The 144,179-nt window shown below is 37.8% G+C and overlaps 1 protein-coding gene and 1 long non-coding RNA gene across 7 annotated transcripts; one reads left to right on the forward strand and one right to left on the reverse strand.

The window, feature by feature from the left end:
* Positions 1-40,105: 40,105 nt before the first annotated feature.
* NCK2 (NCK adaptor protein 2) lies at positions 40,106-108,775 on the reverse strand. 6 transcript variants are annotated; one of them, XM_088136574.1, is made up of 6 exons: positions 108,627-108,775; positions 70,068-70,187; positions 65,578-65,718; positions 63,484-63,725; positions 48,143-48,864; positions 40,106-41,522 (listed from the first exon to the last, which is right to left on the reverse strand). In XM_088136574.1, the coding sequence occupies exons 4-6, from the start codon at positions 63,707-63,709 to the stop codon at positions 41,328-41,330; spliced, it is 1,143 nt and encodes a 380-aa protein (XP_087992700.1). In that variant the 5' UTR covers positions 63,710-63,725; positions 65,578-65,718; positions 70,068-70,187; positions 108,627-108,775; the 3' UTR covers positions 40,106-41,327. The 6 variants fall into 6 exon arrangements, with proteins under 6 accessions (XP_087992700.1, XP_087992695.1, XP_087992696.1 ...); XM_088136569.1 differs by lacking the exon at positions 108,627-108,775 and adding an exon at positions 107,957-108,330; XM_088136570.1 differs by lacking the exon at positions 65,578-65,718.
* Positions 108,776-109,070: 295 nt separating this feature from the next.
* LOC148216447 (uncharacterized) lies at positions 109,071-114,768 on the forward strand. The gene is made up of 3 exons (XR_015795409.1): positions 109,071-109,411; positions 113,288-113,437; positions 114,097-114,768. It is a non-coding gene; the product is annotated as an uncharacterized LOC148216447 (long non-coding RNA).
* The last annotated feature ends 29,411 nt before the right edge of the window (positions 114,769-144,179 follow it).

Here is a 144,179-nt window from a genome sequence, read left to right on the forward strand (position 1 = left end):
ATTGTCTGGAAAATGATAGCTTTCTACACAACAGCACTTCCAATCTCAGCACTGTCCTGACTAGTGTCCTAATACAGATGCAGAAATGAATGCCGGGCGAAAGACCGGCTTATAACTAGGCATTTTATCTCAACAGATAAAGAATCAGCATTAAGAATGGTACCACAGTGATGTGAATAGAAGTGCCAAGGGAAGATTAATTCCCTTGTTGAATTGGGCCAGACTCTTTTCCTGAACAATGAATGCTTCCATAGAAGTATTTTCTGCTGCTGATTAGCACATATGTTCATGTCAAGGGTGTGATAGCCTGTGTGATGTGCAGTATAATTTGGTGTGGGTAATCACGGTAAATTAGAAGCACTAGAATGGTGGCCTCCAGGGCCTTTTTTGGAGTCAAGAGAGAAGCCAAAGTGCTCATCTTCTTGTGAGCAGCCCTTTAATGGGGTTCCAATCTGGACTGACTTTACACAGATAGAGTTTATGATGGTCACAGAGTTCAAAATAAAACACGTTAAAAATTAAAAAAGCATAAAAATACAAAACAGTATTATTGGCAGATTCATCCATGAGCAATCAGAGTGTGACTAACTTTACCGGCAGTATAACAGAATTTGGTCTCAAGCAAGGAAACTAAATCATACTGATCCAATTTACATATTACTTACTGAAAAGAATATTTTTTTTAAAAAAGAAAAGCCTTTAAAATATTCCCATTCATTTGAACTCAGACAATTGTTAGGAGATTTTGTAAAAGATTTTTTTTTTATTACAGGTACCATATTTTCTCCAGCTTTAATTAATTGTATAGTGGATAAGAGTAACCCTACGTTTATGTAAAGTATGGGTAACCCTACGTTTATGTAAAGTAAAACAACAGTCACCACAATAAAAAAAAAATCAGTCTAACAGTATGAAAGGTTCCCCTAGAAGGTCAGTAGAGGGTTTTTATGAGTCACTTGCTTTCTCAGTGGTGCTCATTTTCATTTTTTTTCAACCCCAATAGGGATTTTCCCTGGCAAACTAGGCTGTGACTGTAAACCTGTGGTGCTCACTTGCTTTTCTGATCCCCTTCCAAGATTCTAGAACTGCCTTTGATACAGAAAATATTTGTCCAGTGCACAATAAGGTAAGAGTGGGGACTGAAAAGGAGCCCATTATCAATTGCATCTCTTTGTCTTAGGACTTCAGGGTGGCTCCAGACATCAGCAGACAGAAAAACCTTGTGGCAAATGGGAGAATAATGTAGCTTTTCTCTTGGCCAAAATTAGCATAACTCCGGGGAGCTTGCTTCTCCCTTCCCTGCTAGAAAAACCAGCCTGCTCCAGTTGAAGGTCTCAGACCACCCAGACCTCTTGTGCTGAAAGTATCTACCATCAGCAAGAGGACAAATGGCCATTCTGAAGTTCTCCCCATCTTAGGAAAAAGATCACAGAAAGAGGAGATTGATGGTCCTATGTGTTGGCTGAGAAGGCAAAGCTATAGGAAGTTTGACATTCTTCTTCCATGATAATCATGTTTGTAATGCGTTTTTTAGGTTGCAAGGCAGAGGCCAGGGGCTGTCTTTGGAAGTTGGTCTGGGGGTGCTTTTCAGGTAGAGCAGATAACAATGGAGACAAGAGGAGTGTGGCCAACTCCATCCCAGGGCCACATAATCACGATGCCTGCATACTGAAGTACACAAACGTTGGCCTTCACATAATTTAATTCTATGCACTGTAAAATGAAGTGGTACATAATAGAGCTTCTTCTCAAGCCAGAATAATTGACACTCTAATGAGAGCTGATTTAAAATGCATAATTGCACTTTTTTCCTTTTAAATTGGCTGCCAGCATGGATTTAACCTCTTCTACTGAAAGTGAATCTGGAGAAGAATTCCATCCAGGGTGTTTGATTCTTTTAGGGATAGAACCCACCAATGGACCCACAGGAGATTCACATTTGCTTTTAGGGTTGCATGTAAAAATGTCCTAACGTTGGAGCAGGAGAAGCTTTAATGTGCATTTATGCACTAATATGATATTTTCTTTCTTTTTTTCTTGAATGACCAAGTCCATCAAAAAGCAACAAACTTGTTTTCATATATCTTAGCTCCTGAATCTGTATTTTGTGTGTGAGATATATTTGTCTGTATCAAGAGAGCTTCTTTTACCACTGGCTTTTTAGATTTGGAAGAGAGGAAGGTAGAGGCATGATCTTATTCTCTTTAATGATGGATGAAATATTGTGAAGAAGGATGGGCACGCCCCTGCTCTTTTTTAGCTGCCCATTGAAGCCTATCTCTGGGTGTAGAGCATGTCCCCTTACTAAGAAGGAACGAAAGTAAGCAGTTATTATTCATAACTCGTTGAATAGTGTTACAATTTGCTACTTGGCTAATAATAATGTGTTGTTCTCCTTATCTGTTCTAAGAATGGGAGGAGGGCAGGGCTAGCTATTGAAAGACAAAGAGGAAAATCAGTAATTAAAAGCTGCTTTGGCTTTTCTGAAATCTTTTTTGCATGGAAGCCCTAAAGGCCTGTCAAAGTTCGTTGACTTTTGTCACAGAGGTACAACTGATTCCAAACTTCACTTTTTGGCACCCGGTTGAAAGTTTGTTTGTTTACACACACACACACACACACACACACACACACACAGAGTACATGCTCTGGGTCCTGTCCGTTATGGAATGTCATCTGGTGGGACCCAGGAAGAGAGCCTTTTCTGTCATGGTGCCCACTTTTGGAACATCATTTGCCCTGAGGTTAGACTGGCCCCGACCCTCCTGGCCTTTGGCAAAGCTCAAAAACATGGTTCTGCCAGCAGGTTTGGGAACCGGATGTTTGGTAGAGCCTGTGTAGGGGTTATGTTGATTCTTGATGGTTTTTGTACCTCGGCTGCTGATTGTGGGGTTTTTAGATCTTTTTAAAATATTGTTTTTATATTGTTTTCTATTCTTTTATATACTGTATCTATTTTAATTGTTGTGAGCCTCCTAGAGTCATGAATTTGAGATGGGAAGCCATATAAATTGTGTGTTTGTATGTATTTCTGTATCTATATCAGAATCACTTTTACCTCTCTGGCAGAAGTCAATAAACTTTCACCCCACTAGGGAAAGAGAGAAAGAGGGAGGGTAGGATGGATGGGTGCATACACACACATACACATGTGAGAGATGGATAAAATATGTTATTATTGAAAAAGAAATAGTAGCTTGAGCATGCTAAGAGTGCAGCTGTGTGTGAGAGAAGGAAGTAGTGTTAAGTGTTATGGTTATCAAATAGTGGCAGATGGAGAGGAAGTTGTCTCCTTGTGTGGGACAATGTAAATAAAAACTAATTTAACCTGGGGCAGTCTTTATCAGTATAATGCAATTAGCTGAAACCTTGAGCAATTACCATAGATGAGATGGGACGGACCAGGAAGAAATCCTAGAGCGGCCGGAAAGACTGTACACCCTGAGTACCTTAGCCAATGGGGAAAAGGGGAGGGACTTGCGATCGGGAAGGTATATAATTAGGCCGGAGTGTGTATGTGGGCGTGGCTTCTTATTTGCAATGAAGCCCGCCAGCCTTTGCAAACGCTTCCAATAAAACTTTACTTCTGACTAACTCAGAGAGAGATTTGTGGTGCTTGTTTCGCACACACACATGCATACACACACATATGCACACATAGTGGTGGTAGTGGTCTCTTTGTGTGTATGCCCATTCCCACCACCATCTCTCCATATATGGTACATAGTCAGGACCCAGGTAGTTCTGATAAAATAAATTTATAAATAAATGCACACACACATACACACACAAAATACACAGCACATGGTGACTGGAAACCCGTTATGGACTTTTTGCATAAAAAAGAAAAAAATGAACTTATGATTTATGGTTTTGATGATTAGGCAGGATAGATTGTAGAAAGAAGAGAGTCATGATGTAACTTTAGAGAGAGAGGTTAAACTGTAATTGTACTTATAACTGCTGTAAAGAAGATCGGAAGCCACTTCTTTATATCTTTCTTTATATCTTTTTTTCTTTTTTTCTACTTTTCCTCTACTTTTTTCTCTTTGCACTTTTAGCTTTTGCTTTTATTTCTTCCTTTCTCTTTCTCCCTTCCTCTTTCTTCTCTTTCATTCTATTTTAGTTTGTATTAGTTCTTACTGTTCTTAGAATTTTCAAATTGAGACCCAATTTTCCACATACTGTAACTGAAGCCATGGAGGGACAGGGAAGATTCAGGACAGTGAATATGAAAGTCACCGTTGTTCCCTTAGGATTGCTTTAATCTAAATATTAATTTATCTCACCCATTCTCTTCCTTGTGGTAGGTCATCTTGGAGGAATATGACCCTTAGAATTTAGATGGCGTAAGAAGAAATTTCTCAAGAACAAAAATTCTTAATAAAACATTATTTCCCCCACACTCCTCCTGTCACCCATTTGCTGTATAAGATGACAATTCTGGTGAATGATTTAATTCCATTTTATACTCATCCATTTTTTTATACACTGTCAGCGTAAAAAAGCACATTTATTAGTCTCATTTTATATAAAACGAAGTAAACAGACTAGAGACCTGATCTCAGATGGAATCAGAAATCACTTGGATTTTTCAGATTCAAGTCTGCTGACCTCTTGGCTGAAAATCATTCTTTGGAGGTTCTTCACTGTTAAATGTAGCAAAATAGAATATCAGATTTGGCACTTACTAACACACTACTACAACTAAGTCAAATCAGTTGCTTTATTAATTTTTACATAATTTGAAGTATACTGTTTGTTGTGCTAAACTCCTTAATGAATGATGATTTCAAGCCATAATCAACTTGTTTAAGGTGCTGTCTGCTTACTATCTATTGCTTTCCTTCACTATTGTTAAAATTAAAGTGATTGCTTTAAAATAATTTGCAGTAAAGTAACTGCGAAACAGTAAAGCCACAGATAAAAGGTTAAAAAATAAAAACAGTACTTAAAATCACTTCAGAGGAGAGCAACGTTTCTAAGTGAAATATGACACTTTTTTTTAGAAGCAACAAATAAACATGATTAATGTTTTGGCAATAAAGGGTTTTTTTTAACGATAAAACAGTATCTATTGTTAAATATAAGGGAATTGCTACAGTGCTTCTGAACTACTGTTCCAAATGACATATAAACAGTATATCCAGAACATGTGTGAAAGATTTATTGAAGTTAATGGCTTGCACAAGAGCATTATGTGATCTTGCATAACAACCATTGAAAAGTGTGTACATTCACACACCCCATCGCACTTGGTGACAAGAGCTCTTTGACTGCCCATTAATCTTTTGCTTAATCAAACACAGGGGAATGAATCCTGCTAGACTGCATCTAACAATAGTAGCACAAAAAGTGATATTAGAAATACCAGAAGAAACATGGTTACCTCATTATATGGTGCTCCAAATTTAAATAACACAGCAATGAAGGATTTTGCTTCTTTAAAAAGTCTTTCAGCTAATTAATATGATTAATTTTTGCTCCTTAAGACTCTCAAAAAATAAACTCTACTGTGTTCAGCAGGGCTTAGTCCCTGGTAACCACATAATGAGAACACAGCCTAAGTTACATTTAATATTACAAGCAGGAAGAAGATTACACCCAGCCCCAACTATTAATAAAACAGAAGAAACATTTCACAAGCTGTATTTCCCTATGCAAACCAAAGGATATAATATATTATATTTAAATGCCATGGGGGTTAAATCACAATCCTTATAACCAGCTTGCATTTAACTTTTCAGTGTAATAGTATGAAACTATCAAGAGTTTCTTCTTTCTATATAAATTAAATTGCTGACTTTTTTAAAAAAAAGTTTCCATTCCTATTTAAATGCATAATTTATTTAATAAAGTACCTTTCAAGCAATCTGCTTCCTGTCTTCACACTTAGCTGGGAGAATACACTTTTTCTACTACAGGAACAAGTTGGTTTTCATTTTAAGCATACCTAGACTCCTGAAAAGGATACAAGAAGTAACTGAGCAACAAACAAAAATTTATCACATTTTTCTTAAAACCATGAGGGCTAATGTTTGAAGGACGCACTGATTCCATACTGCAGAAAGCCAACTCTTTTCAGAAAAAAAAATGTTCCATGAAGAATTTCACAGCTGAATTGGGAAGAAGAATCATATTTCTGCTCAGACCGTAGAGCAACATTTCTAAAAGGAACTATAGATGATTGCAAGCAGATGTACCAGTGTTCTCATCTTAAAGGAATTTTTCTGTATGTGTATATGTAGAATATCGGCAACAGATTGCACAGTATATTTTAACCTTTTAAATTATTTGCAAGTAAGGGGGGGGGAACCTATTCTGTCTAGCTCACATTTGATAGGACATATGCTAGATTTATGTGTGTTTGGCCTGATGAAAAATAAGAATTTTCATTTGTTGAGGAAGCTAGTGGAACGGGATAGAAATTGCACTGAGTCCAACCAGTGAGTCCAGCTAGGTCAATAGGTTCTTCTGCTTCTGACCTCTCCCTGGAGTTTCAAAAGTGGAACATTTCCTACCCTCATCTGGAAGCACTGGAACTGCTTGTTTGCAAAATGCATGCTTCACCACGGAGCCATGGTCCTTCCACCACATGGATCCCTTTAGCTTTTTTTTAAGTGGCCTTCTACAATTAGCTTTATTGGAAGGTTGTAGAACAAGCTGGAATATGTTGGTGTATAGAGTGTTTGTGGTGCTTATGGTTGGAGCCAAAGTGTCTCAGGGCAGAAATGCTTGTAATGTCAATGGCAAATAGTAATCTAGCCCCAAGACTGAGAAGCATAAGGCAAAATATCTGTTCAACATGGGAAAAGTGAGAAAGAAAATTATCCTAATTAACTGCCACAGTTACAGTAGGAGAAGGGTCCACCTCATTTTGGCAGAAGGCAAACAACTATTTCAAGTTACTTCATCCTAGAAATGCAATAGAGATTCTTATCTCTAGGCATGTTTCATCAAGTATCTGAGAAGCTTCTTCTAAGTTCTAGTTCAGGACGTCTGATAGCAGCTCCTGAATATATATTCTAATCATCATTACCAACAATAAAAGCAGAATGTATGACTTTGCATTGTGGATTTTTCTATTTATTAACTGACAGAATCTGGATTTATTGCTTGATTCAGGTAACACAATCCATTTGTTATTGTCTAGGCCAATTAACAGTTAGCCCATCTATCTCTATCCCAGGCCATACAGGAGAGGCTGTCAATATCTGGCTAAAACTGAACCCAAGCAACATGCAGTTTTCTGATGTCTCCGTGTTGTCTCTTCATGGGATGACGCTGCCTCTGAAGAAGCAGGGATATGATTTGGGGGCCCTCCTGGCTCAGTAGGTGGAGGTCATGGCCAGGGAGCCTTTTTCTAGTTTTGGCTGGTGTATCAATTATAGCCTACCTGGAGTATAAGGATCTTGCAACAGTAACTCATGTTCCTATCACCACCTGTTTGGCTTACTACAGTGTGCTCTGTTTGGGCTGCCTTTAAAGATCATGTGAAAGTTTCAATTGTCCAGAAAGTAGCATCCCAGGTGCTGCCTGGTACATGCCAGTGAGAACACATGATGGGCCCTGCACTAACTCCTGATTTACTTTCAAGTGCAATTCAAAGCACTGATTTGAACCTTTGAAGCTCTGCATGGCAAGGCACTAACATACTTGCAGGATCCCTTCCTCCAACTGGTCTCAACCTGCCTAACACATATATCTCAGGAGGATCTGCTAGTGGTCTTCCATGGAGGCTCTCAAAGACTGCTCTTTGGTTGGTGTGCCTCCACTCTGGAACAACGTCCCCCCGGGAATTTAATCTGCCCCTGTATAATCAGCTTTCTGTAAAGTATTAGAAACAGGGGGGTTTGGGGGAAAGCCTTTGACATACAAGTTGACAACATTAAGAGTAGGGCTGAGGGTACATTTTGCTGCTTTGTACTGATGGATGTTTTAAACCAAAAGTCTCTTTGGGTGCAGCAGGAATAAATCTAATGAAATAAATAAATAAGTCTCCTGAGAGTCCAGCTCAACTCCTGTGCAACTCATGGACATATCCTTATAGTTTTCTTGGGAACAGTACATAAGTAGCTTATCATTGCCTTCTTCTGCTGATGGTTCAGGAGCAGATCTACAAGATTCTGGTCTCTTGCCTTGCTAAGCAACTAGACAGCATATATTACACAAGTTGCAACTCTAGGACATTTTTCAAGAGCAGCCCTATCAAGACAGGAACATGAATATGCTGCCAAATTTGAATAGGCACAGGTGGTACACACAGGTGTGTCTGCACTGGTGCATACAATATCATTTTTTAAAATGTGATTGAAATTGGCGAGGATTTTCCTTTCCTCTGATGAAACCCAAGAATCATAATACAATGGACCAAACTTAGTCTTACAAGGTTTCCTTTATTACTATTGGTAATATTGTCAATATAATATTGTTGTCAGTTTTACTCTGTCTTTATTTTAAAGAACAATAACAACTATCCTTCATTTATGAAGGTACTTCATATCAAACATAATCAACACAGAAACAATAGTCATATTATTTAGTGCTAGTATATATTTAAGAAAAACAAATACTTCATTATCAGCTGAATCCTCCCATTCTCTTTCCTACAGGCTTAACTCAAAACAAATCCCATTAAACTCTGCTCAGAATGAACAAGCTGCATCTTTTCTCTCACAAGAAAGCAAGCTGGAAAAGGCTTTTTTCATATGCTCTGTTTTCCTAGCTATGGGCTTTTCCACACTTTCATGTAACCATTGTATAAACATGCAAAGCCTCCTATTGGAGCCAGGGTCAAGGCTAAGCAAGTGATGAAACATGCATTTTTATTTATTTATTAATGAACCCAATTTATATGGCCACCCATCTATCCAAGGAAACTCTGGGTGGTGGACAAAGCAAAAATAAAACATTCCGTTAAATTTAGATGAAAACAAAACAACTTGAGGCCCCAAAAAATCTCCATAATCACCAATCACATATACCCTTGTCAGAGCTCCCATAACTAACACCCTGGCCCCAATGCCTGGGGGAAGAGTCAGGTCTTCATGGCCTTCCAAAAGGCCAATAGAGTTGGGAGGGAGGCTGTTGCGGAGGGCAGGCTCCATGACACAGAAGACATACTTCCTAGGTTCCAGCAGGTGACATTGCTTCACCAATGGGACCCAGAGCATGCCCTCTCCACCAGAAACCACCGGGGAAAGGCAGCTCTCAAGTAACCTGGTTGTGCTCCTCCAGTCACCGCCTGACTGCATCAGCTAGGCAACTGCCTGGCTGCATTTTCTTTACCTATAATCCAGTAGGTAGTGGGCAGTTTACCCAACAATGCCTGCAAATGAAACTCATGGTAAAGCGGTTATGAAATACACCGCACTAGGCATCACCCCAAAGAATTCTAAAACAAGCAGGGTGGGAAAGAAAGTAATTTTAAGAGAAAATAGAACCAGGATAGTGGGGTGGAGCGTGTGCTGCATGTTCCAAGACTGAGACAATGCAGAGCGATGGGATATAATACAACATAGATGCAAGAGATTACAAACACAATTGCAGGCACGCTATGACATGGCGGCTTAACTTAACAATAGAAGTGAATATGTGTAGCTCAGGGTTGAGCTGTGGCATCCTTGGGGTTCTCTGAGCTTGGCTGTTTTGTTGCAAACATTTTGTTACCCAGCTAGGTGACATCTTCAGTGCTAGAATGGGATGGGGTTTGCTCTCTGTTTATATACTGTGGCTTGCCCTGCCAGTGTTGGTGGGGGTTTTGTTTTATTTTATTTTTTCCCTCTGGTAGTTCCTTCAGTAGGGTATTGTTTATTGCTTGATTGTGTGCCTGGTGGCAATAATTTTATTATCCATGTGTTGTGAGATTAAGGAGTTTTCATCATGTCTTCTGACTGCTAGTTGGTGTTCATAGATGCACTCTGCAAGCCTTCTGCCTGTCTGTCCTACACAGTGGTTGTTATAGTCCTTACACTGTATGTGGTGGATGACTCCTGTTTTTTCTTCTTGTGCTACTGGGTCTTTTGGTTTAATTAAGATATTTTGGAGGGCTTTAGTTGGCTTGTGTGCTACAGAGATGCCATGCGGTTGTAACAGCCTATTGGTGGTTTCTGAGACATTTCTGATGTATGGCAGTGTGATCCTTTTCATAGCATGTGTTGGTTGTGATGTAGTAGGTTGAGTGGTCAGGCACTTTTTGATAAAGTTGTGTGGATATCCACTTTGTCAGAAGATGTAAAGGTGGTCTGTTTCCTTTTTCTGCTGTTCTGGGTTGCTGCAATGCATTTGTGCTTGTTTGAATAATGTCTTACACAGCCCCTCTTGTGGGAGGTTGGCTTGCTACTTTGGTAATGGAGTACTTGATTCATGTGGGTTGTCATCCGATAGACTTGAGTTTCTAATTTGCTGTTGTTTCCTCTGCTGATGAGGATATCCAGGAAGGGTAGGGTGCTGTTGTTTTCTTCCTCTTTGGTGAATTTTATTCCTTTGAAAATGTTGTTGATAGTTTCATGTGTCTTCTCTAGTTGTTCCTTTTTTATTATAACAAATGTGTCATCTACATACCAGATCCATATTTTAGGTTGTATGTGTGGAAGTGCTATAGTTTCTAGGCATTGCATTACAATCTCTGCTATGAGTCCTGACAGTGGTGATCCCATGGGTGTGCCCCTGATTTGTTGGTATATTTGTCCATGGACAGAATTAACCATAGTTTCAACTGGAAAACTGTTAGCATCTTAGACCAAGCCAAATGCAAAAATGCGAGGGAATTCTTGGAAGCTTGGTATTCAGACAAGGCAGCCATCAACAGGCACATAGAGATAAACAACGTCTACACACTATTCAAAAGAGACAATAGAAAGGGAAACAAAAGACCAGAACATCTCCTCACCAGCAATCATCACCCAGATAAGCAGAGATTTACACCAAGATTACCACCAGACATTCAAGCAGTAAGCAATACCTTAATCAAGGAACTATCAAAGGGAAAAAATAAAACAAAACAAAACCTCCACCAACACTGGCAGGGCAAGCCACAGTATATAAACAGAGAGCAAACCCCATCCCACTCTAGCACTGAAGATGTTACCTAGCCGGGTAATGAAATGTTTGCAAGAAAACAACCAAGCTCAGAGAACCCCAAGGACTCCACAGTCCTGTACTCCCTTCAAGCTTCTCCTCCACAATTCCTACTGTGGCTTCCCAAAACTCTGGTGGAGTTTCGTAAATACGGCCATTAGCCACCATTCCCTAGAGAAATTGTCTATGGTGCTGAATTAATCCAGAAGAGATAAACAGGAACATCTTTACCTGCTTTTCTTCCTTTTGTGGTTTAGCTGAGTTGGAAGAAAAGTGTGCTAAGGTTAAATTCTTTTCAGAATAAGAGTCTCTGATTCAATTCAGGTCTTTATTATATATATATCAAGGTTAAAGAACTAACATTCTTAACATAACTAACATGGAGTTGAAAGAACAAAAGGAGAAAGAGAAAAAAGGAGAATAACAATGACTCCTAAAGGGGCATCTCGGCTGCTGCTCCTTCATCCAGGAATTTGTATACACACCTGTGCATGTGTGAACACACACACACACACAGAGACATAGAACAAAATTATCACAGCACAAATCATTTTCCCTAGGAAAAAACAACATTCTAATCCACAAATAGGCTCCATTGCTCGCTCTATCTATTTATCTATCTATCTATCTATCTATCTATCTATCTATCTATCTATCTATCTATCTATCTATCTATATCTATCATCATATTTAGATAGCTGCCCATCTCACACGGCTATATTTTTCTTGGACCATCAACCAGTCTCTTATTAGAGCTCTGCTTTGAGCCAGACTTTCTTTGTCTCTGTCCCTTACCTAGACTGAGAGACGTAGGGTTCCTTTAATAGTTTCCTGTCTGAACGTCTTGGGGTGAGATTTCTCCACCATTCACTATGGTAAAACCAGATTTAGTTTTGGGGAAAATGTACAGTCACCTTTGAAGCAAGACATTAGATTGTGACTCCCTCCCTCCCCCAAAATCACCTCTTTCTGTCCTTTTAGAAGGCTGAAGGTTGACTTCTTTGACATTACCTTTTCTTTGAATAATTTATATTTTGAACACATACATTTTGTTTAAAAGAGAAGCAGAAAATAAATTATGCCATCAAATGGAAATGTGAGAATATGACTAATAGTGCAAAAGCCCACAACCCACTAAATCCCACACACTGAGCTATTTCATCTGACATTATATGCAGCTATTTACCCCAATATTTTCTTACAGCCCAAAGTAAATGTTATTTTACATGCTGTAACTTCTTTATTTACATCGTGTCTTGTTCACTATGCACAAAAGATATATTTATTGCACTTTTTTGGGGGGGGGATAATTAGCTAACCCAGAAAGGAATAATCACCCTGTTTTCTTAGATTCTCTGTCGGCATCGGCTATGCTCCTTGCCTTTTTTGCATTCCATTTAATACAAGAGTTCTTCACGGCTCCTGCATTAGTGATTTAAAACTAAGAGACATTTGTTTGACTCTTCACTTACACAAGCCCACTGAAATGAAAAATGTCTACTTTGTGTGGGTGGAGGGAAAGTTGTGAGTTACAGCGGTCAAGCTGGAGTCTGATGTTCGTTTTGCAGAGAATTTCATAGGTGATGTGGTAGGTGGAACATATTTACACCACACCCATGCTAAATGGGTATGTGGCCTACATATTCATGCAGCTAGAACTTCTGGTAAATCAGCTTTGAAGATGGTACAAGAAGCTGCCTATTCAAATACTGAAAGTGGAATAGCTTATGAACAGCCTTTATCCAGCGCTAGTTGTAAAAGCAATTTGAGCAAATCAGAACTATTTGGTGTAAGAACTCAAGCTGGAGTTCAGCTACCATTTTACACTGATCTGAACGTGAAGCTATAGAAAGTTATAGAAAATGGTGGCTGCAAAACTAAGCGATGCATACTTTCAGATAGAGAATTTGTAGTACTTTAAAGACACTGCAGCATGAGAATGTAAGAAGAGCTCTACTGGACCAGCCCTGGGCCCCTCTAGTCAGCCTCCTGTCTCATGGGGCAACCCATTAGATTTTGAATTCCAATTTAAACAAAAATGCAAACTGTTTCTTGCCTGATTCTGAATGACAAAGTGCATGAAGCAAGTGGTGAGAAAAGATCTAGCAATGTTGCTTTGCCTGCTTTTTAAAGAAATGTAAATATCTCAGTGAGTGATAGACATATATGCCTTATTTATTATTTTCATTTAAACTGTTAATGTTTGCACCTAAAATTTTATGTTCAGAAATGTTTAAATATTCTCTTAAAACACATACATTACACGTTTTTAACTCAGAATTATAGCATGACAACATTTTTTATAGCACACACCACTGCTGAGAATCCATTTAATATATGAAAACTTAGCAGAATTATTCCCTAAATTTTGTTAAATGACAGCTATCAAAGATGTAGAGTTCCTTACTCAACTAGGGAATATGGCATGGCTTTAAAAAGATTTCACTGGACCAGCACCACCTCAGTCAGGGGTGTCCGCAAGATATGGTGAAAAATCAAGATGCCACACGCATAAAAAATGGGCAGAGCTTCTGACTGCACCGTTGTGGCCATCATCTTCACTTTTTTTACCATACCCTGTGGAGACCCCTCATCTCATCCGTAATAATTATCCTAGGTCCTTCATTTTCTTGCAGCTATGTTGCATTAGGGTTAGGAGTAGCCCCTAGCATTCTGCTTCCTTTTCTTGTCTGCTTTTGATTTCAACAAGCAAAAGCTTTTTAAAATGGGAGATGGTCTCCTGTGACCTTAAAATAATGACTACTTCATATGAGGGAGAGAGAATTGCGTTGGCCATGGAAAATGTGTGTCTGTCTTCCGAGATAATCCACTCAAGAAGCACACCCCACTCTATCTTTATTGTAAGGTTACATTAACAGATTATCTAGCAAGTTTGATTATCTAATTATCTTGCAAGCCTGAAAGTACATCTCTCCCCCTCACCTTTACAGTCCAGGAAACTAGGGATAGTCCCTTCTGAACCACTTGCCACGCCTCCATTCCTCCTGCGGGCTCAGCTGCCTCTTATCAGACCATTATCTAGGCTGCAGCTCTTCCTCCTATCTCCCAGGGTCATTCCCACAGACCATTACAATCTCAGATGTAACTATCTCTATATGTGTCTCCGCCCATCCTACAGACAGCATCACACAGTAGTTTCATCATGAGGATAAAAGGGTATATGTGTGCATGCATGAACGTGTATGTGCAGGATCAATCTGAGAAATAGGGCGGAGGGTTAGCCAGTGCAACATTAGGTTTGGAGCAACACACACACACACACACACACACACACACAGAGCTAACCTGACAGATGGACTCCGGCAAAATGAGGTGGAAGAGGAGGAGGTAATGTGCTTTAGGAGGAGTAAACTTTTGCCTTGAGCAAATGATCTGGGAACAAACAAGCACTGTTCCAATAATAATAATAATAATAATAACAACAACAACAACAATAACAACAACAATGACCCCAGTGGGCTGATTGCCCCATTGGCTAACCTGCAGCTGTGTTATCCTGTGGGTGGATCTGTATTCCGTCCCTGCAACTTACCTCCCGACCCCATCTCCCCGTTAGCTAACAAAAAACCGTGTCAGCTAGCGGGGAGAGTGGCCAGCTCCAAACTCCAAACATGCTGGCTGGGGAATTCTGGGAGTTGAAGTCCACCCATCTTAAAGTTGCCGAGGTTGAGGATCCCTGCTGTACAGGCTCAACCCTGGCTCAACCTGGCTCAACCCTGTCCATCCTCAAAGATGATGTGACTGGGCAGATATTGGTGGTTTAGCCACAATTTAGCCACAAGGGTCACTGGGATTTGAGGACAGACTTCCTCTGTTCCCTTCCACTGTGGTTTTTTGGTTAGACTACAAAAGGGGATGAGGGGTTTGCCTGTTGTGGCTACTTGTTGGCCCCTCTTGCAGCAGGCTGGCCTGGAATTCTGGATAAAGAGCAGGGGAGGGGAGCACCAGGTTGGGTCAAAAAAGTCAACTGTGTAATAGAACTCTGTCCCTTTTTTACACGAGGCACATGTGGACCCACGTATAAAAGTAGTGGGGTTGCAATTGCACAGCTGCCTTTCTGACTTTTTTGATGCTTCCCTGCAGACCCCAGGACAGCAGTCTTGAAGAGATCTAGAACATCCTTTAGAAGCATTGCACAACCCTAATAATCAGTCAAGAGCTATTCCTTAAAAAAAACCCATTAATGTTGATCTTTTTTTGTGCCTTGAACACCTGAGAAATCTAATATGTGTGTGTGTGTGTGTGAGTGTGTGTATGCGTGTATATGTATTTTTGTGTGTGTGTGTGTATGATTACAAAACTGCATATATTTCTTGCAATGTGGCTTAGATGATCGCTAAAATATTACCTGTTCTGGAGCTGAATTAACGGTGACAGATCTGAATATGTCATTGTCACCATACTATTAATTTCTGCACATAGCAGCCTGAGTATAGGTTACTCCTCAGATCTCACATTTATCTTCATCTGTTCCATATTTTAAGCTCTTGTCATAATGCCAGCAACCATTTTCAAGCACTGCAAACATTTGTTATTCATCTAGCCTTGCCAGTTCCACATCCTTTATATCATAACTGTTTTTTTTCAGATCATGGTTGTAGTGTTGTCGTTAGTTTTTATTTCTGGTTGTAGAGTTACTAAATCATGTATCCTGAAACTTGCATTAAATATATCTAATAGTGTTCTTTTTTGTCCTCCTTCAAGATTAAGACTTCACAGGGAGAAAACCACTTGAATGTTAAATCTTTCACTAAATACTCTCAGGATTTCTGAATTTGTTCACTCTTTATACTATTAAAAACATTACATTAATCTTATGGAAGTTTACCTAGACCTATGGTATGTAGGCTAGGGAATTCTGGGAGATGAAGTCCACACATCTTCAAGTTGGCTAGTTTGAAAAACACTGGTGTAAAATAACAGTGGTGTAAAGTAATAGCTTTTGGTATTACCTTCACGTTTCATATATATTTACCATGTATCACCTGAGCCTCCTCATTGAAATGGCTGTGCCAGAACAGTAGCTAATAATAATTAAGCTCCTAATAGTTTATGTTTGAAATAAACAACTCCTATAATGAACCCATAAAAGTAGTCTGAATATTCAAGTTTTTTAAAATTTCAAGTTATAAAAATCTACACCTATCCACCTAGTTCAGCGTTTTTCAAACTTGGCAACTTTAAGATGTGTGGACTTCAACTCCCAGAATTCCCCAGCCAGCATGGGAATTCTGGGAGTTGAAGTCCACACATCTTAAAAGTTGCCATGTTTGAAAAACACTGGCCTAAAAGAGTAGATTTTGGTGTTAAGAGACAGCTCGATAATAACTTGCTATACCTTTTCACATTGCATCAATAAAACCCAACTCAGGTCTTCAGAAGCAGCAAAGTATTTATTAACGTTTTTGCAAAAACAGGTGCACACACATTAGCAGTGAGGTGGACTCAGATCTTAGCAATTGGTCTTCCTTATATTCCCTATCACAGATGTGAAAAGCCCTCCTCCGGTTCCCCATTGGTCAGGTACTAGGGTTCTATCCAATACGCCTAATATAATTTCCGGAAGTCCCGCCTTAGTTTACATCTCCCATTACTCTACTCCAAAGCCCCCTTACCCTATTGACAATTGTCCATATTTGGTACTTCTACTTACGTGTCATCTTAAAGGCTACTGTGTCCCTGTAAATACCTGCAGTTTGTGGTTAAGCTAGCTGCATCCTACTGCAGCCATTTACCTTCTTCCCTTTTTCTGTTTTTCCCAATTTTTCTTGAATGTACGATTAGGTTTCTTTGTTTCTGCTTGGCCAAAGCTGTAACTATTATGCCATAAACAATTCTCCATATTCATTTTTCTTTTAAGCTACTGTAAAAACAACAAACCTACCTATGTCCTATTTCTTACAACATTGGCAAGTATCATTGGAATTTTACGATCTTCCTCACTGGTTTTTTAAATTATGAATTCTTCTGTATGCAGATTTAATCTTCAGCATGTGAATTACCTTGTCTCCACGTCTGTAGATCTAAATACTCCCATTGTAGACTACTACTCACCCGGCCAAGATGGTCAACATGTCTGGCAGATGCTAAGCATTCTACCTTATGATAATATGACAGGAATATTTTAGCTAGGCCTTTCTTTGTTTTTAAACTGTACTTCCCTATGCAATTGTACAACTGGCCTTTTGTGTGGCAAGGGTTATTCTCTCTTGAGGTAATTGGTAGGTATATTCAAAAATAGTTCAGTTTGTTTGAAAAGGTAATTTTGCTATGACAAGCCAGCTTCTAGAGTTTTTTAAAACCTTCCAACAACCTCTAAATATTTGACTTTCATCCCACACAATGTAATTTATCTCAGTTGTGTATTTGTATTATCTCTCTTTTCATAGATTCCTTGTGCTCATAACTGCTTCTCATTATGTTTGAATGAATAGTTACTATCCTGGAGACAATTTTTGATGTATTAGTTTTAAAATTTGGGGAGGAGAATAAGCAGCAGGAAAACGTAAATTCAATAGAAAAAAGTATCTTGGGTTTATGCAAATATTTCAGTAACCAAAAGCTAAAGGGAGAAGTATATAAATTTTTGCGCTTACCAGAACAGATAATTTAAGCTAAAAGAAATAAATGAGAAAATGCTCTCAAAATTTAACATGGCTTTCTTTATTCTTACAAGTTGCTTTTGACTTTCTGCCACTCGAAAAGGATGCTGTACACATTTGTTTAATATTAGTGTGGTGAACAAGAGCCCAAGAACTGATAATTTGTGTTTTGTTCAACAGGGGCACCTACAGTGTGTGTGTATGTCAAAAAAGTCATGATGGGGCCTGTGTAATTTAACACTCTTTTTTACATGTGTGTTATTGCTTTTCATTGTTATTTTATGGGATTGTCTCATTGTATGCTGTTTTATAATTGCAGTTGTCCTCAAATATTTTATTGTCATAATTGAAACTGTTGAATGTGGCAGGCAAAAAAAACAAAAACATAAAACATAAAAAGTGAATGAATGGATGGGTGAATGGATGAATCAAATATATTGGTGTGATTGACATGAAGCCAGCATATTTGACAGTGTCTTGAGCAGGAACAAAGGATTGGACTAAATGATATGTACCATGGCTAAGGGCCACTCTTCAGAAGCAGTGGGAATAAGATTTTATACAGCTGAATATTTGAACAAGATATGTTCCTCCATTCCTCATTCGTTTATATATGGGATCTTGTTATGGGAATAGAATGTTTGTGGTTCCCAAATGAAGCATCATACTAAATCCGATGCTGAGTTATTTCATAGATGTTCCTCCTTGTTTGTAATTGTTACCTGATGAATGGCAATTCAGATTAGATCCAATGCTAAGTAGCGAACTGTTCAGTATTGTATATCTCTCAGGTCCATTCATCTATTAAAATATTTCTATTCTGCTTTCTATTCTGTCCTAAGTGGTTCATAAAACAGTCATAACAACACCACAGTAAAACTAAATATAAAGTTTAAAATGCATTTACTAACAACCAAAGCATTAAAAAAATAACCTCTGCAGCATAGGAGTTATTAAGTCATCCAACAACTAATTAAAGCAGAACTGGGGGTCATAAAATTGAAGAAACAGTAAAACGCATGCAGAAAAAAAAGATCAGTTTCATAAATGCCAGCAATGGAGGTATCAAACAGACCTCCAACAAAACATGCTTCTAGAAACAAAAAACTAGCACCACCTTTGCTTCTAGACTATTTGTTAACTTACTTATTCTCAGTTATTTCACTGCCACCTCTAGAAATCTGTCCTGCATGTTGATTACTCTAACTAGTTCTGAAAAAGAGGAGAAACAATATTGAGTACTGTAGATTGATTATTCCAGATCTCTAGTTAAACTATAGCTATATATATCCTGCCTTTATTTGTTTAATTCAAAGTGATGTACATAATGCTCCTGCTTTCTGTGTTCCCCAGAGCAATGAGATTAAACAGTTTGGGGTGCAGAGCATAACCTTAGAATGAAAACCTGTGGCGCTTGCGAAAAAGCTCAAAAAAGATTTGAAATCTACACATCTTAAAGTTGTCAAGGCTGAGAAACCCCGGTCCAAGTCATGTTGGTCAAGACACAGCCAGTATCTGTAAGTGGATTGCAAGCATCTGCAGTGTGTTGTACTCCTAAGCCTGTACCTTGACCTCTGAGATCATAGACAGAACAAGATTGCTTGTTGTTCACACCTCTACTTCCTGCGTGCTGAGATTTACCTGCAGAGGTATTGCCTGAACAGGACTAAAATCCATTATCCTGCATAAAGCAAGATACGTAAAGTTTGAGCACTAATAGTAATTACACTTGCAATGGGAGAATGGGGGAGAATGAAGTCTTGAATCTAAAGTTACCTTCCCCAACTAGGCATTATGCAGATATGTTGGACTATAAATTAGTATTTAGGGTTTTTGGAAGGCGAGAATATGAACTTATATGTAAGTGTAAGACCTGTTTTCCCCCATAACAACAGCCCCATTAGAAGAGTTGGGCTAAGAGAGAGTCAGTAGCCAAAAGTCATTCAATGAGTTTCCATGACTGTTGCTGGACTACATTCCAGGCCTCCCTATTCCTAGTCCACCTTAAAGGCTACACTACACTGGCTCTCAACATGACCTTGAAGTGACCACTGGTGTAGAAAATAGGTGTTGAATCATTAAATAAAATAGCTAAATGGGACAGCATAACAGCAGTTCTGAAAGCACTGTACTGAGTGCCTGGGAGATACCAGACCAATTCAAGCTGATACTGATATTAATCTATAAAACGTAAATGATTTGGATTCAAGGACTGAAAAGATCATCAAAAAAGCCACAAACTAAGGTCAGCAGAAGTTTGGCTCACAGAAGTAGGCAGTGTCCCAATGGTAGAACTCTCCTGAGGGACATTCAGCTAATTCCCATGCTATCTTCTTGACTCATCAATTGTATGTCTGTCAGAACTCAACAGAACAAATCCAAATTTGGTATGGTGGGAGAAGCTGGCAAAGGAAAGGCCGAATTCAAAAATGGGTTGGATCTGGCTTGGGGCCGTGGAGAAAAACATTCCAGAGAAAGTCCTTCAATATATCCCTATACATATAATCCCCATCATCCATTAAAAGAACACTTGGGAGAGCATCAGGATAAGGACATTTGATCTAAAAGACATCACAACTTCCACTTGTCTTACAGATAGGATGTCTGGGGTGGCGTGTTAAAAAAGTCAAGATAGCACACACAATCACACCTCTTTTTTAAACATGTACTGTGAAAAGAGTTTCAGATGTATGTCTCTCAGCTGCAAGTCTTTTCCACAACTCTCTTGAAAAAAAGGGAATGTGAAGAAAACAGCTGCTGTGTGGGGTTTTGATGTGCCATGCAGAAAAAAAGATCAGCTGAAATTTCTCAAATTCTGGGTACACTAAAGAGCACTTTTGGGATCCTCCCAATCCTGTTATAATTAAAAGCTCTCCTATCGTAAAAGGATGGCATTATATGGAATGACCCTGCAGGGAAATCTTTTGTTTTAGCTAAAATGTTTGGCCAGACAAAAGCACAAAATATAAGTCCAATGGTTTCTATAGGACCATTTTCCTTCCCTCAATGGCCTCTGAAAAAAACCCTTACAAAACAGATGCCTTTCAGAAAATCTGACATTTGAGCTCTTTCCTCCCTTGTCTGCACACACATTATTTTCAGCGTTCCTTTTTCAAGTAAATTTGCAATCCCTCAAAAATCATTGAACAAACCTATAAAGGTGGGTGGGGACTGAATGAGTATGTGTACTTTACTGAACATAATTTTTTTCAAGGACTGGTGGTTTTCTGACAGCCTCTCCCACTGACTCTGTACTTGAAAGAGATGTCTGCATCTTCCTAAAGATGCCAGCTCCTGAAACACTTAAATGCAATCCCCAGGTACTGTTCTTCATTCCTGAGACTTCTCTGTCAGCAAAAAATATTGCTGCTTTTGTACTTTTGTTTCTTCTTTGCTCAGTGTTTTGCCCCCCCCAAAAAAAAATCAGGCCTCTTTTTTGCTCAATAAAATAAAATCACCTACAATCTCCTTTTAGCCATGAGTTGTGGATCTCCCCAGCAAAGTGTCCTCCCGGGCTAAAAGCTTGCTTTGATATCATGGATGGTTCAGTAATAACTAATGAGAAAGAATGTCAAAAGAACATTTTAAAATGGTAGAGGCAAACGCTATGACTATAGGGTAATTCCTTTTTCTCACTATTTTTAAATCAATAATTTGCTAGTAGTTGGAGGCAATTAGCTGAAATTACTTCAATGGGAGATTGTGGTTAGGATTTTTTCCTCTAACTTCTTAGAGGCAATTTAACACCATTTGTTAAAAGAGAAGCAGTCTGAATTTGAAAACTGAAGTGTCTTCAAATTACATTGCAATACTATGGGGATTGGATACAATCATGGGAAGTTGTGAGGTCCCCATTGTTAGTATATGAAAAATTGCTGTTAGACTAGTAATTTTGCTATTTGCTAGTTTGCCTCCAGTATGCTCCGCTTGTGTATCTCTGAACAAGCTTTTCCTTGTTTTTTATCCCAGATAAACTAAATTCTGTAGCAACATCAAAAAACTTCCACAAGTAGGGAAGTAGAACCAAGTATCTGGCTATACTTCAGAGAAACTCCACAGAAGTATTTATGATCAGCAATAGCAATAGCAAAACTCTGCAGTATAAGCAAAGATTGACCAAACATGGATGCATGCATGAATGTAGTCCACAAGCCACTTCTTTGTGGTCTCTCAAGGTATTGTAGCTTGGAAGAGGGTAAGATGAAGGATACAGTAGGCAAGGAGCTGTTGTATAGTGAATGCTCTGGATTCTAGCTGTTGAGGGTTGCAGATGAATTGAAATCCATGTAGGTGAGAAAGCACTGGAATGATACACTAAGAAGTAAAGACCAGAGACCATGTATCAGACTGACACAATCTAACACTGATGACAACTGAGTGGATTCAAAGCAAGGTCTTATGCTTCTGGGTTACACCTTCACATTTCATATATATTTACTGTATATCACCTGAGCCTCCTCGGTGAAATTACTGTGCCAGAACAGTAGCTAATAGTACTTAAGCTCCTGATAGTTTACATCTGAAATAAACAATAACTATCATGACCCCATAAAAGTAGTCTGAATACTTAAGTTCTTTTAAAAATTCAAGTTATAAAAATCTACACCTATTCATCTATTTCAGTTTTCTCAACCTCAGCAGCTTTTAGAAGTGTGAACTTCAACTCCCAGAATTCCCCAGCTAGCAAGCTGGCAGGGAATTCTGGAAGTTGAAGTTCACACCTCTTAAAGTTGCCAAGTTTGAAAAATACTGATTTGTTTTAATCTTGGTTTCACTCTTGCTTTTATACAGCATTCCATATAGCCAATACTTTACTTAACTTTATTGGCTGTGTGGAATGCCATACAAAAGCAAGGTCAGATTCGTTTCACCAGTTCATATCAAAGCTGGCTGAATTTCAGGAAAATTTATGTTGACCTTTGTAAACACATTTAAGCCTCCTTTCCCAGTCCCTCTTGCTCTCCCCACTGGCAATATACTTCAGTACATCTAAATAAAGATATTAAACAATATTCCTTTGTACAGTGATTTCTAAGCCTTAATGTTACTTAGACAGATTTTCCTTGCTGTGATCAGTGCAGTGGAAATAAATGTTCAGAACCTTTTTAAAAATAGTTGTTTCATCAACTTTGTGAAGGAATAGAGATAATTTGTACAAGGACAGGATATTTTCTGGAGCAGCCAGAAGGGCATTTATATTTGCCGAGCATCTATCATTTTAGCAGGAATATAGTTGGCATGGCTGACCTGCAGTTTGTCTGAATTTGATGATACTGATATTTATAGGACATAATACTCACTCAGTGCAAAGTTTGACCTCTAAGTGTGTGTAATGATTTACATCAACTGATCAAAGGCTTGAACTTCATCCAAGATTGATGCACAACATTAGGACTGCTCTTCAGAAATCCAGGATGCAAACCAGTTCAACCTCTGACTCTAGAAACAATGGGTGGCATGGTGCTAAGAGCTGGAGAACCATCTCCTGTTCTCCTTGGATTTATGATGGCCCCCAAATGTCTTGTTAGAAGTGAAGATAGGCATTTTCTAATGCTCTACATCTGCAATTAACTTGTAAGGAAAACTTCAAGTGTTGGACAAGTTGTATGACAGCAACATTGCTGCTGGTTGGTGGTTGTGACAACCACCAATAGTTGTACAATTCCTATGGAAAAAAAATGAAGCATAGACATATATATTATGCTGTTATTGGTTTTAACTGTTTTTAAGATTGCCAGGGTCAAATAGGTTGAATTGTGACCTAGTTCCCCATATCCTGTTTTTCCCATAAACTATCTTAAGTTTAGCAAGCATGAATTAACTGCAAGGGTTCGCAAAAACAGAACCCTCACAGCTGACAAGGGGTTTTCTGTATAGCTTTTTATTCTGATTTATCACAACTTTTTAATAATCCAACTGCTGACTGTGATCTGAACCCAAGTCCTTCCAGCCAGTTTAGGCCAAGGCCCTCTAATGGTTATGTCATACCACATTTAGCACCTAAATTACTAGTTGAAATCATGAGTGGAATAATTAGTTGAAATAACAGTGAAATTACTAGATTCAACAATCATTAGTAAAAAAAATAAAAAAATCTTGGGAATGTAAAAAAATATTTGAGTGCCTACAAGCGTAGATATATGAAAATATTAATTTCATTTAAATGTAGCAATATAGGTAAATGAAACAAATACACAATTTGAGGAATATATTTTGGATTAAAGAAATGTGAGTTACTAGGCCCCCAACATACATCCTCTTAGCATCATAAAGATCCCCAAGCTTACTGTAACAAGAAACTACCAGTAAGTCAGACTATTATAAAAGGGTATCATGATACGATCAGTTTGGTTACGAAGTTTTGCTTACAAAAAATGTTAAATGTAAAATCCTAATAACTCAGTGGGAAAATATTACTTATAGTGTTTTTTTTTCCCCCTCCCCTATTTCTAGTGGTTAATTTTTTTTTCTTTTTCCCCTCACTGACTTTTGTTTTGTTCTCTAGTCTAAGGTTCTGTAGTATAATATTTCTCTTTTTTTCTGTTCACCATATAGTTTTTTTATGCAATAACAGGTGTTTTTTTTAAACAATGTTGGTTTTTAAAAATTATTGGTTTTCCCTGGTTTTTGTCATCTGTTCCTTTTTAATTACAAAAAAAAAAAAGCTATTTTATTTTCATAAACTTCACGCATGTGTGCCTTTGAGTTGTTTTTGACTGTTGGTGACTGCCTGGGCAAGTCCTTGTAGTTTTCTTGGCAATGTTTTTCAGAAGTGGTGTGCCCCGGCCTCCTTCTGAGGGCTGAGAGAGAGGGACTGGACCAAAGTCATCAGCTGGCTTCGTGCCTAAGGCAGCTGGAACTCGGTCTCCTGGTTTCTAGTCTGATACTGCTACACTAAACTGGCTCTCTAAAAACATTACATTTAAGATTTATTTTAAAAATACCCTTAGTCGTCTGTGGAAAACCAGTCATAATTCAAAATAGAAGATGCTGCAAATGCACTTAGTTGGAGTTGATTGTGTTCAGAGAAGAATGCCATGTTTTGACCTGAGTCATACTTCATATTTACTGTATTTCTGCTAAAATGGTTCACAACCCAGCTGAGACCAGTAGCATTTTTTACATGATTTTATTTTCAATAAAGTCTTGTTACACCTTAGGCAAACTTACATAAAAGTAAAGGCCTTTGCAGATTAAAATCGACTTCCTCCCCAAAACGTATGCCAACTTAAATGGGTTTGCTTAGTTGCAGATCAGCACAACGAAGAATTGAGAATTCTCTGAGAATTCAGTTGGTGAGGTAAAAGTGGTGAGGTTTGTTTGAATTCAGTCCTATCTGAGAACCATGTGGGCTTTTTTTGTTTTTAACTGAGGCTGGGCAAAGCTTCCAAGGAGTGCTAAATTTTTACAGTACTTCAAGCAAAGCAACATCACCTCCCAATTTCTAAAGATCGACGCGGACATATTCCTTTGTTTCCCATCCACATCTCAGTGAGCAAAAAGTGCTTCATCAAGATGAAATGTGGTTGCTTCACATAGCTTTTTAGCTTATAAGACTGAAGTAGTCAAAATTCTGGCCATTAACAGGTGGAACTATGTCTCTGATGTTCAGGTACTTTATTGGAAGTTACCGATGACTGTAGTCATGCAAAGCTAATATTGACCATAGCAACTATATTGCGTTTTTTTCCTCTTTTGCCCTTGGTTCTCACTCTGACAGCCAGCAATCAAGCTTATTTGCAGTGATGGGATGTCTAACAGGCCCTGGAAACATGGAGCAGGGAACAGGACTGTTACAGAAAAGATTCCTTAGTCCAGGAGAGGGAGAAAACATGAGAAATGTATTCTGCCTTAAGGACACTAAGTTTAACTTGATCTGCAGAATTGCTCTGGCAGGCTTTCAAGATTCTGTTACATTTTCCTACTAGAAATAAAGGTTGCTCCAGAATTGAAGTAATTTTTGTTCCCTAAGTTTGCCAGCCTCAAAGACCTTGACGCTTGCTTTGACTAAGGTACAGGTAGTCCCCAGTGTAAGAACGAGTTCCATTCCCAAGGTCTGTCCTTAAGCTGAATTTGAATGTAAGTCAGAACAGTATTATTGTATAATACCATATAAGTAATATTGTGTAATTAACTTGAACCATTGCGCATTTAACTCAATTTTTGCTTCAATAGGCTCCGTTCTTAACTATGGGTCATCCGTAAACCGGGCGTTCTTAACCCAGGGACTACCTGTATCTCCTTTTTGTCTATTACGTAATATGGAAATCTCTCTATTCAATATCATAGTGCAGGAGATCAATTTTGTATTTCATCATTATTGTAATTCTTCAGCATATGATGTCAGCTGTCTGACCTTATAATCAGTGCCTAGTTTATTAGACAGTGTTATTAGATAGTTGTTTAAAAGTATATTTGTACTGGATTACAGAATGAAAGCCATAACTATCATGCATATCTTGATGCATCACAATGGAAACTAAGAACTAAGAACTTAGTTGCTGGAACTCCAGATTAGAAAAAAAGTTGATGTAGCATCTGCTATGGAATTTTTGATACTGTCAAGAAATTGAAGAATGTTCTTGTTCTAACTGGTTCGTGGAGATCAGGGAGATAAAAAAGTCAAGATGGCAGTTGAGACTGTACTACTAAAATCCTACCCTTTTACGGGTAACACATATAAAAAAGGGACAGGACTTCAATCACACAGTTGCCATTGCCACTTTGATTTTTTTGACCTTCCTGACCCATAGATCCCTCTGGTCCAGAGTGTATTTTTTTATCATACATACGCTTTAACTGAGCTCTTTGCAATCCAAGGAGCTGTGTTCAGCATATGAATGCATTTTGCTAGCCTTAGTAGGTAGACCAGACCAGAAAATCAGCTCCACAGGAAGACCAGAACTATATTTTATTGAGATTCATTATGAGAACAGAATCTTGCAAATCTAATTGTGCTGGACCTCCCCTCCTTCTTGTACCCCAGTAAATCAGGGAGAAGCCTTCACGGGTAACTTCCAAATACTATTTTGCTTCCCAGGACTTAAAGAATGTTTCAACCCTCTTTGCCTAGGTCATGGTTCTTGCATATGTTGGTCAAGGTCATCTCCCACTGCATGACTAGTGGGATTTGAAGCTCTCCTAATGCTTTTGGACCTTAGTACAAATCTGTCTCAATTAAGTCACAATTGCTTTTGAAATGTCACCAGGGTTACTAAATGACATACTCACATAGATTAATAATACTATTATCTTTTCTTACCAGTTTATATGCTGATGTTGGATAGTTTATTCATGAATTTGCTTTGTTTACAATAGTTTTGCAAGCTTTAGGAGTGTGTTCAAACAAAGGCTATGATCAAACTACTGATTTTTAGAATGCTAATTTTATATCTCATTGCTTTTTACCATCATTATTATACAAATGTTACGGAAGCGCAATGCTTATGCTATTGCTATCTCTGCAACAAATAAAACATGCCAATGTAATATAATGACAAAACTCAGAAATCTGGAATATTTTCATTTTAAAAAATTACTATTTAAGGATATTTAGGCCACGTAAATTTAGTGCACAGGACCATTTACCACAATTGCGATGTATGGACAATTTGCCTCCCCACGAATCGTGGTAATTACATTGAATTATGAGCATTGGAGAAGGGGGAGTCCATGTTGACTAAGGAAGCATGTGTTTTTTTCTTCATATAGACCTGCTAAGTCTCCTGGGATCAGAGATTGAGTGACATCCAAGTGACAATCATTATCAGAATTAATTACTGTGAAACTGTAATGTAAAATTAGTTGTCTTGTCCATGAAATATTACTGAAAAAGAGTCTGTGGTTTATTTATTTGAGCTTTAGCAATACACTGTGAGTCTAATCCGATTAATAAGAGAAGACAAAGCTGTATCATTAACAATAAGCTCATTAAAAAAGGGAAGCTTATTTGCGTGTAAGACAGTTGTAAATATAAGCTGCAGGATAGCCTGACTTTCACTGCTGTTTGCTCAGCACATTTAAGTTTTGATACAAAGCCAGAATTCCCAAAGTCCAGCTGAATAAAGCAGACGAAGTCATTCATTCTGAACAGTCTGTGTAAAAAGGGAGAGAAGATTCAGTATTCTAATAAAAATACACACTTTTCCATCATCGACAACTCCGTACACTTAACAGGAAAATGTTTAGGGCCTCACTTGGAAAATAGCCTCCAACAATTCAGTGTGCTAAGTCTGATTAGAGTCAGACATTCTTAATGCACAGGTAGGGAATCTTGTGGGCCTTTTTGACCACTGGCTGTCCCATTGGATGGAGCGCCATATGAAGGGCCACAGCCAGGGTGAGCCCAAAATATGTTGATAGCTGTAATTAAACAGCAAAGAGCAGCCTCTCCCAGCCAGTACACAGAATGTGCAGGATGCAAATCTGGGCAAGCTAAACCCCTGAAGTCCCACCTTACCTTAAATCACTGCCATGGAGATATGTAGGATCCTTTCTAAGCAAAGAATTTCTTGTAAAGTGGATTCCATAAAGCAACATCAGAGATGCTTTGTTCAAACAAGGGCGCATCTCATTGCTGGTGCATGGGATCTAGCATATTCACTGATTTCCCACAGTAGTAGTACAACCTGGACTCCCTGTTCAAATCTGCTTTGGAATAAAAGCCAAGAACTGATTTTAAAATGGTAGCCAGGTCTATAAATGGAGGCCTTATTGCCATGCAGGGGACATCCTTGGGGAGGACACTGCTGGGGAAAGACATGCTCACTCTCAAAATTAAGTCAGGATCAAAAAAGTCAAGATGAGCTGGCCTTTGATTACATGGACACAGCCACTCCCTTGACATTTTTGACTCTGTTCTTGCAGATGGCTTGCATCCATTGCTGTAAGATCCAATTTTCTGTTTAACTGCCTGAGTCCATGCATGACAAAAGTTTGTGAGAGAGACAAGAAGTGTGGAGAAAGCAAACTGGGGACTAACTCCCAATTAATTCTCCACCTCTGGTATATATCAGTGATGGTAACTAGCATTCACACACCATTTGTGTTGAGTTGTCATGTTTAAGTTTTGTAATAAGAACAGTGGATTTGGAGATTTCCGCAAATCCTCACTTTTCAGCCTTCTGCACTCTGATGCTTTCCAGATGCCTTGGATTGCAACTTCCATCATCCCCAGTCATCAGCCTATGCATCTGGAATACATTAAGCTGTGGAAAGCTGTACAAGTAATAGAAGGAGTTGGATGTATACACATCCAACATATATGTGCCTGGAAATACATATTTCCAGGCATATTTGTGGAGAAGTGGAAAAGTAAGTTATTAATCTCCCCCTCCAAATGTCCCTTGGTTGTTGGGATGATACATCCTTTCTGCATATTTATTGCATGGTTCTAGGGCACTATCTCTGATCTGAGAGTCTGAAACCTTTATAACCCAATTGTAGAGGAAGAATCCTGCTCTGAACCGGATCCTCTCCAGCATTCTTGCTTGCTGCCAGGAATTCTTTCCAAATCATCTCAACGTTCCTCCCCAACATCCAGTAGCAGCTCTGGCTCTCCTTGCCTCAACTAGCTGCTAACGTTGTGTCTCAAACATTTTATGGGGCTCACCCTTCCCTTCCCTCATGCTCAGAAAATTGTGCTTCTCAAGCACAAAGTGCTCCAAATGAGAAAACGGGTGCAGTCTCACACAGGGCAGTGATATCATTGAAGGTATGAAGCTCTCATACCAACGAGTGGCAGGAGGGGCCCCCAAGCCACTCTGAAAGCTGGATGGCTTTGGCTGGAAAGGCCAAGATAGCTGATGAGGAATGCACTTAATGAGGGTGACCTTAATTTCAAGAATACTTTGGAAGCACCCCAGTCTTATTCACTTAGTCTGGTGAAACTTACCTGATTCAAACCACTTGTGTACTTTCTTTCTTTCTTCGGCCTCAGCCAGAGTTGTAACCAACCTCACTTTAAACCAATCTTCTAAATTTTCTTCAGTTTGTATTTATTTTTAGTGCAGTCTTAACTGCTGCAGCAAAGCTGTTACAAAATTATTTTCCCAGGACCACATTCTTAATATGGCTTCACACATCATGCTAAAACATATAAAGGTATGGTTTATTGAACATTTACAATTAGAGGGTTCCCACAACATGCTAAGGGTGATTCACACAACATGCTTAAATATCATTAGTTGTGCCTCTTATTTGGCAAAGATGTCATTTTTTTCTTGCACAGATGCTTAACTCACCTGATTTCATGGCTCTGATGTTTTGTCGATACTGTTGTTGTGATCTGCTTTTACTAAGGCAGCAAACTCCTTCAAGTTTCAGTGCAATTTGATTTCTTTAACTATGCAACAACTCTGAACCTGTTATGGTTATCTTTTTCATCCATTTCTAGAGACCCATCATTGGTTTAATAATTCCACTAGTCTCATTTCCTATTCAACACTGGTCTTTCCAGTTCAATCTCTAAAATTCTGTGATATCCAAGCAGAATGTTAAATATCTGAATTTCTACCACCTATAAGAATTCTCTTTCTACATCCTTAGAAGTTGTAAATATTTGCAATCCATGGGATAATTTGGGTTTTATTTTGCACTTGCTAAAACAGTCCTCTCAGTATGCCGTAGGTACCTCCTAACTGGTGGATGCTGGCTTGTAACATTTAGTCTAAATTAGAGACAAAATAAATTGCAAAATGTATGGGTCTGCTTGATGTAAAGTTGCGGTTTTGGTTGTGCTTGTGACATGGTGGGCAAAATGTGTCAAAACTGACTGGCACTGTGTCCCTACAGCTAGCAGGAAATGCTGCATACAATATGGGGACAACAAATTCTGGTAACGTAGTCTTCATTTTATCTTACTAAAAAGTTACATAAAAGCCTTGGTTATCAAAGGCACGATGGACAGTGAAAGTCAACAATCACGGGTCCCTCTGTTAATGACCACAGCACAGGAAGACCATGACTCAGAATGTAAGAGGAACATATGTAAAGAGTATGAATAAATGAATGAAATGAGGGAAAGAAAGGAAGTTTTGTAAAAAGTATTTTCTTGACTGGTTCTGGACCAGTTTTTGGATTAATGTTTGCTTTTAATTTTATGCATGCCCAAAATGGGGAATGGACTTGTACATGAGCAAAGCATGGCCATCTGTACAAAAACTGAACACTATTGAGCAAAACTCTCAGAACAATTTAATTAGAACTGTGTAAATTGGTAGCCACACAATACTAAATGGGAAGACGTGGAAAATTCGATGGGGAACAAAATGAAGTACCAGTGAGGACATCAATGAAAGACTTAAAATGTTATAATATCATTAACAACAAAGACAATATAAAAGCAGTGACCCGACAAAGAAATAAATAGACCATTTTATGGCAGCTGATTTTCATTTTCACCAATTCAGCATTTCAAATTTTCAATTAGCGTTTTTCCCTAACTAGACCAAGTAGCAGAGAATGCCAAATATATTTCAGCTACTGCATAATATGATTGGGTCTTTTGGTTGAAAATATACGTACAGTATTTGCAAATATCCCAGGGGTTTAGATATCTTCATTGTTGTTATATTTTAGTTTTTATACTTTTATAAACAGAAAGTCAAAATATAAAAATAAATATACTTTCTGGATAATTACCACATCTGGTGCAGGCATTGGATAAGATGAAATGAGCTAAAGCAAAAATCCTCAATATGCCAGCTGGTTTCTGCAGGATTTGCTACATCTGCTTCTTCACGTTTTGCACTCCCAAAGTGCACGTGGCAATTGCTGAGTTTCTGAACACATGTATCAAACCACTGTATTAACAATAATCTCTGTGAATTACATGTGTGCCATTTACAACTCAGCTGCTTCTAAACTACTTCTAACCCAGCACAATGCCCACTTTCTTTGTCAGGTTAATGTTTCATCGCCTAAGTACAAGCCAAAAACCTGGGTACTCTCTCAAAAATGGTAAATCACAACTAGAGCAGAATGCAAAAAGCATGTTATTTTATTCACAATAAGCCATTTCATTTGTCATTTAAATAAAGGAAAGAAGGGGGGAAAAAGGTCCATAAATGGCTTTTGGATAAAATTGCTGTGGGCTCCCAGGACTGACAGGATAGTCAGTAGTCAGTGTTCTCATTAATATGAACTGTTCAGAACTCCCCTTAATGCATCCAAAGAGATCATCCATGAAAGCTTATCTTATAATAGTTTTAAAGGGTATTCTCCCTTGAACTACAGTTCTATAGACATTAATTACCGTAAACTGTGTATTGCAATTTCAGTAGCAGCAAAGTTTTGTTAGAATGAATAGCTGCAAATTTAAATGAACTAAAAAGGAAGGTTATTTGGAGACTAGAAAGAGTGAAATAAAATATATGATTCCTTGTACAAAGAATTCTTGTATATATTGCATGCTTTTTGCTAGAACACTGGTAATTAAAACCTGCAAATTACTATAGTTCTGCCTATTATATTAAGTTCAAAATGTGGAAATAATGTAAGCTCCTCCTGCCCCAACCCTGTTAAATACACATGGAGCTTCATATTCTAGAGAGCTCAGCTCTGTTCTCTACTGTTCTCAAGACAAGGCCATACTATTTTTCCTTTCCTTTTTTAGCTGCTTCCCTTTGATGAAAATCATATTGTTCAATCAGAAAAAAAAAAAAGTCAGATTTTGACAACATTCAGGACTTTGCACTTGATCTTAGCCAAATAGCATTTGGGAAAGTTTTTTTTAAAATTAAGCTTTCATTTAACATCTTCTCACTAGATTTCCTTAATTATTAAGGGTTGCCTTTATTAGTTTGCATGGCTGTCCTAACAACCCCCCACCATGTGATTTCACTGACATAGGAAATCTATGTCTGGATTTACCATCTGTCATTCTGAGAAATCGCTGCATGCAGAAGAGTTCTGCAAAGATTCTAAAAATTGCCTTCTATTTGCCTGGAAACTGATGTTTTTTGGAGAATTACAAACTCATGCAAGGTTTCCTACAGTTGATCAATTATGTTATGAATATAGTCATTTAGCAAGACCACACAGAGAAAGAATATTTTGTACTACTTAAAGTGGGGGCACATTCCCTCTAACTATAAAGTTACTCAATTTTCAGCTTTGTTAGTTAAAAAAAAAACAAATTCCCCTTCCTTTTCTGCTTTTTTACTGATCAAGAAATTTGACAATTAAGGAACATCTGGACTTGGACTGCTTCTTCATCTCAGTGGAATGAGGGAAGTCCTGTGAGCCCATCACAGCCCCAGAATCTATTTGACTGCAATCTCCTCTCACATTCCCAGAGATAAGATTTGTGACTGAAGACAGATTCGTGTCTTCCTTGTCTGACCCTTAGTTTACTATCATATCTGATGAAGCGTTTTTTGACTGTTTGAAATATTACTGAGGATTTGATAAATGCTACTCCTGGTTTTAAAATGGATTTTGGAACTAATTCTACTAGGCTAACACTCAAGAATCTTCATTTTTAGTCAGAACAAATGAACAGTTTTCATTTGGAAAGCAGTTCTACCACTTCATGTCTTTTTGTGCGGTAGAAACCAGCACTCAGCTCAGCGACATTGAATTATATTATATTTTTTAATCTTTGTGATTCGTATTTCTAAGAAATTTAGCACTATAAACAGAAGCCAATGCTAACTAAATTACAAAAGATGTTTTCCTTCTGCTGATTTTCAAAATGCACTTAGTACAAACCAGTAGATTACTAAATAACAAAATCTTGTGGGTCTTTCTGTTTACAGCACCACAAGATGGATACAAATCACGAGTAGAACAATCTCAGACATATAGGCTCAGAAGTCCCTTGGAGTTCAATGTGTTTACATCCAGATAAATCCAGATTTAGGATTGTAGTCCTAATCACTCTACAACAGTACCATTAACCCCCAAATACATAACTAGAAATCCTAAATGGGTATACCAAGGAAACAATTGAAGTAACTATGATGTTCTTCTCAGATCCTGACAAGTTAATCCATTTTAGCTGAATGTCTCCATCATTTTGACAACTTTCACAATAATAGAAATCAATTTAAGTATAATCAAAGCTTCTTATTTATGCAATTGGAATAACACAATAATCAGACAGATGCTCAAATGGAGGATAAGGACAAATATAATTTAAGAATAAACAGAGGGTAATGAGAACTAAATTACAAAAGATGGGCATCTAATTATCTGGCTATCTAATCTTTACAAAACAAAAATGCAGTATTACCTTCAGTTTGTTTGCTGTGCACAAAATTCAAAATATATTCTCAGAATTGGCAATAAGCCATGCTTTAGGATATGCAATACATATAAAATTCAACTTTTAAGAATGGTAATTTTGTTTCACAGAGTAGAATATATAGATGTATGTGATTTAACTATGTAAATCATATAGAAGACTTAATTCATATTCTAATGGAAAGTGTGTGTTTATGAACTTTATTGAATGTATATATCTAGGTTCCTTCTTTCTTTACTTGTAGCTAAATCAACATTTCTCCATATCCTTCAATGGCCAAGAAAAAGAGAGGGGGCCACTCTGCTCTCCTTCCTACCAGTAACTCAAGCACTTTTTTCTTAGAAAAAAGCCACACAGAGCCCATGTGATATAGTAGTGAAGATCTTAAATTAGGACTGAGAAGACTTGGGTTCAATCCCACCCTCAACCATAAAAGCTCACTGGGTGGCTTGGGGCTACTCTCTCTTGCAGCCCAACCTGCTCACAGGGCAGGTTGGGGGAAGAATTGGAAGAGAAATTGCTGTATTTGCTGCCTTGAACTCCTGCAGGAAAAGCAGGATAAGGCATAATGCAAGCCTGTTCACTGTATAATTAAAAAATAATAATTCAAAGGCACAATGGTACTTAGATCGTTGCCACTGGCAAAATATTAATGTTAAATAAATGAGCAAAAGGATTTAAAAAAAAACAAACCTTAAAGTACGGCAAAATAAACCCATATAGATTAGATCAGACCTTAAATACGACATAGGAGAGATGAGTCTGCCTTGCCAATTAATCTGAAAGCTGGAAGGGAAGGACCCCCTCTCTGAACCAACACTAGCCAGTAAAAGATTACAGCCATCTTAATGAACCAAGCTACTAGTAACTGCTTGGCATTACTGCCTAGTAATTATGTGCTGCAGAACAGGAAAACATAAAAAGCTGGGAAAAAATCAAAGACCTGACTTAAACTTCAGAAGCTGTAAGAGAGTCGCCACCACCATTTTCATGCAGGGAGCTTGCTTGTTTGACAATGTCCCATCATGAAAAGCACATCTAACACAAGAACTCAGTGCTGCAGGAAGAAAAAAAAAATAATTCAGACATACAGTTCAACAACCGAGAAGGAGCTACGTTACTTCAAAGAGTGAAGCTTTGATCTGGCATAGCAACATCTTACCTAGAAGCAGCTTTTAAACCCTTTGGTTTGTATATGACAAAAAACATTTGAAACTCATAGAAAGCTGATTTTTTTTTCTTAGATAAACTCACCTAAAATAAGGAATTCCAGAAAGATTGGGCACATTTGAAATTCTACTTTTATGACATAATCAAGATAGTACCCATTGGAAGGGATTACTCAACCCATTTCTTTTGCATCTGAAGTAAATTAAAACTATCAATCATCCAAGAAAAAAAAATAATTCTCACTTTTAAGATTTTAATCAGCACATTTTAGCAAAAGCAAAAAAGGAAAATAATATTTGGTTGTACTGAAATAAACACAGGATTCCTTAAAAGTATTGAGCACAATTAATCAGGAACCACAAAACTACACTAAAATGAAGCTCAATGGTCAAAACAAAACAGCAATCAAACAAAAATGAACCTGGTGGGTCATGCAATTTATTCATAAACATTAGTAGAGCTTCTATTCAAAAATCAATTTTGAATGGCACTCTGAAAAGAATTTTAGATGCTTCGGATTATCTCCCACAGCCAAAATACAATAAAAACATACAAGTGTAATGGCAATGGCATTCAAAACATGAGGTTCTTTTTTAAAGGCCACAGCGAACGGCCTTCAGCTGAAGACTGGTCACCATATGAAAGGCAAGAACTAAGCAAGATGAAAAAGTATTAGTACCTTCAGTGATGAGACAATCCAGTTAGATTAGATGAGCTGAACTCATTGTAAATAAAATGTCTACGCGTTGAATTTAAGGTACACATTAACTGGCGGAGATTGAAAAGAAACTTGCCTCTGAACAAAAGTTTAACTTTTGCCAACAGATTCTTGAGTGTCTGCCGCCAGCTTCTGTTAAGACAGGATATTAGAATAATGGAATCACTTCCTTAGCTGGCTTTAAAATATCTTAGTTCCAGACTATTGGCAATTGGAACACGTTAATAGCTGTGGCACATAAACTAAAGAGAGTGTACAGACTTGGATTTAAAGTTATTTAACACTATTGAAGCCAAAGACTGCAAAAGTGAGCACCATTTAACTACAGAATAGTTCTATTAGTATCAGTGCAAGTGATTCAGGATTATTTTGCTTTAATGTGCTTAAAGACAACGTAAAGGAGAGTTATTACGATTGTGTGACTCCAGAGAACTGTACCATAGGAATGTAAAGCTAACTCTGCTAAATCATTCAAAAGTTCATCCAATCTAGCATCTTATCTACTAAATGGCCAATCAAATGTCTCTAGAAAATCCACCATGGGGTGGGCCGGTTCTTGAAGATTACAACATCCCCGGTACATGGTATTCAAAGGTTCCATCTCTAAAAAAAAGGATTTTCTTTACCTAATACGTTAATGGCCATGGATACTCATCCATCCTTTTAAGCCACCACACAAGGATTTTTAATAGTCTTGAGAAAGTATCTTCCCCATTGTCCTGCTGTATCCACTGTGTACAGGTCAATACAAACATGACTTTAAAAATGCAAAACCTGCCATAGTGATAATCCTTTCAGTATTCGATCTAGCCATAATGGCTGTCAAAGTTCCAGCAACAGCATGGAATTAAATTTCAAATGCTAAAAACCAAGTCACTAGTCAAACACTGAAAAAAACATATGCCTATTTATGCTCCAAACAAAAATAAATCTGCATTTTTCAATGGGCTTGTGAGAAAGTTAATGGAGCTGTCATATGAAAATTGGTGCCTAATGGAAAGATGGAATGGAACAGTTTGTCCACAGCAAGATAGAACGTCAGCAAGAGAGTAAAATGATGCAAACCATCAAAAATATTCTTCAAAATGATGGATAATCTTGAATTGATTGATACATGGAGACAGTTGCCCTTTAGTGAGATGGGCGGGGACCAAATTTGAAATAGATATAAATAAATAAATAAAAGTGGCAATTCTAAAGAATTTACTTATTTTTCAGAAAGACATAGATCTTTTTCCAGAACAGACATGTTTTGGATTTCCAAAAGTTTGTCCACTTGTGTTAACAAAATTGAAATATTGCCAAATACCTTCTGACTATAATCCAGCGACTTTAATATACAAGAAGGAAGCTAGAATTTATGAAGATAGATGAAGATTAAATGAAATATTACTACAATGTGAATAGTGGAAGAATGTAAAAAGAATCTTGAAGATTTTTTTAGAATAATCTCAATCAGGGTACTGATATAAAAAAAAAGGATGGGGTGCCAGTAAAGCATTCATGCGAGGACAATTTATACAGTAGACCAAACTGAACAAAAAAAGACAAGAAAATATGCAAAAGAGTCAAAGGGATAGAAAGATAAAAGAGGATGAAGTAATGAGATCTCCAGGGAAAGAAAATATCTCATAGCAAATTAAACTTCTACAGCCTCAACTTTCTCTGTTAATTTTGAGAGAGATGGAAATAAAATTGAATTTTGTTAAATTTTGAGTCAGCAAATAAGCCAGGGAAATGGCTGGCTTATAGACCGAGAAAGGAGAAGAAAAAGAAAATATTAAAATTACAAAACGAGAAAACTATGGTGAATGATCATGTAAGTATTCAAAGAAAACAGTACTATACAATGCTATATGAGAGAGAAAAAATTTCACTGGCAAGGGCAGAGGAATATTTAAAGAAACAAAACCTCCCAAATTTAACAGATGCCCAAAGACGAATGATGAATGGCCCAATAAAAGGGACATTTGTGATGCTATAGAGATGATGAATAAAGATACAGCTCCTGGTCCAGATGGATTACAGCTTCCTATTATAAATATTTGAATAAAAGAGCTTTTATTACCTTTGAAAAAAAAATATTAACTCTATTTTAGATAATGGACAGATACCGGATAGATACCAGATAGACAGACAAGGGCACATATAGCACTGATTCCTAAAGGAGGACAGGATTTGACTTTGGCAAAAAATGACAGGCCAATATCACTACTGAATAATGACTGTAAGATATTCATGACAATTTCAGCTGAAAGGCTGAAAAATGTTTTACAAGATTTTATCCATGAAGACCAATGTGGTTTTTTACCTAAGAGACACTTAAGAGGCAATATTAGAAATGTTCTTAATGTATTAGAGTACCTGGAGCAACACAATGAAAAACAAGCTGCCTTAATATTTCTTGACACAGAGAAAGCTTTTGACAATTTAAAATGGACTTTTCTGTTTAAAATTTTGGAAGATACAGATTTTGGAAAGAACTTTATTCCATGGGTGAAATCAATATATACTTCATAAAAGGCACAAATGATTGTGAATGGGGAATTGACCAAGCCCTATAAAATACAGAAAGGAAGGAGGCAGGGATGGCCACTTGCTCTGTTGTTATTCATTCGGGCTCTTGAAGTTTTGAATAGAGACATAAAACAAGATGAGAAAATTGCTGGAGTTAAAAAAGTTAAAAAACAAAGTTTATAAACTAAGGGCATAGGCCAATGATTTGGTTTTAATTTTGGAGAAGCCTTTAGGAGGGATAGATGTTTTAGAGGAAAAACTAAGAGAATTTGGTGCATTGGCTGAATTTAAAATTAGTAAGGAAAAAACAAAGATGCTGACAAAGAACATGAAGATGGAAGACCAGAAAGGGTTTTCTGTGAAAACCGGTTTTCAGATTGAGAAAAAAGTTAAATATTTGGGTATCATTATAACTAACATGAATTGTATGTTATTTCAAGTATGGAATGAAATTAAGAAGGATTTATTAAGATGGGGAAAATTACAATTGTCATTGCTGGGAAGAATTTCTGTGGTAAAAATGAATGTGTTGCCTAAAATGCTGTTTTTATTTCAGACAATATCTGTTTTGAGAACTGATGCACTATTTAAACAGTGGCAAAAAGACATATCCAGATATATATGGCAGGGGAAAAAAACCAAGGGTTAAATACAAGGTTCTCCATACCAGGAAGAGAATGTGATAAAATGGAATTTGAAAAGGAATTATGTACAAATGATGCATTTGTGATTGCTAAAATGTATAAACTGTTGTTGAGATTTTAAACAAAGGAATAGCAAGTTAAAGAATGTATGGTAAAATAGGCCAAGACTTTTGGTTATAATATTCAAATGGATCAATTGGAGAGAATGTGGTTAAAAGGTCTGAAATTCACATTGCCTTACTATTTAAAAGAAAACTTTTTAAAAATGATGTAGTGTTGGTATATGACACCAGAGAAATTGTCTAAAATGTATAAAGGTACTTCTAATCACTATTGGAAATGTGAAAAACATGAAGGGACATCTTTTCATGCATGGTGGACTTTTGAAAAAGCGAAAAGATATTGGACACAAATACATATAGTGATGCAGAGAGTTTTAAAAATTAAACCAGATGAAACTGGAACTTTTCTTATCAGGACTTATGCACAGTCAACTGGAAGAGGCTCATGGACAATTTGTTTTATATATGGTAACCGCAGCGAGGCTATTATGTGCACAAAGATGGAAGACTACAGAAACACCAATAATGGAGGAATGGATTGTGAAGATGGCTGAGTTTGCAGAAGTGGCTAAATTCACTTGTTTGATTAAGGAGGGAACTACAACTACTTTTAGTAAACACTTTTATAGACCTTTTGGTGAAAATGGATAAAAATGAACTACTGATTTTGGGATTGATTAAAAAGGTTTGTTTATAGGAAGAAGGAGAAGGTAATTGCTATGTTTGTAACTGCTGCAAAGAAGACCAAAAGTAGTTTCTTTAGATATTTTACTTTTTCTTGCTTTTTTGCTATTCACTTTTTCTTTTACCCTATTATAATCTTTTTCTTTTCCTATTTCTTCTTCTATGTTTCTGTAGTTTTTAGAATCTTTGTAAATTTTCTTTTAATAAAAATTATTCATTAAAAAAATGCCTCTTAATGAAATCCATGCTACCTACACAAAGGAAAACTATGAAATATTTGCTCAGACTTATATAAAGGGTAAATATTATCATGCTAAACCAATCTCAATGCCATTACCAAAGGATAAATTCAGTACTCCATCTTCACATGATACCTTTTTTTATTACAATATCAAAAAAAAAAAAAGTGGGATGGGGGAGGTATGCAAGTTTCCAGGATCAACAAGGTCCTTTTTTTTTCTTTTAATATTTTCAGGAATGTGCCATCAATACTATATTTAAAACCATAAGAAGGTTAAAAGAAACACAAAAAACAAATGCATTTTCTTCATATAACATTCTGTGTGTCTTACTACCAATCACACCACCTTCTGTAAACCCTGATTTTTTTTCTGTAATGCAAATATATATATAAGTATGTATGTATGTACGTATGTATGTATGTGCTGGAAGCCCCACCCACCCATAATTAGCTATGTTTATTAAACTTCTGTATTAGTGTCAATCGGCTACACATACATATTACTTTAAGAATTAAATACATAACTGTTTAATTCAAACAAGCAGAAGGGCAAGAAGAGAAAGCATTATGTGGATGGCACATTTGGTTGTAGATACCAAAACATTCAACCATTACAATTCAATGATTCTCTAAGTAATCAACTTTCAATGAAACATCTCGGTTGAAATTACATGTCAAAATACGCTAGATAGTTTTCTTTACTACAATCTTACCGTAGTAGTTTAAGAAGAACTATTACAAAATGCTTTAGTTAGTGTACTCTTCACAAAGAGTCAAAGAAGCAATGTAATAGTTGAAGTAGGGTGTGGGAAGAGTGCTTCTAGAAACTAGGAATTTCAGAAATATACTACTTGGTAAGCAAAATAGCTACAGAACTCACAGCCACAACTGTTATGTCTACTATTATTTCACTTAGTTAGCTGCAGGTTCAGTGCATTAAACTGTGCCCAGTCTCTCAATGATGATTTCTGCCATCAGGAGCCATCTGATAACACTGTTTTAACTTGAGAGCACCCCTCCTTTATCTCGATTAACTCTGTAAACGTACATAAAAGAGTTAAGAACCCAGGAAATAAAACGAGAGCTTACAATGGCCACCTAAGTGAAATTTTCAACCTGAGGGGATTCAAAACAACTTAATTTTTAAAAAGACTAATAGGCAAAAATGGGGAAAGAGAAAAGCTAGGAGAAAAAGAGAATATAACCAACAGAGCAAATACTCAGAAAGAGACCATTCACTGACATTTGTGTCTGGTGTGGAGTGCTCTGCTCTATAAAAGTGATTGAGGACCTAAGGCTTTTAAGTTACAAAAGGCCCCAGCAGGCCTAGTCCGTCTTCAACGTCACTGAAGTGCTTTGACGAGATATAACTTCTCCCCGTGCTCGCTGGTGAAGATAGGAGCCTTTTTGTAGTGTTCCACCAACTCATCCATAGTATTAAATCGACGCTGCCCGATGCAATAGACATTGTCCACCAGCTGCACCTTGAAATGTTTGTTCTTCCCTGAAGCCTTTAGAGATACTGAAAAGTCACTGGGCTGCGGAGAGAAAGGAAAGACAAATGTTTAGAGGGTACACAGTGTGGGATTTAAAGTCTGTTACAAGAGAAATTATCTGTACTCCTTCCCCATGTATACTGTGGGTTAAGTATTTTTAAATGCGCATTACTGTCATCAACGGGAGAGTGACTAATCTAGTGAAAGTATCTTAATAACATCATGTACTAATATAAATCAAGCAACTTGTCCTGAATGTTACTGATTTAAACCAGAGATCTCCAACTATCTAGAGAAAAACTTCAGTGCAGAAATATTCAAATGCAGAAATAATGTCACTATGCTAGCATTACATTTAATTCCATGGCCACAAGAGGGCCTTTCTTATTTTGGGTTTTTAAAAAAGGGTGCCTAAGACAACTTTTAAGAATTCAACATTTAACATGGCCCAAGGGAAACATGTGCAACATCACATTACTGGTTCAAAAATATATTTAAAAATCTGCTACTCTTACTTCATTATGCAGGAATTAAGTCTTCAAACACCTAACTTATTTTTGCTATTTGTGAAGAAGAAAGAAAAACCAGCAAAGATTCGTGAGCACTCAGACTTTCCTTCCCCTCGTTTCATTTAACCTATGACTGCAATGATTTTGCTAACCACGATGGATCTTTCTGTTTCACTTTGAAATGGCTTGCTTCACAAGTATTCCTTTCATGTCCAATTTTGTGTAGCAACATGAATCTCCTTTTGGCTATTTACCTAGATCAATGCATGAGCTACGACTGCATGACTAAATAACAAAACTAGTACAAATGATCGATTTGTAAGTTAGATATAGGTTGCCGATAACTCCTTTGTTAAAGAACTAGGTAAGTAATATACAAGCTCTCCCACAGCTATCTTTGAAGAGTGTACAGAAGCTATAACCGGTACAAAATGGGGCAGCTTTTTTTTTTTTTAACACTCCTGTGAACCCTTTTTGCTTATACCAAAAGGACAATACTGTACTGATACCAGGGACTTTCAGAGCTGAAGTATGTTTTCCTATTTTGAAATTTTAAAGAGCTTAGAATGATCTGAGGGATGACCAATCTTGTTATGATCTAACCCAGAGGCAGTATCTGCAGAAGAAGTTCCTATTTCCTGAACTCCTTGTTTGTTTTTACTCTGAATTAACTCTATTCTTTTTCTCCATGCTTATTCAGAGGTACAAAGCTATATACGGCTCTCAGCTGAAAAAACAAAGCAAAAAAAAAGACATAAAAGTTATTAGAAGTTATTTTGAATAAAGTTCCTTTCCAGGGTTGAGTTTTCCATTATGCTATTCAGACAATCTGGTTATTCCAATACTTTGGGTTATATGACTGTAGAAGACACATTTACTTCTAAAACTAATTTATTTGCCCAACTTTCCTATCAACAACACACTTATGGCTCATTCACCACATTATACAGAAGCTATTGCCAAGAAAAATTATGGAAACAAGAATTGTAATACCAAACTCTATTTGCTATAAAGTACAAGGCACTAGAAGGATACAAAAAATGCCAATTCAGAACAGAATCCCTAAGACAAATTGTCAAGAACGTTCAAGGACTGTTTCATTGAATAAAAACTAAATGTCTTACATTTAAGTTTTGCTAATGTCTACAAAGAGCTGGGAGATGAAAAGTGAATCTTAAGTATGAAAACTTGCCTCATTGGGTATTGGAACATTATTCTGATATATCTATAACGTTAACTATTGTTGAAATAAAGGTGCCATTGGTAAGGAGAGAATGTGGGAGGTAAACTAAATTTTCTGGTGTTGATGGAGGATTAAATCCGTTATTTCTTTTGTGCAATGCTCTAACCTTGCCAATTCAAACTATGATTGCAGTCACTTCAAATTTTAAAGTAGAATTCATTCTTGATGGACAAGGTGAGCAAAGCTAGAAGCCAGAGAGGTCTAAGATATGCATTATATCATACATGTTTTCAGCATTATGACAGCCATGGAAAACAAGGTATAGTGGTAAGATTGATTTCTATGCCAGTGACAGCTTAAAAGGAGCAGGAAAAATCAAAGCAATGTGCTGAACAAGGCCTGCGCAACACTCTCAGACTCATTAGTTGCAAAGTAGACCTTGAAAATGTTTCTGTCAAGGATATTTCTACTGAAAAATGAATATTAAAAACTACTTTCCAAATCCAACTCTCAGATTTACATATCAAATGCAACTGCCTATTACTTTTCCTTCCACCAAATAACGAAGACCTTGTTTTTGTGGTATTATATTTAAAAAATGTGGAAGGGGATGAGGGGAAAATCTTTAGTTCTTTTGAGAGAAACAATATCAAACAGAAGGCTCTGGCAATCTTGCGTCTGCAGAAAGGAAAGGAAAGGTAAGGTCTAGGCTCCCATCTTCCTCCCCACAATGGGCATATATTTTAAGTAACAACAGGAAACTGAAAAAACGCATCTGACACTGAACATATTCTTCTTGACTTCTTCCCACTGCAAATATTTAATTAATAAAACCTCAACTCTTTTTGAAAAACCCTCACCCTATGTGGAGGTTGAATTCAGTTCCAAACTATTCCCTGCTGTCTTCCCTTGAACTTGTTTCAAGAGTGTTTATTTTTATATTTTGTGTCTGTTTGCCTTTTTGGTTTTCAGCTCTTGGCGGATATTTCTGCTTCTTTTCCCACTGGACATGGTTGCTGCAGCTGGGTGGTTTGCAAGCAATCTTTCCCATGCTTAGACTCCTGGAATTGCATGCAAACCTGACGGCCACTTTAAGGGCACATCTGAACTAGTTACTTGCTGCGGGTCAAGCTCTGTAACTGGCACCTTGAAGGCTTTCTCCACAGTATAATGCATAGCTGATCAGTGTCCGTCACCAGGACAAATACAAAACCCACCTGTGTAAAGGTTCAACAATTAAAAAAAAAATCTGGAAAAAATTGGTTTTGTACTAAATAGCTACATCTCAAAATGCATTTTCCAAGTTTTCATATTTTGGGATCTTTGCTGGAAACATGACTGTTTGAATCAGGCAGGCATGGAAACAATTGTGCCTATTCACCCTTAGCAGTCAGGCAGTGAGGATAAAAATTATGATCATGAACACGTTAATTTACAACTCAGTGTAGCATTTTACACCACCAAGAAGTATATAATTTGGGGAAAAGCTGAGGTGGCACTGAATTAGGAAATGTCCACTCCACTCTTCCTTTTACTCTACCTCCTATACTGCCTTTCAGTCCTAAACAAATCCTCTGCCTTCTTTGCCCAGTTGTTTCATCACATACAGATAGTTAATCAAAATTAACACATTAACTGGATTGCCTCAGGTCTGCCAGCCTAGAACACCCTGTTTAATATCCATTATTGCAACATCTTGTGATACACAAAACCTACTTTCCTCACAAGGCCTAACAAACCCAGCCTTCTATCTTCTAATCAACACACTATAATAACAACTGCTTAGTGACATAGTATTTCATTTCCCCTCCCCCATTCCCAATATCTAGTATCTTTCAATTTCTAATTTTCTCAAAATAAGCACAGGTCTATCTACAGGTTAATTTTAGATATGTATAACACATATTTTGGAGTATCGTAGCCAATGAGGCTTGTCCGAGAGCCGATCATTGCTAATTTGAAACTATAACGCATCTTTTGGACATATTAGAAAAGATGTGTTATAGTTATATAACACATCTTTTCTAATATATATAATTCTATATAATTTATATAATTCTATATCAACAGAATAAAAATCTTAGTAAAATCAAGAAAAGGGAAAAGAGGAAAATATCACCAATATAATTTTAGACAGAACTCATGCAAAACTGTATTTTGGAAGGGATTAAATACTGGGAATGAACTGTAACATTCACTTCCAGCTATCAAACCCACTTGTGTCTATAACATTCATATATGTAGGAAAAGGCATGCCAGCATTAAATTTCACAAAGGATTCTGTAGAAAATATAACCCATTCTGTCCTCCATCTTCTACATCTGTACGCTACAGCAATGTAGAAACAAAATTTCAGTCAATTATTCTGCTATCTGCTTTGCACATAGCTGTCATCTTTTTTTTTAATTATAAATTTTATTATGTTTTCAAAAAAAGTTAAAATATAGAAAAATCAAGAAAAAGGAAGGGAAAAAAAGGGGGGACATAAGAAAGAAAGAGTACATAGCTGTCATCTTCATAGCTTTTCCCAAATAACAGCCTCAATAATTTCCTCTGTTTGTACATAATGCATACCACCAAATTAGAATGCTGGCCAAGAATTCTGGGAACTTGAAGCTCAATCAATGTGAAGGACACCAGGTTCAGGAAAGCTTTCTGATTTAATCCACTCAGTAAAGATGCAATTAAATTCACCAATCAATGCTTTATTCCCCTCAAGAAATAATTTGAATATCTATATACAACAGAGAAATAGTAGTCTGAGAATAACACACCTTGGTTTTTTCATTTTCTTTGATGAAGATAATAGTTGTACTTTCTATTTGTTCTGGCCCATGGAGCATATTATATCTTGAATTCTATAATTCATAAATTGAGCTTATAAATGTTGGACTTGATTTTATATTTAGGGTAATCCACAAAATGCTTTTCCAACACAGAAAGGTATCTTTTAAAAAGTGCATATGCTACTTGCCCAAAGGCATTAGAGTCCTGAATTGTCCTAAACTTATTCAAAAAGATCACAAGGGAAAACTTGGGCTGCTCTTCAGCTAAAAAGTACAAAGAACATTATGAGTCAGCAAAGGCAACTGAAAAGTCATGATGAGTATATAAGATTTTGCATGCTATTTCTGAAACTCAAAAGTTCTTGTAAAGCAGGTGCTGGAATCACAGTTGGCCTTCGGTGTTCAAATTTAGGAGAAAGATGAAATGGTTTCAGAACTAATTATCAGTTCTATGGAGGTGCCAAGGAGAAACTGAGGAGGCTGGAGTTCTCTACCCATTTCAATAAGCAATTCTCATTCCACATTCAAAGAACAAAGTAGCCAAAGAGAACTATTCATAAAAAGTCAAGGAATTGATCTAGGGCTAAGATACAAACCTAATATAACACTACAAACATATTCTCCAACATTTGTTATTGGATGTACAAATTGTGCCCCTCTGCTTACTGGAGCTTATGAGATGGCTTTAAGCCAGAGTTCACTTACCACCCTTATGATACAAAAAAAGGAATAATGATATTGTCCATCTCACAGGAGTGAACATTTTTTTTATCCCAATCTAGTACAGCACCATCATTTCCAAACATTTTTCCTCACCACCAGCTGGTGTGGCACTAACTATCCATTGGAATTGTCTTTTAAAATACAGGTAGTCCTTGTTTAGCGACTGACTCATTTAGTAACCATTCGCAGTTACAATGGTGATGAAAAAGTAACTTTACGACCAATCCTTGCAGTTATGACCTTCACAGGTATGAAAAGCTGAAGTAAGCTGAAGTAAGATCATAAGCACAGTTGCAGTTTCACTTAGTGGCTGCTTCGCTTAGTGACCGAGTTGCCAGTCCCAATTGTGGTCACTAAATGAGAACTACCTATAATGCACAAACAGGATTCACAGAATGCAAACTGATTTATGATGAAGTTGCTCCTATCAAACAACCATGATTTGTAAATCAAAGCCAACAAAAGATAAACACTTTGTATACACTTCATAAACCAACTCTTTCCCTCTATCACATATAATCGAGAAATCAATTTATAACAAGGAAAGTATACAATATAAGAAGCATTTAAAAATAATGAAAAAAGAAAATATGTACAGATTTAAACATGATCCAAAGCCTTAATTTTTCAGTATTACTTAAGTCCATCTTGAGGTGGAAGCTGTAGAAAGCCATAGCGTGAAACCCACAGGAAGCGGCAAGAGAGAAAGCCCATCTAAGAAGATCTGAAAGTTATTCAGCTGTATCCAATGACATCTGCTACTGCAATAAATTAACTCAATCTTTAAAGCAGTATAGGACTCTTTGGCTGCAAAGCAATGCAGTTAGATTTCAGGAATATTGCTCTCAAATATATACAGATTTCAAATCTTTTGTTACAAGGGACCAACATGGCTCTTCTTTGGAACTTGTTGAAATTTCCATATACCAAAAAGTCAGAAGCAGGAAAAGCAACTATTTTACTGGATGCAAAAAAAACAGGTTAGCTATATTTCGCTGAGGTTGAGCCTGCACAGAATCTGAATGTAACCTTTTGGAAGTTCATCTGTGCAGGATTAATAGAGAATTCAAGTAAAAAAACCCACACACCTTGAAAATTCAATGCATAAAACAAATTTAACCTTTCCTACTAACACTTGCTTATGCATTAATATAATATTTTAAATTTGCTAAGAGAAAGTCCCAGTTGTTTTCAAAGGATATATCTGAAAAATAAATTTAAAATTGTAGCACAAAAATGGCATACCATACTTATATTCTGTTTTTCTCTATATAAATAATTGATTATTCAATTAATGAAAGGAGATCTGTATTACCCCACACAGAATATTCACTTGAAAGAACTCGACTTGATTCATATAGCGAGGCAAATCTTTATTCTCTCTAATTCCATATATTCTGCATGATACATCACAAAATCAAAATCTACAACATTCTGAATTCTGAAATGGTAGCTACTTACCGAAGATTCACTGTCTCTGACAAGGAAGTCACCTTCCACTCCCCTTTCATTCAACGCACATTCTGCCTGATGTCGAGTAACGTTTCCATAATACCATTCTTTTCCTGCAAACCGTCCTGTAGAAGAGGGCCCTGTGTAGCTTATCTGAGGAGGGTGGGAAGTATTAATGGTAGGACCATCACTTAAGATTACTACATAGTTTTTGGGAACAAGACCAATTTGCCCTCGAGAATTTTTACATTTCCACCATTCTGGGTCATTTTCAGGTTTCTCTATCACTTCCATAGTTTCACCTTTTTCAAAATTGAGCTCTTCTTCAGTGACAGAACTGAATGGATACAAAGTCTGAACAATGTGAAGTATTTTCATGGCCTGGCCATTACTCATGGACGCCCCTTTTCTCAAACTTAGAAAACTTGGTGAATCGGCAGTTGCCTCCTCAACTTCTTCAACTACATAGTTTGAAGGAAACCAGCCAATATGTCCATTGTAGCTCCCTCTCCACCAGCCATCACTGCATTTTTCCATAACAATCACTCGAGATCCTTTAACGAGAGATAGTTCATCCTCCCTCTCTGCCACATAGGCAAATTTAACGTACGCAGGGATGTTCAGATCATAGATCCTGTCAGCACTGCTACCATTGGATGGGTATTCTGCATCAGTACTCGGAGTTGGCGAGGCATCTCTAGCGCTGGTCTTTCGCTTTGTCTTACCCAAACCTGTCAAAAATAAAATAAAAACATTTCAAACAAATAGTCAGTAAGAATAAGTTCATCTGATTCAAAATGGGAAAATATCTGAGAATAAAGGAAAAGAGCCAAGACGCTGAGGAATGAAGTATGCCACCTGAAAAGCTATCAGAAAACCAGCTCAACATCTTTACTTTTTAAGAAAGGCCTTTTTATCTCAGAAAAGTAACTGCTAAGTGAAGCTTTAATGTGCCTTTTCAGAGCATTTCTAAAGCCACTAGAGATTTAATAGACACAAAGTATTGCAGGCAAATAAAAAAGGAAATACTATTTTTATAACTAGCTATGCTTTAGGCTGCATTGTGGGAACAAAACCTCTTAAAACGTAATCAGCCAATCTTCCTTTACTTTTAGTTGTAGCAAATGTAAAAACAGGAGCAACTAATTAGCCAAATATAAGCCTAATGGTATGCAAATTCCACCCGGCCTCTTTTTGCCATTCAATCCACTATAACATAACCAAAAAAACCCCCCACACAAATCTTTTGGTGTGCACACATAGTACAATTATTCTTTGCATATCTGATTGTGAATTTTTATTATAAAACTATACTTGCGCAGGCACAGATCCATAGATCCTTTTCACATAAGACCCATTTTGACAAAAATAATGAACCTGTTCAGTCTGACAATGTGTAAACAAGCTGTGAGAACTACGGAACAGTATAATCACCAGGCAGGAATGGGCAACTTTTTTTTAATGATTATCACTATCACCATGTGATCTGGTGCCTCAGCAGGAATACAGTTTCCATCATTTATGTCAATAGCGCTCCATTTAAATGTTACTGTGATAAAGCTTAATATAATTATTTAGCACCATCAGCAAAAATAATAATAATAATAAATCCTTACATTGAGACTGGAATTTCTATTGCTGAACAATGCAGTTGAAAAGTGAGACTTCACGTGACCACAACGCTTAGCGACAGCAATCCTGGTACTCTCCACTGCCGTTGTTAAGCGAATTCCACTGGTCGTTAGCCAAGGACCCACCCCAATCAAAGCCATTCCAGGCTTGGTCTCTTCCAGCCTCAAGCCTCAGTAAGGTAAGGGACTGCCTCCACCTGCCTATCTCCCCCCCATCTCTGCCCTTTTGGCTGTCCTGCACCCCGCCTTGCGGCTCTGGGACTGCTTGTCATGCTGCAGCTCAGGGGCTTCTTAGCCCTCCTCCCCCCTTTGCTTGCTCGCACACACTATGCCCTCATTCCCTCCTTTACTTGCTTACACGCACGCAGCAGTGCCTTCCTTCCCTTCATTTGCTCACATGCACACACTGCACCCTCCTTCCCTCGCACGCACCAGCCCCCTCTTTTCCCTTCACTTGCTCACATGCACCACATTCTCCTTCCCTCTTCACTTGCATGCACACACAGTACCCTTCTTCCCTTGCTTGAGGACTCTCCAGGGGCACTTCCAGCACTGAAGGAGCGCTCCAAGGGCACTTTCAGCGCGCATTCTGCAGCTCACATTGGAAGCTGCTGACCCTTTGTGAGGCATTCTCCTTCCTCCTGCAAAGTCCCAGTGGTGCAGCACAGTGTGAAGGGAGCGCAGTGCGAATGAGAGAAGGGGGAAGGAGGGCGCTGGTGCATGCGAGCAAGCGAAGGAGGGTGGTGTGTGTGTGTGTGAGGGCACGGTGTGTGCCAGCAAGCAAAGGGGAAGGAGGGCACTGGTGCTTGTAAATGAAGGGGGAAGGAGGGTGCGGTGCACCCAAGTGAAGAAAGGCTGGGATGGGTGGGGAGACTTACCTGAGAGATTTGTGACCTCCCCTGCAGGCTTCCCCATTGACTTTGCTTGTGGGAAGTCAACAGGGAAGATTGCAAATGGTGATCATGTGATCGCAGGGTGCTTGGCAACTGGCTGTAAGTGTAAATGGGTTGCCAAGTGCTCACATCGTGACCGAGTGACCATGGGGGCACTGCAACGACCATAACTTCAGGGATCAGTCGTTTTTTTCAGCACCATCGTAACTTTGAACAGTCGCTGAACAAATAGTCGTAATTCAAGGACTACTTGTACTTCTCAGTCCTACAGCACTGCCCATTTCAAGGTCAAAACCAGGCATTTCAATCATTTCAGATGTGTTTCAACCTCTGACAACTTGGAATAAGGAAATCCAAACTTTTGTAACTGTGAGCAATTAGTATTAGCAATTAGCAGGAGTATTAGGTATGTTTGCTGCCTTATACGTACATACATACACAGCGGGACAAGATGTATAGATATAGACATAGGGATTAAATATAAGAACAACAATAATAATGTGCCATCTCCCTGAAATCCACACATGCTGTTTTAACTAAATGAACAACTGCATGAATCTTAACTTCTTCTATTTTTACCTTTGACTATAAGGCAACACATAGGATAAAATGTCTACCACAAAAGAAGTAAATAATTTCTCTATGCAAGGCAACTCACAAAATGTTCATGAAAAATACATACATGTATACATTTATGACTACAATACTGATGTATTTTAAAGAAATAAACCCTTCTCTAAACAGTGTTCCTCACATATCAATTTTGTTCACCTAGGTTATTTCTTAATTACTCATCAAAATGTCAAACTTAAAGTGCTCATTTACACTGCATAAAAAGTACAGGTGGTCCTTGCTTAATGACCACTCGTTCAGTGACCGTTCAAACTTAAGATGGTTCTAAATGAGTGGTACTTACAATCAGCCCTCATACTTATGTCAGTCACAGCATCCCCACAATAATGTGACTGCCATTTGCAATCTTTTTTGCTGGCTTCCTACAAGCCAAGTCAATGGGGAAACCAGCAGGAGGTTGCAAATGGCAACCATGTGATGTCCTCACTTAATGACCCGCAGTGATCTGCTTAACAACAGCAACTGGAAGTGCCAGAATTTCTGTTGCTAAGTGGCACAGTCACGTGATGTTGTGCTTTATGACTGCATCGCTTAGTGATGGAAATTCCAGTCCCAATTACTGTTGTTAAGTGAGGACTACTTGTACTGACATCATTTTCCTAAATTTCACAAGTCTGTGGGACAAAATGGAAGGAAAACTATAATTGTACAGGTCAAAATTCAGGATCCCCATTAATGAGGAAAAATTCAATTATTCTTTCTTAACAATTTCTACTCTGACATATTCCAAATTTTCCTGTTTTCTGTACTTAACTAAATAATTACAACTGAATTTTTTCCGAGCTTAGTTATTATATTCTGTGATACAATTACAGAAAAACAGTACTTCTACTCTTTCTAAAATAGAAGGCTCCAGTACAAGTTGACCATGGCTGGGCCATCATGAAAAGTACCCGTCTCTGTCAAGAAACAACGGCTGTGCATCAATGTATTGAACACAATACAGAAACTAGAGATGTTAACTCTACATATTTTACTATGAGATACTGCAAAAAACACAAGTCTGAGGTTCAGAACATGTTAGTTCCTCATTCTACTGGAATGATTAAGTCATTTTCCATCTAGGTGGAAGTTAAGATTTCCAAATACTTAGAAAACACTTGTCTAGAATAATCTAGCGCAATTAAAACTAGAAGTAAATCTTAAATAGCAGCCAAGCCACAGATAAAAGATCTATGCAAAACATGGGCTACATTTCTTGATATATTTATCACTTACAACACTAAGATTCAAAAAGAACAGAAGTATTTAACCAGATTAGAAACAGATAAATCCAGCAAGTCCAAGTTAACTGAAACTGGCCAAAATCAAGAATTAGATGCCCTGCTTAATCCCTGCAACTTCCTCTACCACAAATCCCCTCTGAGTGGATGACTGAGCCAAACATAGAAATGCAATCCACGCAGAACACTAGAGTGAATCTACATTTTTCATTCATTGTATTTTGGCAATAGCTAAAGTTATCTGTTGCTGTGACTTATGTGCTCTTTTCTAATTGCTAAGTGTGTAGCAGAAGCATATTAACAGGTAAGAAGCCTGACTTCAGTAAGCTTTCACACGTGTTCGCACATCTGCAGATACTGCTAAGTCACCTCATTACAGCATTTAAAATGCTCTAAGCTCTTCAGGTGAAAAAGCAGAAACATTAACAGTAGCAGCCTTCCTATTAATCTATGCTCTGTGCTATTTTACTAATTGTGTGTGTATGTGTCACAGAGACTGACTGGCATATTTATTATTAAGTCTAAACAAGATCATATCTCCCCATACAAATGGTTGAGACATGTTTTAAAAAACAATTTAACAAATGTGGTTATTAGAAAGGACAAGCTTTCCTAAATGCAGTTATTAAAAAAAAAACACCACCACCAATTGAAGCAAATCTTGCTTCACTCCTACTTTTGGCATCAACTGACAAAGTTGGATCACAGAGTAGCCAAAGTTAGAAACTTGACCTTCAAATTAACATCGTGTTTTCTTTTTCTTTAAAGCCTTTAAAAATTTGGAAGTATGATACTGAAATGTTGCCTTCCCCCACATACACCTGCTCAAAGCTTGATATCTTTTGAAAAAACTTTGTAACCTAGAGGTAACCCAAAGAAGTAAAATGAAGCAAAAGATAGCAGGAGAGGCATTTTCAGTGGTAAGACTAACCGTAGACACTCTAACCAAAAAGGCTTGCCTAACACCTTCTTTTTTATAACGTCAATTTATTTATATGTACCAACTTTCTTAAGTTTGTATACTGCTCAGTTCCAAATGGTTCTGAGTAACTAAGCAAGAGAAACATTAAAACAAAATCATGCCATCAAGCTCTCTGGATGCTCAATGAGGAGGAAGCAGTCCAGATATCATGGGCCAGTTGTTCCACAGGAGGGTGGTTGGCATCACTGAGAAGGCTTGACAACTGAGTCCCTGTAACTGCTAGTCCTTGGTAGAAGGGTCCTTAACAGGCCAGAGCAGGTGGTCTCAAAGATATTCATGTGTAGAGAGTAATGGAGGTGACACTGGCAAAATATGCAGCAACTGTTACCTAGGTAAAGAGGACTAAACATTCCTGAAGTCCTGGGAAGCAAGATATTTGGAAGAGGCTCAGGCAAATGCCTCCCTGATTCACTCGGGTATGAGGAGGAGGAGAGGTAAAGCACAGTCAGACTTGTCAGATTCTGTTATTATAGCTAATCTCAATAAAGTGTAGTTCTAGTTTTCCTGTGGAGTTGATTTTCTAGTCTGTCTAGTGCGACTGACATCATGTGACAATCTACACTTTTAATGGTACCCGGAAACAGATTGTCAGCCAGTTAAGCTCCCATAGTGGTGATTTACATGGGCAAATCTAGGCATACCCATAATGTGCTGCGCCAACTGGGCGATCTTCAAGGAGAAGCTCCAGGTAAAGCAAATTACAGCAGTCCAGCCATGAGGTGACATGAGTGTACAGTGCCACAGCTGGCAATTTGATATAACTGCAAAGGCGTTTCAGGGAACACAACCTTGTCCATACTTAATTTTTTTTTAAATTTGAATCCACAGCCACTTTGTCTTGCTAGCATTCAGTATGAACTTATTTTTCCTCATTAATTTTCAGACACTGGGCACCACACCTCCTATTTAGCCAGCAGCAGAACTGTATTGCTGGGTGTCATCTGCATACTGATGCCCTTACATCCTGCCTGCAGGTGGTATCACCCAGTGGTTTTGTGAGGATATTAAACAGCAGGCGAAAAAGACAGTGCTAAGGCTTAACTACTCCCTCCTACCACAACTGAACAAAACCATACTCGGAAAGAGGAGAAGCATCACATCACTGTGCCCTGCTCCCAACTGTCCAGATGGATACCATGGTATTGAAGGCTGGCAAGAGATGCAGCAGGACCAGGAGCGTGACGCCCTCCATCCGAGTCTTGCCAAAGATTGTCCAGCATAGCAATCAATGTGGTTTCTACCCATACCTGAATCTTGATTGATAGGGATCCAGATACTCTGTTTCACTCAGATTTCCTGCAGCTGTATGCTGATCACATTCTCAACAGGATTATAGTTTTCTAAAACAGCCAGGCTCAGTGACAACTACTTGAGGACCGCCTCTTTCAAAGAGGCTGGTACAATGACAGATGTAATTACTCCCCTCAGTTTTTAAAAATGTATGGTGTATTGTTTTCCACTCTGTTAAACTGGTTCTCTATTGTGCTGATAGTTTTAATGCTACAATTTAATTTTTCATTTTACTAATGTGTACATGTGAGACAGCTAAAAAACAAAATTATAAAATTCTATATAGAAATGTTATGAATATCTAGATACAAACAACGTGGGAGTAGAATTGAAAATTAGAGTCAGAAAGCTCTGCCTTTTACATTACAATGTATAAAGTCTGGGTTGACTCTCTTTATTTGGAGATTAAGACCATGCTTCTATACACACATAATGAATGAGGCTTATTCTGTATAAGCATACAAAGGACTACAAGGGCATGTAGTTGCTAAACGGAACAGGAGTTTTGCACCTTAAGGAAAAAAATTAATGTTCCTGTTATTTGGTTGAAATCTGTCAGTGGAGAAGAATGCTTGAAAACCACAAATGCTTCTAACCAGCACTGCCCTACAGCACGAATACACAGTCTGAAACCCAGGATGGCATGTGGTTCAAAGAAGCTTTAAATGAAGCCCCCAGACATCTCCACAAGTTGATGCCAAATAGTAATTTTCAACATGATAGAAGGGAGAAATTATTAAATAACATGCCTGGAAAGTAAACATATTAACTGTTTAATTTTAAATTTAATTTAAATACATGGCATCCGTTTTTGTCCTGGGACCTTTCACTACATTTTAGAAGGTGGCCTCCAATCAAAAATCTTGTACCCTTTGCTTAGCCTGACCCAGTGGGAACAACTTTGATCAAAGATGCCAATTTACTTTTAAGCATTCATAATGCAATATGCTGCTGAAAGGGCAATTAGTTGAAATCCACTATCCAAACGTTTATAGATAGTACCAGTCAACTTTAGCCGCTGCGTTTTGTATTTTAGGGAAGAAAAAGAGACTGGGGATGTTTTCAGTTTGGAATAAGGGTGTCCTTGAGGACAGCACCATGGTTGTAATGATGAGATTTGTTGAAATCTAAGGACACTATAAAAACACCCCCTGCCCCACGTACACAAATACACACATCCAGAGTTTGTATATTAGTTTCAGCAAATAAAATTAAACAGGTAATGAAATGATGCTGTTTAAGAGAAAAGAAGTTGTCATACCACTATTCTCAGCTGGCGAGAAGAGAGGGGAGAGAGGGAATAAATCAGGTAATTTCATGGGGAAAGTCAACAGCTGCTTAGAAAGTCTTCAAAGCTATGATGGTGTATGGTGTATATAATGGTTTATTATCTTGCTCCCAAAAATAGAATTGTTTTAGATCAGGCATATACCTTCCAAAAATGTCAGTGTTCTAAAAGATAGAAAGACTGATTTAATTATTGCTGTATTTTCTGCAAGGTTTTTATTACATAAAGTCCAGCGGAAGAGAATAAAAGAGTAAAAGCAGAAACCTGAGTAATGTTGCTATTTCTATAAATCACGTTATTTTATGATGAAATAATATTTTCACTGACATTTTATTTGTTTATAAATTTCTACACCAAGTCAAAAGGCTCTGGGTTTCATACAAGAGTACCTATATGACATCTACAATGTTGTGCCTGAGCAAAAAAACAGCTGGGTGTCTTTGAGTCAGTTACTCTCTCAACCCTAGAAAGAAGGAACTAGCAAACTACTTCCAAAAATGTTGCCAAGAAAATTATATGAACTTGTCTAGAAAGTCACCAGGATTCAAGAATGATTCAAAGGCCTCCCCCCCCCCGCCGGCAAAATAAATAAATAAATAATGAAAAAATAAACAAAAAAACTAGATACCACAGTCAGGCCTCTGAGAGATCCAGAAGCATGAATAAAGTTGTATTCCTCTCTTCTCTCACTGATTTATTTGATTTTACTCTTACCATTTGTAGAATGTCATACACTATGCTGTTTTGGGATGAAGTGTGGTATATATTGTTTCATAAAAATAAAACCTATTTGAATATTTAAAGTTTCCAAAAACTTTGAGATACACTATATGATAGCGACCATAGGTTTGCAGAGATGTCATTACTCATTTTAATTGAACGTTAAAAATGTTATCATTCATATATATATATATATATATATATACACACACACAGACACACACACAGACACACACACACACTTACACACTGTATGTGTGTGTGTATAATTACATGTGTTAGAAATAATTTTTAAAATGCATACTTACTCAAGCAATCTTAAATCTGAATAAAAATGTACATTTATTTTAAAAATTTATGTGTCACTTTTCCAAATGTGGCATCCAACACTGCCTCAATCAAAAATAACCCATTAAAAATAGCACCCAACCTGATTCCCTCTAGACAGTTTAGATCCCATTTACCGTAATTCCTTACAACTTGCCATGCTGACTGTGGCTGATGGAGATTACAGTTCAAAACCTGTTGAAAGCAGCATGTGGCTTTAGCAAATCATAAGAATCTGATACAATTCAAATCCCGCAAAGAGCTGACCAAATTTTAAAAAGGGGGAGAGTACAGGGGACCAAAAAGGCAACGATTGTAGGCCTACGGGCAAATAGACCCAAGATGACATCAGAACCAAAGTGTGGCCAAAGGGAAGTCTCAGTAAGCACCCAAAGGCTCCTACGTTTCTGATTAACGCAGAATATGGGTATTAGCATACAGCTTGGTATCAACCATGTCAATATTATGAGCACTCAATCCAGAATATTGATCCTAACTGAAGAGATGCTCTAAAACTTGCTATACGAAGATAGGCTCACTCTTATTCCCTTAATAGCTTCCAGGAGGATAAATGTGGGAGGGAGGGAAGGCTGAAATGTGTGTGTGTGCACGTGCACATGCGCACACGCACGCCTTCAAGTCATTCTTGATTCCAGGAGACTGCCAGGACAAGTCCCTGCAGCCTTCTTGGCAAGGTTTTTCAGAAGTGGTTTACCACTGCTTCTTTTTCCTAGGGCTGAGAGAGGGGGACTGGCCCAAGGTCACCCAGCTGGCTTCGTGCCAAAGGTGGGACTAGAACTCACAGTCTCCCAGCTTCTAGCCCAATGTCTTAACCACTACACCAAACTGGCATATTAATTACTGCTTAATATAGTACTAAATGCTAATATTGTTATTATATGAATAGTGCTAAATAAAAACATACTCAAAAGATAGAAAAAAATAGATATTTCCCTAATTCTTTGATCAATAGATTCAGAGTTAATATAACTCAGCCCAACAAAATATCTTCTGCTTCTCCTCCTCATTTGGTACAGGACTGGATACTTAATTTCTGTCATTTTGTGGTCCCAACTAGAGCATTTCCACTTCCCAACAATGGCCCATTTTGTTTTTGTTGTCTATTAAATTATTTTAGTCTGGGCTGTCTGTTGGATTCAATGTTTTTAGCTGTTTTTATGTTTTCCCTAGCTTTGTATGCCTCCCCAAGTCCACTGGAGTTTGGGCGGCCAATAAATTTAAATACATAAATAAATAATAGTGATTTTTGTTTTTATTATATTAAATTCATTTCTAGAAATGTGGTAACCGTCAGTGGGACAGGACACATTTGACATTTGCACCTGCACGTTACTACTACAGGTAGCCTCGACTTATGACCATTTGTTTAAAGGCTGTTCAAAGTTACAATGGCACTGAAAAAAGTGACTTATAACCAGTCCTCACACATTAATTGCAGCATCATATCATGTGATCAAAATTCAGGCACTTGACAACCAGCATATATTTACGATAGTTGCAGCGTCTTGAGATCACATGATCTCCATTTGCGACCTGCCCAGGGGGCTCCTGACAAGCAAAATCAATGGGGGAAGCTGGATTTGCTTAACTGTGGCAAAAAAGGTTGCAAAATCAGACGTGACTTATTTAATGACATTGCTTAGTGATGGAAGTTCCAGTCCCAGTTGTGGTCATAAGTTGAGGACTACCTGTATCATTTTTAAATATTTGGAGGACTAAAATTTCAAGTGAAGCAATTGTGCTACAGTGACATGCAAAAGTTTTGTTCCAATGTAATTTCACTTTCAAAACGGTTTGATATGCAGTTGTTGCTAGGCTTTTCTGGGGTTTTTTTTGGGCGGAAGTAGTAAACAACATAAGAACCTATTCATACAGGTACATATTTATTTATTTATCATAACTGTATAGCTGCCCATCTTACACAAGGTGACTATATGCCTATGAATGCCAGCTTAATGTATGAATGTCCACTAAAAGATACTGTACTTGAGTCATGTCAAAGGACAAGCACTTTCAGTTTCCTTTAGCTACCTAGAGAGTGCAGTTATATGTTTTAGAAATAAAATTTTATCTGCAAATCATTACTGGATATAACAATGATTGGTACAGTTTGCACATAATGCTAATAAACTATAATTTGGGTTTTATTTATGGCTGTGCATGATGTGCACACCCATCCTAAGAAAGAAACTATGATTAATTTTGGCAAGAAATGACACTATAACTGAAACTGCAATTTGGTGTTGGTTTACAAATCTTGCTTTGTTTTAAACTATATTATCATCATGTCTGAATCTAGAATCTTAGCCTTACTGCTGATTTTGTTTGTGCCCTGTCAATTTTTCTGAATTCCAAAGAAACAGAAAAGTCAAGAATCTGCTGAATAAGTCTGATTACTTGGTTGACGGCAAGACTGACCCCGATTAGATCAAATTATAGCTCAAAGCTATAATGTTATATAAGTCAGCCATTGAGTTCAACATCAATATCCAGTGATGACTTACACCTGCAAGACAGCTGAGTGAAAAGAGAATTCTAAATAATTTCCAGTTCCAATACCAGATATTTGAATAGGAATCAAGGAGTGTAACTGAAACTGATGTGAAAAATCTTGACACTTAGGGGTACAACAAAATCCCTCAAGTGAGACTAGAACCTCCTTCTTCAACTTGGAGAAGGTCCAGATGTAACGGAGTGCAACTTCCTGACTGCATGGTCAAAGGATGAGAATTCTGGAAACTACAATCCCTATATATATATATATATATATATATATATTTATATATTTAATTGTCTGATAGGAAAGACTGTTTTAACTATTATAATTTGCAACAGTCATATTAATTCTAGATACAAATATATGTAAACCAATGCCTTCAGGAAAAGAGGAAGGTAATAAAGAATATTAAAGCAAGAGTCTCAGTTAAATAACAAAATTAAGGTGCATAGACAAAGCCAATGTCTTAAGAAACGTTTCATTTCCTTTTGGTGGTAAAATAGGGAGGGGTAAAATGTAAAGCATTGATACAGCTAACAAGCTGTATTGCCTCAGAAAAGGAAATAGCTGACAGTTTCTAGCAAGCTTTTAAAATAAACAGGAAGTTAAATGGAAAAGGAAAAAACAAGCCACACTGAATAGTCATATAATGTCTTTCACTTCAAACAAATGGAAATCTGCAAGACGAGAACAAGACCATTTGCGCTACTGACATCAGCAATATCAGGCATTAAAATAATTATTGAACTATAATAGTTCAAATATACAAAAAGGGCTATTCTTTTTTTTTTTTTTTTAAGCACAGGTTTTATAGCAACTTTTAGTAACAAAATCTGATAATAAAAAATCTGTTTCCAAGCTTTAATTCTTTTATGGATTTATGTCTCTCCTTTGGCAAAACCTACTGTTAGTCAAGATAATTCCTGATTGTCAGAAAAGACTTGACCACATTTACCAACACTTTCTGGAGAAAAAGGGATTTCTTTTCTTTGCAATTTACAGAAGCAACTGTCTTTTTGCCCCGTGATCTCAAGATAAGCATTGTACTTAACAGCTGTTAACTGAAAGCTGAAGATAGAGAGAATTGGTAGTCTCCTAACTGAAGTACACGCACAAACACACACACACAAAAATACTGGCCATTCTAAGAATACACTGACTTTGTCTAGTTTTGTTACAATTCAGAGGGTCCAAAAACTAATGCTTTTTAAAGCAGATTCTAATCTGGTATCTCAAGTATCAAGGAGAATTCTAGCCCTCAAATTATACAAAAATAAATTTTTTGTTTAAAGTTATGAGCACCAGTCTGTGGCAACCCTCATCCCATAATGAAACTATGGTTTATAGTTTGTACTTATGCATTTACATTATATTTTTTAATGATAAATCAATCTGAGTTCAGCATGATGTGAATATCCTTTGTATGGTTTACAATTCTCAGGATACAGAAAGGCAAGGAAATTGCATTCCTGTAACATGATAATCCATGTGTTCTGTTTGGCAAAGGCTTAATATTACTGATTAGTTAGTAAAATAATCAGGAAAAAGAGGGGCTTAATGTTCGTGTTACATCTACACTTAAATTTTCATCAAGTCCTAATAACTGGCTGATAAGCATTTTGAAACAGTCAAGAATCTAATCCCATGATTAGGTCATTATTACAGACAAAACTAAACTGATTCATTGATGTAAGTGACAGAGTTAAAAGAGGGAATTATATCAGTTACTATGAATCTTTTGCTTTGCATTACAAAATATGGATATCCACCTTTGTCTTCACAGATTCATTACAAACTGTTACCACAGAACAGTATTAACAGAAGGCCACTGAATCTACAGAACTTATTGGAAAAAGAGGAGACAAATCACCAGAGATGGTTGAACATTGGGCTTTAAATGGCCACAATCATTACTGATTATAAGTCTACATAATAATAATTATAAGACTAAAAATGTCCCAGTTACTTCTGCTCAACCCATCAGAACTAACTGGATGGGCACACTCCAGGTCCTCTCTATTCCACAATGTCATTTTATGGGACCCAGGAGTTGTGCCTTCTCTGCTGCTGTGGTGACCCTGTGGAACAACATCCCCCCTGCCCGAGATCTGGATGGCCCCAAATATAGTGGTCTTTTGCAAGGTCTTAAACACATGGTTGTTCCACAGGCCATTTGGGCTAGGATATTAAGCAAGCCCCACTGATTGTTTTGTTTGGTTGTTTTTACTGATTGTGAACACAAAATGTTTGTAGACCTCAGGGATGTGTTCTATTGATAGTCTTGGTTGTTTATTTTAAACAACTGGGTTGTTTTTTGGTTTTAATTCTCTGACACCAGGGATGACCTGCCATATAGATTATTTAAAGAAACAGACACAGGTTTAGTGTAAATCAGGTCTTTAGGGTTGATACTTATCATCCCAAATTAGTGGATCTATGGGATCCCTATTTAGGCCAAATTGACATTTTTCTCTCCAACTAGATATGGCCCTATGATGCACAACCAGCCTGCTATGTAAGCTCCAGAACCAAATTTGAGCATTAAGGCTGGCTGAGAGCTAATCAGTTATGCCCTGTATAGTAGACTAGGTAGGTCTTTAGTAAAATGTGGCCCTGGAAAGTCAGAAACCAATCCTTGTTGAGTTTCTACTCTGTGGTATGACTTAATTATTCTTAAAACAATTACCCTTGTCATTCCTCTATCTGTTACTTCATTCTATCAATAAGAGCCAATTATGTGAAGTGGGAGACATGAAAACAAAAGAGAAATGATGTCAGAAAATAGCATGATTTATGCTAGATGGAGGGAATAATGTTTTATTAACAGTACAGTATTATTTAGAGAATTTAAGTTATGTCATAAGATTATGCCAGTTTTTTTTTTCAACTATTATAATAATATATAGGCTTTGTAAAGTATGCCGCTATAAAGCACTACTGGTCTCAATTGCCATTCCTATTTGTTTCCTACAGAACACATGACTAGGGCCCAATTATAGCCTTTTCTAGGCCAAGAGAGTCTGGCAAGTTACTCATGCATCTGGCTCAAAATGGAACTGCCTGTTTGCTGACTAGTCAGTACCAATACAGCAGAACAATACTGTATTGCAAGAGCAGCACTGGTTTCCAGTTGGGTTCCAGATCCAATTCATGATAGTGCTAAAGCCCTTTATGGCTTGATCCTTTATTACCTTCAGGACCATCTGATGCAGGTAGAATCTAACTTCTCACTTTATCCTGGCTGAGAATCCTTCCACTCAAGATGTTAAGTGGGAGGAGCCTGGGAATGAGCCTTCTCCATGGCAGCCCCCTTATTCAGGAATAGCCTGTTTCCCCAAGTTTAGGATATCCCCCTCCCCAGTGGACATTTTGAGACTGCATTTCAACAAGCCATTGGGACAGAAGGTGCCACTGAGCTGGCACCTACTCAGAGGGATAAAGGTTAGGTGACTGCCTTGTGTTTCAAATGTAAGCCATCTAGAATCCATGGAGTAGGCAAATTACAATGTCAAGGTAAATAGATAAATAAAATAAAACACCTAAAACACAGATATCTTCATAACAGAGAACTTTAGAATACATTCAAAAACAAATGCCTCAATTTCTGATCTTCTTTCAATAAGGCAATAATCACTTCCCATTACGGAAGACTAAAAAAGGTCTCCATTTCCTCTTTAGAAAAAAAAAAAGCTATCTGCAAACTGAAATCATCTTCTATCTGTATTCTGAATTAACAGAAACTATATCTATATTCCTTTAAAAACAAATCCCTAATATGACACTCTAGCATAGACATTTGTGTAAAACATTTATGAAATTAACTCAGGTTTTAGCTAAGGACTTACCCAATGTATCTTTTAGATTTTTAACCAAGGAGCCTTTCTTCAAGCTGTTCTTTCTTTCCACATAATTTGATGGCACATATCCTGTTTTGTTGGCTGCATTTCTTACCCTCCACCATGTCTTGGAATCATCCAGCAGCCAGAGGCGTTCATTCTTTTTTATGTCAAGTTCTTGGTCCTGTTGGGCAGTATAATCCCACTTCGCTATAACAATAACTTCTTCTGTCATCTTTCATGGAGTCTCTCTGTCATAAAACAAATAGATGCATTGAAACACTGCACACGTTCCTCCACCATTCATTCAAACTTTAAGGCCTGAAAAATGCAAGAACGTATTTTTTAAATAAATACCATTCAGTGATCATAGTCATTACAATATTAAAAATACAAATTCACAGAAATGTAATCTCTACATCGATCATTAGTGAAAACTACAGGAAAAATTGATAGCCTTAAAAGCACAACAGAGTGGTCTGATTTTTTTATTCAGCTTCATGACACACTGGTTCATACTATATCCTCATCTTAGCACAATATGCTACCAATAATTTTAAGGGAATAGAATACAGTCCTCACAGTCCATGATCTTTGTAATTCCAATGATTGACTTGTGTGTTTTTCTACATGAACATCTGTCCATTAAACAGAAACACAGTTTCCTCCAATAGCATACAGGTTAAAGTCTTTGGACTATATATTTTCCTAAGCATCTTCATTATCTCTGCTTCTTTTATCTGACATTCTTCCCCCCTCCCACTGCACTGACTTGACCACAAAACACGAGCACTACTAATTTCACATAAAATTTACCCAATTCACACTTTCTGAAAACTAGCTAATTCATAACCTAGATGCAGATATGGAAATGCAATTAATAGATCAAATCAATGGATAAGTTATTAGCTTCTTGACTTAAAGCCAATTAAGCAAAACAACACTGTGAAATCTTTTTGGAATACAAATGGAAATGTGTATAAATTCCAAATATATTAATCAACATTTTTAAAAACTTATTCTTAACTATATGGCAGTAATTCTTTATCAAAAACCAAGAGATCCTTCCCCTTTTAAAGTGGGTATACCACATTTATCACAGGACCAATTTATTAATTTTGCTCTACTTCTTTTGCTCCAAAAATTGTTTCTACAATTAAATCTATGAAATTGAGGATGTCTCCTTCTCCCAATGGCTTCCCAGTGGATTGGTTTAAAGAGTATACTGGGGGGGTTTCTAATCCTATTTTACTAGAACTATAGGGTGAAACATTTTCAAATAAATCCTTTCCTTTCAGTTTTAATTAAGTTAATATGACAGATATTCTTACGCTGGGCAAAGATTCCACTATACGATCTAATTATGAATCAGTTTGCTTGATAAAGTGGATATTAAGATTTTTCATGACTACTTTAATTACAGAGTACTTTTCCCACTGTAGTGGAAAATGCATGGTTGCAGAACTGATTGTGATTCATGTGCCCATAAATACTTATACTATGGGATAATCCCAACATAAAAATAGCATCTAAATCTGGTGGTGGGGTTTTCTGTTTGGGCAAACTGGATATCTCATGATTACTTCACTCCAAGGAAGCCATTTTTAAAACTTTCAGAATTAAAAAAGGAGTGATTTACCTCAATGTATTTTTTCAGTAATTACTTGAGCATTGTTTTATTTGATGCAGAGGCTAGTGATGCTTCTGAAGCCTTTAAAGGTTTTTGAAAAATTAACTGCTTCCTGAGCTGTTGACTCTTTTTTATAAGAAGCTGAGGAAAGCTGATATTAGTTATTTATACCACCTCTGGAATAATGAACTGGAATGTCCTATCATGATAAACTGAGAGAAAGTCAATTTTTAACCAACATGAAATTAGTTTCCTTGATATTAGAACTGTATCTTAGGAGTTAGAAAGAACTCCTGTTCATACAGTTTGGTTTAGTCTTATTAGTGTCATATTTTGGGCTGGCATCAGTAGTATTATCAATCGCTGTATGTCTAATGTCCTTCTTGACTATATCCCATATATCTAGAATCTAGTAAAATATAAAAAACTGTGGATTTTCTGGACATGGTGGTTGGATAAAAAATTAACTACACCTGATTTGCAGCAATGATTGTTGATAAATATGTTGTTTGTCAACATTTTAATTACATTTTTTCCCAACAAAGGAGCTATGAAGGAGTTTTTGAAAATGTTCTGTCTGTCACATAATCTGATAAGCTACCCATTTTTCCTTTCTGTAAAAAAAAAAAAAATTATGATTATTAACCTTTAAGTTAAATTATTTCTCACAATTTTTGTTAATCAGTTTAGCACAACAGAATTGATTGAAAATAGTTTAACATCAAAGGGGGGGAGGGGGAGGAACAGAGAACAAAAAAGTAAGCCGGGTGAAGATTAGACCCAATACAGTAAGATACAAAATGAAAGGAAATTCAGTAAGAATGCCAAAAACAGCCACTATAGTGACATGTGAGTTTTAGCAAATTTCTGTAATACTAGCCATGAACGTAAGTGAAATATATGTAATAAAATTCCTTTGTATTCTTTTTCAGAATTCTGTGCTGTGTGTGACACTTTCATCGCTGCCCAAATCAACTTCTCTGTCAGAGGTTCAGTTATTACATGATGCGTATTACTCTTTTAAAACAATACACACTTTTAAAAAAGAGCACACCTGATCAAGAAACTCAGGGTAAGACTTTTGCCAACATCTTCTGAAGAGAACATATAACTGCACTGAAACATGTGGCTCTCCCCATTTTTTATGACAATGAATTAACCTATTCAGCCTTAAAGTATATCCACCATAAAATGAGTAGTTTGCTATGATTTTTTTTTTAAATTAACCATCTAGTCAGCTTTCACCTTCTAGTGGCCATTTCAAAGCAGAATTTTGAAACATGCAGGAGCTTGTCAATATTCCAATTTTTAAAAGACAGAAGTTCTCCGTTATACAGTTTTTTAGTATAACATAATATTCACAAGGAGAAAAGGCTTATTTCTCAGAATAACTCCACTCCTTTGAAATATTTTATTGAGAAAGCACTGCAAAATATTTTGGTACCACAAACTATTCATTCCTTTTGGGATTTTAATGACAGACTATGACTCAGAATTGTGATTTACAGGAAAACAATCCCATATAGAAGAATGCTAACAGAAAAGAAGAAAAAATGGTGTCAAGGGATAACACTTTATCACTATTAGCCAAAACAAATCACGTCAAGAAACAAGATGCATAGAAAATAGGGCTGTGACTGCTCCAAAGCGATTTGAAACAAGTGATTTAGATTGCAAGCAAGCATCTTTTTGCTATCCATTACTGTAGACTGACTTTCTTCATGTTTCTGCATGAGCCTAACAAAAAGAGCTGCTGCTTTAAATGTCAGTTTAACTTTAAAGAATAGATTCCTTAAAGTACTGGTGCTGCATTTGCATAGTTCCAAACTTCTGAAACATGTGTAACCCTAATGTAAGTAAGATGAGAAATAAGAATGTGAGCAAGCTTTCTAATTCATCTAAACTCTTCTGTCAAGGGCATTCTGCTGGTGGAGGGACCGATAAGCTTTCTACCTGCTAGATTACCACACTTAATATGATTCTATTCACTATATAGCAAGCCCTTATCTAAAACTAATGTATTATTTTGCTATTGTAAGAACTGTCATGTTTTTTTCTATACTTTTACTGTCTACTTTGTAGTGAGTCATTATTTTACACATAAAATAAGAATTAAATAACTTCCAAACACCGTAATTTCAAAACAGAGTAGTCATGTTTCTCTACACAAAAAAATTAATACAATCCCATTATTATTTCTCTCCAAAATTGACCTATTTCTCTATAAATACCTAATTTTACTACATCATAATCTATTATGAATTATAGAGTTGAAGGTCCCATTCTGGTTCACAACATTTGCACCAATCCTATACACGCTGATCGGTTTTATCTGATAAAGAGTTATGATTAACTTATATTTTTGTATTTTTTTTATTAGACTGAAAAACATATTTGTTTTTGGATAAGCACACTTTTCATGATACTCTATCTAAACCAACTTTTTTCCAATTTTTAGAATTTTTTTTCCATTTGAGATATGCAAGGCCAGCTTTCAGAACAAAGTTGATAGACGACAGTTACAAAACAAATATTATGTTCTAAACATAGGAAGACTCTACCTGTGGATTACTTTATCATTTTATTTAGATTAAATGATATTAGATTTATTTTGCATGATTGGAAAGTATGGCCGCAGCATGAAGAGCTGCCAGGCCATCATCAGTAAGTGTATCCAAAACTATAGTCTGGGCAACACTTATTAAATAAAGCACTGTTAGTTCAAAAAGCAAGTAACTTGCAGTATGCATATTAAAAATTGACTCTTTAAAATGAGTTCCAACACAGCAAAAACTCTCAGCTGAAAGCCACCAATACTGATTATAGTAGGCAGTCAAAATCGATTACTTATATGGCCATCCATCTCACAAGTGACCATGGGTGGTGTACAATAATTAAGCAAAACAATAAATATATATAACACAGCAATTATTAAAAATATAAAACAGTCATTATTAAAATATAAAAACCACAAGGCACAGGAGAGAGTGAATATTAACCACAATGATGGAGCCATCTTAGAATGTTATTGGTCCTCTGGGAGCTCCAAGCCTATTGACATAGCCAGGTCTTGAGGGACTTCTGGAACAACAACAGGGATGGAGCTAACCTCACTTTGGTGGAGAGAATGTTCCATAAGGTGGGCACCGTGGCACAGAAGGCCCGCCTCCTGGGACCTATCAAATGTAAGTCCATAGCAGACAGGACCCGCAGCATGCCTTCTCTGCCAGATCTGAAATCAGTGTGCAAGATATTCTATGCATTACCCTAGACAAAAGTCATGCCATTGGTGGCATACAGTATAAACAATCATACAATACAATAAAAGATCAACCGTCTCTTACCACACCTACTGATGTACCAATGAGTATAATGCAGAAGCACAAAGGCTGTTCTATACTGATGTGATCTACGTATATTGTTGCTTACGAAGTTGCTTACAAACAGATACTCAAATGTTTCCAGTGTCATATTTATTTTCAGAAAAGCATGCAGGAGAAGGAGAAGGAGAAGGAGAAGGAGAAGGAGAAGGAGAAGGAGGAGAAGGAGAAGGAGAAGGAGGAGAAGGAGAAGGAGAAGGAGAAGGAGAAGGAGAAGGAGAAGGAGAAGGAGAAGGAGAAGGAGAAGGAGAAGGAGAAGGAGAAGGAGAAGGAGAAGGAGAAGGAGAAGGAGAAGGAGAAGCTGCTGCTGCTTGGACAGGTAGCGAAATGTCTCCAACCAAAAAAGAAAAGAACTCCAGTTGCCATGACTCAACCTCCAGACATGCATACGATTGTTTAATCACTGTAAACAGAGACTCTCCTACTATGACACTGTGAGGCCAAACCAATCTGAAGTTCCTAGAAGCTGACCTCAAGTCAGACTCTTCCTCATTTTGATTAGCCAGGGTATCCGGCCTGTTATCAGCTGCGTTTACAGGTATTTAGTTATTACCAAAGTGCCTCTAAGACAGCAATCTGATTGGAACAAAATAAATCACAGAAATACATCAAGAATCTGAGTCTTTTCCTGGACTTACACAGAAGTGACTATACAACCCCAGGAACAGACACATATGATTTAAGGGGATGCCAATAGTAATGGCGTGCATTTCCATATCGTCTCTGAATCCCCTTTTTTCCCTTAAATCTGAACTGCTACTGAAAATGCGTAAGAAAAGAATGCATTTCCAATTACATCAGATAAAACTTAGAGCTGTGCTATATCTTCTCTTCTTTACTTTTATTTTAGAAATGCTTAAGACCACCCAACTCTACAAAGACTCTAGATGGCATAAGTATAAACAATCATACAATACAATCAAAGAAAAAGGGATGAGAAAAACCACCTGAACACCAGAAGAAAGGCAATCATTAAAAGACAATCAAACGTGCAGGGCTCACCTCCTACTCTAACCCAACTCTTTGGGGGAAAGTCTTTATTATCTTTATTAATCATAATTTAATGTTAACATTCTCAACAAATAGATAAACTATTTTACAATAATGGAGTTAGATAAACCATGCCAAATAGCCTACCTTGCTTGCATTGCTTTTCTGAAAATGCAGACACTAGGCACTATTTTCAGTTTTTTTAATGCTAACACCTGCTCTTCTGCCTACAACATATCTGATGAAAAGTACAACCCACAGTCACTCCAAACATACAAGTCCTTTGCTACACAGGCCCGCTTACAGGAAACCTCAAGTTAGCTTACTTCTGAGGCAACAATAACAATATAGTTCCCTTGCAAAAGGAAAGCCTGCTGCATGCCCGATTAGTTACACAGTATTTGTGCACCTATTATTTTATGCACATCACCCAAACATCCTTAATTATATTATAAAATTATTACTTGCAGTTTCTACCTTAAACTGTGATCATAAGAAAAATACATTTACAGTATAACAAAGGTAAGTTGAGAATCTTACATGATTCCAACTGAAAGGACAACCAACCTTTAAAATGTTTAGCACAGACTTACAATTGGCATAAGCCAGCAGTCCTTTCCTTGGCTCCAATGTGTGGTTTCAGTCCATGAGATGCAGGCCAGCAGTGAGTCATGCAAGTTAATAAGCACTCTTGAAGGCAGGTATGCTGGAGGCTGGAGAGAGGGCAAGATACATCCCATCAGGAAGTCAAAAATATTTTAAAACAAACAAAGCCCTCTCTTTAAAAAACAAACAAAATTCTCCTATGCAACTTAAGCCAACTGCTTCTTCCTTGATAATGCAGTATTCTTGTGCTCCATTCACCATACCGATATACGCCTGACACCAGCCAAATTTAAACTGCAGTCTATGCTTCAGTTAACATTTCTAATGTGCTATAGTATTGCACCAAGCTGGCTGCCTGCCCTTGGTCAATATTCATTTCCAAAAGAGCAGTGATAAAAAAATTTTTTTAAAAAAGTATGTCTGCTTTTCACTGATTTTCAGGGGGAAAATAACCTGCCTCGTTAAAGTAACCTTGCCTTTTCCAAGGATTGCAAAGCTCCTGTAGTGGCTTCCATTTCAGCCTCGTGATCCCAGAAACAAATGCAGCTGCTTTAATGAGATGCAGTATTTGCAGCATTTGTGCTCCTGCACATTCTGAAGCACCTCTTTCCAATACAATTGGAAATACTGCATGGATCTATCACATATTTTCCAAAGAGCAATGAAATTCCATTAGCACACTCAGAAGAAAGGCAAATGAAAATTAAAATTAGAAAAAATAAGCTTACTGAGACCTACCTGCTCTTGAATTTAAAATGCTATGAAGATATGGAAAAGATCACCGTTATTTTAACTCATGACAAGAATTCAGTCCCCTTTTGCTGACAATTTGCCATTTCATGTTATTTTTAAAATCTTTTTTAAAGGTTCTTTTGCCAAAAGCTGCATCCTGGGATATGGCAAGTTGGCTTTATTCTTGAAATGTACTTGAGGTCAGTTCCCTGAGAGCTAATGCCTACACAGCCCATAGATATAAGAATAAGATGGCACAATAAACTTGGTTTCCATATCAAAGAATACTATTCTACTAAAACTTTTGTGTTAACAGCAACTTATTAGATTGCCACACAGGTTTTCATTACAAAACAACCAGGCTTTGATCTTAGGGTGCCAATAGCATAAAGTGGTTTTCCTCTTTGTCCACCAAATCCATGCTTACTTTTAGTATTAAAAGTAACCTTATTTATGCTCAAGGGTTAGTATTTGTTGGATATTATTTAAATAATGCTATATCCAGACACGCCTTTATAGGCATTCCAAAAAAGAGTACCTGGAAGAAAAACTGGGACGTGTACTCCTACCAGAGGGAAAAAATGCAGTTGAAATCCTATTAAGAATCACGAAGGCTGCTGTTAGGGTACTCAGTTACAGTGACACTTGTAATTGCATTCATCCAAATACATACTTTCCCCATCAACAAGAGACTGAAGTGCTGTGAGCGGTGCAGACAGTAGGACCAGAGCAAGTGTCCTGCTCCACTACTCCACTGTTTTGGAGTGCCTGAGAAATGTTGAAAATGGAACAAATTAATTGAAAACACTGCTGAACAGAAGACATTACTTACTCATAAGTATCGCGATTTTCAGCTCAAGCCACTGATAATCACACACCGCTATGTTTTCATTCAATTTATTTCATGTTTAGCCCTTCTCAGGCATTCCAAAAATAGAGTGCACTGGAGGAGAGATGGAGGCAGTTCCAAAAGACTGAGATGATTGTTTTCTTTTTGGAAAACTTGCCTAATGTTTATGTTTTTCAGAGTTAAATTTGAACATATATACATAGACCTACTGACTTGGTTATGACTGTGAGGTTAGTCTTTTATTTTTATTTTTTTGGTGCCTACAAGTCATTCTTGACTCAGGCGATTGTCTGGACAGGTCTCTGCACTTTTCTTGGCAACAACTAGGAGTTGTTCAAGTCTTGCCTTAGGCATGAAGCCAACTGGGTAACTTTGGGCCAGTCCCTCAGCCCTAGGAAGAAGGCAATGGCAAACCACTTCCAATTTGCCAAGAAAATTGCATGGGCAGTTGCCAGGAGTCAAGAATGACTTGAAGACACTATATATATATGGTGCAAACAGATGAAGTGATTGATTTGTTTCAATCTCAAGTCTGTTAGTTTATATATATATATTTGTACATCTTGCAGCAAACACATATATTTAATTATCTTTATACTTTGGTAGTTCTAAAAACCTGAGGCTTCAGACCCTGTTTTATTCTACATGAGTGTTGTACAACAAATGTCTTCTGACCTTTACCTAAATCAGCCTTTATAGTCAAAACATTTCTGATCTTCTACTGCCTGGAAAAATTTATGGTAACTGAAAAAAACAGTTCAATTATCGATCATGAGTGTCCATGGGAGGGCAAGAAACACTGAAACATGCATTACGACACAAAAGAAGTAACGTTTGCATGGGTACCACAGTGTCACACACAAGTACTTTAAGTGGCAGGGCTTTCATTGCAACATTGTGATGAAACCTGAGCTTGCTAGGGGCACTGGTTCTTGATGTACAGTAATTTGTGACATGAATTAAAATTTCGGGGAAAGTATAGAAGAAACACCTAATTAATTCTAAAATCTACATCTATATTTAAATGGCAAGAAGCTTTATGCTTTAAAAGGAAAAATGAACTGTTGGATTATGCTGCAGCGAGGAAAGCCTTCTACAAGCAGCACAGAAATCTGCTTTGCTCCTGTACAAAAATAACCTAACCTGACCTGATCTTTAAGAGTAAAAAAAAACCCAAACAAACAAACCAACCTCTAAACTTGCTGTTCAATATAAAGAGGGATGGCATGGTACTCAACCAGTCTGGAAATGTCAGCTAAAAAAAGGCCGTATCTGAAAGCTGAGCTACCACTATTAGGAGCTATCAGGGAACCCCAGGCAAGAGGAGACAAGCCGAACATTGGACACGATTGCCCTAAGTGGCCAGTCCCATTTGGTGCCACTGTTCACAGAGGTGTTTAGCGAAAAGCACCAGAAACAATTTCTGGAGTCCTGGTGGAGGAAAACAGAAGAGAATCAGACTGAGCATGCAGACATGCTCGGGCTGGGGCTGATACCATGTTGATAAGGGAGGTGAAACATTCTTACTTGTCCTCCCTTATTGTGACAGTGGCTTGTTGTCCAATTGTCTTGCTTATAGTTACAGTAAGATTCCTCTCTTTAGGGAGGAATCAGTATTGTGATCTCCCACCTGGCTGACATAACCAAACTGCACCTGGTTCAGGGAGATATGTTATCAAAATGGAGGCTTTGTCTCAGTGTCTGGAGGCTGTTGGGGTCTAGATGGGGAACAAACTTCAAGACCAAGTGGCTCTGGGGACTTTCTAACTTTAGTTCTGGATGGGGTTGTCTACCCCAGATGGAACTTGTGCACAATTACAAAGAGCAAATGGCAGCCATGGCTAGGAGAGCCTTTACATCACCTTTGCATCGCTATCAATTGCGCCCGTTCCTTAGTGACTGTGAGGAGAAAGCCTCCCAGTCTTGGTCACCTCCCAACTGGATTACTGCAATGCATTTTACATGAGGCTGGCCTTAAAGAGCATCCAGAAGCTTCAACTGGTATAACATGCAGTAGCGTGGGCAGTTATAGGTGCTTTTCATTCAGTGCATGTAATACTTCTGCTCCACAAGCTGCACTGGTTGCCAGTACGCTTCCAGGTTCAATTCACAATGTGGGTAGTTACCTATAAGGCCCTTCATGGCTTGGTGTGGGTTACTTGCAGAACTCTCTCTCCTCGATTTTATCTATCCGTCCTGTTAGATCTGGCAGGAGAGGCATGCTTCGAGTCCCATCCAGTACGGAGTTAGATTCAGCAGGACCCAGGAAGAGAGCCTTTTCTGTCATGGCACTGCCTTCTCGAACATCATTCCTCTGGAGATTAAACTTGCCCTGACTCTGCTGGCCTTTCATAAGGCCTCAAAGACCGGGTTTTGTTACTGAGCCTGGGACCCCAGGTGTGTAGTTAAGCCTGCATCATGGTTAATTGTCAGCTGGGTTTTTAACAACCTCAGCTACTGTGTATATTACGTTACTTTGTTATAATTGTTTTTATCTTTTTTTTAATCATTGTTAGCCACCCAGAGTCATATATTTGTCATGGGTGGCTGTATAAATTAAATAAACAAACAAACTTCTAGATAAAGCCACTGGGCGAGGTTTTCTGATAGTTTGGGGTGAGGTATTATCAGTACACTGGTGGTACCCAGCTTTACTTTGGCATTCCAGGCCATGAAGGGGGTGCTGTCAACGTCTTGTCCCAGTGTTTATAAGTTGTAAGGACTGTGTGGGAGATTGAAGCTGAACCCAGCAAGACAGAATTGCTGTTCATTCATCACAATTCTCTATCAAAGCCAGTGTTCTCTCTCAATGGGTTGACTGAGATTGACAACTTGGGGGTTCTTCTGAACTCACAGCTCCTGCTCAAGCAACAGATGGAAGCCACAGCTAGGCCTGCCCACTTCCGCTGGTACCCCGCTTGTGGCCTTACCTGGTGCAACAGGACCTGGCTACAGGAACTCATGCCCTGATTACCACTTGGTTGGACCACTGCAATGAGCTCTGTCTGCAGCTGCCTTTAAAAATTACTCAGAAACTATAGCCGATCCAAGAATGCAGTGGCCCATGATGTGTTAACCTGTACCTGACATTGGGAACATATATCACCAATTCTGCAGGTTCTGCACTGGTTGCTGGTTGGTTTCTGGGTACAATTTAAAATCCTAGCTTTAGTCTATAAAGCCCTTATGTTGGCACCTGAATACCTGAACGACTACCTTCTGCAACCTGAATCTATCCAACCTACTAGATCATCTAGGGAGAGGTTCTTGGGATCCCACACTTCCAGGAGGTGAAGGGAGCTAAAGCCAAGAGGCACTGCTTTTCAGTGGCAGCACCAGTGCTTTGGAATAGTCTCTCAACAGAATCAGACTAGCCCACTCCCTCATGACTTTTAAATGGGTATTAAAAACTGACATCTTTCAGAGAGTGTTCCGGTTAAGCGCATGAGTATGCCCTCCTTCGTTTCATGTTTTATCTAGATATATGTTTTATCGAGTTATGATTTTATGATATAGATTGCTCTCCCACTTGCTCTCAAAGGCGGGAACAAATTTTAGTTCTGTTCTAATAAATGAACACTAACTCTGGAATTACCATAACCCAATCTAAGGAAAGGCAAAGCCCCAAAAAAGAAAAACAAAACCCACAATTCTTCATAACAAATCTACCACATCTGAGGAAGAGCTATCTGTGGTCCTCTCATTATGAAAAGTGGTCAGTAACTCATCTTCCCAACACTTTAGGAGAACGTGCTCTTCTAGGATGTATAAAAACAGTCCACTGAAAAGGAAATACCTGTTGGAAGCAAATTAGGAAGGATTTATTAATTCACTACCCACTGAAGGATTTGCTACTGAAAGTGTCTTTGACAGACAAGAAAGCAGGCAACCTCGAATAATGACCAAGCAGATCCAATGACCAAATGGCTGCTTTACAAATATTACTCTAGTGGGTAGGAGTTGTGGAAAAAGCTGCTGAGGCTCCTGGACTCCCAAAGGAATGAGTCATGATCCCTTCAAAGCAGCCACCAAATAAGATTCTTAAGCCAAAGCAATCAAGCCTCTCATCAATTTGGAGATTCTACCAAAAAACTTTGTGTAGTGATGGCAAAAAGGTTACAAATGGATGATATAATGGATATAATTCTTCTATTCTAGCAAATTATTTTTTTAGTGCATGTTACGCAACTAGCCTATTTTATAGCAGTCTCTAAGGAGACTGTAATTTGGAGCAGAAGGGCAACCAATTTTAACGCTTAGTTTTGTGGAAATGAAGAGTTGACCTTAGGGGAAAAAAGGATGAGATCAGTCCATATCACAACTGAATACAGAGGAAATATGCACTGCTATTTTTCTTTGCTAATATGATGGAAACCAAGGAAGTCAACTTCCAGGTTAAAAGCTTTAAAGGAATCTACCTACAAGTTCAAATAGAGTTTTTGCTAGGGCATTAAGACTTTGAGGGAAGTCTGAGCTGTCTGTGGTGAAGAAAAAGTCCCCCTAAAGAACCTTTAGATATGTGGGTGTGATAACAATAAAGTATATTATTTGGATAAAATTACTGAGGTTGGAGTGTAAACCTGTCTATGAAGTGAATTTGAGTGTAGTTGTTCCCTTATATATAACCGAAGAAAAGCTGCGACCAGTGTAATAAAAACAGAAAAAAGTCTGGTAAACTTTGCACCAGCAGCAAAAAAATTCTCGATGCCACCTAAAGGAAAATTATAGTTCTTTACAGAAGAGATATGATAAGCTAAAATGGTAAAAGTATTTCCACCTCATAATCTAGAATCTGAAGTTGCTGCTGTTCAGTCTTGACGCACAAAGGTGTATCAGTTGTGATCTGGATAAAGAAACAGTCTGTGGGGCATAAAGTCTAGACCAGTGTTTGTCAACCTTGGCAACTTTAAGACGTGTGGACTTCAACTCTGGGAGTTGAAGCCATCCATGGCATGTCAAATTATTCAATAATGAGGTAGAAAATCAAGTAAAGACTCCATTCTGCTGGATTCAAATACACATAATTCAACAATCTGTGGCTGCTCTATAGACACGGGGAAAAGATGGTATTCTACTCATGAGAAGGGTTTGGTTACTCCCTTATGAGTATAAAACCTTGAAATTCCTTACCTCATCAGAATGCTCTCATAGTCTGAGATGATGATATTTCTGGTAGACTCTCATATTCTAATCTGTTATTATTAGCATACAAGCAATATTCCACATTTACTGAGAGCTAACCAACCTGGATGAATTGGTACACAGAAGTGAGCTCACAAGTTCAGGGATCCATTATAATTGATTAATATTTTTGTGTGGAACTTGGGGCAGTGAACCAATTAATTCCCTTCAGACCTTCTTTTTCAACCCTAGAAGGAATAGTGAATTAACCTGAAATATTGTAGATAGTACTGATTCTACAGCTCCTATATTGAAAAAATATGTTAGCACTATGGAATGTTTCTGGTTCTGGGAAAAAATGAAATTTTTATTGAATTTGAAAAAAGTCTATCATAACCCCCTTTAAATGATATTTAGAATCCACACATCTGCTGTTAACTTCCACAAAAACTAGTAAAGAACTGCAATAATTTTATCATAGTTGCTATTACTTTCTGTTGTTGTTATTCAGTCGTTAAGTGGTGTCCGACTCTTCATGACCCCATGAACCATATTGCGCCAGGCCTTCCTGTCCTTCACTGCCTCCCTGTGTTTGCTCAGTTTCATGCTCATTGCTTCAGTGATGCTATCTAACCATCTCATCCTCTGCCGTCCTCTTCTCCTTTTGCCTTCAATCTTTCCCAGCATCACGGTCTTCTCCAAAGAGTCCTCTCTTCGCATTAGGTGACCAAAGTATCTGAGCTTGAGCTTCATTATCAATCCTTCCAATGAGCAGTCAGGGTTGATTTCCTTTAAGATTGACTGGTTTGACCTCCTGGCAGTCCAGGGGACTCTTAAGAGTCTTCTCCAGCACCACAGTTCAAAGGCATCAATTCTTCGGCGCTCAGCCTTCTTTATGGTCCAGCTCTCACAGCCATACATTACTACTGGAAAAACCATAGCTTTGACTATGGGGATCTTTGTCGGCAAGGTGACGTCTCTGCTTTTTAATATGCTATCTAGGTTTGCCATAGCTTTCCTCTCAAGGAGCAAGCGTCTTTTCATTTCATGGCTGCAGTCTCCGTCTGTGGTGATCTTGGAGCCCAAGTCTGTTCATTACTTTCTGTAGTGAAGCATAATGATCCTTGACATAATCTAAATCTGATGTATTTACAATGAGGTCTAGACCCACCTCAAAAGTATATGTTGCCAAGACCATGAGATCTAGAACAGATGAAAAGAATATAAGTCCCAAGGTCTTTATATTCCTCCCTTTTGGAAGATATATGAGGCCTTATTCTTGTACTCAATTAAAACTTTCCTAAGTCCTTTTGAATGGCCTGGATTTAAAACCTATATTCTAATTTTGGGAATTGCTTCTGTACAGTGTGACTTTGAGAGCCAGTTTGGTGTAGTGATTAAGGTATCAGGCTAGAAACTGGGAGACAGTGAGTTCTAGTTTAACCTTAGGTACAAAGCCAGCTGGGTGACCTTGGGCCAGTTATTTTCTCTCAGCCCTATGAAGGAGGCAATGGCAAACCACTTCTGAAAAACCTTGCCAAGAAAACTGCAGGGATTTGTTCAGGCAGTCTCTGAGAATCAGACATGATTGAACAGATTTTAAAAAAAGTGACTTTATAGGCCATGGCTCAAATTAACAACTGAATACTATTGAGACTAATATCCACAGAATATGCTGCAGAAGTACATTTTGCTAACTTATTGATTTCCTGTCAATCAAATGCTCTGGGATTAATTGTAGACACTGCTTTGACTAAAAAATGAAGCTTCTCATAAACACAGATATGAGTGAACCTGCCCTGACAGTAAAAGCAGATGCCATGTAGGCTCTGGATAGCAAGATCTTGCTGCATCTGTTCTCTAGATTACTCAAGAGTATCACCTCCATCCATGTTAATACCTCTGAAACTAAGACAAGCTACAGAAGCATTCACAAAGGAACCACTTGGCAAGGGGTATCCCCTCTGGCCATCCTTGAAGAAATCCATTCACACTATAACATCTTGAAGAATATCTGGTATCCAAAGTATCAGACAAACACCCATGACTCTATGGTTTATTTGTGGATTGACTGGTATTGGGTTTCAGGGTCTTTCAGTTCCACAGAAGTTACTATTTTTGAGAGCTTCACATAAAATGTAAGGCCGCTGAAAGTCTGATTGTGTCTGGTGTGGATGAAGGCAGCACTGTTTCATCAGTCAAAAATTCACCCCCACCCACCCGTTTCTGAGGGCAGCAGAGAAGCAGTGGGTTCTGATAAGACAAGACCGGAGGCTGCCTGAGATGGCAGTTTGCAGCCCTAGCCATGACTTAATATCTTATTTGGTTTCTCAAGCATCAAGGCTTGGGAAAGGAAGACAAAGGGCATCTCTTGTGTTCCAGATGCTTGCAAGAGGACTGGTCTATCAGTTATCCTCTCTGCAATGAGACAGAAATCACAGAAATAATTACAAGTGCTCTTATTCATGTCATGCCTCCAGCACCAGAGAGCAACAAAAGTGAATGGAAGTTCTTACATCTGTATTTGAAAAATTAGACCTTATCAGAACAAGTGGGAGAAGCAAGATAGCTAAGAATATTCTCTTCCGATGTGGAAAAATTACTGTTGACATGTGACTTTCTGAAAATGGTAGCAGAAAAGACATCTGCTTTTGCTATGTATCTTATGGTTGGTGACAGAATTTAGCATGACCATTTCAAAATTAACCATTAAACGCATTAATTATTTAGATCCATCCATTCTTTGGATTGCATATATATTTAGCCTAACAGATGCACATCAAAAGTATGAGCTTAGGAGACAAGCTTTGCTGGACAAGAGAAGAAAACAGAGGGAGAGTATCCATTTTTAAAATATACCAGTGGAATGAAGGCAGAGAAAATCTAAGCAAACAGAGTTACAGCCTCTTTACAGAGTTGCCACTGCGATGATCATGGGCCCTGATATACTCATGGACAACTCCTTAGTGGCTGTCAGGTTTGATTTCTTGAATTTAATTTCAAGTTATGAAATTGTTAACAATAATTTCCATTAAAAAAAGCTAATATACTGCAAAGCAAAATCCTGGGTTCTAGCATTTTGTGTGTGTGTGTGTGTGTGCGCACACACATGCATAAGAATGTTTCCAGGTTTCATGCAGGCCTCATGAATATTCTTACAAAAAAAAATGGGGGGTGGGGAGAGAAAGAGATGGCTCTAGCTTAGTCTTCCAGTTATAAGTGTATCCATTTGTCAGAAAAAAAGAAAAAAGGTAGTATGACAGAAGTAGAAAGATTTTCTGTTAATGTTTGCAACTACCAATTGTATGAATGTTGCAAGCTCTCCATTTTGTGAGGATGTCTATACCATGCTTGTAAAGCTCAAAATGTGCCCATTAGCCTAAAAAGTGTAAGGAACAGAAAAATAAAACTGTAAAGTGAAGAGAACATATCATGGCGAAATATTCAGGGAAGATAAGCACGATGATTATTTAATTATTAGATTGGAAATTTTATTTTCCAGCTCTCAAGTTCCAATGTGAGCTTATATTTATGTATTTTAACAGTAGAAATCACCTTTTTAATATTAGATTAAAACAATCAATCCTAAGCTGATTCCTACTCATACCTCTTTTTTGCAAGTACTGCATTATAGCAACCCTTTTCTTCTTTTTCTGAACACTGAAAGATGTCATGCTTCAAAGCCACAAATAAAAATGCCTGTACCTAAAGTCTTGAAACAGTTCAGAGCACATACTCCAGAGTGCGCAACTGGAGAAGAACATAATCCACCTTTGCTATACTTCTTCAAGATTGAGAAACAAACCTACATTAGCTCTGATTTTAGAAGAATGGAACATGAGATCATTTCTGAAATGATCTCATTGCAATCTCACCTTTACTGAGATACAAAAATGTTCACAACATACTTCATACAGAAGGGAATCCCACATCCAGTCTTCCTTCTTTGTAATGACATAACCGTTCTATAAATCAAGGATTTTCAATGTAAGACAGTGATGCTCTTAAGAGACAGTTTCATCAGGTTGAGAATGCCAAAGCCTTATTTTTCCATAATAGTTGGTTCCACCATCTCTTTGCCCCAACTAAGAAAGGCATCCCTGAAAGTGGTGCCATTAAATCCCTTATTAACTAAAAAATAAAGGATTAAGAACAACATATGAGGCAAACTACAAGATATAGACATGGACATACTTTAATCTTTCTAATAAGGAAATAAAAAATCCTAATGAAGCTTGTGACATAATTTGGTTCCAGTCAATTGCCTCTTAGCCAGTTTTATGATTCAAGAATATGTTTCACCCATGCTGTAGAATGTGGACTTTTTTTAATAAGCTGCATGCTATTACAGAAAGATGATAAATTTCTTCCTGAGCTTGAGAAACTATGGCAATTTTATCCAAGCCCTTTTCAATCTTTATCTTTTAAAAACACTGAATTCTGAATATATGAATCTATCTTAAATAAATTCAAAACAAGAAGAATCCTTCTACTTTGTCTATTGTTATTATATTTTACAGGAATAAATCCCTTAATATGGTGTTTAAGAAACTCTAAGAAAACTGAACTACAGTGAATATGTACTGAAATACGATATTCACAGAATAAATTACTCCTGGCTCATTTTAAGTCATAGAAGCTGAAATGTTCAAGAATCAATTGATGTGGTAAAAACAATGCATGTTATAATTCAAAGCATATTATCCCTCCACGAAAAAAGAATTATCCAAAGAACAGTTTGCTATTAGTTGCTCAAGATTAGTATAACTATAATGACTAACTTGCAAATACTGATATTTTTAAGGTGGACATAGAATGATTTAATAGGATTACTATGCTTTGTTTTCAAGTCCAACGTATACCAAGAATCCTCTGTAACACCATTAATTTTGTCATGTTCTTTCAAATATAATTACACATTCACTACCACATTACCCACCTACCTATTTATCTATCTTTGGTTTTCCACTCATCATAAAGTAGCAGATTGTTTCCCTACATGCAAACATACCAGTTCCAATTATATGGGACATCAGAGATTATCTGATTAAAAGCAGCAATATTTTCAGGGTAGGCAGAGATCCGCAGGCAAATAACTTCAGCATTTCATTGTCCATGAGAGGAAACAAATACATATAATGAATTCTATCTCTCAAAGATTGCATCATTTCTACATTTTACAGTCAACTGCATCTAGAAATATTACTTCTCAATTATATCTCACTTTGAATTTCTTGTTCATGTTTTTGAATCTGGTCTTAAAATCCATTAATGGGATGCTGAATAAGTAGGCCAAAATGTGGAGAAAAGACCTTATCATAGTACACAAATATAGACTGGCCTTACAAGGTGAACTAACCCATTTTTGTAGAGGTTACTTTCAATCTCAAGATTACTTAGCACTTCAATGGAAAAACCCTCTTTCCTTTGGTCATGTTAGAATAACTTCAATATATAATACTGTTTATATGAAAACAGCATATATTTTCTAACCCAACATTAACTGCATGCCCAGAAAGACTGTGCTGATTAACAGAACTATGACTCTTGAAGTGGTCATCTGTGCATTTACACATATGGATTTTGCTTTGGCCACTTCTTTTTGAGGGAAGAGACAGCAACTTTCTGATATAGACTAGGCAGCCGGTGGCATCCAGCTTCTATCCCTTTTTATCAAATATAAGTAGGTCCTCTGTGTTGACACTAGGCAGTGGAGATGCTGTTTGCCAGGCATCCTCAGCAGCTTTCAATAATGGCAGTAATGTGGGTACAACCACTGGTATATATGCTTCCAAGTGAACTACTAGGAAGAAGATGCCATTAATCAGATCAGATCCATCAGCAGACCTGAAGCACTAACTAGAAATAGTAATTATCCTGGTCATCTTATTTTTAGGTAGTGTTGCACTGTTGTTAGGAGGATCCTTTCTCTTGGTTGTCGTTTTTGTCTATGGCAAGAAACGTGGCCTCCAGCAGCCTAGAGTTGGTGAACAAGTAATTTCTTTCTTTTTTAAAAAATTTTTTATTACACAAATAAAATAAACAATTACATAAAGCAATGCAAGACATAAAAATCAGACAGACATCTAAAAGCCTTTTACAAAAGACATACCTTACGCAAAACAAAACAAACAAAAAAGAAAAAGAAAAGAAAAAATAATGAAAAAAAAACCAAATAAGCAAACAAAGGACTTTCTACTTTCGTTTTGAGGAAGTTATTTCTAATAATATAAACATTTTCTGTATTTGTTATTAACTATACTGCTTCTATATCTATATTTCGTTCTATTATTTCAATATTATAAGTGAACAAGTAATTTCTAATCACTGTATGTCAGAGGAACAGAAAGGTATATAGTGGGTATCACCTGATAAAGGAATGGGGCATACTATTCTGGCAATGGTTGGAATCATTTTTGAGCAAAGAGATACAGGTGCTCAGTATCTTATCCAAGGTTTCCACGCTGAGCCTGAACGATCAGTTCCCGTGTGCCTTACTGAACTACCAGCAGTATATAATTATTTCAGTGATAGAACCCTCTTCCAGAAAAGGCAAAATGGTTTCCTGTCTATGAAGAATAAACTACTTGCATGCATAGAACATTTGTAAAATGAGTCCTTAGATATCATAGGCCACATTCTTTCCATAGAAAGCTAGTACCACAACCCTTGCAGATTATACATTTTTTGAAGAATTAGGAAAATCTTCAAACAGTATTACCTAGAATTTATTCCATCAACAAATAATGGCCAGGAAAACTTACATTCTATAACTAATTACATTTTTTAAACATTTATGATGGAAAAAAAAAAGAAAAAAAGGGCAAACAAAAGACGCAGCTACTGTTGACATAGTAGTCAAAACAGAACTGAGAATAAAGCAGGAGCTTCCACTTAAAATCTCAACTATAAAAATTTCTGATGGGGCTTCTGTGCAGACACAAAACTCGTATGTGTGATGCATAGAGATTACAATGAAACATAAATTCCCCACACATGCAAAATATAGAAATCTATAACATAATAAGGCCAATGGTATTTTAACTAAACTATAGCTTTATTATGTTTTATATAATTATTCATTCAATATTATGCCTCAAGGAGCCCCAAGCCATTAAATGAAAGAAAAAGTAATATCCATTTACATACTACATACAAGCATTTAATCACAGCAATCTGTTTTCAATTCCTCATGCCAATCTTTAAAAAAAAATGCACTTTAAACAAAATATTTTACATTTCTCTCTAAGATTAGTCTCATTGAGTTCAATAAAACAGCTTTCCAATTAAGTTTGTTTTAGGACTATACCCAATGTTTTCTTTCTCTTAAAAAAAAAAGCTAAAATATAAAGTTTAATAAAACTCACTAAAATATATAGATGTAAAATGTCCACAAAGAACAAACATTGCTGAACTTTAATATTACTGAATATGCTGATTCTTAGCAGAGTTTACAAAAAATAAACTGTCATAGTACTTCCTGAAGTTAAGTAGAAGGCAAACCAAAACAATAGGTTTTCCCATCTATTTCACCACTGCAAAATATCCGCTGCAATAGGATAGAACATTTGATGGTTTCCAGAAATCTTACCTTTAAAGCAATATATTTTCATTAAGTGCTCTATCAGATATTATTATCAAACATTGTAAAGCGCTTATCAAAATCAGTAATGGATCTAATAATAATTTATAATCAGTATTTTCATCTAAAGCTGTCTGCTAAAATCAGTTAATCAATTAGCATTCCTTATAGGATACTTAAAATCAGTATTGGTAAGGGTAAATATCCTTAAAATACAAGATAATAGTTTTATCCTTCGCCTTATATAAAGAGTTAAAATTATATTCCACCATTCTTATACCTAGATATTGAGTGCATTTTGGCACAAAACGGGCATCAAACTCAGATTGGGCACTCCTTTGTTTTATAATTGAATCAGATTATTTTAACAAGTCAGTGGTTAGGGGGGAGGGTTTGAGATTTCATGGCTGCTATCTGCACCTCTTTTATAAAAGCAAAATGCTGACTCTTCCGGTTTGAATGTCTTGGCACCAAATCCTCTGCTTAAATTTGGCCAGTGGTATCAAGGCTGAGGATGGACATTGCTAGAAGAAAAAAAGCCACAGTATGCCATATCATGACTGGCTGGTCCAGCAGGTAGAAGACAAAAAGAAACCCCTCAGTGCTAAAAGATTTTAACTTGCTCAGTAAGTCTTCCGCTGATCTTCCAACTAATTGGAGTTCTATGTACTTTCTTGAGAATATTAAAACCTTCTCTGTTAGAGTGCAATTTCCCCCTTTTGCTGGACTATCATTAGATATTTTTTTCAATATATTAGATGCCCCACACAGGGAGCAATTCTCCCTAGCTCAAATTATGTGCTACCCATTAGGGTTTCAACAGATTGATATACCAGTCTCCCTTATAAAAACTGCACTTGAATATGTTCTGATACGGAGATGGAATCTGTATCACATGCGTTGTTAAAGTGTCCGCTGTACACTCAATGGCAATTAGATCTTATAATACCAACTGTCAATAAATGTAATTGTTCTTAGGTTCAAGAGATATTGATTTTTATCAATACCTATGGCTTACAGAAGTTGTTCAATGCCCTTATCACATTACTGGCTGTTGCAGACTCCTTTCATATCTCTTAATTTTTATATTTGTGGTATTTGATATTTTTTATACAGTGGTCTTAGACTATTAATAAATCTATCTCTTTATAAAAGGAACAGTAAGTCATAAGGTGTATATCCCAATATGCACATCAACAAGGAAAATCTGTTAGCAATTATAAGAAGCACCAATGTGTCTAGCCTTTTCCCTTCTAGATGTATCATTTTACTACTGACACAGGTACTGGTGTAATCATTACAATCATGCTGTAATAGCTTCTTGGCATCAATCAATGCACTAGGCTACTTTATGATTGTATACATAATTGTAGAAGGAATACACAAACTGGAGTGCATGTTAACATTCTGTTGGTGTTTGGGAACTGCTCTACAATATGTACATATGCTAAAATACTACCCAATTTTCCAAAAGAATTAAATTGGGGGGGGGGGAACCTTTAGTGTGATAAAAGTTAATTTAAAATTACAGGTTCCCATTCAGCAGTTACTTTTATTTTACTATCATTCTAGACACATTCTCCACGCAAGAAAATGTTCCAAATATTTCAAGGCATATTCAAGGGGAGAAGGGGGCATGGAAGATACAAAGAAACCTACAGACTGTCATCTTTCACCCCATTATACCGATACAAACCTCCACCGCATGAAACAAGATTTCACAGCAGAATGACACCAACTGGGTATTCAAGTGACAAGTCTTTTAGCATGTTTCAGACAAAAGGGAGTACATGAATTGTACACACAAAATGGTGATCATTCTAATGAGGGGTTGGAGATTCTCTGAGACAATTTTGGAAACATGATATATTCTTGATAAATGTTGAGTTTATTAGTATTATGATCATAGATCAGTTAGTATGCAGAAACACAAACATAAAACTATCCAGCATTACATATACGCACATATGTCAAGAGACTTCTTAAAAATCACTTTAGCTATTTGGCTCAAAATAACAGCAACTGCAGAAAACCTGGCTATGTTGTGAGAAATAGTAAGGTACTGATCTGACAAAAGAAAAGTAAGTAAAATACTCTGGCAGGCATGTTCATCAAAATAAATTTAATGTGGGTGAGACAGATGTCTCTGTACAGTAGTAGGAACAGTACAGGAATACATGATCTATTCTCTGTTTCATCTGCTAATCTTGTTATCATACACAGCTTCTATTGCGATACTGCAGATTCTTTAAAAAAATACATTTCCACCTATAATGATGTATGTTTGGGCGGAGATGAAAAGGCTTACAGTTTAGCTTCGCAAACATGAGAAATATTAGAAAAATGAGCTACCATGAACAGTATTAAGCAAGTCAAATAACATGGTCCATTATGCAAATACAGTCAACAATATCCTACCACTTATTTCATCCTAAAAATAAACTAAGCAGAATACAACCAAAAATTCATAAGCAATATGGTATGTGAATTGATTAAAAAGCCAGTTTTCCTCTCTCACATCATTTCCAAATTCCAATTCTATTCAAAGTGTAACTAATATTGTATTTTGCAACTTTTATTTTATGAAACTTATGCCAAAGGGATGGCAGAACACTATAACTCCCTGAGCAATACTTCAGCTTAGAGTCACTGCATCTGCCTCATCTGTCAATCAAAAGACACATTCAAAGCTCTCTGAATACAAATTGAGCCCAAATCTAATCATGTCATTTTGTTTTAAAATTTGAAAGGAGGGTCCTGCAGGATTAGATGTGGAAATCATACTAAGGTATGGATTAATTTCATAAGCAGATCTAAATGACACTAGAACACAAATTCTCAGATACATTCTAGTCTTATCTCGCCACAGAAGGTACAGAATACATCTGGGAATACATTCAACAAAAACAAGCCAATTGTATATATTTATTTATTTGATCTTTATGCCACTTCAGTCCAAAAGGACTCTAACTGGTGTACGCTAAAATAAAAATAAGAATCAAACAATTCCATAATAATATAAAAATCATAACCAAAATGAAACTATTTTCTCACATTCACATATTCTGGCAGTTCCAAATCTTAGCTATCTGAGATAAAATATGTACTTTTTATTTGGTAATTGATTTTCATTTTAATTTGAATATGTGTATCAAGTAAAATAAAAATCTAAATATACATTAATGATTAAAACAAAAGTTACTATCAGCTACTTACAAGGCAGAATGCAAAATATGGGACAGGATCCATATTTAGTGAGAGTCCGCTGACTGAAATCAATTGGACTTAAATTATTCTAACTAAAGCCCTACTGATTTTAATGATCCTACTGTGCATAATCAAATACAGATCCATTCAAGATTAATGCAATGGACTCAAGAGTTTTCAGAACATTCAATGTGATTCCTATCCTTCTTCATTCATTTGCATCCATTCAAAGATCCATGGAGAAGGGGAATTAGAATAGTCAGTCCAAAACCACTACTCAAGAAAATATATACAAAACCACTACTCAAGAAAAATATTATCTTGGTATATTCTACCAAATGTTAAATTTTCATTCTTTTCTTTGTTCCTGTTTATTTAATTTATGAGAGTATGAGAAATACAGTATCACATTACCATTTTCTTGCACATTAAATATCAAGCAGATGTTCCTTGTATGTTGAAAACCATTTTATCTGTATTTATTATATAATCTTTTGTATTTAATACTCAAGAGGAGCCAAAGTCTACAAAAATAATAAAGATATGTCAGCTAATTATATTTTTCTTTTACATCTTCTCATAAATTTTACTTGTGTTGCCTCTTGATAGTCCCAGAGTCACTTATTTTCAAATGAATCCTGAAGTACAGCACCACACTGAGTTTCCTTTACATACACAGAATGCTTTACATCGCACTGCAAGACTTTAATATGGAAGATCATGAGTCAAAAATTAGCACTTAACCATTAGGATTTGAACTGAGACAATATTCACAAAATTTCTATGTATTTCATAGTCATGTTTGCTTTACAGTTCATCATTTTTTAGCAAACACATTTCTCAAAAATGTAAGGTTTAACACTTTCTGCAAACTAGGTTATATGAGCCTCCCTTGAATTATAGACATTAGGAATAAAGTACATTTAATAAATATATCAGCAATATCAAAAATATCAACAATAAAGAAATGGATACCAATATCTTAAAGAATAAAGTAATTACTCAAGTTATTTTATTCTTAGTTTATATAACAGTATTACAGTATGAGGAATTACAAGAATCGAAAGATAGAAATCCACAAATCTAGCACAACGTATGCCTATTAATGAATTGTTTTACACAGGAATATATTATTAAATTGCAAAATATACAAAAGAGTTCATCCCACAAACCTATCCAGCTTTAATATGTACTCCAAAAATCTTTTTCCATTTGCTCCTGCCTTCAGGAGGATGTTTAGATTTTTTTTTCAATGATGACATAATACTCATGGAATATATTTTCAAGTCAAATTTAGCAGTTACCATTGTAATCTAATCCATCAATAAATTACAACTATTTTATTCTCCAAGAGTTTTAGAAGTGATTTTGCCTGCTCCGATTTCAAATTATTCACTATTGCTGCTGATCAGTGTTTTAACAGAGAAATTGTATACATATATTTTAAGCACAAATATTATGAAAAAGTATTGTTATGAGATCAACACAAACCTCAGAGTACCCTTTTCTATTGCCAATAGTTTTTAATTCTAATCTAGAAAAGTTGCCACATTTTTTAGATTAATTTCCCACTATTGTTTAAAAACGATAAAAATTTAATAAAGCCTGACTTTGCAGACAGTATGTGCGCTAGGTATTTCTTCTTCTAGCATTTTGTTTTTCTTTAAAGAATTTTGGTATTTTGTGATACCAAACTATCAACATCTTGGCAAATAAAATAACAGATTTTAGGAGGACTGACTTTACATTCTTTTTTGCTTTAAAACAAACAATTCTGTATCTTTAACCCCTTTTCAACAAAGGGTCACATCCCACCACCAGTTATCATAAACAAAGCTAAGAAAATGTGTGCTCGCAAATAAATTAACAAGTTTCTGTTGTATTTGTAGAGGGAAAATTTCATGCTCCCCCCCCCTTCTCAGTCTAGACTACAGCCTGCTATATTACAGACATCTCCATCTAAGTATTACCAGCCTGATCTTGAATAGCTTCCAAGGCCAGACAAGGTTGGCCAGATGTTATCATTTGCTGTACTGTACTGTACTGACCAACACAGTACAGCCATCTTGATCTCCCTGCCTAGAGAAGCTTATTAAATATCATGTATGGTATTTGTTATGCTTGCTCATAAAAGAGGTTTTTTTTCCAGATGGAGTACGCAGAACTGTTAAATGCTACAAACATAATGCAAGCAATATAATCATGAAACAGTTTTTACTACCCAGAACACTATATTAAAAAAGTTCCAGCTTAAAGAGCCAAAGAGATGAAATTTAAATATGAAAGAGAACAATCTGAAGAGTTAAAAGCAAACCTGATCCATTAATAGTTAATGATATAATAGCAAAGAGTTTTCTGAAAATAGATTATTCCTACCTCACAGTAAGAGGGAAGGAGAGAAAAGGGGAATGAAAACAGACCAGATAAAGGCAATGAAAAATAGTTACTATCACATATTATTGAAAGTAAATTAGGTTATTTTAAACTGCTACTGAATGAGGGTACAATATCCTTCATTTTCTTATATTTGGGAGCAACATGTGCAATACTTTAGGGAGGCCATAAAGCATTCTATCTTTAGAAGCCTTTTTGAAAACAGAAAAAATAGCTCAAGTAACTGAAGTATTTTGTTGAATATCTATTACACATTTTTATAAGATTAATAATGTAGCATTTAAATTGCTCTGCATGAATATATTAAATAACTATAAAACGATAGCAAGGGTTCATTTTGGACTTATGAGTGGTTAAGGTGCTGGACCAGGAGGAGGCGGCCAGGTTCTCATCCACGGAAGCTCACTGGGTGACTTTCCACCCATCGCTCTATCTCAGACCAACCTATCTCACAGGGTTGTTGTGTTGGTGAAAAATAGGGAGAGAGAGCAGTTTATATGCCTCCTTGACTCCTGGATGAAAGGAAAAATGTAAATCCTATAAACAAACAGTATATTCACTTCTCACATGCAAATAATAGTATATAGGTGATCTAAAACCAACTTCAGTTGAGAATCTCTAAATAAATAATATAAACACAGTAACATAGTTTAAAAATATACTAAGGAGGTAACATACTAACACATACAGTTCATCTGTTATATCTGCTGTATTATCTGTTACTATTTCCTTACCACAGTTTGGATATTTTATGCAATTACATATTATTTAAATTATAGACCTATTCAAAGTGATTTAATAAATAAAATACATAGAAATAAATGTTTATCAAGTGGAGAAATCTCTGTGCCTGAGATACAACTGGCCAAGAAATCTTTTTATCCTCAGTTATTTCAACTTCTAATTTGCAAAACAGAAAAGGATTCCTTGATGAAATCATCTACATGACAAAAATCCGTAAATGGCAATCAAACTACATATGATTAGGCTATAAGGCTTCCAAATGGAAATTCTTTCTACTGAAGATTGTTTTCAAAGAAAATAGTCACCATTAATGCATACATTTGACAGTATTTAAATAAAAGGAAACGGGATTATAAAGAGATCTACTACAGGCAGTCCTTGCTTAACCGCGGTAACTGGGACCAGCAACCCTATCGCTAAGCAACATGGTTGTAAAGCACAATGTCACATGACCAAGGTGACTTACGACAGCAGTTGCAACAGTTCTAGTTGCTATTCTTAGGTGAATCCCGCATGCTCACAATGTCCCAGCCATGTGATCGTCATTTGCAACCTGGTGCCAGCTTCCCCATTAACTTTGCTTATTGAAAGCAGGCAAAGGGCAATCATGCAGTTGCGGGGACACTGCAATGGCTGCAACTACAAAGAAAGGTCAAAAGTCCCCCCTCATTCAGCATTGTCATAACTTCAAAAGGCCACTGAACAATCGGTTGTTCAATGAGGACTACCTATATGCAATCTTTACAGGTCTGACATTCATATTTGTGTGTCACATTGATCAGCAAAGTATCTTCATATAACAAGGCCAGAAATTATTAAAAAGAAAAAAATTAGATTATGTTGGTTCTCAGATTTATTCAGTCCAGGTGATACATAATTTTTAGTATTTTACATAACCTTAGGGTTGAAGCAATTGCTTCAGACTGTATAACTGCATAAATATATATTAGGTATACTACTACTATTGTGAGACATGCTGTTAAAAACAGAAGTGATATATTCCCTTTTACAGAGTAGAAACAGTGAATTATTTCAAACACCTTTCTAGTAAATGGTGTAAAGATAACTTAAGTAGAATGATTTTTTTTAATTGCTGCTGTTACACAAAACATCTATTTCAATCCATATGGTACGATGGAGAGATTTGCCCTACAAAGGTGTTTTTGCTGATCATCACTGGATTTTGTTATAGTATTAACATAAATAATTTTAATTCCTAAGAAAATGTAATTGTCTAGGACAATTTCAAGCATGATTTTTATATGCAGAATCTAATTTCTAGATTTAACTAAGAACTATTTATATGTAACCTAGTTCCACAAGAGATCAAAATCAGAAGTTCATTTTGGTTAGTGCTAAAGAAAAGAAGTTAACTATATTAAGTATATTAGGAGAACAGAATTATATCTGCTTACAGAAGTGCAATAAGATTTTATACTTGAACACACACACTTAAATTTAAAAAATCAAAACAAAACAAAACAAAACAAAAGCTTTTATTTTGGTGAAATTACAGTCCTTGGTTGACTACCCAAAAATGGAAAAGGCAGGAAAATTGTAACAGCTTCCATCTATTTGAACCAGAACTCCTGTCATTCTCAAACAGCACAGATACTGAGGATAAGAGCTGCCATCCTAAAATTATGGAGGCCATCAGGTTGGGATAATTATAATAATTTACTAACTAAACAGCAGGAAGTATAGAGACATCACACCCACTCTTCTCTCCAGACTTCATGTAATATGGCAGTTCTTCCTTCTTAAAAATGATCTAATAGCATATGACATTTATCAATAAACTCCAATATGACACAAACTTCTGCATGTTCAATAGGATTACCCATCCTGTATTCCCTCTGGCTGCCCTCAGCTTCTCTTTTCTCTAGAAGATACACCAATGTTGAGAACCTACAGGAAGTAGCAAGATAAATCACCTCCTTCCCTCCTGTTTCTGAGAAGTTCAGAAAATTCCTATCCTCAAATAACATGTGTTACTTTATGAACTATTACTTCTGAAAAGCTTCAATCTGCAATAATGGAAATTCCCACAATATAGCAGTCCTATGCCATCACTGCAGGAGTTTAAGTAAACTCAGTGCCTGTACTCAATAAACTTTATTATGGCCATTGATCAATTCAAATAGAAAATGACAAATTCAGCAAATAAAAACTGTAATAAAACTAAATCATCATAAAATTTATACGGTCAAAATACAATGTATTTTGCAAATAGTAAAGCAAAACTTAGCCACATTCAGGGAAATAAAATCACACCGGTTGGTTCTAGTTACATTAGATAAAATGAAGCTGGGTGGCTTGGAAACCTGACGAGTTGGGGAGTTTATTTTTATTGATCGATTTGATTTGATTTAAGGCCATTCAACTCCAAGAAGATTCTGGGTGGCTTACAGTATGTCCAATACATGACTGCCTGGACTAAAACAACACTCCCCAACATACAAGAAAGACTGAACAGGAGCTCCATAAACACCCTAATCCCAGGACTGGGAACAGGATTAAGAGTCTTTTGGAACCCTAGGAGAGTGGGAGCCATATGTATCTCCAGGGGGATGCTGTTCCAGAGGGTAGAGACTGCAACAAAGAAGGCATGCTCCCTCAGTCCTGTAAGATGACAACATTTACCTGATGGGACCTGGAGCATTCCCACTCTGCCTGAATGCACTGGATAGGCAGGAGCAACTGGAGACATGCAGTCCCTTAGAGTTATTTGCTCTAACTGGGCATCTTTGTAATAAGGGCAATATAACAAAACATGAGTTAATGTTTCAATAACCCCTTCACCACAAATGTAAATTTTTTGTTTGAATGACATCCAAATGCTTCCCTTCAAAAACAGTTGTTGGAAGGGTATTAAATTTTGCCAGAGTTAGGGCTCTTTTGACTTTGGGAACTGTAATTTGGTTTAAATGTCCTGCTGGCTTCAAAAAAGGGGGAGCAACTACGCAGGTAGGGCAGCCAGATCTCACTGGCTTCCCAGAACCATGGCACACTGATTAAGGGCTGCCATGCACCTCATCTCCCATCATCGTAAATGCATCAAGTGAAAAATATCCTATTCCAAGATTAAACAAAATCATCAGTTAAAATAAGACGAGCCAAATTCATGGGGGAAAATGGTAGCTTTAGCCAATATGAGAGGATGCACATCCAAATGAGAATCTCAGTTTTAGTCACACTGGCCTCGTGGCCCCAAAACACATAAGGAACATATCACAGAACTTTCCAAAGGGGTGAAGGAGCTATATGGTCCCATTGGGGTCAAAACAAAAAGTAGATCCTGGATTCCAGCCAAAAATATTTTTAGTGCAAAGGTATGAATTGCACTCTAGAATAATATAAAGATTGCAGGGCTGTTAAAACTAAATACCTGAATAAGTATTTATAATCTTTAGTATGATTTAGTCCTATTCATTAACAGCTATCTCATTATACATTTCAACATTCTTTTTTCAGTTCACCTTCAAAGCTAATTATATAGGTTAGATATCAAGATGTTTTGATTACTTCCTTTATGGATAAAGTTCAATACTATTAAAACTGGAAAAACACAGCAACTTCCTTTTAAGAGCTACTATTTCCAACACTAAGAAGCTAGTACTCCTAACTGACCTTGTATCTAGACATCTCCCACAGTAGTGTTAGACCAAAGCAATGAGAAATATTTCATAGTTAGCTTATGGGAGAAATATTATTTTAGTCAGTTATTTCTGCAACTCAATCTTGTGGCTAAAATTATTGTTAACAGCTCAACCACATACTAAAAAGTGCAAGTGAAACTTTTTGGAACTATATAGAAGACAGGTTTGTAGAGTGACCATTATCTGCAATCTGAAAAACATGAAATATTTTAGAAGGATATCGTGTACTTAAGAGAGAGAGATGCATAAACGTTGGAACAGTTACCATGACCTGGCCCTAAAAGTCTTTTTACAGAGGAAAATCCTTCCCTTGCGTTTCCAAAATGCACATACAAATGTAACACTTACATAGTCCAAGCCTGTGTTTATTAAGAATGAACGCCTTTTCCCATTTTATTAAAACTATTTAGGAATGAAGCTAAACTATAGCTGCATAATGTTAAGCCTTGCATGTAATGTGGTTCATTCAACAACAGCTTTGCTTTATGAGTTTGCCCATTACAATAAGCCAAAGAAGTTACCTTGTGTTCATGTGCGGAGCAGGCCAAGATGCCATAATCTGAATGAAATAAATAATGTAGGCTTTACACTCGTGAAAAGAGCTGGGCACCTATTTTTGCCACTCATCCATAAAATCTTGAAAAGACTCCTATTAGATCAAGCCAACAGACCATCTAGTCTAGCACTTTATGTGACCCACCTGTCAAGCAGGGGCATTCAGGAAGCTCCCCAACATCTGGTATTTAAAGTTTGCGGCTTACTACTAAGACCCTTACCTGCCAATGAATTTGACAAGTCCCCTTTTAAAGTAAAATACCCTTGAGCTGAGGTCAGCTTCTGATGTCCATGTAGTTTCTTGGCAGAAGTAGACAGAAGTACCATTGCTTTTGAGATTTTTTGTTTGTTTGCTTCCCAGTCGAGACTATATCTTTGGAACATACCAGTAGTCTCACATCCATATATTACCCATAAAAAATCCTGTTAAGCTTCTCAGCACAGACAAGTTGGCTAGATGCTACCTCTTGCTGAGACCACACGCTTTTAAAGTCACTTAAACTGAAAGTCAATACCATATCAGATGAAAGTAATGGAATAATAATAATAATAATAATAATAGCAGCAGCTATATTAACACCTGGGCAATTCCAGTCATTAGATACACAGCTGGAATAGTGGACTAGACTCAAGCAGAACTAGAAGCCCTGGATAGGAAGGCCAGAAAAATAGACAATGAATCATGCCCTTCATCCACATAGCAATGTTGAAAGACTTTACTTACCAAGGAGCGGGGGGGGGGGGGGGCGTGAAATGTTGCAAGTATACCAGACAGTTGAAGAAAAAAGGGAATTAGAAAAGTATCTGAAGGACAGTGAAGAAGATGCACTGAAGCTAGTACACCATGAAGGCCTACTGAATACTGAAGAGACCAACTGGCTTACTAGAAAGACCAAATGAAGAACAGAAAAGAGACACGGCAAGGCAAAGTATTGCATGGCCAGCACTCAAAAAAAAAAAAAAAACTAGCAGGCAAAGCAGATAACAACAAAACCTGGCAATGGCTAAGAGCAGGAAAGTTGAAGAAAGAGACAAAGGAGCTAATTCTGGCTGCACAAGACCAAGCCCTAAGAACAAATGTAAACAAAGCCAGAATTGAGAAGACAGCAACAGACAGCAAATGCCACCTCTTCAAAGAAGTTGAAGAAAAAGTGGGCCACCTAGTTAGCTGCTGCAAGAAGATTGCACAGAGAGACTACAAACAATGGCATGACAAGTAGCAACAATGGTGCATTGGACTCTGCAATAAATACCATTTGCCTGCAAGCAAGTACTGGTGGGACCACAAAACAGACAGAGTAATAGAAAATGAAGAAGCTAAAGTGCTCTGGGACTTTAGAATTCAAACAGACAAGCACATGCCACATAACACCCCAGACTTAACAATTGTTGGTAAGAAAGATAAAAAAAATCTGGATAGTGGACATTGCAATGCCTGGAGATAGCAGAATAGAAGGGAAAGAATTGGAGAAGAATACAAAATACAAAGACCTGCAAATAGAAATAGAACAACTGTGGCATCTGGGCTCAAGTACCACCACCATCCAGGGCCTGAGACCTGCCACGACAGCCCCTTATCAGTCTCATGTTGGCCCTGCAGCCCTCTGTGTCTTCCACAGCCACCAGATCTCGCTTTGGCTTCCCAGCTCCTCTTCTTTCCTTCTCTCTCTACAGCCTCCAGCAGCCTCTCAGGCCTCCAGGGCTTCACGATGGACTAGAGAGCCAGTAAGTACCATACTGGCCCATACTGGTTCCCCCAGTTCCCTCTTCAATGTCAGAGGTTTCTCCCACCAGCTGAGTGATTGCAGGGGCCAGCCACACAGAAAGAAAAGGGAAGGGAAGGGAAGGGAAGGGAAGGGAAGGGAAGGGAAGGGAAGGGAAGGGAAGGGAAGGGAAGGGAAGGGAAGGGAAGGGAAGGGAAGGGAAGGGAAGGGAAGGGAAGGGAAGGGAGGAGGGAGGAGAAAAGGCAGACAGATCCATACAGAAATGAAAAGATAGTATCCACACCAACCCCTCCTTAGCACACAATCCATCCAGTCTCCATCTTGGGGAAATATACAATTTTGCTAACAGGGCTACCCTTGTATAGCATTCAGAAGCTTCAGTTAGTCCAAAATGCAGCAGCATGTGCAGTAATTGGTGCACTAGAATACACCCACATAACACCACCACCATGTTAACTATACTGAGTCCCAATTGGCTTCTGGGTACAATTTATGGTGTGGGTTGTCACCTTTAAAGTCCTATATGGCATACTGCCAGGTTACATGTGTGTAGAGAGCAAGAAGGATGACCTTGACAGAGACAGGCCAAATCGATTACCAGAAGAACAAGGAGAAAAACATGGCTTAAGCCCAAAACAAGCAAAAAATATTAAGACTCAGACACCTCACTAATACACACGGGTATAAGAATGGGAAGAAGCACAGCATAATCAGACTTGCAAGATTCTGTTATTATAGCCAATCTCTTTCTTGTGGAGTTGACTCTTGGTCCGGATTACCTAGTAAGGCTGACACGTGTGGGACTGTCTATCCCTGACGACTTCTGCCCATCCCACTGGATGCGTCAGAGTGTGCATGCTCCAGGGCCATCAGTGAAGCAGTGTCACCTACTACAAAGTGTGCCTTCTCTGACACAGCATATATCTTGTGGAACAGCCCCTCCCTGCCCCTGCCAAGATATAGACAGCCTTTTTCCTGTTGGCCTTCCAGAAGGCTATGAACAGCTGGCTGTTCCCCCAGGCACTGGAGCCTGGATGTTGATGGAGTTCTGTTGTGGGTCTGGTTTGTTCCACAAGCTGATAATGTGATGTTTAAGCTCTTTGATTCATTTTCTTTTTAATGGATCTATATAGTTGGTTTGTTTTTATTTCTTTTTGCCACCAAGAGTTCCTTGTGTGGATGGGTCGCTATATAAATTAAATAGATAAATCTCACTGCTTATCCCTAACTGCAGGTCTTTCTCAAAAATGTCTAAAAAGGCTTGTTCTCATATCCAACATCTTTCCAAATTTCAAGTTGTCCATTTATTGTTATTTTGCTTCCTCTTTCTTAAGCAGTTTCCACTTAACCTGTTATGATTGCTGACTTGGCCTTCTATGATATTTCAAATCATTCCAGAGCCCCAACCCTTAGAAGCAGGTTTTCAGTGCAAGGCTTAGTAAGTTTAGGGAAATTAGTGAACCAGTGAAAGCAAGAGCCCTGCTGGACACAACCCATTGTATTTTACCTGTTAATTAAATAAGAATTTGAGCAGGAACATACTTTGCATACCTTTTAATCCATTTCAACTCTGTCATTAAGACTTCCTTAATTATTTAGAACAGAGGCATATGGATTGATTATACTGTATCTGATGTCTGTTGGCTGTATAATTTATTTCTGTCACCCTTCAAAATGAATTAAGTGTAGGTGGCAAAGAGAACAAAATGTATTACTGTGTTCAGCTGCCTGCTGGAACATTGACAGTCCTAATTCTGGGTCATTTCCTGCCTAACTTCCCATTAATCAGAAATGAAAATTATTTTTCATTAACATATTGTAAGTTATCAACTGTAAAAACACTGTAAGTTAAACTACTAAGGTTACATGACACATTTTCATGCATTATGACACTGGCATTGAAAGCATCCATTTCATTTATACTTAATAAACGGTACTTTTTAATATATAAAAGCAGTGTTACAGTTAGATACAAATGCTGCGTAAAATATTTGAAAGGCCCATTCACAACATTTGGGAGGATGTCCATAACATCTCTTTTCAAGTTAAAGCAGCCACGTCTTTGACAAAGTTTAGGCAGCTGCTTTGGAAGGTATGCCCAGCTGTCTCTGCAATAATGTAGTAGGCACATTTCTTTTTGGCTGGGAAGAAACCGACAGCAGGCAGACTAGGGCATTTATTACACAGTGAAACCTGGATTTCACTTTACAGTAGACTCTCTATGCAATGGACCAAATTTCCAGAATAACTGATGTCAATCTGCATGAATTATGTCATTTTCCATAGATTTATATAATTTGAGTAATAACTGCATTATGCAAATAGTCTAAATGGATTCAAATAAGTAATCTGATGCAAAATGATACAAGTGACATAATTTGTGTAATCTATGTAATTATGATAAAATTTTTGTTTTTAACAGACATTTGCAAATAACTGATGACCGCTTCCTCTCTACTGGCAGTGCACTATGCAACAAAAAAACCTTTAGGGAACCGATTCACTGAACATGGAGGTTTAACTAGTACATTAAGATATCTACAATTTACCCTGAAAAAAAGCTAAAGCTGGGAATACTTTCTTCAAAATTATTGTGAAACAAAAATATAAGAAACATGACTACAGCATTGAAATAAAAACAATACTCTTCATTTCAATAAATAATTGTTGAGTTTACCATGCATTGTCAGCTATAAGTATATGCTTAAGTAAGGCTTAAAATCTCAAATATTTTCTTTCATGGCACTTATAAGTATGTTTTTTATGTTCATTACTGTCTTCTAAAACACAATTGTGACTTCTACAATCTGAAATATTTCCAGTCCTGACGTTAATGTTGTATTCTTTTAATTTTCTAATAGAAAATAAAAATTATTTTGACAGTTCTTGGTAACTTCCGTAAGATTGCAAGATTATAACTATACAATAAACAATGGACTTCACTCAAAGAAGAAAAAAATGACATGTTTCAAGTGTATAATGAAACACTACAGAGTAATATATGAGAAGATGACTAAATATAACTAATTACAAGAGAAATCTGGAACAGTAGATTATATATAAAATGGATGCTCACTGAAGTTGAAGGTAATCTAAATTCTTTTGTCTTTAAATGTTCTTGTAAGAGCTTTTGATTCTACACTGAAAAACTAGGATGATTCATAAGTTATAACAATATTTTTAATCATTACAATCACTAAACTATTCATGAGATATATACAGGCAGTCCTTGCTTAACGACCATTTGTTCAGCGACTGTTTGAAGTTACGGCAGTGCTGAACAAATGGTACTTACATACTTGCAGCGCCTCCACAGTCACGTGATCAAAATTCAGGTGCTTGGCAGCCTGCTCCAGAAGTAGAGGCCTGGGGATGGCAGCATCTGGCTGAGACTGCTGAAGGCCCCAGGCCACTACTTCAGCTCCAGCCCCACTGAGGAGTGCTGCTGTGCAGGGCAGCCAAAAGAGCAGAGATGGAGGGGAACGGTGGGGGAGCTGAAGAGGAGGCAGCCCTTTACTTTAGGCTCGGGGCTGGGAGGGACCAAACCAGGAATGGTTTGGATCGGGGTGGGTCCTCCCCTAACCACCAATGGGATTCAGTTAATGATGGCAACAGGGACTCCCAGGATTGCTGTCGCTAAGCGATGCGGTCACGTGATATCATGCTTTACAACCACATTCCTTAGTGACAGAAATTCCAGTCCCAGTTACCATGGCAAATTGAGGACCACCTGTACTTTATTTAACTTAAGGATATTTGAAAATAAAACATAAAAAATATTGTGTAGTGCTTTTATCTTTATGTATATCTAGATAAATTGTGCAAAATCACAGAGCATTTTGACTCCTACTCAGATACTTCACCTCCTACACAATACCTTGATTAACTGTATGGATGTTATAATCATTAAGATAAGTAGAAGCTGAATGCTAGAGTTCTATTATACTTATATGAATGGGTTTACATCTTATTTATCTCTGGCTTGCACCAACATGCCCAATTAAATTCTGTTCAGGGCTTCTCAGAAGTTCTATTTGTCCATCAAAACTATTGCTGGAAATATTTAAATTACTGTGATTTAGAACTTGATCTGTCTATATCCACTAATAAATAAATATGTACTTGCAAAAAAATAAAACAAGGGTTCATATACCTCACACTTTTCTTGTGCAAGATTATAACTATACAATAAACAATGGGCTTCACTCAAAGAAGAAAAAAATGACATGTTTCAAGTATATAATGCAACACTACAGAATAATATATGAGAAGATGACTAAACGTAACTAATTACAAGAGAAATCTGGAACAGTAGATTATATATAAAATGGATCCTCACTGAATCTCACAACACCTGGACAGACTTAACCATAGTTTCAAATGGGAAACTATCAGCATCTTAGACCAAGCTAAATCCAAAAACACAAGAGAATTCCTGGAAGCTTGGTATTCAGGCAAGTCAGCCATCAACAGGCACATAGAGATAAACAACATCTACACGTTATTCAAAAGAGACAATAAAAAGGAAACAAAAAAACCAGAACATCTCACCAGCAATCAACAACCAGATAAGCAGAGATTAACACCAGACAAACAATCAAGCAGCAAATGATACCCTAATCAAGGAACTACCAACTCAGACAAACAATCAAGCAGTAAACAACAGCCTAATCAAAGAACTACCAAGGAGAAAACCATACCCCCACCAAAAATGACAGGGCAAACTACTGTATATAAACAGAGAGCAAACCCCACTCCCTTCTAGCACTGAAAATGTTACATCGCCAGGTAACAAAACGTTTGCAAGAAAACAACCAAGCTCAGAGAACCCCAAGGACGCCACAATCATTAGCCAATACTCCTAGAGTGCTACTGAAGAAAAAGAATGAACCTGTCCAACGTGACAAAATATAACTATTTTTCCACGGTCATTGCATCCACAGATAGCCAGCTGGCAGCCTTGTTCAGGGCCCTTTCAGATTGGTTTCAGACCTGGATATAGTACTGAGGTAGCAATAATCAATCACACTTATTATTTCTACTAGAACAAGTGAGGGTGGTGCATCCCTCCTGGCTCTCCTTTGATGCCACTGATATCCTTCTGGTCTGTCTCAGGTTAGGAATGGGAGGCAGAGTTTTGCAGTGTTTCTCCTCCTGACTCCGGGGCCAGTTCTAGTTGGTGATGGGGGGAGTGGTCTAGCCCTCAGAGCTCTACTTTTCCCCACTCCTATTTAACATATGCATGAAGTCACTGAGTGAGGTCCTCTATCTGCATGGGGTTGAGTATCATCTGCACGTGACATCTCTATCGCTGCAACCAAGTAATGATGTCAAGGTTCTTTCCCAGTGTCTGGAGGCTGTGGGGATCTGGATGGGGAAAAACAGACTTTGGTTTAACCTTAGCAAGATTAAATGACTCTGGGTCTTAGAGCCCCGAGATCCGAGAATCTTCCATCATTAATTCTAGATGGAGTTGCATTCCCCCAGGCAAAACTGGTACACAACCTGAGTGTCCTCTTGGATTGTCAGCTCCTGCTCAAAGAGCAAGTGGCAGCCATAGCCAAGAGGACTTTGGACAAATCCATCATCCTGTGTACCAACTGTACCCAGTTGGCCCTGCTCATGGTCATTCATGTGTTGATCATCCTGCCATTTAGATTACTGCAACATGCTCTATATGGAGCTATTCTCAAAGACAACTCAGAAGCTACAACTGATCCTGAATGCAATGGCATAAGTAGTTATGGATGCATCACAGTATGTCCATGTAACGCCATTGCTTTGAGAACTGCACTGGCTCCCAATAGGCTTCCAGGTGCAGTTCAAGGTGCTGGTTACCATTTATAGAGCGTTTCATGGCCCAGGATAGGTTAACTGCAGGACCGCATATCTCTAATTATCTCTGCCCATTCCTCAAGATACAATAGGGTGGGCATGCTTCAGCTCCCTTCATAAAACAATGCCACCTGATGGGACCTAGAAGTGACTCAGAACAATACACACACCGAGATTTGAATGGCCCCCAATCTTGCTGATCTTTTGCGTTTCAACACATTAATTTAGCTATATAAATTTACTAAATAAATAAATAAATATAGATACAACAGCATTGTCCAGTACAGCACTGTAAAAGATTATCTATATTTAAATAACTACAGAAAGTATATGTAGGTGATATTGCTTCTACTGACCATAAGCAATCATTACATTTTAGGAAGGTGGTTAAGACCAAGTTCTTCTATTAAGCCTTTGGGAGTCAGAGTCATATAAATGGCTGCTGTCTGTTTTATATTGGTATAGTTATTTAATTGTATTGAATATTTATGATTACTATACAGTGGTACCTCTACTTACGAACACCCCTACTTACAAAATTTTCAAGATACGACCAGCTCTGGCCCCAAAAAATTTGCCTCTACTTACGAACTTGCCTCTACTTACGAACCGGATCTGCGGCCATTTTCCCTGTTGCCACGCGGTCGCGGCTTCCTGTGGGCGAGATTGCAGTAGCAAGGAGACGTTCGGTGAGGCTTGTGGTGTGTTTTGTGGTGTTTGGAAGGTTTTTGAGGTTTAAAAATAAAATGCATATGTTTCAGAACTGTTAGCCGTATTTACATTGAACCTTATGGGAAATTTGCCTTATGGTACAACCAAATTCGGAGGGCGGAACGGATTAACCGTATTTACATTGAACCTTATGGGAAACTTTACCTCAACTTGAGACCAACTTGAGTTGCAACCAGAGTCACGGAATGGAGTAAGTTCGTAACTAGAGGTACCACTGTATTTGGATGTTGGTTTTTATGTATGTGGAAATCACCCAGAGTTTTTGATTGAGACAGAATATAAATATTTAAAATAAATAAATAAACGCTAAACATCACCAGTAAATCACAGGAATAATACAGGATCCAGTTAGAAAGAACTATGAAATTACTTATTTGACATCCATATAAAGTACACAATGAAGCATCTGTTCAGAAGTCAATGTAGTTATTACGAAATAGATGATACGAGCATTTTCTAGTTATTGGTGAAGCCTAAACCCTAACATATGCACCAATACAATAGACCTAAACAATATGACTTAACAAATCTGGCCTGCTAAATGTACAGTTATGCCCTATCCTAAGTAAATATTCCGAATTCCAAATGTATCCTTAAACATTCAGATAAAATATCTAACTGAATTGTCATTTATACATGATGCAGCTAGTGAAATTAAATAAAGCTATTTAATAGGATATAATTTGTGTTCCTGTCATACTAAAACAGTTTTATTTAATTTCAATCTAAGGATCCATCAAGTCAGAAGAAACTACAGAAAAATTCCTAAACCTACAATATTATATCCTCATTCACCATACTTGCTTCTGAAGCAGAGAACCTGTGCTGAATTCACTTTCTACAATAAAACTATCAATAAACATTCATCACTAAACAAGCAGGTGATGTATGAAGAAGTTGATGGGTAAGCCATGTAAAAGATGCCAAAGAACACTGCTAAACTCATACAGGACTTTAGGGAATACCAACCAAGAACACCAGAAGGACAGGCTAAAGCTTATTCTCTGATCCTGATTATTTCAGTTATTAAGCATCAAGTCAGGGCAGACCTATCTGTTGCACGATTTACCTTCTGAATACAATAAACAGACCAACACATACTGATGCAATTCACAGTGTTAAAACAATTATGCACAAGTTCTTTTACCAAGAATAAAAAAAGTCAACACAAACTTTACTGTTAGGTTCCCTAAAGAGCATCAAAGCCCTTTTCACATAAAGAAAAGTAAACAGACATACTGTGTGAGATGTTTAAATGTAAGGCATACTTGGCTATGCACAACCTATGGGCACTTGCCTGCCCCCTCTACCCCTGATCTCGCCATGTTCAGCTGGATGGTTTGAAATAGATTTATTAACTTATGATCTCTCACTGCAAAGTTTTATTTGAAATGAAGAGTCATAAAACCTTGTCCCTCAACGTGGCAATGTCAGGAAGTAAGGAAGAGGCCAGCATCTGCAACCACTTGCCCTTCACACACATTTAAATATCCTGTTTAGGCAGAATGCCTGACTACAGCTAGAAACATATTTAATGCTATACTGCTTACACATTAATTACCATACAAAAGGATAATGGCTTGTGAAGTCATAGGAATATATCCTCAACTTCCTTGTTTTCTAGAAAAGAAGCAAACATATTTTATTATCCCAGAAGAACTGTTATTATAGGGCTGACTTTTACAAAAGCTGACTTGCACTAAAAGCTATTTCTGAAACAACTATTGGTGTAACCAGTGATTGAAAGGCAAATATCACATGTCTAAAGCAGTAGCACTACCCTTTAAAAAATATATTTACAAATGAAATCAACAATTTTCTACTTACACCTCTCAAACAATGCCTCAAAAGGTGCCATGACTGAAGACTTCTGGTATACACCAAATAAAGTATTAATTGCAAATGCATCAAATTTCCACATCCAATAGATATACTTAATAGGGTGCATTATTATATTATAAAACAGCTAATTAAGACAAATGCAGATTGGCAGACACCAAGATAGTACACTCAGTGATTGCAGGAATGGCCATTTTATGTTTTAAAAAGGAGCCAGAGATGATCCTGGCAATTACAGACCAATATATTTGCTGAGTATTATACAGTACCCAAGCTTTTTGCAAGACATTTACATTGGAAAATCCTGCACTGGATGGAAAATGAATGTACCCTACATGAAAAACAAGCTGAGTTTAGAGCAGGGTAACCCACAAAGGATCAAGGAATCATTGTTTCCTTGATCCAGCTAAACAGTACTCAGTGGGATCAAAATCTACACATACATAGAGTAACTGTTGTAGATTTCAAGAATGCTTCTGATTCAGCAATCATTTTGAATATTTTTATACTCTAGTGAGCTGATGCCTGCTCTTCATTTATTTCAGGTAAAATCATTAATATAGCTTTTACATGGGGTGTAATTAGGTCCCTATCCTAACTACACAGTGCTTGAAATGATATGAACTAAAATCCTAACAGCAATATTACGGCTTCCTAGATGTGCCCAAAACCCAACCATACAGCTGGAGGGTAGGCTGGAAAAGGTGTAACCAAGTGTATGGTTAACAATAACCAATTATTGGTTGAAGAATATTATTTTCCTAGCAAGCTTACCTTCATATATATTTCATGATAATTTTCAATGCAGGTGGAAACAGCCTTGTGTTTCCTTGTTTCTTCCCCTAAATTTTTATTCTTCTTGGGTTATGAGCAAGCTAAAGTGGCAATAAGGCAGCAAAGTAAGGATACAGATGATCAACAATTGAACTTTCAAAGGGAAGAAAAAATAGATATATCCATCTCAGAAAACCTGCCAGATATCTTTTTTTACTTCCTCACCCCAAATACAGGACAGCATTCACAAAACCAAGATCTGATGTGCATCTATCCACAGTATTAGAGAGCAGATTTAGTAGTATCCCAAATATGGAGCATATCTGTTCTTCTGGATTAAGACTGTTGTATGTGATTATACTGTATCTTCTACAGAGAGATCCACATTAAATTCCATACTATTACCACTTCTTTTATTATAATTTCCAGGCCATTTGGAGCACTTACACCTTTTCACTTCTGCAGGAACAGAACAATTCTATCACACATAATTGGCATAATTTTGTGTGACTGCATGAGTTGGATAGCAGACAGTAACTAGATTAGCTTTTATGTTGGCTGGTGACTGACAACTGACTAAAATTTAATTCTTATCCTGTTTGTATAGTGTACCCTATAATGAGTGATGCAAGAATTTACTAATTTTACACTATTGTTGTAAAAGTTTATTTGGCTGGGTTTGGGCTGTATTATTAAAATATTGTATTTTATAGTATAATATAAATTGTATATACTTGTATTAAGCAGTCTGCAGATCCTGTCTTACTACCATTTAATATTATAGAGTGCCTATATCATATCATAGATATATTTCATAATTTTGTGATTAACTTTGTACTGTTCTGTACTCTATACTAATCAAAGTTTGGAAAAAGTTGAGTGATAGTATTTGGGCTTGCTTCTGCATATAAATCTCAATTGGCTATATAACTAAAAACAAAAATCCCAACTTTTTAAAAAGATGCACAGTCAATCTAAGAAAAAAAGAGGTCAAAATTATCCTAATCTTATACCCTTATACGACAAACCTGATTTACTACAAAAAATATGCATGGGATTAAAAAGGCAGCAAGCAACTATCTCCATTAATGAAAACAGTAGTGTACAGAAGTGTAGAGGGTTCTCAGGACAACTATCCTGAAAGGTAGGCCATATTTATAACTGTGCAAATGAAGAGGAAGCTCCTTAATCACAATCCAGTTTAAGAACCGACTCCATGCAAGGATGTCTCCATTCCCACCCCATACAAAACAGCAGCTGACAAAAACTCAGAGCGCAGGAGCCACAGCTACTCCATCTTAACTTCCAAAGGGCAGGGCTAGAGAAACACTCCCGGCCCTCACTCCAGCTTACCCACCGCCTCATCCCTACCTCCCTAGAGCATTACTCCGGGGCCCATCGTCCCCGTCTTCCTATTTCAACACCCCCACCCACCCACACCCACACCCCCTTCCCACGCTGCAGGAGAGCCAAGGCGGGGGACTCTTCCCGAGCTGCAAATCCTCCAGGAGGGAAGGGGGGTGGGGTCCTACCTACCTACCTACCTACTTGCCACTCCGCGGCGTCTCCCCCGATCCACCTGGTTCCCCCTCACAGAGCTTCGCCATTCCCACCCACTCAAAGCGCCTCTTCTCTCCCACCCAGTTTTTTTTTCTGCCAAAAAACCCACCCCTTTCCTCTCACATCCCCACCCGAAACTCCTCCCTTCGGGGGGAAGCAACACTCTCTGCACCCCCTCTCCCTCTCCAGCCCCCCGGCCAAAACTACGAGTTCTCCTCTGCCCCCCCCCCCCGCCAATCCCTCAGTTTTAGGCGCTTCAACCCTCCTGCCAATGTCCCCCCCGCCGTGCCCGTCCCACCCCCAGATCCTTCCCCCCGCCGAGCCGAAGGCGAAGGGCGGGGAAGCCCGAGCCCCGGGGTCTCCTCCCACCCGGCGCGCTGGCTAGGCCCAGCGGCGGCGGCGGGACGGGGCGGGAGGCGCCGGCGGCGGGCTCCGCCGGGCCAGAGTCGGAAGGCGCTTCCCGCAACTCCTCGGACGCCCCCCGAGGCGGCAGCTGCTGCAAGTTTATGGCGGCTCTTCCCTGCCTGCCTCCCTCCCTCCCTCGGCGCCTGCCCTCTTTCCTCCCTACCTGCCCGCCTGCCGGTCTCTCTCTCGGGGCTCGGGCCCAGCGGGGGACGCGAAGGGCAGGAGGAAGAGGCGGCGGCGGCGGCAAGGAGCGGGGCAAGACGCGGGCTGCCTGCGCCGGCGGGCTTCGCTCTTTGTCTCGGCGGCGGCCGAGCGCTGGGCTCGTGGCTCTCCCCTCGCCTTCCTGCCTCCTCGCCCAGCGGCGGGCCGCGCTCCGGGAGAGCCGCCGGCCTCGCCCCGCTGCCTTTTCGGGCTTCCCTTCCCCGCCCGTTCCCGGTCCGACGTGTCCAAGGCCCCGCGCTGCCGCTCAGCTCAGCTCAGCTCAGCCTCAGCAACCCGGCGGCGGCAAGAGCTCCCGCCCCTCCCCTTCGCATAGATAGGAGGCAGGCAGGCAGGCAGCTCCCTCCTCCTCCTCCTCCTCTCCTCCTCCGCCGCCTGCCCCTTCCCTTCCTTCCCTTCCTGCCGCCGGGATCGCGCAGGGGAGAGGCGGGGATGGGAAGCCCACGAGCCCGCCCACCCATCCCCCGCTCCTTCTCCCTTCTCCCGGGGAGGAGGAGGAGGAGGAGGAGGATCTCTTGCCCCAGCCGCCTTCTTTTCGCTTCCAAGTCCTGCTTTCCTCCATCCGGTCGGGCAGGAAACGCCGAGGGGAGGTGGGGGGGGGGACACGCACATACACACACGGCAATTGGGGGCGCGGAAATAGTCGAGTCTGGATTTTTGCGTGTTCGCTTCTCCCCCTTCCCGTCGGCAGAACCGGAGAAGTTTGCGTGTCCTCAGCCCGCGGTTCTGCTCCCCGCCCCCGGCACGCGCGGGGCCGGGCGGCGAGGGCCGGGCGGGCGCGGGATGCCGGCCCCGAGGCATGGCTCGCGCCTGTGCCGCGCCAGAGGCGCCCTGGCCGGGCGGTGGGTCGTTCGGGCAGGCGGCGCCTCTCCAGGCGCCCGGGCTCTGCGGCCGGGGGGCTGCGGTCTCCTCTTAGCTGCGCCCCGCCTTGCGCTATTTTCAAGGTGTGAAGGGGGGGGGGGAGGCGCTCGGATCGGAGCTGGACGGACTCCAACCTGCGATTTGCCAAACTAGCTCTTCCGTTTCGCCGGTGTGAGCACGCACGACAAAATGCTCTCGAATCCGTGCCATATTTTAATCTAAAGAAGCCCAAAGCCGCGCCTCCGGCAAGGCATAATTAGAAATCCTGCTTCCCCGCTCCTGCTTCCGCTGCCTCAAATGATGCTCGATTCGGAAAAGAGGCGGGAGCAACGTGTTCTCCTGTTGGCTTGTTGGGCACGGGAGACCGGTTTTCCTATTTTCCCGGAGGACCTGGATGGATTGAGACGATTCCAAGTTTTCTGCCGATAGACGGCCGCCTAAAAAGAGGAAGCGGCCGACCTTGTGCCATGAACGGCCACCTTAGAGAAAAGGACTTTCAAGAATAATCTCAGAGTCTCCGAACAGGCTGATCAGGCAGGTTGTGATGCCGCCCTGAAATCACTTCCTTCCCGAGGATATTCAGAAGAGAAAAATCATTTATCTCCAGCTGTGGGTGTGTTTTCAGAAGAAAAAAAAGGGGGGTTGGATGGGCTGGGCGGATGTCTAAACAATTAAGCCAAATAGCAGCGGTAATAGTTAGCAGTGGGCAGAATTACTAAAAAAAAAGATACACAGATCCATAAATATTACATATTTAGTTCATTCCCTATCAAGTTAGGTTAAAAAAAAAACAATATAAACAAAACCTACAGACAGTCCTACTGCAAGCAAAATGCTGTACAAAGATATAAAATCAGAGTCAGCAATGCAGTGTAGTAATAGAATTATATAAAGTAGCTATATAAAAGTACTAAAACTGTAGAACACTGAATAGCCCAAAGTACTTCACCAAGAAATAAGTTCTAAATTGTTCTGTGGGGCTTTCTTCCAGGTTAGCATGGATAAGTATAGATAGATTTTTTTCAGTGTTGTGGACTTGTCTAACCAGATTCCCTGAGTTCCTCTGGGAACATTCTTAATTTACAAGAAATGGTATATATTTCAGTTCTGCCAGAGTTAACAAAACTATTTTGTGTTAATATTGAAAGTACTCTCCCTTCTTTTCGTCTTCAAAGCGTACAGAGTTTGTAAGAATATAGTTGGGAAAAGTTCAGTTAAAAATATACTGTTCTCAAAACACAAATGCCTTTTCCTGTTATGTATGTTATGTTTCCAATGAGATCTATGGAAGTTATGCAAGAGAACAAAGGCTGAGTGTCCATTGTTCTCTTAGTTGAAAAAATAAATGAAAGAACTGTGCTAGGAGCTAATTTAACAATTAAAAGTTATGCTATCAATCAGCTGATCACTGGCTTGGGGAGAAAATTAAGTATAAATACCAATGGGCCATATTCTTTGTGCCCTTGTTTCCTAATTAGCATTTCTTAGTAAAAAAAATTTGTCCAACTTTGCAGAGGATCTCTGATATGCTTCTTGAAATCATTTAGAATTAAACATGCTTGTAGTCATAAAGTGATAATCCTAAAACACAGGTTCCCCAAAAGCAGACTTTGATGTATAGCCTGTGAGAAGGGGTACTACAGGCAGCCCTGAACTCCTTTCTATAGCTTGAAAGCGAGATAGTAAGACTGCACTACCAGAATTTGGCAACAGTTTGTCCAAAATCAGCCATGGCCATTTGCTGCAGCTAGTTTCTAGCATGAAATTAAAGAAATAAGTTACTCGTAAATTTTCGTAAATTTACTCTTGTCAAAACAGTGAAAATCACTTGCATGATGTCAAGACACCAGTGCCCCATCCAGCGATGTTCTTGCCCACGCTCAGAAAATGGACCTGGCTGGAAAAAGTTACCTGCCTCAAACAGAAAACTTTAATGGCAGATTTAAACCAAGTTCAATCTTATGCAGTTGAACCAAAAGGAAGGGCTATTTTGGCACAAAATCAAGCAGTAAATATATATCACTGCAATAAATAGAACTTAAAAGGCTCTAAACCTTTGATACTTGTATCTGTGGAAAGCACACATATAATTGACATTATTGCTACAAAATAAAGTAGTAAAATAAAAAGAAATTAAGAATCTTGGACATGATTTCCACTCTGAGGGGAGACCATATCTAAAATATGTAATCAGTTACCACTGAATCAGTATGATTTTGGTTGAAGCTGACAATAACATAGCTGCTTTTCTCACTTTACTGCCTGACTGCTGCGTTGTCAGTGAAATTTACTAACAGGGTGAGAGAGGGGATAATTTCAGAATGGAAAACATTTTCCCACATCCATGCATATGTTCTTAAAAGACTCATCTTTATATTTCCAATATACATTGGGGAAACATTTAGATGCTGTTGCAATACGTATTTTTTGGTATTATAAACAATACTTCATGTTTATATAGCAGTGATCCCAGGGAAAAGCGTGTGACTACAGATTGGGTCTATCTGAGGGCTAGCATACATGGAAAGGGAAAAAAAACCCCTCTTTGGGAACAGCAAACCCTTTGTAATAGCATCAACTTAAAATGTTCCAAAATGAACTGGGACTGCAGTGCCCAGTGCTTTCGGGTTGCATGGCATTTGTCTTTGTACAAACCTGATTGGAGAACAGGGGTATAATTCTCCACTGTTACGTTTGCTGTTGTAAGAATTTTACTCTCGCTCTTTTTTCCCTAATTGTGGGACCATGATGAACATTGCCAAATCAGTCGGGTAAGCCCTGCCCATGAATCGTTTGCCACATGTTAAGAGTCAGCACCGAGGAGACTTGATAGCTCCCTCTCTAGGAAAGCTGAGGTTGCCCTCTGACCCAATGAACTTCGTGGGTCCTTCTCCTAAGACGACTCACTGGGCTCATGCATTGTGCTAAATCTCAGTTTGTTTAAGTGTGGATTACTGAGTAAACAATAGGCTAGGTACCACAGTGTACTGGACGCTAAATGGAGCTAAATCAAAATGGGTATGTTGACATAACACTCTAAGCCCAAAGCAAAGAAACTCTTCTGCTAGTTGGCTGCGCTGCGGGGACAAATGGGAAGGACGATGGGTGCAACTGTTCCTGGGTTATGGGCAATACCTGGTATTTGAATGGCATGGTAGGAATGACACTCCAGAAAGGGTGGGTGGGCCAGACAAAAAACTAAATGTAATATAATTTTAATTTAATTAGCATCAAGTCTAATTAACGTATGTCACTCAGATAATGCATTTACCTTTATATCACAATCTAATTCAGTAACATTTTGAGATCTCTGGGGCCTAACCCAAATTTTTCAGGCCCCATGCAATCAAATCCCTTCCCTTTTTTACGTGTGTTGTATGTAATAGGCTATGATTGCATGAGTGCAACTGACATCTTGACTTTTTTGACCCCACTCCCGCAGACACCCCTGTATGTAGCTCTGTGGCTTAGTGCAATGTCTAAACTCAGTATACCCAGGACCATGCAGATCAGCCCTGAAATGTTTTTAGTGAGTTTTAAGGAAGGACAGTATTTAGTTTTTCTTTTTCAAACAGATTCTTTATTTATATGAATATAAAGAAACCTTTCTTCCTCACAATAGTTTAACATCTCTTTTATCATATTCTAGAAAATTCCATGCTGTATCACACCATTTTGTTGGACTTTGGGACATGCTTTGTTACGGATATAGAAGTGGGATAGTAATAAGAAGTAATCACCCAGAGTCACTTCTAGGGAGATAGGCGATGACAATTGTGAAATATAAAAATACACACATACATACATGCAGAGAGAGAAAGAGAGATTATATAGAATTGAACTAAAATCAGTGCACCCGATGCTGTGCAATCCCCAAATTCTTCAATTCCTTGAGCCTATTTTAAAACTGATTTGTCTTTCTGGAGAGATTTATATAAATGTCAGTTGTTTATCACAAATAGATAAGCAGAGAATTTACGTTTGTGTGTCATGGTAATCTAAAATGGGTGCAATAGCTGTCTTCTTGTTAATGAGCAGCATAGTTGTGCATGCTTGACTGGCCATTGCTATTTCACTTTTCCAGCATGCGAGAGTGCCTGCCAGTGGGTGTGCCAACAAGCCAAATGTCATCCCTGTTTTTTAAAGTCTCCTAACAAGCTAAAAATTGAAGGTATCTGGTTTGTTTGAGGGTGACAAGCAAAAGTTCCAGTAATGCTGAACAAATCAGCACTGGAGGTTGCCTAATTTGTTTAGCTATACAGCAGTTCTGCTTTATTGTATATCAACTAGCCAGTGAAATATGCAATGTCGTTCTTTTTAACAAAAATAACAGAGCCACAATTCATCAATCTAGATTCCTGTCTCACAGTCCATCCGACTGCTGACGAAATTAAAAATCGCTTTTTAATTTCAGACACACATATTGTTAGGAGGAAATTATGATTAAAACCATGGCTGCTTCTTCAACTAATTCAAGCTTCATGGGAAGCTAGGAACAGCATCACTGAAATCTGTGAAGAGAAACCCTCTTGAAATTAATGAAACTTAAATTAATCATGACCAGGTATGGATCCAATCAACTATTTTTTTCAAGGGTGGGACTGAGCAGACTCAAGGTTATGGGATCAAGTCATCTTATAATTAACCAGTATTGTACTAAGAAGCTGCAGCTTCTACCCTATAGGTAGCAATAACTACAAATATTTAAAATTAAATGTATGATAACTACATGATTCCAAAGTGTGTTTTATTTTTAACTAGTTTATTTATTTAAATGTTGCTTCTTCATGACAAAAAAAGCAGAATTAAAAATAGCGACAACTACATTCATGGAAACAACCTATCTTATCATAGGTACAATAAACATGATTTCTTAAGACCACAGTAACACTTATGAACCTAGCTCATTTTATGAATTAATCCAGAGCTTTGAATTGGTATCCAATTCAATAGATTTCATTTTTTCAAAACACCATGTAAATGTTTCATTCGGGTGGATTTGAAGAATTGAAAATTAGATTATGCTTATAGCATTTCTACTACTCTTCATCTTTCAGTTAGCATGTAATGCTGGATTCGTGTGCCACGTGAAAACACGATCAAAATTTTTAAAGAATCCCTGCAGAGTTTTATGCTAAAGATACAAATGGGCTTTTATTCTCCAGAATTCACTTGGAAGCTTTTTATATTTTCTATTCTTGAAACACTCCATTTATATTTCAGATTGCAAAAGTGGTTTGAAATGAGCAGAGGTTCACTGCCACGTGTCCCGTTCCCCCTGCAAAAAAAAGTTTTCAGTGTGATCAAAATAAATAAGAGGCAAAGTCCTGGAAGGCTTGTTTCCCTCCTTCTGTCATCTGGCACTGTAAAACTACAGAAAATCATCAGAACAAAACAAAATCTGCAGTGAGCCCGTAAGGAGTCATATTGAATCCAAAGCCTTCCTCTGTTGCTGCTCTTCGTTTCCCTAAGCTGAACAAATGTCCTGCTAGTGTCTTCCTTACAAAGATAAATGTAGTGGGGTTTATGGGATTTGGGGATTTTTAAAATAATAATAAAATTATTATTATTTAATAAAATAAATAAATGGTTCTTATTTGCAGATGTACATCTTGAGCATGTTGATGTCCAGCATCTTTAAAGTGCATCTCTTTCTGTAAGCCAGTTGTCAAAAAACTGGAAATTTTTTATTACTGAAGTTTAGGTCCTCTTCATTCTATGCCTCACAAGCTGACAGCCATCAAATGCCACTAAGACTCACTAAAGTAAGCATTTTTTTAGATACCAGTGTTCTTTGAAAAACAAATCCCATTATAACGGTACAAAGTTCAGCTAAAAAGTCATCTCACACAACAGCTACAGTAATATATATTATTATACTAGCTTTACTGATTTTTTGGATAATATGTTTGTAACAGAGATAATTATACCTAAGCCTTACTGATGTAAATTATGTGTTGTTATCTAATAAAATAACCATTTTTGAAAATATATAATGAAAGTGCAGAGTTTTAGATCAGTGGTTTCTTGTCAGTCTGTTGGAGAACTTTGATCAATTATGGAAGAAGAAAGAAACATCCATAAAGATCTATAAATCCACTGAATTCCTCAATACAGTACCCAATAGACAAATATACTTCTGATTCTTGACAATTGTCTAATACACAAATACAACAGTTAGGAAAGGGGGAGATAAGACTTCAGACCCCCCATAGAATGTTCTGCTTCTTCCCTAAGTTGCCATCTGTTGAAAGGGAGTGTGGTATCATGGTTAAGGTATAGAATGGGAACCAAAGAGAGTAAGTTCAAATTCATAGCAACCAGTGTCTCACACTGGTCTGGGTCATTTATGTTGCTATTGTGAGGTTGAACAGTGATTCCAATGCAAATAGTCTTCCATGGCAGCAAACAAGTAAGACACTCCTATGGTCTGAGTCATTTGGTGGATCTGTATACTATTGATTGATTGATGATGTGCCATCAACTCAGTGTTGACTCTTAGCGACCATATAGATGAATTTTCTCAATGATATGTTCCCAACCTGATACTTCAGGTCTTCCAAGGATGGACCTATTGCCGCTATAATTGAGTCCACTCACCTTCCTGCAGGTCATCCTCTTTTTCCTTCCACCTTTCCTTCACCTATTTATAGACTTCTGAAGAGAGCTAGTTCTTCATATAATTGATGGCTTGTTCTATGACCCATTTGTTTTCCTGACTAACCATGATATTCTTGGGAGTCTTCTGCAACATCGGTACTCTTTCTATCCTGCTTCTTCAAAATCCAACTTTTGTTTCCACAGAGTGTCGCAGAGAAAATCTTTGCCTGCACGATTCTGATGTTTGTAGGTATAGACACATCACAGCTTCTGAATATCTTTTCCAAGGCCTTCATTGCTACTCTACCAAGTCCTAGTCTGCACCATATTTTTTGACTACTAGTTTACTATTGATAGTTGATCCTAAAAAGCAGAAAGTATCCACCATTTCAATATTTTCATTTTCAATTTTAAGGATGGTTGCTGTACCTGTTGCTGTTAGCTTGGTGGTCTATATATTTAATCTTAGTCCCATTTTTTCATTGTGCTCCTTGACTTTCATTACTAGAACTTGCAGATCATTTGCATTTTCAGGTATCAGAGTAGTGTTATCACTAAAGCCCAGGTTATTGATGTTTCTTTTTCTAGTTTTAAAACCACACTCATCATTTTCCAGTCCAGCTTCTCTCAACATATATTCACCAAGTAAGTTGAATAAATAAGGGGAAAGCATACAGCCTTGTGTCATTCCTTTGCCGAGCTTGACCCAGAATGTTTCACTGTGTTCTATCTGGATCATGGCTTCCTGATGTATGTGCAGGCTTCACATGAGGACAATGAGATGTTCTTGGATTCCCATCTTCCTAAGCACATTCCATAGCTTGACATGGTCAACATAATCAAAGGTCTTTCTATAATTAATGAAGCACATATTGACCTTTTTTTGGTATTCTTTTGGCTTTCTCGGTTTTCTAGCATGTGTCAGCAATAATGTATGTTGTTCACCTTTTCTAAAGCCAGCATGAACATCTGGCATCTCATTTTCCATGTAGAGTTCTAATCTGCATTGGATGCTCTTAATCATTGTGTTGCATGTGTATGAAATTAAGGATATTGTTTGGTACTTTGCACACTGTTAAGTCTCCTTTCTTTGGTAATGGTAGGAAGACTGACCTTTTCCAATTTGTTGGCCCATGTGTCATTCTCCAGATTTGCTGGCTTAGTTAGTTAGAACTCTTATAGATTCTTTTTCTGTTCCATGCCATATTTTGCAGCTATTCTATCAATTCCTGAAGCCTTCTGACTTGATGAAGACTAGAGAGTGGATATAACTAGAGGTTCTTGTAAGTAAGGAATATCTTCTAAGGTATCTTGGATGTTGACATCTCTACTATACAGAGTTTCAGTATACTCCTTCCATATTTGTTTGATCTTTGAATCAGTTATGTACTATCTGTCCATTGGCATACCAATTCAAGGTTGGAAACACCTTCTGAATTTGGAGATCTTTTGGAAGACTTCCTTGTTTTTTCCAGATTTGTTCCATCTTTGATAACTTTACAGATGTCGTAATACTGTTCCTTGTCTCTTCTTAACAGCTGTCTGAATTTTTGTTAAGTTCCTTCTTCAGATCTTTGAGTTTCTTGGCTTTAGCTTCTCTTCTCTTCTTGGCAATTTCCACCATTTGTTCCAACATGCCCTTTGCTTTCTTCTGTTTCTTTGGCTTAGCATATTCATCCAGAACAACTTCTTTGATTACATGACACAGTTCCTCTGGTTTCTAATCCACAAGATTCAGGATTTCAAATAAATTCTGATGTTCTCCTTGAATACATATTCAAGCTAATACTATGGAAATTGATTGGCTTTGTTATTATTTTTAGATCTTATTATACCTATTGTGTATGTATGTATGCATGTATGTATTACACATTGCTTCTATTATTAGATATTTTGATTGTATCTGGCTTTAGGGCTGTAATAAAATTGATTGATTTATTGCTTTAGCTTGACTTGGAACTTGCACACGAGCAGTTTGTGATCTGTTCCACAGTTAGCCACTGGCCATGTTTTTGCTGTTAGAACTCAGTTCCTTCATCTCCTTGTACCAATAATGTAGTCAATTTGATTTCTGTGTGCTGCCTCTGATGTCTATGTATATAGACATTGTTTTGATTGTTGGAAGACCGAGTTTGCAAACAAGAAATAATTGAATTGGCAGAAATTGATGCGTCATTCTTCTGCTTTATTTTGGTTACCTAGGCCATTATGTACAATGCACACCTCAAAAGCTTATCAAGTCCTTTCAACCCAAAGTTGAAAGTGAAAGCAAAATATAGGCCAAGCCAGTTGATATTAGAATGATTTGTCTTTCAAAGCTCTGAATGGAATAGGACCAGGTTAATGGAAAGTGTGCCTTCTTCCACACGTACTGTCAGCCTTTCAAGGGAGTCCAGACAAGAAGCACAAACCATGAGTACTAACACTACCTTTATTATAAGTTACAATAACAGAATCTTGCAAGTCTGAAAACACTTCTCCCCTCCTTTACTTTTAATTTCCAGAAAACCTGAGAGGGTCCCTTTTGAGATGATTCTCATGCTCCTTTTCCTTCTATGGGCTGAGATACCTTTTGCACGATGGTTGTCTAGGCTGTGACTCTTCCTCCTAACTCCCAAGGCCATTCCCACATACCATTATACTGTACCTACCTACTTGGGCTTGTTATATTGCATCTTTTGAAACAGGTGACTTCTTAGAATAAGCCATTCTAAGAAGTGGGTCCCCAGCTGTTTTAAAGATTCAACTATCCTTTTTACTTCCTTGGGCCTATATATTTTGTTAGTCATCCAGCCTTTTAATCAGTTAAATTAATCAGTTAAGTATTTTCTAACAGCAGAAACAAACAACTTGATTCTCAGAGCTTGAGTTATGCTTCTTTTATAAAGTCACTGAACTGTTAATTGCTTTTATTTTTCTTCTGCTCGGAAATGCCATTTTTAACACTGTGTTTCTGTTGTTGTTACTTTTGCTTTTTTTTAATTACTGTACTTGGAATTTTAATATTATATTTTATTTTGGATTCTGTGAGCCATCAAGAGTGCATATGCTGATGGGCAGTTATGCAAACTCAGAAAATGAAGATATAATTACTAAAATAAATACTCTTGTGCTATTTTTCTCTGCTAGCATACTTAATGAACAACCTTGGTATGTGGCTGCAATTGAGCGGTTTCTCAGTACAATCAATTGTTACTGTAATTAATTAGTAGTGGAATTAACTAGAAAACATAGTCTAAAGAAATAATAGCGAAGAACTAAAATTGATATTGCCTTCTAACGCCATTGATTTCAATTTAAATAGCTAATCTAATCCATTAAAAGGTAGGAATGTATCACACTAACAAGAGAATTATGGAAAGTATTGGGCCAACTGTAAAGGGTTTCAGAAGTGTAACTGAAATCAAGTGCTGTTAGTTTGCAAAAGAAAGCGCTGGTACATAAAAACACAAATAGGCTTCTTATGATTTCACTATAAATCATGACAAAAATTACACTTTTACACACATACACATCTTGTACATTATATGTGATTGTTTCCTTAGATAAAGCCAGCGCCCTTCAGAACCAGGGTAAATTCCACTATATGCACATATCACATCCCTACTATCCCGAATTCTCCACCTTTCTTTAAACATAGCCCTCTCACAATAAGTCTCAAAGGTTAATAGAAACAAAAAGGACCAAAGGACTTTTTTTTAATGTGCATTTAAAGTAAATATTGTAAGCTGAAACTGTGGATAATACTCAATGATAAAACTGATCATTCTCAAGGTCTTCAAAAAAAAAAAAAAAAGCATCCTATTAAGGGAGAATGTGTTAGCCTAAGTAGGCTTGAAAAAAATAGTCAACCACCTGCTAAAGCTGGGCCACAAATGACCAGATGTAATTGTTCGTTCTGGAGCTGGATCACCCAAGAATGTGGATCCTGGCTGGCTTTAAGTTTGCCAAGCAGCTCCATGACTCCTAGGGGCGGAAATTGTTAAGCTTACATCAGAAATAATCTCGCCTTCCATCCTAGCCTCCTTACTGCATTGCCTATAACTCTATTCATTGTTGGAGATGAAATTAAACCCAACATCTGGAGGGTCAAATTTTCCTATCCCTGACTTAAAGTTATTTCTCATTACTTTGGGCTATGTTGATAAGGAAACTGCAATGTACTCAAGATGCTTTGAGTGTGCTGGAAAAATTAATGGCTTTAGCACTCATTTCTATGAACCCTTTGCTGTTTATACTGGCTGTGAATAACATTACTCTGGATGCAAACCTTTTTAACAATTACAGCATTATCATAACGTTATCTGCATACATTCAAACCCAAATTAATCCTCTTGGAAATGATGATTTCGCACAACTTCCCCTAATGTAGTGCTTTCCTGGTTTAATGGATGCCTGAGAATAATGAAAGAAGTGGTCCAACACATCTGGACAACACCTGGTTGGGGAAGTCTGGCTTAAGCTGGGGAAGATCAAGCCCAGAGTGCTATTAAAGTATAACTCCCATAGGAATTCTTGAAGGGTATTACAGCTGCTGGATTGCTTTCTATCTTTGCATAGCATGCCTTGAATAGTCTATCTAGAAATAAACACAATAGATCATTGGCTGACCAAAGTCAAATGTATTGAGGATAGTTAATTAAAAAGCACTACAGTGAGTTTTTGGAGAATATGATTAGCCACCACATCTTTGGCAATTCAATGAGCAAAGTTAAGAATGCGACAAAAAAAGTTGGCAAATCTAACATGGGTTGTCTTATGGCATGGAAAGCCCTGCAAATGCTTGAAAATATCTGCTGCCAGGTCCATAAGCAAGGACCTGGCTTCGATAGGGATACTTCAGCACATGGCATTCAATCTATACAGCAGCTCTAATCCAGACAATGGATTATGGAACGTGGCATTAACATATCTCCACTTGAACAGAGTGGTTTATGAAAAAGAATTGGTTTCATGTGCTTTTTCCTATTAATATGAAGGTGGAAAGTTGGAATTAACTTGGCATTGTTGCCTCACCCAGTCCAATCAAGTTTTCGCAACTGAATGAATAGATATATAAACACATAACACTAATGGTGGTTGTACTTTTTTTCCTTCTTTTATAATTGTTACCTTTCCTTGCTGTAAACAAGATAGCCGTGCCAATTTTCCATGGAGTGGAAACTTTCTGTATGCCTCTGCAAGAATACAGTAAATAGTGCACATAATGGAAATGCTCTTCTGTGCCAGCAAATTGAGAAAGTGAGTGTTAACTCTTAGTGGAGAGTTCAAACATGATATTCTTGTTATTAAGGAAAAGATGGGGGGGGGGCAATTACAAGGCCACTTGGAGACTGCAAGCTGAATCTGGTTATTGTTTGGCCCAGCATGAGGCGAACTTCTGAATGTTTCCTCTGGTTTCCTATTCATAGCAAATGGCTCATATAGCCATTAGTTTACCTTGCATATTACTTAATGTATACATTGGCCTTTCAGGGTTTCAAACAAAATTCCTTTTGAATTGTTCTTGGACTTGCAAGGAATTGAGTTTAGGAACAATGGAGTGTGTTTTACCAAAGTGGTCAAGGTATGTTGGTTCAGAGTATGGAATATTTTCAATTTGATAGGCAAGAGCCTACTTATCTTTATTTTTATCTATTTGCAATGTTTGTCTATCTCCCCAATCACAATATTCAGTGCACAAGAACAAACTTCAAAGCAAAAACAAAACCATAGTACTCCAAACCCCATAAGAACGTCATCAACGATAACCCACCAGTCACCTACAGTCAAACTATGGGCCAAAGGCCTGTTAAAAGAAAAGAGTTTTCAACCTTTTTTGGAATGAAAAGAGAGTTGGGGCCAAACATACCTGAGGGGTGGGGAACATATTCCAAGGCATGGGAGATATTTTAGAGAAGTTTACCCTCTCGTACATCCCATGTGCATTTCATGCAACGGTGGGCATTCAAAAGCCCCCCCCCCCAGATGTTCAGACTGGACAGAGTCATATTTGGCAAGGTGATTCTTTATGCATCTTGGGTGTTATACCATGGAGGGCTTTATAAGTAAAGGAAAAAAACAAAACAGCAATTTGAATTGGACTCAGAAGCATATATCAACCAGGGGAGTAATCTGCAGTAGGAGCTTGTCCTGCTAGAAGAATGACATTCTGCAACAGTTTCAGCTTCCAAGTCATCTTCAAAGGCAGACCCATATACAATATGTAGTCCAGTCATGTAGTGATTAGGATGTGAGTTATTCCTGTGAGGGTTTCGTGGTCCAGGTCAGGCCATAATGGGCACAACAGCTATACCTGGGCAAAAGCCTCCCTGGCCATGGCTTCTACTTGCTGCTCCAGCAGGAACTACAAGTCCAGACAACTCCCAGGTCACATAGCAGCTCCTTCAGGCAGAGTATGACTCCCAAACAAAGATATACATCAAGAACAATGGCCTTGAATAAGCCAACTGTTTATGCATAAAAAGCAACTCTATCCTGGAAGGGTTTAATCTGATCTTGAACCCACACTTGGGTTATTGGTTGCCATGGAGGCCATGATCTTTCAAGCCCTTCTGGACTCCAGACATAGGGCATGGAAATTAAAGTCACCCAAAACTATAGCCCTTGAGGACTCCAACCCCAGCCCTAAATGATGTCCACAAGTTCTTGAACTGCTGCTGCTTGGGAGTTAGTTTGTACCTCAACAGCAGGATAGCTTGTCTCTATGGCTCAAATTCACATACAGGGACCTGACACAGATAACCTCCAGAGAGGTGCTGCTGGTCACTGAGACAGCCTCATGAATTATTACAGCTACCCCTTTCCCTGACTTTGGTGTTACAGTTACTACAGAAGCTGAAACCCAGGTGGGCAAATTTTTGAAAAGTCTGTGCCCCACTACTTTCCATCCAGGTCTTAGTAATACCTGGAAGGTCTGCAAGTTTATCCACCAACGTATTGTGGATGGTTGTGGTCCTATTACACACAGACCTGGCATTTACCTGCTGTGGCCTGAGACCAAAACACCCAACATTTACACCATCTGGGCTAGGTTGGGGACCAGTGGCTTAGAAGAAGGGGCATGCTGGTTATGCAGGTCCTCCCCCTCTGCTAATAGCCTCCCTTGATAATCCTTTTCACATGTTTCTGTGTTGCTCTGCAGTTGCCCTGACCCACCAGGAGAAGCATATATAATTGCCTGAATCCATACATGTTTATGAACTTGTAGGTAGTAAATAGAAAAATTAAAATTAAGTGAACGGGATATATTTTATGGACAAAATCTATGTTACATTCATAAATGGATAAACATTCCATTAGGGAATTATTTCCCAAGTGAGCAATAAAGGCAAGTATGAAATGCAGTTTTCCCTTCTTTGTACTTTCAACTGTTGAAGAATAGAATAGATGTCAAAGCAGCAAATGAGATGTAAAAACTACCAAAATTGAATTTCTCCATAACTTCATAAGTCACCCACCAGCTATATAAATGTCCATTCATTAAACAGAGATCTGAAGGCAGAATTTTTTCCTATCCAATTTTCCATTTTCATTTTAACCTATGCAGTACTAAGAACCTCTATAAATATCCCAAATATATTGACATGTTGTACAATATCTTAAACTGAACTAGGATTTGCAATCACAAAAATGTCACCCAATGGAATGTTAAAAACAATATTGATGTGTTACAAGCAAATAAAAGTGCAGTGAAAACATTAGCATCTTCTGTAATAATTCTTCAGAAATTACCATTCCTGTATGTGTTTATGTTTCTGCATAGGTTTAAAAATATTAATCCATATCTCTAGGAATGTTGAATGTTAAGATATACATTAGTATATGAGTGCGACAAATATATGAGTGTGGAAAACTTATAAAGCATAAGAATATAGCTGAATGATCTTTAAATCTATCCTCAGAAATATCCCACTGATTACAGTGACCATTAAAAGCACCTCCAGGCCATCCATCACCCAACTCTTTTGGTTTTAATATAAAATTCACTCAAGATTCACTAGTTTGGCATCTGTTCCTTGTCTCCCATTGTTTGTAGCACTTCCCAGAAGTGAGAATGACTCGAGTTAATTTGCAATAGGTGGGATGGACTCTCTCTTCTGAGAGGCCTATAAAGGATAGACTTGTCAACTTTAGAGAGAGCAACTGTGTTGCACAGAAGATTTCAGTCCACCCAAATAATAAGGATATACTGAAATAATGCATGGTTCCAATCCTCTGATCACATCATTTGATCATCAGGTGCTTATCTAGTGCCAAAATTGAGATAGTACCTCAATTTGCTTTCACTAAAAAGCAAACAAAAGAAGTCATCAATAATTCAACATCTGAAGTTTCAGCAGTACACTTAATAAGGCATGAATATTGCATAGATAACTCGGAAGAGCTAGAAAAATGTAGAGTACATTTTCCAAATTCAGGTTATCTCACAGAATTCAGCTAAGTTTATGAGATCTGGGAAAGAATACATTTGGAATACCTTGATATAGAATTATGTTAGTAAAATCTTCATGATAACTCACACATCAACTTTATGCATTAAAATCTTCTATGTAAGGTATTTTCTTAAACACATACATATACACTATTACATGTCATCTACTATCTTCAGAAAATACAGCCTTGAATAATAAGAAAAGTTCATAGAATGGATGGATGGAAAGAAAGAGAGAGATTATGCAAAAAAAATGTAGAATAAAAAAGAAAAGCTATTTAGAGTTATTATTGTGCTCTTCTAAATATAGTTCTTGTGTGATACAGGTAGTCCTCAGTTTAAGGACAAGTTCCCTTCCCAAGATCTGTCCTTAAGTCAAATTTGTATGAAAGCCGGAACAGTATTATTGTATAATACTGATTAAGTAGTACAGTGCAATGAACTCAAGCCATTGTGTATTTAACTTGAATCATTGTGTATTTAACTCAAATTGTGCTATAATAGACTCCATCCTTAACTATGGGTCATCCTTAAACTGTGCGTTCTTAACCCAGGGACTACTTGCAATGTAATTATGAAACTGTGCACCTAAAGTTTCCACTCCCACCTTGAAAGATTATTTTCTCTCTTTCTAATTGTATGCTGTCAATTAGGTTTGACAGGCAACTTAATCCAACATGGAAAGTTAAATTGTCAGTACAGGCTACTCAATTCAAATTGGAAATATTTGGAAATAGTTATTATAATAATGAATTAGTAGAGATCCAAGGAGAAAAGCAGTGACTTTTTAGCACGTTTCCAAATTCTGTTCTCTAAACTTAAGTTCTGTGCAATAAAGCAGGGTTTCTCAACCTCAGCAACTTTAAGACGGGTGGACTTCAACTCCCAGAATTCCCCAGCCAGCCTTGCTGGCTGGGGAATTTTGGGAGTTGAAGTCCACCTGTTTTAAAGTTGCTGAGGTTGGGAAACCCTGCAATAAAGCACATTTGAAACACAATAAATCTTTCCAGGCCAGGTGGAAGTAGCAGACACATATCACTAGATGTAAGGATATAGTTCTATGAAATAATATTCTCTCCCTTTGGGTTTTCTGAATTTTTACTACTACGCTTGATCTTAGCCAAAAGGCCAAGAAGTGAGGTTTTTAAAAAATTTTGTGTATCTTTGGCGCAGAACATTATTAGAGTTTCAGGTAGGTCATACTGATATACAAAGGGAATCAAAGCAAACAAATCGTGCAAAAGTTTGGCATTTGCTTCATTTATTAAATAAAGTCATCTAACATGAACAAGTAATTGTCCCCTGAGATTTAGTAAGCAAAATGTAATCTTTATTATAGCAAAAGCCCCAACATGTTCCAAAGGAATGTTCAGACTCAGTCTGAGTGCACCTCACCGTTAGAAAGTGTTTGATTTGTACTGTTCTCCAGACAAAGAAGCAATCCTTCAAAACATGTTCGGGCTTTTGATATAATAAAGAATACCTTTTTTTTTTTCATACCAGGCTTCCCCATCCCCACCGTTGCCTTATTTAACCACCAAAATTGCACCAAATGCTTGTTGTAATTAGTGGTTAGTTGGTCACACCACTTTGTATGAATTAGGGCCCAATGCTCCATAGTGAACTGCTTTAACTCAGTAACATCTGAGGGTGGTTTTTTTTTTTTTAGCATGATTTGCTCCTTTTAGATCCTATCACATTTCTGAGAAGTTCAGTACCAGACTTTGACTTGGTCATTACAAAACACTATTTTTGTTCTTTTTTTATCTATTCCCTTTTCACCTTGTTTGCATGTTTACGATCATCATCTTGCTGCATGACTTATTTGCATTTCAGTATTAGCTGAAGGACACATGGCCTTATATTCTCCAGTAGAATTCTCTAATACAGTGTTTCTTAACCTTAGCAACTTGAAGATGTATGGATTTTGTTGCCAAGGTTGAGAAGCACTCCTCTAATAGAACAGAATTCATGCTTCCTTTAACGATGACAAATTGTCCAAGTCCCAAGCATGACATTACCCACTTCATCCTTAACAGTTTGGCACAAGGTTCTTATTGTAGAATGAGCTGTTTATTTTCTGCTAAACATAGTGATATCTATGTAACCCAAAATATTGTATTTTTGACTATCTTGCATAAAACATTCCTCCAAAAATCAGAGGGGTCACCTAGATGTTACTGACAAACTCAAGTTGAACATCAATGTTCTTAGTGAGCAATAACTTCTATCTTGCTTTGCTCCCGTGAATCTCATTTTTTTACCCTGTGCTTTTCTGATGGTGGAGGTCATAAACACTGACAGCCAAGGTAAGAAAGGCTGCAGATCCTTGGATTTGGGTAAGGGTACTTTGTGATTTTGACAGCCACTTTTGGGAAGCTTCTCCGGTGTCTCAAATTATCTCCATTTCAAGATTATGCTCTGCCTGTGAATTAGTTGAGCCTCAGAGCTTTAGAAATGGGTTTATAATCCAAACTAATAGGTATCAAAGGATTTATTTATAGAAGTCTTCAGAAATTTATTTTTAGCAGGACATAGTATATGTCTAGAGTCTGTGAGTGAGAATCTAATGGTGATGATGGGAGCCAAAGTTTGTGAGATTTACATAGGGCATGCTTGGCCCCAACTATCCTGATTCAATGGCTGCACAATTGGCCTAGTTATAACCTTAATTGGACTGACTGAACTAGGGAGACAATTATGTTCTCACACTGGCACATCTCATGTTGTATGACTTTATTTATTTTATAAACAAAGTCATACAACATGAGATGTGCCAGATCACTGAACTTTGGTGCTATTTGTTCATTCAGTCTCCTTTTATATAAAAATTGGATCCACATGGAGTTCTGATAACAGTCAGGATGAAGAAATGCAAATATTCAGAAAATAAAGGAGGTAAATACTTCTTCATAGAGCTGAAGATACAGCCTAATTCTTCAGATATGATATCAGTTTATCTGAGGACAGGATATGTAGCCCACCACCATGGATGGTTGGTTATTTAATTTTGAATCCGTAGAGTGTTTTGCACATTTCAAAAGGACCTATATTATTTCTGATTAGGATAAGTTTGGCACACACAGCTCACCAATATTAGTCAAAATTACAGTGGATGCTGGGTAAAGTCTTGAAATGCACTTTTGTTCCTTATGGATGTCTAACAAGAACTGGGGAGAACCAAATTTAAAACCTCACCCAGTGGTGACACTCAGTTTGGGAAGTAGGGCTGAGAAGTCATGCAGCCAAATGTTTTATTTAGCACAAATATTTGATAGTGCTGCTGAGAAGATAAAAAGGGATTGGTAAGGGGTGAATCTGATATATCTTTTGGAATCCTTAGAGAAAGGACAAGGATGCAAATGAATAAATAAACATGCGATCTCGGTGAGAGGAAGAAAAGGGCTGGGCAGCCATGCTGGGACCAGTTGAGGCATGATAGTAGCTGATGTGGCCTGGATTTTGAAAGATACAGGAGAAATGCTGCCTAAATTGGCTTTTCTTGCTATAATCAGAACACAGGATCTAAACAGTGTGGATGTTCTTCTACAGGCAATAAAATCTGTTTCGTTACTGCTGATTTACTTGTTTCGCTTTCTACTCAGAAGTGCTCATGAATTTAGTTTGCCCTTACTTCATGCCAATTGCCATAAGTGCTACTTTTCCTTTTCAACTTATTAGGGAAAGATTTCGCTCCATCCTCTGACAGCATATATCACCTTTTTTGTTAAGACTTTGAACAATAAAGAAGGCTAATTGCTAGTTAATTCTGCTGACATGGTTGGATGGATAAGAAAAGTGGTCAGGCCTGCTGATACATTCAGTTTTTCCTAGCTACTCTTTACCCACCACAGCCTCAATTTTACTGTATTTTATTTTTCATACTAATATTCATTTCATAACTACCTACCCCAATTAAGATAATTCATCACAATTATCTTAACTGTATGTGTGCTTTTGCCACCACAGTATTTCACCTTTTCTCTGCTTCTTTGCTCAGCACTTTCAAGGCTGACTTTCATGAAGTCTTTCTGACCTTATCATTTGTTACATCATTGACTGCCAAGGCTTGTTGGCATTCCCTAAACAAGCTGAACAAGCAGCATTGATCCTCTGGACCAGTTTTTTTTTCTCCTAAAAAATAAGAATCCAGATACAGATTTACAACCATCTTTTATAAACTCTAATGGACAAGGGATAAACTTGGGTGAGAGCCAGTGAGAAAATGATGAAATTTTGTTGCTTGATGTTTAGGAATGGCAGTGCTCCTCAGGGATCATTCTTTCCTGAATGGATGTGTCTTTCTTAGCTCAGGTTTAACTATAGACAGGTTGAAAACAGAGGATAATATATCATCCTTGTCCTAGGAAAGGAATGCACAATTGATGATCACTAATAGCACTGAGTGTAACTTCTACAACCTCTCTAAAAGTTGCCACAAACTTCTAATGTCGCAAAACATAGAAATTATTAAATACAGGATGTCCACTTACATTAACTGCATTTCTCAACTTGGTGGCCTCCAGATGTAACAGGTCCCCTTGCAAGCCATTTTGGGAGCTGTTGTCTCAACCAGCTTGCATGTTCATGATCAGTATCCACTTTTTCAATGGGTGAAAAAGCTTCTACTGTACAGAAATGCTTATCTGAAATGTGAGGGAGACCTCAAATTTTTCCTGCTATTTGAATAACAGGCCCTACTAAGTTACAATTGTTACGATAAAGACAGGTTCTGTATGCTGAGTAATAATCACAGATCATTTTAGATTCTGGATTTAAGTCTTCCAGCTGCACTTCTCTTTAAATTAGTTATCTCTTTCCAAATGTGCTACAGAGAAGACCCTTCTACAGTGAGTGGTGCCATGGATTTCTTCCCCCAAATTATTTTTTTTTACTGTGGTGTTACTGGTTGGGAGCAATTATTCTACAGTTGCATTCTAGTATTTAATCTTTGCATTATCTAGGTTATGGAGTAACACTGAAAGTAGTTATTAGAAACTTCTTTAATTATTCATATTTACTTGTAGCTATTATTCCACAGATGCTTTGTCAAATCCCACATGAATCCAGTATCTCAAGCTTTTTGATATTTCATCCATGTTTTTCCCCCAGGTCTGCTATTTACCTGTCTTTTGAGCCTGCAACAAATGCCCTTCTTGTTTACTTATAACCTATTTTCAAAAATATGCTCAATCCAATGAATTTTGTTCCAAGATTTCTTAAACAAAAAGGCATTTTTAGGAACCATAAGACTTGGCAAAACCATCAAATTTTTCAAGGGAGGGTCAGTTAAAAATGTGATAGGGATAACTCCTACGACAAATCTCTGACCATATGCAGAAAAATATTTTGTAATGTCATGGTTTGCCTAACTGGGTCAGTTCTGAAGAAATGGTGGGGTGCATCATCGGTTAAATAGTCAAGTCATCAGACATTTTCCAGAGAAGGACATTAAGTCTGTATACAAACTCCCTCTGAAGTCTGAGGAAATATATACAGTAAGCACAAGTGTTATACTTGTGATACTTTATACATAATCTTCATGATTTTTATTCATGTATTTATTTTGTTGGAAAGATTAAAATCCCTGGTCATAGTTAGCCATAGTTTGGAGAGACTTCCTTGTTACCCATGTGCCACTTTTCATATTCAGAATTATTGTGGGCTGACACATCTTGAAACTCCTGTTTTCAGTTGGCAATTAGATGAGGTAAGCTGACTATTACAGAGTTAAATTAGAAGCTTTATTATTAGGGACGGGAGCCAGATTCCACAGCTGGACCTTGCTTTTGTGTTATTTTTAAGTGCTGTTCGTTCTTCTGCTCTGCAATAAAGTGACACACACATTGGCCTGCAACAACAGTGAGCAAGAGCAGCCTCCTGTTTACTGTTGTTGCAGGCCAATTTGCAAAAACAGAACTACACACTCCTAAGGCCTGTGTGCGTACCACTTTGGATTGACCTGTTCAGGCTGTACTGTATACTGCTGACTCAATTCCCCAGATTATTTTGTTCCATTTGGCTTTTTCTGTCTGAAGTTTCTGAGAGCCAAGAACATTCAATATTCTCTCTAGCACTGGTAGTCTTTAGATGACGTTGAGCAAATGTTGAAAACAATGGCCATCACAAGGCAAGTGACTGAACAAACCATCTTTACCATAAGCATTGAATATTGTATACCTTGGAATGAAAAGGGGATGATAAGCAAACCTACAGAAGCCCAAAGTAGTGGCTGAATAGCAGGGTTCATTTGGTTATTTTATTAAGTTCAAAATTACTGTATTTCAGTTTTTTTATTATATTAATTTCATGCTTACTGTTGGATTGTATAGTAAATGGATTCGTGTGAATATGTTACATTAAAAGATTTCAAACTTTTGTCAACTCCAAAGTATTATAACTTTGGCTGATAAAGTATTCCTATGAAAATTCAGCTGAAGCTTTAGATGCTGATATTTTCAAATGTATCTAATGAGTATAGACGACCATAGCAAATTCTTCTCATGAACTAGAAGATTCTCCTTTCTTGCACAGCAAGCTTTCTGGGTTGTCCTTTGCTTGATTTGAATTTGCTGAATGAATTCAATTAATGCAACAGTGGAACAAATGTTATGATCAATAAATCAAACAAAAGACAAATTCCAGAATTCAGATTTACTGATGAGAACATTTGGGAAAGAAAAGGGAAATGATGACAAATTATTTAAAGTATGAAGCTCAATCAAGCAGGGCAAAGTAAGTTAATATTGCTACTTCCTATCTGAATCTGAGGAGTAAATAAATTTTTGATTTTCATTTTGCCTCCTATGAATTGTTAATGTTGGAAATTAACATTCAAAGATAAACCCCTTTGGGTCTAAGACGAATGCCAGAAGCTCCCTTCCCCTGTATATACTATGTACTTGACGTTTGTTATACTGAATAGATTCTCCTCTAGTTATGTTAGAAGAGTTCAAAGCAGTTCCTCTGGTGAAGTGCTAATATCCTTGTGATAAGCCACAATGGAAACCTACGGACATAACCTTAGAATTCCCCTAGATGGAAATTTACTGTGAATTTTTTGGTGGGTAAGACACATTGAGTAGAATACATTACAATGGCCTTTTTGAGGACAAATCAGATTTATTGCTCTACATAGAGCCCAGTAAGTTTTCTACTATAGTTTTGATCTATTAAAGAGGAACTGACTGAATCATATGTGATTGGCAGAACACACAACTGAAACCAGTGAAAGAGAAAAATATCAGATAGCAGAGGAATGTCATTTCATGGTTTCAGACTTCAGTTAAACTATAAATGGGTAAGACCCTATTTTGACATTTTTGTAATTCATTGCAATATAGTTAATGATTATTATTATTGGAAAAGATAATGAAAATATGTTAGATCTTGCAATGGATTGTGGTATTAGCATACGTTTTAATTCTGTCCACAGAGATCTGTTCTCCCCCAACCGTTCCTTTTAAGTTATATTGTAATGCTAGATGATTGGTAATTGGTTTTGACTCAGTTTGTGCCCTCCAGACGTTTTGACTACAGTCCCCATAAAGGGGATTGACCCAGACTGGGGAAGTTGATGTGAAGCAATGAAAATATTATTTGAATATCTGCCAGGGAAGAATAAATAGCTTTCCAGATAAATGTCTGCCATAGTCATACCCTTTCACCGATGGGTGAAAGAAGGCATATTAGGTCTGCTGGCCAGAGACCCAACCTCTGTGCATTAACAGAGGATGTTTTATGTAGGCTTGAAGCCTCTGATTATGCTAGGTGAGCTTCCTGGTGTACCTTTATATGCATGTAGAGCTCTATTCCTATATTTAACCAAATGCATAAAAAACAATGGGCATATTCGCCCCATGCAATCAGTGAATGTGAGTATAGATTAAAATGAGCAAGACATTTCCCCAGAAACATGTCCAAGAATGGAAGTAGCGTACAATCAAGATTAAAGTCAGAATGCACCATTTCAGAGGACCTGGACCTTAAGGAGATTGGGGCAAGACAGCTTTAGATTAGGAGACAGGGATGTTCGTTTCTTAGTCAAATGCAGTTAGAATTATGGTCTCTTTGCCCTCAATAATCAGATATAATGTCATTCGGTGGCTATGTATAGGGAAAAAAATTTAAAAAGAAGCATGACAAGAGAAATTGGATGCATAGCAGGATGACTCCAGGAAAAAAAAATGGACTTTTGGTTATACCAGAGTACAGACTAAAATAACACGTTTATGATTTTCATACAATAGAAAATTTAAAGATGAAAACTATATATTGAATACATAATGACAAATTGCTGTAGGGCTGACTGGGAATTGGAAGGCCAGCGATTTAATAAAATACTTGGTTTCAGTTTGTATCCATTATATATATAAGTAAATTACAATGTTTATTCCAAGTTACTGACACATATAATATCAGGGATATAAAGAGAAACACTATTGCTTAATGAATAAGCATGCATATAATTTAAAAGAGGTACAGTGAAACACAGTTACACAACATGTGTACATATTTCTGAAGGATGGAGCAATCTGTAATTAGAGTAGGCTTCAGGACTGAATTAACCATTATGCTAAGTAAACCAAAACTCATAGCTCCCACCAGTCTGGTCGTTTTCAAGTACTGAGTGTATTTCTCTCCTGCTGTTCAAATGGGCTCCATTACAATTGATTTAATAACTCAGCACTGTTCCCTTATCAACAAGAGAGCAGAAAGTGATCATAGTTCTTCAAATGGAAAAAGTTAAAAAGAACGGTTGGACAAGCGGACAAGAGCCAGATAGACAAATGCATAATAAGAAATAATTCCTATTCTGCATTAGTTTACTACCTTGTGCTGTTACGTCTTCAGAGTATTGATGTGTGGTAAATTCATACCTGATAATGGGTTTACCTGTTTGGTATCTGTCTTAATTTAGTGGTGAATTGTGCAACTTTACTTTCACTGAATCTTTTTTGTTTTGTTTTACATTTGAACATTTCAGTATTTTGGGGAAATGTGGCTCTTCAAATGCTGACGTTACAAAAATGTGTGTGTGTTTATGTGTGTAGGTTCAGGACTACTTATAATTTACATAGCCAGGTTGGAATACAAACCACTTCATGTAATTGTTATTTTGGAAAAGGGCACTACACACAGCTGAGCTCCTGCAATTATTAGATAAAATTGTTTCAGTCAGAAAATTCATATTTATTGCCCCAAAGGGGACCACATGGACAACCCAAATTATTTACTCACACGGTAGCATTTACAGAGGAGTCAAAAAAGTCAGGATGGCACTTGTCTCCACACAACTGAAGCCCCGCCAGCTTCATTTTTTCCAGGTGGCACAATGATGATCAACCAATCAACAAATTTAATAAACCCCACATTTAGTATATTTTAACATAAGTAAAACTGGCTTAAGACTGGATTCTTGTTTTAATAGCAATTTAAAAAGAACTTTGCAACAATATTAGTTACATCCAGGCTCATATCAGCAAGACAGTAAGTTACATAAAATAAGTCATTTCTTCAAAGGCAGTGGACCTATAAGTGCCATCCTTATATCCCGATGGAGGATACAATATAAAAGAACCTCTGTCATAGTTTTCAAAGCACCAGAGTCAGAGATACCATTAGAGAATTCTTGCTTTGAAAATCTCTTCTCTAGGAAGGATGAGGGCAGTGCCTTAAAATGGGCCTTTGTAAAGGAGATCCCAAGTTTGGAACAGGTAGATGGAGACAGGTAGTTTGCCCTTTTGTTGTACAGCTGGCAGAAGAAGCTGGGAGTGTCACCTCTGTGGGACAAGAGACTTGACAAGCAAAGAACAATCTCTACCAGCTTCTTCTGCTGTGCAGGCTGGGAGGGGTAGTAGGAAACAGGGGATCTTCCATGAGGAGTGAGTGGCTTTCCAATGAAGCTGGAGAGGCTCTTCTGCTAGATCCCTCACTGATTCTGAGTCCCAATAGTTCAACAACAGCAGTCAGAAAAGGTGTCCTCCGCTTGACCTGACCATAATCCTGATCATCTCTTGTCTTCCTCCCTCTAAATTATATTCCTCAACTAAAGAAGATTTGGACTGATCTTTGTGGGGAAGGACTACAATATATGTTCAGTCCTCAGAATAAATGATTTCATTCTAAGCTTATGACTTTTTTGTATGAAAAGGATCTCAAGGTTTTAGAAGAGAAGAAAAGCCAGCTGATTCCCCAAACCTGAAATCAGCACACCTCCAATTTACAAGCCACAAACTATGTAACAAGAACAGGAAGAATCTTAGGAATTCTCCCTTGACTCCACAGGTCTTGTTTCTCCTCTGCTACCTTTCTAGTGTCTTTTTTTTTCCAGGCTGATTTTGTCTACGTTTCAAAAATTTACCTTTGAAAAACAAATCCATACCCTGGAGTTCCAGGGTCTGAGCATGTGGTGAGTTGCTATGGTAACCCATTTGCAGGAAAGGGAGGAGGGAAGAGCTAGCTGCTGGGACTGTAGGCTGAAGCAAAGCCTGATGAGAGAACAGGGCCAATTAACAGAGAGAAACTCCTGGAGAAAGAGAGAATGAGAGAGAGAGAGAGAGAGAACACCAGGGGAGGAAATGCTTACGAGACACTAACTGCAGGTGATAGCATTGCTCACAAAATGACTAAAATTGGCATTGGGTGAATTGGGCTGTGAAGTCGTCAAGTAGAAGGAAAAAGAAATAAGAGCCAGTTGAGTAAAGTGATGCACTTAGAAGCAGAAAGGAGGTTGATGTAGGCAATAGGAGCCTGGAAACCCACAGCTAGGTTGCATAGTTGTGACTCAGGTGTTATCGGATCCAAATTCGCTCATTTCATTTGAGTATCAGCTTCATTTCAGCATCAGCAGCAGTGGAAAAGCCAGGCAGATTAACTATGGAGATAGATAGATAGATAGATAGATAGATAGATAGATAGATAGATAGATAGATAGATTTATACTTTAAGATGTATACAGCCACCCATCTTACAACAATGCAACTCCAAACAGCATACAACCATACCAACAGATTCCAGTATCACAACCACCACCACAAAATCAGCAGTAAGGACCCACTCTATTCCTTTTATTTATTACTTATCTGGCCATCATTCCTCCAAGTAACTCAAACTCATTTGCTCAGTAGATAAATTGGCTGGGAAAGAGTGACTGACACAATTCACTCTTCACAGCATCTGAAGCTTCCTGGCTAAGCCAGTTCTCCCCAGACCTCCTAGCTAAGAGTCCTGGCAGCTGCCGCCCAGCATGTTTGGAGGATGCCAAGTATCATAAGAAGCAAGTGTGTTATGACATTACCATGCAAATCATGCAAATGCTTCATTTGCATAATTTGCATGATGACGTTGTGGTGTGCGTGGTGGCACTTGTCCCCTATCCCATGCACAGCCATAGCCATGTTCTTAATTAAAAATAAATACATCCCCTTTGGTTTGCAAAGACATTATGGTCAGTATGATTCTTGCTTTCTAGGTTTATATGTCTGTGATACATACAGAATAGTCCTCTTCCAGTTGAGTTCAACTCCTACTGACAACCAATACTTAGCTGACACTTCATTAGTGAAAATTAAGGGCAAATTTCACTGCCTCTGGGGAGAGGCAAATAAGCATTCATCTATGTTTCAGTGCTCCTTTAGCAGTAGCATTAGATAAAACTGAATAGGATTTGTGCATGAACCCCACTTAAAATGGATCCTGTCTGAACTCATAGGAAAAAAATATATTAAACCAAGAAGTCTGCAAGTGGATTATTTATGACCTGGATAGGAAGTTAGATCTCTAGATCTTGATGCTCTGTAACTGTCATTTGGGTCTGCCAACAGATTCAGTGATAAGGAGAATTATAGTTATATTCCAACAACATCTGGAGGACCACAGTTCTACAGGCTAATATACAGAGGCCCATTTTGAAGATAGTCGTTGGCTGGATTGTGGTAAATAACAATAGTTCCAAAGCACAAATTTACAAAAGTCTACTTCATTTTATTTTTAATAAAAGGTCAGATATTATGACTTTTTTATTTCTCCTTTACCTTTGACAAAACCATAATAAGGCATGCTACAGCAGGTGATGAAAATTATTACATTATTATAAATCTAGTGAGAATGCTGCATTTATTGGACGGGGTCTCGGAAACCCAGAAGAAGAGACAGAAGTTTGTTTTGTTATTCCTTACAAGATTAATACACTGAAATTTACAGACAGAAATACCATGGTTTACGATCAGCATTTTAGTTCCTGAAGCTGTCCATTCCTGTTCTTATAGCTATGGCCTAGATCTGCCTGAATCCCTGAGGGGGCTTGTCAAACCCAACTTCCAAGCTGAACGGATTAAGACCTATTCACACTCTTTCATGGCGATTGATGGATTTAGTCGTCTGAACTGCAGAAGGCAGATCAATTGACCAAAAATGATGTAATGACAAAGCTTCCAAATATATGCTCACATTCATCACTACATGTTAATACTAGAGACAACATACTCAATTAAACGAATGCCACTCAATAGCATGCTACTCCATACCCTGTGGCTGAGCGGCAATCTCTTTATAGATAATATGTCAAGTTTTGAGGGGAAAGGTGCAATGCAATTTTGTTTCAAGAAAATCTAGTAGAGGAATCTGTAGAGGGAGGTTATAAAATACTTATAGCATTAAAACCTGGGACATCATGGTTGTTGTTTTTTTAGCACTATGTAATATCTGTGATGTTCAGAGTCACCTGCAATGGTCTTTTGAAGGCAATTATTTTGCCTCTTTATTTATTTATTTATTTGTGCCATTCCATTTCCCCAAGCTCCAAGTTGATTATTGTATTACGAATTTTGGTAATAGAAGTCAGGTCTGGTAAGATCATGGATGAGGAGAGATTTATTGCAGGCAGACCTGACATTCAGGAGCATCAGGAAGATATTACTATTTGCCCTTGTCATGGGATGATCACTCTTTGAATGCTCTGGAGATTTCCATGTCCTCCATTGTGAGGTAGGAGCCATTCTATTGTCCACCCCAGATGCCTGATGGGCCCAACGGAGAATGTTCCTGAGCATCTGGTGCATAGTTCAACTGAGGCTTAGGTTGCCTCCTGGAATGAGGTGATGGCAATTGCACTTGATCAGATTGGGCTTGTACAGCTTCTTTCTGTTCATGGATCCCAGAGGGCTCCCTGGTTTTCAGAGGAACTCTGGGATATAAAGCAGCAGAAGAGATACTTAGAGTATTGCTGGAGAAAGACAAAAAGTGAATCTGGCTGAACATGGGTAAGAGCCTTTATTAAGGAAAACACTACAGCAATAAGAATGGCAAAACAATTTTTTTAACCCTTTTCATCTGGTGGCCCAGTTTAAGGTGACCTGGTCCCTTTTAGGGGTAGGAATCGGTCATAAAGCCACCTGAAGGGCTGCTGGGAGGATTATCAGAGGTACTTGCTGGATAAAATTACTTGGATTCACCCTGAGTTGAACTTCAGTTGGGCAGGTACAGTAGTGTTGGCTGAGCTACAGTCTAAAGGAGTCTTTCTCAACTGGGCTTCTGTGGAACCCTAAGGGGTCTGTGAAAGATTGCTAGAGGTTCCAGTGCTCCCAGTGGTGGAAATTTTTATGCACCAGGACTCAGCTGCCAGCCTGCTTGCTTAGCTGATGTTGTAAGCATTGTAAAATGTGGATTGTATAAGTTAGAAGTAAATTGTGTTATGAAGTTTTCAATTTTTTGCAATTATTATGCAGTGGTTCCCTGAGACCTGAGAATTATTTCAAGGGTTCCTCTAGGGTAAAACGTTTGAGAAAGGCTGATCTTGAGTTTATCTGTGAAGAGTTTGAGCCTGGTGGCCCCAAGGAAAGAGGCAAGTTCCTTGTCTGCTCCTCAGAGCTTTTAGCATGGCCACCTGTATATTAGATCCATGTCCTTCCTGGTTAGTTAAAGATGTCCAGGCAGTGATGTGTAGGTGACTTCAATCAGTGACGAATTCATCCTTGAGGGAGGGGATGGTTTAATCCATGTTTAAGATGGCAGTGGTCTGCCCACTGTTCATGAAATTGTCACTAGATCCAATAGTGTCAGACAATTTTCAATTCATTTCTAACTATGTCTTTTGGGGGAAGGCTGTTGTGAGAAAGTGGTTGGGATGCAACTTCAGGGGACCCTGGAGAAAACAGATTATCTAGATACCCTTTAGTCTGGTTTCAGTATTGAAGACAGTGCAAAGACAGCATTGATCATGCTGGTGGATGACCAAGATAGAGTGGTGTATCCATTCTGGTCCTCACTGATCTTTTGGTGGCTTTCAATACCATTTATTATGTTGTCATTCTGGACTGGCTCATGGGCTTGGGAATGAGAGGCAAGATGTTATGGTGGTTGTCCTGCTTCCTTCATATCAGTTCCAGTTAGTGCTGATGGATGGACAGATCTAGTCCTGGACCTTGCTTTGTGGGATGGCTCATGCTCAACTCCAGCAAAACTGAATGGCTGTGGATTTGGGGGCCACCTAGATCCAGAGAGTTTTAGCTCTGGTTTGGATGGGATTGCATGACCTCAGACAGAGCCAGTGCACAATTTGGGGGTCCTCCTGGATTCACAGCTCACATGGCTCCAGTGGCAGTCAAGGCTCAAAGGGCCTTTGCCGAAATCCATATTGTATACCAGTTGCACTGATTCCTGGATCTAGAGGCCCTATTTATGCCTTGGTCACCTCTCATCCAGATTACTACAATGTGCTTTTTATAAGACTGCCCTTGAAGATTACTTGGGGGCTATAACTTTTCTCAATGCAGTGATGCAAGTAATTATGAGCACACCTCAGTGTGTCCATGTAACACTGCTGCTTTGCAAGCTGCAGTGATTACCAATAGGCTTCCAGGGGCAATTCAAGGTGCTGGTTATTCAAGCCCATCGTATTTGTAGGACCAGCTGGCTCCAATTATTTGTGTCTGTCCAATAAGATCTATAGGGTGGGCATGTTCCAGGTCCTGTTCCTCAAGCAAAGATATCTGGAGGGACCCAGGAGACATCCTTTCCCTGTTGCTGTATTTTCCCTGTGGAACAGCCTTCTACCTGAGATTTGGATGGCCCTGACCCTGCCAGCCTTTCAGAAGGCCCTTCTGAGCCTGATCTACCTGGTTTTCTCTCCACGTGAAAGTTCATGAGGTTTTATATCTATCTCGACCGTTGTTATTGTTTTTTGTTGTTTGAAGTTGCTTCTCATGCAATGTGGTTGTTATATTTTAACATCTTGTTTGATTACTCTTTGCTGTTTTTAAGTGTGTACACTATCCTGAGGCACACATCATTGGACAGCTGTATAAATGGCTTAAATAAATAAATTGCTTATATAAATAAATACGCCTGGGCCCAGGAGATAACAAATACTGCAATCTGGATTCCAGGTAGAGAATTAGGGTCTAGAAGCAGATATTGGCCTGAAGTTCCCTATCCATCTTTCCCAGCAGTAGCCCAGCCTCCATCTCCACCATTCCTCCTTCTGCCCATCACCACATTGAAGCATCCTCCCATCTGTCTTTCTCCTTCCTCGCCTCTCTCACCAGATGACTAAGAGGAACGAAGGTAGCTATTTACTTTCTAATTTTGTATCTGGTACTGCAAACAGATTCATTGCTTTTGCAGATTTCTGGTTTTCATCCATCTCAATTAGTGTAAAAGCCTGCTTCTCCCCCAGGCACAGGGACCAGGATGTTGATAGACCTGACACGAGGTGCTCAGTGAATGGATGAGAATTTTTATCAGGGCCTCAGCATAGTTTATTGTTTAAAATGGTTGTTTTATTGTATTGTGTTTTTACTTTATTCACCACCCAGGGTTCCTTTTGGCAGATGAGCGGCTCTATAAATTTGTTTAATAAATAAATAAAGGGAATGTGGTTGATTGAAAGATGTCTAAAGGTACCATTGCATTACTGTGACTAAGAATTTTTTTTTCCCCTAAAGATAGCAACTCAAAATATAGAACATTTTGGGTATTAGTACACAAGTTAATCTGTTTGGTGGTGATTCCCAATTAATTGGTTTAATCCAACCTTTTTGAAGAAATCATGAAAATTGCCCCAAAATCTTTCATTATGAAGTCTGCTGTTTGTCTCTAGTCCATATAGTATTTCCTAAGGCATATAAATTGAGGCAACATAAGAAATTGATCCCATTCCTGTTAGCCCATAAGTTTGTTATTGCAAAATACAAGAAAACTAAAATTCATTTTTCAATGGATCAATGATGTCTGAAAAGGAGGGGTGGGGTATTGCAGTTGAAAAATTAACAAAACAACAAGGAGCTTTGAAAAGTCCTGCAATAAAGGATAAACTTATTCAATTTTGGTCAACATTTAGCAACTGTATTAACAATGTTTTTCCAAAGATATTATATAATCTTCATCTGTATAAATATCATGCCATATACTGCAGCTTGTCTATACTGCAATCTCTAGATCAGTGTTTCTCAACCTTGGCAAATTGAAGATGTGTGGATTTCAACTCCCAGAATTCTGGGAAATGCTGGGAGTCGAAGTCCACACATCTTCAAGCTGCCAAGGTTGAGAAACACTGCTCTAGATTAAGATTCTAGTTTACAGAGAATAGTGTGAATACACTTGGGGTACAACTGGGCTGCTTCAAATGCTTGTATTTATTCTTAAGATCACGTGTGTGTGTGTGTGTGTGAGTGTAAAGAGAGAGAGAGATTTCCAGTGAAAAGATTTGTGAGAAGTATTATCCCAAAGCCATATCTTCTGCCTTTGGTTCATAGCCCCAAAGACTCACAGGCTGAAAACTAAATTGCTTTTAGCTTTAAAGTATTTCCTATCTTGGTCTATGGTTTTCCTTCCCTTTATCAATCAAAGCCATAATGATTTATGCTATCAATAAGGGAAGCCATTTGTTTTAAGATTAAAGTGATTAAATTGTTATGAATCAAAGCCTGAATAAAATGACATATAGTTGTTATTGCATCCCTGAGCACTGACAGCAGATAAGCCACCCCCACCCTTCGGCTTTCCAGATTTCGTTGGGCTTCCATTCCCATAATTCTCAGACAGCATGGCCATATAATCTGGGGCTTATGGGAATGGAAGCCAATATACCTAGAAAGCAGAAAATCAGGCAGAAAATTATGAGTAATGAACATGTTTAAACCATGAACCAAAACAAGTAATTACTGTAACATTCAAGTCAGACTTTCACTAATTCAACACAACAGAAAGTTAGATCCACGACAGATGTTTCAACTAATTACTACTACTACTACTACTACTACTACTACTAATAATAATAATAATAATTTAAAAATCCATAGGTATTTTACTATCTTTGTCATGGTGGCTCTTCATAAGGAATATTGTTGAGTAAACTAAAACTCCAGATGTTATAAGATTATGCACTCCTGGAAGGAATGTCTCTCACAATGAGAATGAAAGAACTTGAAAATTAACCTAGCAATTCAGATGCCTTCTCTCCCAGTTTATAGAGTAAACTTACTATGTACCAACATGCTTCCTGCTAAGCACTTCACAGATGTTTGGCTAGATCATGTGTGAGAAAATTGTGGTCCTTTTGGTTTTGGTTTTACCTGTGGCTCTTCCTCAAACAGCAAGTGACAGCAGTGGCGAGAACAGCTGCCATTCTATCTCAGAAAAGCAAAACAAAAGCTATATTCATTTATCTAGACTAGGGTGAGCCCCGGTTCCTATAAGAAATGCATTCTTAAATTCTTAGACACCTGACAGTGCCCATCTGCTGTTGGCCAAGTTGTCAGGGTAAATGCAGTGTAAACAAAATGCAACAGAATTGCTATTGATGCCAAGCGTGCTACAGTTTGGGACCCTTGGGGACTTAAATTTTAGCCATTTGCTCCAAACTTCTAGCCAAAGTTGCCCTACACTGTGATAACTGTGTGCATATGTAGCCACAGTGCCAAACTCAGCAAGACCAGCTTAGCATAAATCCTCCAAAGGTTTCTCTTCTGTTAGTGTGCAAAAGGTCAATCACTATTCACTAAGTCATTGGCACTCCCATAACTATCTCAATAGGTAGAAAGTCAGCACGGATTAGTGGAAGGGCAGAACGGGTACATGCTCAGAACCTATTGCTGTGATGAAGAAAGCTACATAAATGAAAAGTAGTCAAGTTCTGCATATCCTGCTCAGTCATTTGTGAGTGGATTCATAAAGGATCTGATGATTCTTGATTCAATCTGCACAGTTTAGGCAGAACAGCTTAATGCAAACCCTGTGGTGTACAATTTAGCTCCACGGGCAGGTGTTCTCACCTCCCAGAACACCGGCTCCTTTTCTCCTTTAGTCCCTTTCACCACTAAATGAAAAGCATACACTCCACTGATGCTGTTTCTTCTTTATTTATTATTTGGATGTTTATCTGCCTTAATGCCTAGAAATGTTTTCTAGCATAATCCCTTTATGCATGAGTTAAGCAGTGAATTAATTAATTCTGCCCTTCAAGATTGGTTATCAATTTAAAAAAAAACTGAAATGTGCAATCTGTATTTTAGCTGTTGTTGTTGTTATTATTATTATTATAAAAATTATTTAAATTTACATTTACAGCCTATCCAACTCCAAAATGACTCTTGGGGGCTTACAGTTAATTAAAAAAAAAAAAAAAGTAAAGAGAAAAGCCAATAACCACACCCCATATACCAAAACAACAGCAGCAAAACATTGTTAGCTCATAACAAAGCCATTTCAGCTGTTAAAAAGGAAAGAAAACCTTTCAATTGATCAATATATTTTGATAAAACACATCTATTCAATGTACATGCTATCCATATAGCCCTTTGACCCACATGAGGAGAAAGCTTTGCTCATCTCCTAATTTTTAATATAGCTCTACAATTTGGATGGAGGACGTACCCTCTTGACCCAACTCACTGACTCATGTAAAGTAACAATAAAGTTTTTAGCTGATCAAGAAATATGTGCTCTGGGTTTTTCTAGTCCTTTTAATAGAGAACTGATATGGAGTAAACAGGAGAGGGAAGAATGCTGTGAACTCAACATTGTCTGCTAGTCATTGCTGAAGATCAAAACTGCAGCTAAAGGTTGAATAGGACACTGTGAAGGTCAGACTGTTTTTCTCCCAGCATGGTCTACTTTGATTGACAGGTGCTCCCATGCCCAGGTCTTGACCTTTGAACTGAAAAAAACCAGCAACTGACTTGGTGTTATTGCGTGCCAAGTACGTGCTATCACTGACTCATAGGCTATTTCTTCACTAGGAAGAAACTTCATCCAGCTATCTTAGTGCCGAAGTGCTAAACAATGACTGGATGATATTAGAAGTGAGAAATGTCCCAAATGCCTCTCCTATAGAAGCAGCAGAAGTTTGGATCAAAAGCCAGCTACCATACCCAAGGCTTCAAGGGAGGGCTGCTTAATCTCCAAATTCCCTTAAATTTGGGAAGTGTAGTGCAGCTTTATGCAAGAAATGGATGTGCAGAGAAGGTTCTTCTTACAGCAGGACACTGAGAGATGTATGAATGTGAGAAGATAGTCTGAATAAAGTGTTTGTTGAGTCAGTGAAAGTGTATGATAAAGTGAATAGGCTTAACACGGGAAATGTTTTGTGTGAATACGGAGTTGAAGGTTGGTTGCTGAATGTGATAAGAGTTGTCTGTTATGTTAAAAAAGCATGCCTAAGAATAAGTGGAATGGGTAGTGAATGGTTCAGCATTGAGTAAAAAGTAAAGCAAGGATGTGTGATGTACAATTGAACATTTAATGTATTCATGGATAAATGTATGAGAAATACATCTAGTAATGTCAGAGGTTTGTGAGCCAAAGATGGGAACGTTTGCGTACTTTTGTATGCAGATGATACTGTGTGGTTGGCTGAGGACCCAAATGATTTGCAGTGAATGTTAGCTAGATCGTATCATGCAACAAGGAGTATGTGTCAAAAGTCAATGTATCAAAACCCAAGTTTTATGGAAATGGAAACAATTAAAGGATGCAGATTTTCTGTGCTTTGGAAGAATATTTTCTAAAGATGGGGAAATGAATGGAGAAAATTTAAGATGGGCAAATACCAGTATCAAGATAGGGAGCAATAGGAGCTCTGTTGTAAGGAATGAATAAATTAGAGTACACTGGATGCACACAATATGTTAAACCATATGTTATAGACTACAAATCTAGGGCTACCATATCTGGATTGCAGAAATCCAGATGACCACTAGATCTGAAACAGAAGCAAAAAAATATGGAAAAGAAATTCTCTTCTCTCATGCAGTGGTCAGCTGGATTTTTGCAG

The sequence above is a fragment of the Python bivittatus genome, unplaced genomic scaffold (assembly GCF_059951505.1).
Source record: "Python bivittatus isolate LINGU-HERP-01145 unplaced genomic scaffold, Pbiv_v1 ctg000060_np1212, whole genome shotgun sequence".
NCBI classification, from domain to species: Eukaryota; Metazoa; Chordata; class Lepidosauria; order Squamata; family Pythonidae; genus Python; species Python bivittatus.

Excerpts from the sequence above, each read along its gene's own strand:
- NCK2 (XM_088136570.1), bottom strand. The coding sequence starts at position 63,709 with ATGACAGAAGAAGTTATTGTTATAGCGAAGTGGGATTATACTGCCCAA. Across the intron at positions 48,865-63,483 it reads AAATCTAAAAGATACATTGG|GTTTGGGTAAGACAAAGCGA; the intron begins GTAAGTCCTTAG and ends TATTTTTGACAG. Across the intron at positions 41,523-48,142 it reads TCAGAGACAGTGAATCTTCG|CCCAGTGACTTTTCAGTATC; the intron begins GTAAGTAGCTAC and ends TTCTCTCCGCAG.